General features: G+C 37.2%; 3 protein-coding genes across 3 annotated transcripts in view; 1 reads left to right on the top strand and 2 right to left on the bottom strand.

Annotated features, from left to right (window-relative positions):
- Positions 1-28,444: 28,444 nt before the first annotated feature.
- LOC139134434 (adhesion G-protein coupled receptor D1-like) lies at positions 28,445-38,648 on the top strand. Its single transcript, XM_070701295.1, has 14 exons — positions 28,445-28,544; positions 29,122-29,292; positions 29,736-29,820; positions 30,716-30,860; positions 31,202-31,251; positions 31,474-31,597; positions 32,824-32,921; positions 33,866-33,965; positions 34,957-35,087; positions 36,264-36,356; positions 37,048-37,117; positions 37,666-37,751; positions 38,173-38,305; positions 38,586-38,648. The coding sequence occupies exons 1-14, from the start codon at positions 28,445-28,447 to the stop codon at positions 38,646-38,648; spliced, it is 1,449 nt and encodes a 482-aa protein (XP_070557396.1).
- A 6,675-nt stretch (positions 38,649-45,323) lies between these two features.
- On the bottom strand, positions 45,324-98,765 carry LOC139135444 (adhesion G protein-coupled receptor L4-like). The gene is made up of 26 exons (XM_070702827.1): positions 98,601-98,765; positions 89,286-89,322; positions 88,111-88,509; positions 81,852-82,058; positions 80,940-81,056; positions 80,112-80,285; positions 78,710-78,829; positions 78,094-78,188; positions 77,464-77,652; positions 77,171-77,239; positions 76,712-76,838; positions 76,080-76,250; positions 75,292-75,376; positions 74,520-74,664; positions 57,137-57,186; positions 56,632-56,755; positions 56,323-56,420; positions 55,602-55,701; positions 54,235-54,365; positions 53,372-53,464; positions 52,535-52,604; positions 48,436-48,521; positions 48,013-48,145; positions 47,422-47,463; positions 46,502-46,693; positions 45,324-45,968 (listed from the first exon to the last, which is right to left on the bottom strand). The coding sequence occupies exons 1-26, from the start codon at positions 98,625-98,627 to the stop codon at positions 45,900-45,902; spliced, it is 3,150 nt and encodes a 1,049-aa protein (XP_070558928.1). The 5' UTR covers positions 98,628-98,765; the 3' UTR covers positions 45,324-45,899.
- A 44,614-nt stretch (positions 98,766-143,379) lies between these two features.
- The window catches only part of LOC139134433 (adhesion G protein-coupled receptor L3-like), a 20,789-nt gene continuing 19,989 nt past the window's right edge, over positions 143,380-144,179 (bottom strand). The window contains exon 24 of the mRNA XM_070701293.1: positions 143,380-143,711. Coding sequence (XP_070557394.1) covers positions 143,643-143,711 — 69 coding nt within the window. The 3' untranslated portion in view covers positions 143,380-143,642. The remainder of the gene's footprint in view (positions 143,712-144,179) is intronic.

Below are 144,179 nucleotides of genomic sequence, written 5' to 3'. Positions count from 1 at the left end.
GCTTATGCCCTTGAAACATTTAGTTGATCATAGCCTGCTACCAAACCGTAAATTATTTTGTATTGCAACTCAACTCGTCTCTTGTACTTAGCAACTGGTTTTTAGCTTTGCTGTCAGCTAAATAGATGGATGTGTAGCATTGTCCTCAAATTTGTACTTCCAAAGGTTTTACTTCAAAACAGCCTGTGCGAATCCTTTAATATTTGGTTTACAGGTCCCAAGGGATTACCCTAATCAGATATGTTCAAATTATGATGAAATATGCAAATTTATATTTTTGAGGCTTATTTTGCTATTTTTCGGCAAAAATCTTCTTCTCTTTTACTGACGTCTTCATTATTTTGTAAACATGTCCCTAAAAATGACCATCGTCAAATTTGTGCTAGTTGTGTTGAAATATTCAAATTTTTATATTTCATGGCAATTTTTGTCATTTTTGGTCAAACAATCTTTAAAAAATCTTTTTCAAAACTGTTAATCGAACAGCTTTGATATTTAGGACATAGCTCTCTCTACTGGTAGTCTTTTTCAGATTGTTCAAATCGTGCAGAAATTTGCAACTTCGTGTTTTTAGGACATGAAAGACATTCAGACATTTTTAAGACATTAGGAATTACCAAAATGTGATATATTCAATGTTATGATGAAATGTACATTTTTTTCATTTTAAGGGTGATTTTTACCATTTTTTAGTAAAACAAAATTGTATTAAAATTAATAGCAGGGTATACCGGAATTTGAAAGGTTTTTACGAATATGTTTTAAATTTCTGAGACGTATATTTTTGAAATGTCACCCATTTATTTCAGGGTTTATTTAAAGATATTACAAACAAACAAACCTTTTTGTTTATGAAGGCCTTTGTTTGACAAGGAAATAGGTTTTACCCTTCCAAGGACCCACTTTCCCCACTTTCTGCATGTTGTGCCTTACTGTGACACTTTGACAACTTGACATGTTGTGTTTACTTTAGTGTGGACAACTATATGCCATGTGCACCATAGAAGCCTTGACTAACTTCTTTTTCTTCAAAATTTATAATTGTCCATATAGGAGGAAATGTCTTTAAGAAACCATCTTACAAAAATGGAGTATGCATTTCATACATACACGTCTTTTCAAGACAAGAAGTATGCCAAATTTTGAGCTTTTTCAGATTATTTTTGTACGTTTTAAACAAGTATGAACATAAAACGTAATCCACAATATGGTGATTTTTATTGCTTATGTTTTTGATAGGAAGGTGTTAACACTGTTGGTTTTTTTCCTCTGACAAACTTTACATACAAAGTTGCAATGTTTATTTACCCATTTTACAGTAAATTATTGTATTTTACTCTGGAAATGTTTCGTGTATTTTTAGAATAAAATAATTTTACAGGAAATCAATGGTCTGTAATGTTATTTCAAGGCTTGAACATCCCGGTGAACGCCCAAAATTAAAGGTGTTCAACAAGCGCGCATCATGTTTTCTAGCCTTTAACACACTTATCGTTGAACGGCGTCCATGCGTTCAAAAAGTGTTACAGCCCTTTGAACGCGTAAAAGCGTTCAATTTTTTGAACACATTTCCTGTGCAACGTGTGTTCAGATATGGAACACCATGGTGTTCAATATAATGTCTGATGAACACGTAGCGTTCAAAATCTGCACACGTGTGTTCAAAAAATGAACGTTGATTGAACACGTAGTGTTAAATTTCTGAACGTCTAGACGCGTTCAAAAAGTGTTACAAAAAGGCGTTTAATTGGTGTTCTATCCTTGAACACTTAACTTTACAATGTCTCAACTTAGCTGCATAACGTTGACATATTTCAAGCATGACAAGTTGTGTGTCGGAGATGGCCCAAAGTTCACAGGTATGGAAAACAACCGGGATACACATCCTTTTCCAAATATTTGCTGATAATAGGGTTGACATCGTTCTGGCCGATACTAGAGCTACGAAGAGAGCTGATAGTGGATATAGCCTTTCTACACTGTAAAGTTAAGTGTTAAAGGATAGAACACCAATTAAACGCCTTTTTGTAACACTTTTTGAACGCGTCTAGACGTTCAGAAATTTAACACTACGTGTTCAATCAACGTTCATTTTTTGAACACACGTGTGCAGATTTTGAACGCTACGTGTTCATCCGACATTATATTGAACACCATGGTGTTCCATATCTGAACACACGTTGCACATGAAATGTGTTCAAAAAATTGAACGCATTTACGCGTTCAAAGGGCTGTAACACTTTTTGAACGCATGGACGCCGTTCAACGATAAGTGTGTTAAAGGCTAGAACACATGATGCGCGCTTGTTGAACACTGTTAATTTTGGGCGTTCAGGGGGTGTTCAAGCATTGAATTAACATTACAGACCACTGATATTCAGTAAAATTATTTTATTCTAAAAATACACAAAGCATTTTTAGAGTAAAATTCAATAATTTACTGTAAAATGGGCAAATAAACATTGCCAATTTGTATGTAAAGTTTGTCAGAGGAAAATAACAGCGGTGTTAACACCCTCCTATCAAAACCATAAAAAATATGAACAAAGAAATGACAAAACAGGTTTTACTTAAATATTGTGGATTACGTTTTAAGGTTCATACTTGTTTAAAATGTACAAAAAATCATCTGAAAAAGCTCAAAATTTGGCTTACTTACTGTGTTAAAAACACGTATATGTATGGAATGCATACTTCATTGTTGTAAGATGGTTTCTTAAAGACATTTCCTCTTGTATAGACAATTGTAAATTTTGAAGATAAAAAAGGTTAGTCAAGCCTTCTCTAGCGCACATGGTATATATTTAAGTAAACACAACATGTCAAGTTGTCAAAGTGTCACAGTAAGGCACAACATGCAGAAAGTGGGGAAAGTTGGTCCTTGGCAGGGTAAAACCTATTTCCTTGTCCAACAAAGTCCTTCATGAACAAAAAGGTTTGTTTGTTTGTAATATCTTAAAATAAACAATGAAATAAATCGGTGACATTTCAAATATCTACTTCTCAGAAATTAAAAACATATTCGTAAAGACCTTTCAAATTCTGGTGTACCTTGCTATTAATTTTTATACAAATGTTTTTACCAAAAGTGGTAAAAATCATTCTTAAAATAAAAAAATGTAGATTTTATCATAATGTGAATATATCACATTCTGGCAATCCCTCATATCTTAAAAATGTCTGAAATGTCTTTGATGTCTTAAAAATACAAAGTTCCAAATTTCTGCATAATTTGAACAATCTGAAAAAGGCTATCAGTAAAGGTCTATGTCCTTAATATCAAAGCTGTTCAATTAGCATTTTTGAAGAAGACTTTGAAAGATTTTTTGACCAAAAATGACGAAAATTGCCATGAAATATAAAAAATTGAATATTTCATCACAACTAGCACAAATATGACTAGGGTCATTCTTAGGGACATGTTTACCAAATATTGAAGACGTCAGTAAAAGAGAAGATTTTTGCCAAAAATAGCAAAACTAGCCTCAAAAATATAAATTTGCATAGTTCATCATAATTTGAACATATGTGATTAGGGTTGTCCCTGGGGAACTATAATCCAAATATTAAAGGATTCGTACAGGCTGTTTTGAAGAAAAACCTTGGGATGTACAAATTTGAGGACAATGCTACACATCCACCTATTTAGCTGACGGCAAAGCTAAAAACCAGTTGCTAAGAACAAGAGACGTTTTGAGTTACAGTACAAAATTCTCTAAGGTTTGGTTGCATGCTATGATCAACTAAATGTTACAGGGGCATACGCTTCCAACGACGTGAAGTCTCCTTCATCAGATGCAAGGGAGGATAAAAAATTGAAGCAGAAAGTGACAGAAAATTCAGAGTGAAAATTTCAGAAAATTCAGTAATTCAGAGTGGACATTCTTACTCTGAATTTTCCGTCGCTTTCAGCTTTAATTTTTCATTCCACCCTTGCATCTGATAAAGGAGACTACACGTCTGTGAAAGCTTATTCTCCGGCAACATTTAATTGATCATAGCATGCTACCAAAGCTTAGATTAATTCAGAAAAAAATACAGAAACTTATCAAAATTCAGTTATACTGACCCTTGGAAGTTTAAATCTACATTAGAGATGAACTGAGGTTATCAAGCTTGTTTCAAGACAGCTACCTGTACACTCATCTTCTTTATTATCTGTACCACCAGCTTCTGTAACAACTTTTCGATTTTTCAGTTAAATCCAACTTTGTACATCCTGAAAATAATGCGACAATAGGTAATATGGCGAGATGAGACTTTAAATAAAAGACAAGTGGCTGATTAGGTTAAGGAAAAGGGGAGACTTTCATATATACAGTGCCTCTTTTCAATACTGTTACAAAATATTGGCTTCTTCTTGTCATCAACTGATTAAAATAAAAAAGCCGAACTCTCATATGCTGAAACAATACATTGTATACTCTACAATGTTCAATTGATTTTTTACATGCGATTGTCTCTACTAAAAGACATGTGTCAGCTGTGATTACGCAGCGGTACTATGCAAGGCGTATCGATCGCGCTCAGATTGTGTTGCGATGACCCTTGACCCGAGTGAGATCGATCGATATGCCATGGCCAAAAGTACCACCGCGTATTCACAGCTTGTTGTTGGTATACTAGCCACTGAAAGAAAAAAAGGTTTCTTCACGTAGTTAAGCTATTTCAAAGTTCAATACGATTAATTTCGAAGGATATTAACACAGTTGCTTCAAAATCAAATAGCTTTTACTATTTTGAAGAGAAAACTTACCCTTTCTGGTCATGCTTTCGCACGATCACGACTTCAGAGTGCGCTTGCAAGAAAAAATGTCTCAACTTCCGTTTTGATGCATCATGGGATAGGAAAAAGCACCAAAGTTGAACACCAAGTGTTTAGAAGTAGAACGCCTCTTGCACGCCGATGTTAAAATTAAAACGTTCATGGTGATTTTCTGATTTTCTTTTCAAATTTTCAAAATTTCAACCCGTAATAAACGTGTAAAATTATTTTGTATACTTTCTTTTTTAGAAAAAACATGCTTTCAGCAATTGTAGACCGGAAATATTTTTCACTTAGTGGGAAATTCGTTACACCAAAGTCCGTGTACGTTTGCCGGACAGTGAGGCAGTAGTAAAATTAATATGGCCATTGTAAAGTAAAATAAACAAAAGATTGTTAATTGTTTCACAGTATTTTAAAATTTCTGTGATGCTGAGTTTTTGAACACTTGAAGGAGATGGTTGTTAACACTACGTGTTCAGGTTTAGAACATCATTTTTAATAATATGAACACTAGTGTTAACAATTTGAACACTAGCCGTTCAAATTTGAACACCGACACGTACATTTTGAACGCCTAAAGACGCGTCTAGCGTCCGCTATTTTTACAGACAGTAACAGTTCTCTCCATGGAAGACAAAGAGCTTGTCAATTTCATGCCAACGAATGTAATTGAGTCCGTTTCGGTGACTGCTGTACTGTTCATGAGTAAGGTTGAATGGGTTGGTCTAGATAATTTGTGCTCTGAAAACAATTAGTTAAGTTTGCTTGTGGAACGTTTTAGTCACAATAGTGAGCAGAATTCACTGACAGTGTCTTCATGTTTTTGACAGCTAGACAGGGTAGGTACAAGACTTGATATGTCATCTGCTAATGCGGCAGACGATGATCCAACAAAGCCGCCGATTAATCTGATTAATCGTTAATATAAACAAGGAAGAGCGCTGTAGAAAGTACGCTTCCTTTTCTGATTCCCTGAAATATTGGAAAATCTTCCAAAATGTATCTGAAAATGGCTATTTGGCAATTTTGGCCGTGGAACATCGTGCGTAGAAATCTCCAAAGTTTTGAATTTATGCCCAGTCTATTAAGTTTCGTAAAAAGTAAATTCCACCAAATTGTGTCGAAGGCTTTGTGTATATCTAAGCTGCACATGAAGACTTTATTACGACGTTCAATGTGATAGTTGATAGTCTTTTGGATGCAGAAAGCCGTTGTGACGTTGCTTTGTCCCAGTTAATATCCCGCTTGGAGCGGATGAGGAATGTGATTACTGGATAGCATTGGCTGTAAATGTTGAAAAATGCACAGTTCGAAGAGTTTTTGTAAGGACGGCAGTAGATATATACCTCTATAGTTGATAAGATTTAATTTGTCTTTGTTGCCACCTTTAAATATTTGAACTAGGTATACTGATTTAAAGGCATATGGAGAATACTCTACATCAACCATTGCATTAAATAAATGCGGAAGACGATTGATGAGACTGGTCCATCAAACATAATATGCTTATATTATAAGTGATTCCATCGGGCCCACCAGCTTTTTGCGTTTCAATTTCCGAGATTTCCTCATTAGTGAAGGGAGAAGATACAATCTTTTCCCGATTCAAATAACTCTCGGTAACTAGTAAGTTAATGTTGTTGTTGATTGTTACTTTGAAATTGTCAGAAAAAAGTGTTATCTTCCAATAGTTATACATTTGTAGGAAGACTTTAGCAAAAGCGTCAGCCACCTTGTCAGGATCACAAATTTTCAGATTATCTACTTTTAGAAAAGCAAAGGTACCACCTTTGTTTTCCGTCGAATGTTTATACTTCGCTAGAAACTTCTTTGGTCAAGTTTCATGCAGTTTCAATTAAATCATACTGTTTCCTTTCCTCTTCACTTTGTTTTTTTACGCAACTTGTTTCGGAAGACTCGTTTTAATTCCTTGTATAGACGATACGTATCATGCTGGTGTCCTCTTGTTCTACCAGCTTCGATCCACTTCTTGCGGTATTCCCATGTTTTACGATAAAAATCTTTAAGTTCTCACCGGTATGGTTGCAAGAAAGGTTTAGAACGAGATGATTGAATATGTTGGCAGGCAGTTTCACGTAGAACAGTAATAAGGGAATCCGTGAGTTGTTCAGTGTCAGCTGGACAAACTAATGGTTCTCGGTCAAGAGAAAAAACTTTACTTTGTGAGAGAGTGACTGACTGTATGTTTGCTTGATGACACATTGTTAACTTTAGATCACGCTAGGCGTGATCGATCAGGCAACAAATGAAATGTTGCGACGGAGAGTCTTAAATTGCACACAACTGGGTAGTGGTCTGATAAATTCAGTGCATCATCATCTAGTACTTGACGCTTGGTAACAGTGTCAGCTATTTACTCCGGTATCAATATATAGTCAATTGTCGATCGATGCAAACCATCTGAGGAACAAAAGGGTTCGACTGGACCATTGCAAATGTTTGATAGATTGACTGGTTAAAGGTTGTAAAAATTAGCGAACTGCTGAAGAGAATTCTCTCTGGTTGTGACAGGATATACTTGTCGAAGTCAACCTGACAGACTTGCATTAAAGTCTCCAAAGAAAATCACGTGACCGAGAGGTGTATATGTATTATACAAGTCTTTTTGTAAATTAATATATCCCAAGTATTAGTCTACTGTGTGGTTGACAGGCGGTAAATACACAGCGAAAATAAAAATAGACTGACTATCTTTACAGTCAAATTTCAAGACGATAACACGGTCATCGTTCAAGTCAATATGTTCGATTTTTCCCGCGTAGTGTTTTCCGGTGAAGAAACGCTACGCCTCCTTGAACTTGAGCTGAAAAGTTACAGAGATTGAGATTGTACGTCCTATCTGTCACACAAGAAGAAGCAAAGTCACTGTCGATGAAATCAAGGAAGTGTAGTAAATGTGGGAAAAGCCGATGTTCACTTACAGCGCAGATGTGAGTTTCATTGGTCCCCAGGAAAGTTTGACTAGGTAAGGGAAGGTAGACATCACACCTCTGACATTCCAACATGCGAGTCTTAGTATTTCAGCAGAATTATGAGTCTGGATCATATACAGTAAGCAAACGAGAGCAAGCTTTAAAATGGAAAAGTCAACAGGCTAAATTTAATTATTGGTGGTTTCAGGTTGGCGTATTGTAGTTTGCCTATGCTTAATGTGTTCAGAGAATTTCTGTTTACCCAGCCATAATCGGCACAGCACATTTGGCGGCCAAAATCCTTGACGTAAAACGCGCTGAATGTGATCGGTATTCACATTTATTTTGGCAGCTATAGCACCACGCCTTTTACTTGTGATGAGTCTAATTGACGTACAGCGGACATTGTTTTTATTGAGATGACGCTCAATATGGTCTCGTGTAATACCCTCTTTGATACCACCTACGTACACCCTTTTCACTTTGGATCGATTGGAAAAAGCAACACCTTCAAAATCAAACGTTTCATTGTCTTTATTTATGCAGGACAGTAATCTGTTGTTTCGCCAGCAACTCGCGGAGGTTTTGCAGAATTCGCACTGAAGTTAGGCTAATCAAACAAGTCAAATTTTCAGCACATATTCCACTAGGAAGCACAGCTGTTGCCAAATGTGGTTGTCAGCTTGGAGTTGCTGGAATATTAGAAACTGTCGTTGATGGCGCTATTCCTTAAGTTGCAATGTCTGTCCACAGTTTTGGGGATTTATGGCCCGCAAAAATTGATGTCTCGGCAGGTAAATAGCGTGATGATGATGATGACATTTCATATCCAATGAAATTTGATGAGTTAGGCATGGAGACTAGTTTGCATTTATGAGAGAGTTTAGTGCGAGGATACATTGTGGAGCCATTTTGTTCAGACAGTCGATCATTAGACTTTGAAGTGATATTAATGTCCGGTTGTGGCGCGCAGCTTTCCTGTAGCCGGTACAAACGTAAATCATTAAGTTCTGGAAGTTAGTGCGGAGAACGAAGTTAGTGCGGAGAACCGTCGTTTTAATCAGGGGTGTTGTGGTTTACTTGTTGTTGATCAGTACATGGGATTTAAGATTGGCGTTGTGGAAGGCGTTGTGTGAGGCTAAACAGTGCAAATTGCTGTTGCTGTACGATCTTCAACATACAGCACAATGCTTACTCCTTTTAAAAAGTCGCCCTATTTAATGTCCGGACACTGGAAACTTATGGCACAATACTTCGATGATGAGCTCAGTATGCAATTCATAAAAATGCGACTTGCTTACTCTTATGACGAAATTCAATCAATAATTATTAAAAACAATAAGTGCCTATACTATTGAAACAATAGTGATTATAGACGATAAGTGCATAAAAATAGAACATAGATTCTGTGAGTTTCAAAAGGGTAAGATTAAAAACCTGTTGGCAGCATATGTTTAAAATCATAACAATTATAGCAATTACATATGTCGAGAGGCAGAGTATTCCATAAAATTTGGCGAATCCTTTACACAACTATGTACTAGTTGTTATAGTAGTAGTGTTGAACATAATCAGCGGAATGTAGACTACTCCTTTGGACATAGAATATTGTCTACTCACTGAGAAGATGGACCAGAGGCTTGGAGGCATTTAAGAGCGATCAATAAAATACCATGTATAATATAATACATCGATGTACAGGCAACCAGTGTTACAGTAACTGTAGGAGTGGAGTGGTCCGAACATAACGCCTCTGACGCGCAGAAGTTCAGGCATCAACATTTTGTACATGCAGAATACTACAACGCTTACAGGCAAGCCTTGCCACTTCGATGCCTGGTATGCATGTTTTTTTACACACACTAAACGTTTTCATATCATTAACAGGAAGGAACCTAATGACTGGTTTGGTCGTAAAGACGTTAATTTGCACCCCAGACTGGTGATAGTAATCTGTCTCAAGGCTTACATGTCATATATATTTCGGTGTCGGTTTTCTGTTGTTTATCCTGTACAAACAATCCAGTCATTAGGTTCCTTCCTGTTAATGATATGAAAACGTTTAGTGTGTGTAAAAAAATATCAAACACTATCGGACGGAGGACACGAACTCGTATATTCAATCAATCAATCAATCATCAAAATGTTGACCTCTATGAAGCGGATATTAAGTGATTAAGCAGACTTTATGATTACACATTGTCTAAAACAAAATGGAACAACCTCAATGAATCAACAGTGAGGCCATCACGCGAACGAATTATTTAGATTAGATATGAATACACGATGTAAAGGTACATATTCAGATACGAGCATATCTAAATGACATGTTGCAAGTCAAATGAAGGATCTTCATAAAAATTTGAAAAAATTGAAAAACTTCTTATCATTCCACGCCAGCGTCTTTTTGGATCAACTGGATGAATTTTCAATGCGATCTGTAAAATGATTTTATCTCATATGGATATATTCTAGAGTCATGTTATAGTATTCGAAATAGCAAGGAAAGCTTTTGTTTACATGTAAGAAAGCTGGTTCATTATTGGAAATGAAATATAACACATTACTATAGGACTTGGAGCAAACTGAAAATTCCTTTCCTTAACAGCTTGATTAATTTAATTATCTGAAATTTTTCGCGAGGACATAGTAAATCTCTTTGAGAATTTTTTCGGCCAGCTGTCAAAGATGGCTAGAAATAATCACCATAATCACCAATTCAACTGTGGTTATCTTTCGAAGTCTGCGTGTAAGAGAACTTTCGATCTTTGCCCCGGCTATTCAAATACAGGCAGAAAATAATGGGTCATTCTTCGTTGCATTATTTTGTAGAGGAGAGTACATACATGAACTTGTACATATGTAAGTAAATACATTACATATTAGCTTTGTCGCTTTTTTTCTCATAAAACTAGAATAACAAAAACCATTTTGTGTTTACAGGTTACGGCGACCATATTGATATATCGAGATGAGAAGATAGGTGAGTATGGGATACACTTTATTGACTGCATAGAACTCTTGTCATGTGTGCTGTTTATCTTACTGGTAATGTTAATGCGTATTATTATACATCTATCATCGAGAACAATATAATTTTGCGTGCGCTAAAAAGCCGTACGGAAAGCACGTTTCGTAAAACGCACGGTTTCGAGGAGCCCAAGCCCCTGGGGCTGTATCTGAGCATTAACTGTTGAACGGTTTCAAGGAACTCATTGGAATTGTGCCAGAACTCGAGCGCGCGCGCTGTACGAAAACGATCACTACTCGGACAATTTGATGCCAAAGTCACGAATGTAAGATGTATGATAATAAGGTTATCACGAATATACCGCAAAGGATACACATGGACATTGGCGCCGCCATCGCACTCAGCTTCCCGTCGGGCGATAAGCAGCGCCAATGTTCTCGTGCATCCTTTGCGGTATTTTCGTATAATAACCTCATAACATACATGTATGCATGCATGCATGCATGCACACATGAATGCATGCATGCATGCATGCATGCATGTATGCATGTATGTATGTATGTATGTATGTATGTATGTATGTATGTATGTATGTATGTATGTATGTATGTATGTATGTATGTATGTATGTATGTATGTATGCATGCATGCATGTATGCATGCATGTATGCATGCATGCATGCATGCATGCATGTATGTATGTATGTATGTATGTATCTATGTATGTATCTATGTATCTATGTATATATATATGTGTATATATGTATGTATCTATGTATGTATCTATGTATGTATCTATGTATGTATGTATGTATGTATGTATGTATGTATGTATGTATGTTTGTATGTATGTATCTATCAATCTATCTATCTATCTATCTATCTATCTATATATCTATCTATGTTGTGTGTATGTATGTATGTATGTTTGTATGTATGTATGTATGTATCTATCTATCTATCTATCTATCTATCTATCTATCTATCTATCTATCTATCTATCTATCTATCTATCTATCTATCTATCTATCTATCTATCTATGAATTTCTGTGAAATATTGCAATGTCAGTGCTTGCCAATATTTTGTGAGACATTGAGTGATGACCAGCCCGTCGTTCAAAGTGACGCTGAACTGAACACAATTAATTTGTTATAATTTTTACCAAAATTGATGTTTTTCTACCAGGATGTATACCATTCTCATCCTTAAGTAAACGTTTGTTACAATTACTAAACTTAAGATCTATCTATCTATCTATCTATGTTTATCTATCTATCTATCTATCTATCTATCTATCTATCTATCTATCTATCTATCTATCTATCTATCTATCTATCTATCTATGAATTTCTGTGAAATATTGCAATGTCAGTGCTTGCCAATATTTTGTGAGACATTGAGTGATGACCAGCCCGTCGTTTAAAGTGACGCTGAACTAAACACAATTAATTTGTTATAATTTATACCAAAATTGATGTTTTTTCTACCAGGATGTATACCATCCTCATCCTTAAGTAAACTTTTGCTACAATTACTAAACTTAAGATTTTTAGCATTTTGAAAAGATCTAGTATGATGGGGTTTCCTTGTCATCTTTGATGAGAAATATTCCTTCGAAAAATAAGCTAATGGTTACCTGCAGCACCACCATAATAAACATATTTAAATATCTTGATCACCTAGCATGCTATCATCTAATGTTATTTGACTATTGTCGCTGCTGATTTTGTCCTAAAAAGATGACAACATTGCATAATTCTATGTGTACTTTTAGGTGTAAATTGAAGTATTTGAACGCCGTTTTGCTTTCGTCGGAACTTAAGTTACTGTATGTTCACGTAAATCGCGTGCTAAATTGTTGACATTTCTGATACTCCAGCAGTCACTGTGGGTAACGTGATTGTCTGTTTTCCGTAGTGAGTGGCCAAGTAACTGTATTTAGCATTGAATCAACGTCTGGAAAAACCATTAAGTATGAAATTCAGTCACTGCCAAGGGACTTTGACTCGGCCAAGACCTATTGCCAAGGCGATGGTGGGCATCTGGCCATGTTTTACTCAAAGACAGACTTGGATGAAGTCTACGATCAACTCTGTGCAGCTATGGAAGATGAAGTGTGGATTGGCGCTGAATGGAAGGTCGACAAATGGCACTGGGTGAAGGATGATTCTGCTATCGAACGGCAACATTTCCAAAATATTGACTTTCCGGACGGCAACCCAGACAAAAAGTTATGGATCAAGGACGATGGTTGCCCTAAATACAAACTCGAAGAAAAGCCGAAAACCGACCAGAGGACATTCATTTGTATGCAAGGTACAGTCAAAGATCTATTACTTTATATTTGCCTCCTAGTCATTCCTTTATAAAGTCAAAATTGATGGTTCGGTTGCAAAGATTTAGTGATCTTATTACTGTTCTATCTTGGCTGATACCAGTTACTCATCCACTAGACAATTTTAAACTCTAATAGTCTTTATTTATCAGACGAATTTAAAAATTTGCCTATTATTACATTTAAGAAGCGGGCTTTTATTTACAGTAACTTGCACAGACAGTAATTTCCCTTTGTAAAGTCGACAGAAATGTTGTTTTTATATGGTGCTTCTATGTGACTTTCGCATATGATTACGTTGAACGCCACCATGCTACCTTTTCGATATGACAAAGTTTGCCTTTGAGAATACCAGAGATACATTTTGAGAAATATTCAACAGAATATTTTTCCTTGCGATTGTAAAAGTATAGTTTAACCGGTAAAATAAATTCCTTTGCTTCAGTTATCCATTCTGTTTTATCTCTGCAGCTTACGAAAATTTACGTAATTCTTTGCTGAATTACATTAATGAATTATTCAAATTCAGAAACTGCAAGTTATCCGTATTTTAGGCTTTTGTCATCAGAGGGCACATTTGGCAGAGTTATAGAAATGTATCATAGGAATAAATCATTAAATTCGTGTTGCCTTGACATGATACAAGGTCTATATAAGATCTGTGTAGGGGAGTGATTAAGTTTACCATTGGGGTTGCAAGTGGATTTTCCATTGTCAAAATGGTTTTGTCGTGAATTATATTATTGCTTCATATTTTATTATAATGTGTTATTGTTGCATGCATTGTTAACCAGTTGTGTTCGTCTAGTATTACACGTATTCCTGTGGGAAACTAACACGACCTTGATGAACCAGGCAATTCTAGCCAATCACAACACGGCCCACTATAATTGTTTTGTCCGACCAAGCCTATATAAGCACGTATGCCGTGTATTTTTGCAGAGAGTGCACTTCCGGTATCTAGAGCCCGCATGTGTGTCGTGTAACATTAGCCGTCAATAAACGTGCGTTCCCAGAAACTGGTCAGCTGCAGGTGTCATTGTCTTGTATCGTCACCCTCCCATTGCTGTGAAACGAACCCCCTCCCATTGTGGCTCACCCATAATTTGGTGCCAAGACCAGGATTCGAACCTGAGTTTCTTTGTGTCTCACCCACAGGTTTCTTATACATTGGCTAAAATCGCGAATTGTAAATTATTTGATTTCAAATCCATTATCAATAATACGAAGGCATAAAGAGTGCCTCTTGCCGTTTTAATTACGCAAAGTTCAATTATTGTATAAATGACTGACACGTCAATTACAACCATTTGTTACTTAAAAGCTAATTTTTCAAATTGTTTAAGGTATATGTCAACACATCACTACCGTTTTCAGATTTACTTGGTTGCTGAACCAGCATATGTTGAGTATATTTTGTACATAACATTTTATTCCAAGGGTAAGGAGTTGTAACTTGTGTTGCGGATGTTTCCGCAAATTTACGATACGTCTGTGGCTATTTTGAGAATGTGGGAATTAAGACGTGATCGTATATGCCGAGACCCTAATCATGTAGGAAATGACAAGACGAGGTTTTTCAGTTAGTGTATACTGGACACACAGGTCATACAGATGGACACTATCATTTGTTCAAAACATGGTTTTTATTTTTTCTCTCTCCTACGCTGGTATATATTTTTTTATCCTTATGAACACTGTCACACAACTCCTCTTAACCCCACCCTCACTTCCTCCAACATTGAATGGTCGTTTCTCGCCTTGCTTTCCCATATCGACCACGGAAAATGCTCTAAAATCATATCTTCACTTCAGGGAAAAAGAAATCGTTCGTTCTTGAACCTATTTATACAAGGGTCTGTAGGACAGTTTGAGCCATAAAAAAGACGAGCAAAAGCCCATTTTGGGGACAGTGTCTCACTCTTACCCTTTCAGATGATTTAGTACTTTGAACCTAGCGAGTCGGCACCATATTCTGGTCCTACTTAAACTAGGAATCAACTTTAAGAGTATGTATTAAAAAAAATCTTATAAAAAAATGAGGAAAATGTTTCTTGTGACTATGGATTTATTTCCGATTGGCGACATGTCATTCATTATCCTTTAACGCAAATGTCTTTTAAAAAATGACCGGATCAGGAAGTACAGCACAAGCGACCACTTCGCAATATCCAATAATATATGAAACTGCAATTACAGCCAGCAAATCGTCGGACTCAACATCGAGTACCAGTGTAACAACAGAGGGAAGTGCAACATCAGCACATCAGACCACAAGTGCACTAGATTATTCCAGTGCAAGAGACACAACGTTAACGTTAAAAGATATGACAACATCTCTCATAATAACATCTGGCACAACCACAGATGAAGAGATAACACCAGATAGAAAAAGTATCTCTCGTAAGACAACAGTAACACGGCCTATGTCTTCAGGTTCCATTGACACAACATCTACGAAAGGTATGTATGTATGTATGTATGTATGTATGTATGTATGTATGTATGTATGTATGTATGTATGTATGTATGTATGCATGCATGTATGTATGTATGCATGCATGCATGCATGCATGCATGTATGTATGTATGTATGCATGCATGCATGCATGTATGTACTTGTGTGTAAGTGTGTGTGTGTGTGTGTGTGTGTGTGTGTGTGTGTGTGTGTGTGTGTGTGTGTGTGCTTATGTTTCAACGGTCTGCTTCCTCCGACCTATGCCGTCATGAAACAGACATTTGTTGTGGTGGCTCTCAGGCCCTCGGGCGACATGTGTTAGCTTTTTACTTTAGCCATCCAAGATGTGTATATTATATTTCTGTCGGATAAAATTCTTCACAAACTGTCGACAGCAATAGCCATATGAAATTGCTTGAAATCTGCTGTCGAGGAAATATCTTCAAATACGTCGTTTGTATAGATTTGTCAATTATTAAACCTCTAAACCTCAGTAAGAGATTCGCTCATTGTATATTCTGAAGGTGTCATCTGTAGAAGAGATGTAACGCTGTCGGTCGTTAAGATATAATTTTTTTCCATTGGACAATGCCTGTGTATTAACAAGCTGGTTAGAGCGAGACGGTTATTTTTTTTCCTGACAAATGTAATCAAGTTTTAATTGTTCTTTCCTGGCGTTCCGTTCACTTCAGAAAACAATGATATCATTCGTTATGAACGTATCGTATTCAGGACATTTTGAGCCATAAAAAGGCGAGCAAAAGCCCCACTTTGGGGACAGTATCTCACTTTTTGAGATGTTTTGCACTATGAACGTAGCGGGATGTCATTTCATTCTGGCCCAACTTAGAGTATTTGTAAATAGTTGTTTTCGCTTGTTTCGTATAAGCAAATCAAAGAAAATCTTTTTTACGACTATGTGTTTATTTTCGGAGGGCGACATGTCATTCACTATCCTTTAACGCAAATTTCTTTTAAAGAAACGACCCAATCAGGAAGTACAGCACGAGCGAACACTTCACAACATCCAATAATATATGCAACTGCAACTAAAGCCAGCACATCGTTGGACTCAACATTGAGTACCGGTGTAACAGAGGGAAGTGCAACATCAGCACATCAGACCATAAGTGCACCAGGCTATTCCAGTGCAAGAGACACCACTTCAAATGATTTGACAACATCTCTCATAATGACATCTGGCACAACAGAAGAGCAGATAACACCAGATAGAAAAAGTATCTCTCGTAAGACAACAGTAAAACGGCCTATGTCTTCAGGTTCCATTGACACAACATCTACGAAAAGTATGTATGTATGTATGTATGTATGTATGTATGTATGTATGTATGTATGTATGTATGTATGTATGTATGTATGTATCTATGTATGTATCTATGTATGTATCTATGTATGTATGTATCTATGTATCTATGTATCTATGTATGTATCTATGTATCTATGTATCGATGTATGTATGTATCTATGCATCTATGTATTTTTGTTTGTTTGCTTCAACGGTCTGTTTCCTCCGGCCTATGCCGTCATGAAACAGACTGTTCTGTTGAGGCTCTCAGGTTCTCGGGCAACATGCGATTGCCAGCCAATGTGTGTAAATTTTGGCCGGATTAAATTCTAGTAAACTAACTGTCGACAACAATAGCCATATGAAATTGCTTGAAATCTGCAGCCGAGGAAATATATTCAAATACGTCGTTTTTATTGTGTCTTTCAATTAGTTTTTTCGATTATTAAACCTCAGTACAAGATTTGCTAATTGTATTCTGAAGGTGTCATCTGTAGAAGAGATGTAACACTGTCGGTCGTTAAGATGTAAAAGTTTCCCCACTGGATAATACCTGTATATTAACAAGCTCTTTAGAGCGAGACGGTTAACTTTTCTCGATACTAATTGAAACCAACTTTTAGTGTTCTTTCCTGGCGTTTTTAAGATGCATTTATTATGTGTGATTTAAGATTATGACTATTTTCTTCAGTGAGTTTGTCCGATTTGGTAATTTTTTACCGAGCTGTCGGAGCAAATTAAAGGTTTCCAATGATTGTCTTTCTTGCAAAACGGTAGATCAAACGAAGGACTTTTCTGTACTGTAATTAGATTTAACATATACCAAAATCAGGACAGGGACCATGCTAAAGCCGAAAATTCAACAACCATTGCTGACAGGGTGGTTATCGTATCAGCAATATCCACTCTCCATGAACAATGTGAATGCTTTCTTAATCAAGGCCCGTCATCTAAAAAATTTGTACTCCGGCATGCTAAAAAAATCGCTCATTAGCTCATGTCTTCACACACGTGAGCTAATGTTATAGCGATGTCTGTCTGTCTGTCCGTGTGCGTGTGTGAGTGTATGTGTGTTTGTCTGTCTGTACACGATTACTCAAAAACGCCTGAACGGATCCAAGGATCTAGATTTTGTATACAGGTGCCATACGCTAATGACAAGAACTGATTGGATTTTGGTTGCTTGCATATTAATGAAGTTATAAAATATCATTTTTTTCATATTATTGTTTCCTGTGGAGACAGTATCGACAGTGTCGACAAATAACAAGAAATACTGCACAAAATTTCGTGAAACATTTCACAGATGACAATCACAGAACATTATGATGATACTGTGAGTGTCACGTAAATAATCTTCTCATTTACATATTTAATGAAGGTTTGTTATTAGTCATATAACTCCGAAATTCCTGCGCCAAATTGATGATACCTGATACAAATATTGATCTGATATATATCTAATTATACTGAGAAGCATAAAGCATTATCAATTTAATCTATAGATCACTTGCATATTTGATGAAGTTTTGTGTTTAGTCATTAAACTCCGAAATAACTGCATCAAATTTGATGAAATCTGTTTGAGATACTGATCCGACAGATATCTGACTGTGTTATGGAGCATTTAGTTGTGTGAAGTTAATTAAAGGTTCATTTTCATATTAAATGAACTTTGTAATTAGTGATATAACTCTGAAATTATGGCACCAAAGTTGATGATAACTGCTACTAATATTGATCTGATAAACACCTAATTGTACTGAGAAACATTGGACAGTGTAAAGATATTAATTGCTCATTCGCATATTGAATGAACTTTGCAATTAGTGGTGTCACTCTGAAATTATGCCACCAAATTTGATTAAACGTGCTATAAATGTTGATCTGATAGATATCTAACTATCCCACGAAGCACTGGGCATTGGCAAGTTAATGAGCAGCCCAATTGCATATTAAATGAAGTTTTGTAATTAGTTTTTTAACTCCGAGAGCACTGTGCGAAGTTGATGAAATCTGCTACATATAATGATCTGACAGATATCTGATTGTTCTGTTAAGCGTACAAATATGGAATGAACCTGTTGAACTACGTGAGCGCATTCAGTTCACATCTGTTTTTCAGTTTACTTCATTTTTCTAGTGATTTTAGCTGATTATTAACCATGGAACAAATTGTTTTGTTGCTAGATCAGAAAGTAAATTATTGATTTAATTTGAACCCACAACGTACATTATATGAAATTTATGAGCTTCGTACATCGAAACTCGAATTTATTTCTGAAATATCGGCTATGGTGCTAGAACAATGAAATGGTGCACGGTGTTTTCCTATGCATACATGTGTTTTTGTCTTCGAAATGATCCATTGCACATGATTATCTCTGTTTACTTGGTATGTGAGGTTGATGCGGGCAGGTACATGTTTGAAATTTAAAGAGAAAGACAAAGCATCATTGGAGACCTATTGTACAATACTTTCAATGGGAAATGGTGGTCATACAGGGCACAAGAACACTATAACCAATGTTAAGTTTATTACTAATTAGTAGGGGAGACTGATTTTGAAGTGTACATAAAGTGTATATGTAGTCAATACTGTTTAGGAAAAAAGTCTACTTTGATCACGACGAACCTTTCAGTGGATATTTAAATTTATTATTTTTCTAAACTTTATTGACCTGGTCCACATAGTCCTCATAGTTGACGAATAACTTTAGCAATAACAAGGCAGTATTGCTGAAGGCAATGAGTACTTGGGCCGTGATAGAGTAATTTTGAGGACAATATATACTACTATTCAAATATGGTCTTGAATTTCCTCCTGTCAATGAGGCATTTGATTAACTGGTTATTAAACGAAGGAATGGCATGACAACGGCAAAATATGTCTAGCAACTTTTGTGGAGTTTGAGGCAGGGGTTCCTTATTTATAGCGGGAATTGCTTAAACTCCTTAAATATTCAAATTACAGCAAATTTCTTTTGTTCTCGATGGTAGATGTCTAATATTTAGATGGGCATATTTAGATTTCTACCCTATAGTTATCCCTATATACCAAAAATCGGACATCCAGCTCTATTGGCTTGCTCAGAATTAGATATGCGCATAATTAATGAGGTACAATATGTGGTGTCATAAGGTGTCTTATCATACCAAATATGAAGGATGTAGCACATGTGGTTACTGAGTTGTGGACGAATATATATATTTGAGGTCAAAGGTCATTGAGGTCACGTCACATTTTGTCATAATAATTGTATTGCTAAGTTATTCCTATATACCAAAAATCAGACCTCTAGCTCTATTGGCTCGCTCAAAATAAGATATGCACATAATTAATGAGGTACAATATATGGTGTCATAAGGTGTCCTATCATACCAAATATGAAGGGTGTAGCACTTGTGGTTACTGAGTTATGGACAAATATGTATATTTGAGGTCAAAGGTCATTGAGGTCCCGTGAAGTTTTGTCAAACAAATTATACTGTTAACTTATCCCTATATACCAGAAATCAGACCTCTTGCTCTATTGGCTCGCTCATAATTAGATATGCACATAATTAATGGGGTACAATATGTGGCGTCATAAGGTGTCCCATCATACCAAATATGAAAGGTTTAGCACCTGTGGTTACTGAGTTATGGACAATAATGTATATTTCAGGTCAAAGGTCACCAAGGTCACATGATATTTTGACAAAATGTCTGAGATATCTGCGTGAACCGATGGACTCACTGATGGACTCACGGAAGGATATGAGCCAACCTATAAGCCCCCTGGACTTTATCCGTGGGTACAAAAAAACTGTGTCACTGCATCCTTTAGGCAATATGAATACGATGAGAAACTAAATTTTTATTTTTCTTGGCATCATACATGCGAGTCTATGGAGAACTGCCTTATACATGGGAGTCTATGGAGGTGTAAACTAAAAAGTCCTCTAACACGGCCAAATTTGAAAGCATTGTGAAACAAATCGACGTGCATCTGTATGGGGTTGGGTACTAGGCGTGAACGGACGCACGGACATGACCAAACCTACAAGTCCCCTCGGACTTCGTCCGTGGTGATTAAAAACAACGCAACAGTTATTACAGCTACACCGGCGGTAGGTTCATATCCAGAGCCCCGTACGGTCTGCCGCCGCGGTCGCTTGAAAACAATCTCATGCACCCGGCCATATGGGCAGCTGGCCGGATGCATGACTTCCCGGAGAAGGCGAGCTGTCACGTTCAAGCTCAGGATTATTTGTCGATCAAATTTCAGTAAATTTACCTTACCTAGATGAAATTTTGTCTATAGGCTGAAATTTCGCCGAAGTTTGACAAAATTACATCGATTTTTCAGGTTCATATGCGACATTTTTGAGTTTTGAGTGCAGACAGAAATAAGTTTTGAGGCAACATGACTGCGACCCCATGTTGACCCCTAGCCCTGCGTACGATGCTATGTGCTACAGCTAACACACAGCATCGTACGCAGGGCCAGCGAGAGAGTTGCCGACATCGACGGTTATTTACGAGAAGTGAATAAAAGACTGTCATTTTTGGAAGCGATCGAGTAGCTGAGGTAGGCTGGGATACGACTTGGGCCCAAGAACGCTGAATTTCGGCAGTAATTTGGCTTTTTACGTCAAGTCCCAAAATGGATTTGAAGTCACCGACCCAACGTACGGGTCTTTGCAGGGCTGTGGTGAGCGGGGCGGTTAGCTGTTGCGGAACACACAGCATCGTTCGCAGGGCTAGTTGACCCCCAAGTGAAAATGTGTTCGCGATCAAATCTTCCTATATTTTTTTCAGAATTTTCAACAAAATCATTGCTTCTTACATCTTTTGTAAAATATAAAATACTAAAATAAAACTGCGATGTGCCATGTCTCCAGATTTCTAAAATATCGTTCGTTGACCGTTCGACGCAAACTTGTGACGCAGTTGAAATTCAATACTGACCGCCAAATAATCTTAATGAGACGAGATCAGTCTAGACATCCTCCAAATTATCCAACCATTCGCATTGGAGTTCAGCTCGCTTAGAGTATCATAACATTTTTCGGCCTTCTTTTAGATCGACCCTAATATCTCCCATTTAGGAAATAAATACACAAGCTACCTCGACAAAACTTCGTGCACCATCCAAGACCAAACGCACTACAAATCTGTCTTGACGTCATCATCTCCTTACATGGTAATCGGCATACCGTATTTTTTAGCAAAGGGGACACAGAATACGTCGGAGTATTCAGTTTCAAACGTATTACATTGTGTGATGTTGTCAAAAAAAAGTCATGTTACTGCAGTGGTATAAATTACAAAACACAAAAGTTCAAATCAGTTTATTTTGGACTGGCTTTACCCAACATTTCATATTGTTTCTTATGCCAGATTTGACCACGTGCTTACTGGCGACCCCTTTTCATGCAAATTTTGTGTCAAATGATGTGTTCCCCTGGAAAAACAAACGTACGATTTCTAAATGAAGGAGGCAAAATTTACCCTCAGACTCGCAATCACCCCTTATGGGGTGTACCTAGCTATTTTTAACGAGCTTCTCGAATCTGCAGCTCTATTTTGAAATGATGGTCTGGTTTTCTCAGCTCAAGGATAAGTGTTCTCCATCGCTGTGGGCATTACTATTCTCAACCGGGGGTACAGTTTCCAGTCGTAATGTTTTTCATTGTGTCCGGGATATAAAACCTTTCCTTTTCAAACTTTCTCTTTGATTAACACTAATCCACATCTTGTCAGTGATTAAACATGTTTCAAGTTTAAATGTTAAATTCTGTCTCGAGCCCTCCTGTTCGACCAAACCGAAATTACCCCTCCCACTTTGGCTCGTCCAGTGGGTGTAGCAAGGGTCGTGCCATCGCCTAGGAAACGGAGGGTGCATTAATTGTTGCATTTCGATGCACATTTTGATTATATTCAGAAGATTTTGTGGCAAAAACTCAGATAGAGAAGCATTTATATTCACATCTCACTTATTCAAGACTGGCTGAGAGCAGCACTTCCATTCAGTTAACATCATTACGCCATTTATTATGCCAAGAAAGATGAAGCCAATACATTTTGCCCTCCCTGGTCTCAGCCAGAAATGGTTATACCTTACAGTTTTTTCCCACGGAATGAAAACAAATGTACTTGGGCTGAGGCCCAAGTACAATAAATCACAACGCCCCAATCCATGAAGTGAATAGTCCTTCCGTTTGTATGAATCCAACAATCAATGGTCCGGCGCTCTCATAATGACCTTATAGGTCATTTCAGCGACGATATTTCAATGCCACAAACTAAAACTGACGGTGTTTTCCATTCTTCTCATAAGCTGCATGTTCTGTGGAATCTCTTGGCTGTGACCATGGTTGTATACACGGTACGTTAAAATGCACGTGCAGACCTGGATACTCTCTCGACGAAGACGAGAAAAAATGTTTCGGTAAGTGTCTTATCGGGCTATGTGCATGACAGACTATTACTTATTCTTTATAAATATAAGAAATTCGCTCTGCGCACTGTACACTTTATCAGGAGAGTTGTAATAGTTTTGGAAAATACATATTTGGTGATATGCATCAAAAATGTTCTACAGCTAAGCGTTACTCAGAAATGGGCGCACAGCATCTCGGTAAAATTGGAAAACACCTTTATCATGAATTCATGAATGGCTTCTTGATTTGATGATAATGGCTTGTAACTTTACATTTTTCAGATATCAATGAATGTGTATTAGGTACCCACAACTGTAGTTTGAGCAGAGAAAATACGATGTGTAACAACACAGATGGCGGATTCACTTGTGAGTGTGTTACAGGCACAGAGAGGTCAACTGAAAGCATGTGTGAACTCTTACCCGTCATTCAACAGGACTGGTGTCAACGAACAGGTTTGTTTTCTTAATCATTATCCCCACATCGATTCGCTCAGTCTTAATGATTGCGAGGCAGCCTACAGGTAGAACAGCTGTTAGAATTTACTGATGAGGTGCATGTGCTTTTATTTTAAATTATCCTACTGTCATAATTGATATTAAATTTATCAAGTAGACAAAGTAAGTGTAAATAACAATTAGTTTAAACACTATACTGCCCTGTATTGCAGCTTGTATAATATCAAAATCCGTGTTTAAAATAATTTAATATTCAAATTACCCATTTATCTGGGATCGAACTGCATCTTTTGAGACTTTAACTACTAAATTTTTGCACGTTGATTGAAAATTATGAAATTTAAATTCATTGCTTCCTTTTAAGGTACAATCACATGTCCCCCTATCGATGCCAGAGGAAATATTGACGGTGGCTCACCTCTGTGGCCAAGAACGAATGCTAATTGTTCAACAGACCTGATCGACTGTCATGGTCAGCTATTTGGTAAATATACCATTACATTTCTTATTCCACTAAGCTAATTTCATTCTATCGTTATAAATGTCTGTATATGTGTCACAGTGGTAATTTATGAGTTTGCAGTCTCTCATCATTTGATCGCCCAAGGCTTCTCAGTATCTTCCAACTTTGACCTCGTCAGCATAAATCAATGGACACTTCCGTAAGACATAAAGTGAATGTCAAACTAACTACTATTGGTATTGCTCACTAGACATTCTTTATGTTATAAAGTATTATCTAATTCTTTCAAGGATGCACTCTAATCTGTGAGCAATAACAATCCCAATGAACGGGTATACCTCGAGACTTAGACCAGTTCGCGAATTATGCATAGGCGTTAGAGTAAACTGGTCAAAATATCATCTAACCCATTTAAGGCGTGGTTTATTGCGATCATATTTCATGATTATATATTGGATGTTTTGCTCTAAATGTTAAAAGTTATTTTCTCTTATTTAAAACACAAATTGCGTTTGTGTATCTTATTAGCTGCAAAATATGAATAATGCAACTGACGCTCCTTGCAGCGAGAACGACTTGTGTTTCCGTGCATGCACACCCAATTACAGTGAGACTCTCCGCTGAAAGAGACTTTAACAAGCAACTCTTAAAATGGAACACCCCTTTATTGAAAGAAATGAATGAATTTTTAACTGTTATTATTCTCCCATAGTTTATATTATTTTATTAGATAAGTCGAAGTTTCCCTAATTTAGAAGAATTCAAATTTACTGATCACGCATTTACGCTGTAGAAGCCTCACATTGTATTCATGTTCCGGGCCTCTTGGTCGGGCCCCGTTTGTGGTATATCGAGAACACATCATTGTTATTTTTCGAGTCTCGACCTATCAGATTGCTGTTTTTCACCAATATGTAGATTATAAAACACGGATTTATAACTCTTCTAAACAAGTTAGCTTATTTGACAAGGATTCGATGTTACCATGTAAGCATGTAACCCAATAGGTAATACGATTAAAGGGTTATCTCACCTTGAAAACATTTTTTTAATTTTTTTTTCAATAAATAATAATAATATTTCTAAGCTGAATGGTGGTGTTTTTTGCTTTTTCCTATCGATAAATAATTATGGAAATGAAAAATGTTCGGGCTGGACGAAAAATCCTCCGTGAGGCACGCGTCCATTTCTGTGACGTCATAGGTGGCGTTTGTGAGTGTAGAACGGCTCCACAAAGGGTGAATTTTTCACAACTTTAACATTTAAATACACTATTATAGAAATAGTTGCCACTACAATTCGATTAAGTTCGGACATACAAAATATAGGTTAGATAATGCAGCGGTACCAAAAGTAACGATTAAGATATCAACACAATGTCATGCAAAGAAGCGTTGTCGAATACATTTCTCTAATTTCCAATGCTTTAACCAAAAATCTGCACTCAAGATTACATTAATATAGTGTACATTAAACGATACCGTAATTTGACGGAGTCGTCTCTAAACTCATGTAGATGAATGTACCTGTTAAGTTGCAATGTTGCATTGTTACAGGAAAACGACGACGGTTGTGCGGCGCTGACGGTAACTGGGATTCCATCGATGACACATTTTGCGTTTCAAAAGACATTACTGATGTCCTTGAAGAGGTAGGGTGTTCACGACCGGGTCGTCTCTTGAAAATCTCAATCACGACTGGACACGATGTCCTTTCGGTAGAGTTCACCAGTTTTAGTTCGATGTAGCACTCAAATACAAAAGCATTCCTAAAATTCTAGAGTAGGGAAGTGAGTATATGAATAATTCGACGTTGCATAATACTGATCGATTTCAAATTTTAGAAGAATTGTTGTTGTGATTGCATTTGTTGTACGCGTTCAGGTTCCAAGACAAGAAATTGACCTTGTCAATCTAACAATTCTCTGGTGGTTAATAAGCTCAGAACCCCCGTTATATATACATTTTCTGAAAGCCTAGATATGGGGAATATTTGGGTAACCACAGTGTCACAATTGTTTACATGTTAAACTATATCACGTGACATGTAATTTGCATAACCTTGCAAATATCGGTTTTCCCTATGTTTTGTCTCAATACCTCAGAATATTTTACTGAAACTTTCTGGAATGCAAGCTGTCACAACTCTCCTCCAAGGAGTATCTCAGATTTTTTTTTATCTTGCTTAGCTTTGTTTGGAGCACAATTTTAAAGAAATGAACTGGCGTTAAAGTCACCGCTCTGGATGCTTTTCTGACATGAAAATTGTTTTAGAAGATTTGAAAGAATTTTAGAGACACGCTTTGTAAGATCCTTTAAACAGCTTGTACTCACACAAAGTTCAGTCACATATCTCAAAGCATTGAAACAAAACATAGGAAAAAACCGATGTTTGAAAGGTTATGCAAATAATCTGTCACGTGATAGTTATGTACACAACGGTTACACTATGGTAACAAAATGTGTCCCTATATCTAGGCTTTTTGAAAATATATAATTTATGGGGGTTCTAAACTTATTAATCACTAGAGAATTGCTACCTTAAAAAAGGTCAATTTCTTGTCTTGGAACCGTAAGGTAGAATGCACCTTCGGGAACAGATATTTGAACTAAAACTCTTACGCTTTAGGAAACACTGATCATAATATTTGCCAATTGTATAGGATTTACGATATGATTCCCACTCAAGTTCGGGTAATAGTTTTGTGTTTCTTTGAATACATCTTATTGTATATCGACGCGTTTAGGTATAGCCAGTGTTCGATTATTTTGCAGTTGCAAAACATAACAGACTTTTTCAGTCTGAGGAAGACGATGTACCATTTGAATCAAGTGATATTTCCAGGAAAGGCTGCCAGCAGTGGCGACCTCATAGTGGCATCTGAAATATTCGGTCAATTGATCGATTTTGATTACTTGAATAGTGAGAGTGAAACTGTCGAAGATAAACAACTGCTAATTGAGGTCAGTATGCTAATAATATAACCGATGGTCAAAGTTTCATATTTCTAGGGAAAAAAATCAGCAGATTCTGTATATTGCGTTTATTGTGAATATTACCCATCAAGCTATTCCACTTGCATTCATGGAAGGCACGTTGTCTGTTTAGTTGGCAGGTGCCTGGAAAGTAGACAGTGTTTAATATGCAAAACTTACGACATGGGTACCCACCCCGTTTTTCCAGGATTCAACATACTAAATGTATTTGGCGATTATCTTTTAAAGATGAAAAGCCAATATTTTACAGCTAACTAAGCTCTTGACAAGCTCCAATGTAGGACAAGTATCAGTTTACATTGTATATCATTCCCTACTTCGCTACATATCACTTATTCCATATCCTTTAGGCAACAATTCATACGGCCAGTGCGTTACTTGACCCAAAAAGTGCTCATCATTGGCAGTCTGTGGTGAATGTAAGTTTTTTTAAATATTGATACAACAAGAAGAATGTAGTGTGTCACTTACTTCTGCCTTCCTGTGTTGAGAAATAAATCAATGCTGAGTAGTATCCTCGACCACAAAAACAGGAAGAGAGCTCATAAATCTCATTTGTAGCTTGCAATGGTTGATTGTACAGTTTAGCTATAGGCAAACTATATTGAGTCTGACCTTTGCCTTATTTAGCTGAGTATATTCTGCGACTGATTCAGTTTTAGAGTTTGTTGCAGTTCGCCGGTCTGATACACTGGTATTTGCACACCGATCAGCTAACAACGTCAGTGCGTTAAAGTGAAATGTTGACCAATGCGGCATATTTGCGTGTTTTGAATCTTTTCAAATATTGCCTACGTCTGCCTTTGTTTGTCAAATCTGCGGATGTCAGTAAAATCAACAAAATATTACAGGCACGCATTGCGAAACCTTAACCATTAGACTATATGGTTTTTACCTATGATTTAGTTAAAGCGAAACATGGTCTCATGACTTTTTACCAAAATATAAACAACACAAAATGCACAAAGCAAACACAAGAAACAGAAGAAACAAAACAGAAACATAAATTAGAATCTATGCGGCAAGATGTGTAATTAAGAACTGAGACTCCCATTAAATTAGTTAATGTGTTTTCCAAAAACGTCATTTGATATCGCTATATGTTTTCTTTTTTGTACATAGATCTTACATAAAGTTTAAGCTTACAATTCACAAAATGATGAACTGTTTTTGAATTCTTACATCGGAAAATATAAAATCGTCCCATAACAAAAGAAGTTGACAATTGGGCGAGCCATAGGATCTATGTAACCAAGAATGCCCATGACCTCATGCTAAAATTCTTCGTCACTTGACAGTTCCGTGGACCGACTGGAGCAGCAGATATGGTGATCTTGCACTTTGACCGATTCGCGACCAAGGTGGGCGATTTTATGAAATCGTATGACGTCAGCAGTATTGAATTGATAGAGTCGCCTAACATTGGTAAGTTTACAATTTCACAACAATCCAATGCTAAGTAGGATGCTTACCTCTCCATCTGTTTCACTCGGTCTCAGCGTGCGTCTCTGTCCCCTGCCCATGTGTATGTCTGCCTGTCTCTATCTTATGTATGTATGTATGTATGTATGTATGTATGTATGTATGTATGTATGTATGTATGTATGTATGTATGTATGTATGTATGTATTATGTATGCATGTATGTCCCTGTCTGTCTCTCTTTCTCCACCTACGTGGAAAATTTATACGAACTTAAAGAACACGCCGTTTTTACAGTTTCTGTACTTAGTTACCAAACTCACGATACCTCATTCCATTGAGGTGATATAGTAACTGGGTTTGCATTCGACACGAAAACTTACTTATTCTTTCTTGCAAACTAGAATATTTGAATTACGGTTTGCATATTTGTTGCCATGGAACAAACTTAAACATACTATTCATATTGATATGAACGCTATGCTCTTCATTCCATACTTATGCTTATACCCGGATGCTTATACCCGGTCAGCCGAATTTAATAAAGAATACGACCATATGATGCTTACATTTTCTTGCAGATTTTGAGGCTATTATCTTTCATTCATCGTGGTACGGGAGTTTCCGGTTCCCAGCTATGTACTTGAATGATTCCAATATTTACCATAATGCAACATTTGAAATGGTCGACCGTGAAAACGACAGTTTTATCTTCATTCCAGCGGGAACCATTGCAGTGGCTGTGGATAAAGGTATCAAAAAATATTATTTTTATTTTGAAAATCAATAATTCCTGGTGAAAACTGTCCTCTCTCAATGTCCCTTTATATGAGTAGGGGACGACGAAATCGGGACATTTATGCAGTAAACTGCCCAACCGACGGTGCGCGTTTTTGACAAAATGACCAATCCGTTGGTGGATCCTTTTAAACTATAACGTCTAGTTGAAACATCGCGTGAAACGTTAAAAACTTGCTCACCGGCGTTAAAACCTTATCACTGTTATTGTCACATCTCCACGTCATATTGTAGTCATTCAAGCGTTCTTTCGTGTTTTTATATATAGTAGAGTATCACACCAATGTGTGATACAATTAGACTAAACTGTCCACGGACACAAAGTTATTGGCCCAAGCTCATACTGGATGGCTGATCTCAGAATGTTTACTTTCTTACTTACATTTTACCTTTACAGCTCCAGAGAAGAAACTCGCCATTATCAGTGCACTTTACCGTAATCTTAGTGGAGTTGTTTCGGCATCAAAGAGGTCTAAGAGAGGGTAAGTTAAAACGCTTCTTGCAATTTGACCTAAACATATTGTTCTCAATCAAAAGGTAAAGTGTATTAGTCTCTACATGAGGCCTAAGTAGCAAATGTTTCGTAAACTACTATCCATCTTACGATTGATATATCAACGGTAAAACTGTTTTAACGATAAGAAACAGCACGGATGTAAGTTTCGGCACAAATGACAAAGGGAAATCAGCTGTACTACCACACATGTACCTCTGTACACCTATGATGGCAATCCAGTCAATGGGTTTCACCGGAACGAGGAACGAGTGAAGAAAACTGTCACAGCGTACTCCACCAGGCAATCTGACGAGGAGCTGACAAAAGAAATCAAGAGAACAGGGCACATGCCGGAACCTAGGCCACGATGACAGCCCAAGTCCTTGTCATTTGTATTATAATTATGAAAATGAATGCAATGCAAACCCGTCATGAGAAGCTGACCTGAAGGGAAGGAAGAGCGTATTGCTCTGTGTATAAGGCGTAGATTGGGTGGCTGGGTGATTAGGAAAGGACGTGGAAATTGAAGGATATTGCCTACCTTGCAATTCCTTGTGGAATTTTGAGAGACGTGCAAATAGAGGGGCACAAGATAGGAGCGATGACTTGTCTTGTTAAAGGGTTAACACTAATCTCATAAATTTGTCCCAAAATTGTGCAAATTCACAGAAAAAGAAAGAACGATTCACTTAAAAAGCGAACTAGTGTAATATCACTAAATATCATTCGCCCTAGTACAAATGATATCGAACATATTAAAAAAGTAAAGGTTCAATATGATAGAAGTACGAAATATTACTGCGCACTTGTACAGGATTCAATATCTTATATCTCTAAAATTAAAACAATAATTTACATTCCCCATGTACCTTAAATTACAGAGGACAGCGAGAATGGGTAACAACAATAACAGCACGAAGAGAGGTGGAAGCTGTAAATTCAGATGTTTTTTCGGTGGTTCTACACCCGAGCAAACTCCCTGAAACCTTGCCAGAGCCAATCATAATGAAGTACTATCATAAGCAGGTGAGGACTTTGAAAAGGCAATCTAGTGCGGTGCATATGGTGTAGTAATTTATACAGATTACATACATATCTTTTTTCTGTCTGCATTCGCATCAGATTGTGTCTGACTATTTTCTCTTCATATTTGTTGCTATTTATTTGTTTTATTTTAACTAAATCATATATTATCATAGATATTACACCATAATGTTCTACTACACGAAGTGAAATGAAGCTATTAACTTTTTCAGTTTTCATAGTTAACGAGTCATATGCCATCAGAGGAGCAGTAACTTTTGTTTAGCAATCCTAATGCTACTAAAACTCTTAGCATTATGCAACAGTTATTTTTCCTTTTATAGGAAGCGTGGAACCCAAAGTGTTCGTTCATCGACTTTTATGGAGAAACTAGGTAAGTCACATAAAACATTTGGCGGTATCTCTATTATTGTCACTTCTTGATGCCATTTTGTCAAACTGCAAGTCTGATCGTTATTCTCAATTGCTAGAATGTGCCAAACTAGATCATCGTCCGTCGACCTGTCCACAAGAAAAAAATAAATTTACAAATCGCCGGACTTATACGAATGAAGAATGAGCGTTTCTCTTATCAGTAGTATTCTGCATGTTACAGTTTGTGGAGTACGGAAGACTGCTTGTTATCGACGATTGACCAAGGGGTGGACGGCCTTACTATTTGTGAGTGCGGACACACAACAAACTTTGGCTTGGTGATGAAACTCGGATCAGAACCGATGGTAATTTAACTGATATACATGTGTAAATGAGGAAGATCGCTTTTTCGTCTTGTTGAAATTAGTCATTACTGATGATTTTATTTATAATCACATGCGCAGTCGTCTTTGAACAAAAATACTGAGATTTATTCTCTGGAAATTCTACGTCACGACCGCGTCCATGCCATCATTATTTATTGTGTTGATCTTCGATGTGCTCGTCAATGTAATAAATCAATATTGCCGCCCGTATTTTTCCCGCGATCAAAAGTTTTCTTATCTGAAAAGTTGTAAAAATCAGTCATAATTTTAGAGTGTGACGAAATACATCCACTTTTCACATTTTGAGTCCTTCTGTTTTAGTTTTGCAGCCAATATGGGGGTTCGTATCCGTATAGACCCCTACGCCGCACAGTCTAGAGTACTGCAAGTGAAACAACGGGAGTCAAGTGCTCAACCAGGCTGCACGCTGAACCTCAAAAAAGGCGTGTAATGAAATCAATATTTCCATTGACTACGACAATAATAATCTAAACTACGGAAACGTATAGTATGACGTGTGTATGTAAGAAATTCCGTGAATGATTTTCGGAAACAACGAACTCGAAGCTTGTCGCATTACCGTGGGTTCCGTAAGCATAATACAGTGTTCCGTAAGCGTTATATACTGTTCGCAACGAGATTCAGTCGATTTTTGTCCTCCAAAAATAACATAACTTTGTCTGAGTTAAATTCCGAGGCCAATGTCATCTTTGAAATAGTGAACTTCGCGGAAGGTAGATGTTGTGGTCATCAAGCGTTTGCTCCGTATGTGTAAATGCAGTGTTCCTCGCTTACGCGACCAGAAATGACTCACAACTCGCCCCTGGTGTATTTATATTATTCCAAAAGCCGTTCAGAAGTATAAACGCAGAATAGTTGAGGACAAGACATTTTACTTTACAGAAATTAATGAATTCTTAGCTTTGACATGTGATAAGTATATTATTCCCAAATATTTTTCTACCTTCACCTCTGAAATACCCCTGACGTAACAACCGTGCCACCACGAGTCGAAGACGAGTGGTGATGTCACTCGTATTTTCCTTCGCTGAAGAAAGAACAATATTAGGGAATGATATCTTAATACGCCAAATATAGCTTTTGAAAAATAAAAATTGCAGCAAGACAGAAACAAAGAATGCAAAAACATTCAGAGTAAGTTTTTTCTACGCAATAATCTCTGATAGAAAAAATTCTTGTTACAGTTTTTCCTCCTTGAAGGTATGAATATTGCCGTAATGGTTTGTTATGCTCATGTTGTGGCGTTCCTCTGCCTCGCGCTGGTGTCAGTGCTGTTATCACGGTGAGCAAGATCTTCATGCAACATACTAATATGTGTCTGAAAAGTTTTGTAATGGTGAAACGTCATCGCTTGAGAATGTGTTAACGTGTACATGGGACGGTGTGTAAAGTTTTGACTACATTTTTATCGGTGTAATTTGTAATTGATGAGAAAATGGAATATCATGCTGACCTGAGGGAATATTACTGCCGACTGACATTTAGTTCTTACATCTTGTAAACCCTTTTCAGTTTTGGAACCATATGACTAGAATTCCATTGACCATGCAGATTAAACCGCTATCTGAATTGGTGCACTGCCACGGATTGGTGCTCTAACCGAAAGAGTTTTTTTTATGAGTGCAATATTCCGTAATGAAATTATAGTTTGCAAAACTTTACCACGGCAATGGATATTTTTAGTGTTAGTCTATACACGTATTCAGTTTAACACAGTCCTAGTCACATATTAAATTTCTGAATTATTTTACCGATGAGTTTCCTGGACAAAAATAAACTTACAATTACTAACTACAGGAACTAAACCACCTAACTTATTAAGTATCGAAATAATTACAAGTCATTAACTAATAAATACAAGTAAACTAAACAAACAAACAAACAAACAAACAAACAAACAAACAGAAAAATAAACAAACAATAATAAATTAACAAGTCAACAAATCAATGTTTGAATAAATAAATAAATAAATAAATAAATAAATAAATAAATGAGTGAATTAATTAATTAATTAATATTACCACTGATCATATAAGGCTGTGTCATTAATGAAAAATCCTTTGGCGATTCTGTTTAGTATACCAGTGTTTCAAGTTAATCAGCCTAACCAATCGCGTTTACTTAATTAGATTACGCTCATGATGACAAATTTTCTTTTTCACACGTTAATGTTGGTATTTATACAGCTTGAAAGCTTAAACTAACGGTTGTCTTTTCTGAATTAGAATCCGGACCGACCAATACTTTATCATCATAAATTGCCTCACTGCCGAACTCTTGACAAACGTGTCAATGATGATTGCATCCCAACAGAATACGTCAACCGTAAGTAGATGCCTCTTGTTATGCTAAACTTTCAACGAAATTTGATAAGTTCCCAGATACATATTACCCGGTTTTGGTGACAAATCATCTGTATGGGAAAATCGTTTATGTCAGAAATGGACACTGACATGATTGTCATAAATGCAAAACAAACTTGCAAAGAAAAAATATTTTTAGATTTTTTGGTGCGGTGTACCAAATTCAAAAATACTCATCGTAACATTCTGAAATCACAAACAGTTTGCATGCCACCATACTGAGCACCTTGCCGAAGATCTTATGACATATTCTCTTATAATGTACGTTTTCTGACCATAAACGTCCAGTGGTATTTCCTACGTTCATACAACAGAGTTTAGGTCGTATTTGAGGCGACCCTGGTTTTGAAAAATAAGATGGGAAAGTGCTGTGTCTGCCATGGGCCGACCTAATTTAGTTGGGTCTGAGAATGGTTTTATAGGAGGTTCTAATCATTTATCTTATTGCTATCTTTGGCCGGGCCAAGAGGCAAGCCCTTGCCAAAGTCTGAATCTATCCGAGTGTCCACTGTACTTTCAAGTTGGGTAGTTGTCGAGAAGGTATTTCGAAAACCTTGATATTCGTAACGACATTTGCGCCATGCTTTCTCAAAGTATATTATATGAAAAATTCAACAGATACTGAAACAGAATGACCGTGACGCATGCTAACATGGAGTTTAGCTGATAGTGAAAGTCTGTTGTCTAATTATACATGTCCTAGAGGTCAAATGATAACCTTTGGGACTATCTAAGTAGAAATGAAAGAATTAATGTTATTCTACTTATTACATGAACCAGTGGACTTTCCATTTTAATGACTCTCTACAATATTTAACCGTAAAATTAATTTTGCCTTGGGAGAAGACAAGTTTAATCTTCAAAAATCTTTCTGCCCAACACTTCTGGCAACATTTGTATTGCAATTCTTCAGCAACATTTCAATAATACGTATTAATTTTCATACATTGCAGAACATATGTGCAACTATGGCGGCAATAATTCACGGCTGCTTTTTGTCATGCTTCATGTGGACAATGATCAAATGTGTACAATTGTATAGGAGGGTTCGGTATTGTGAGTACGACAGCAACAAATGTCGACGGTAAGACTTTCCTTCAATTTACGCTAATATTATCTGAAAATGTCAATTTACTGCATTGAGCTTGGTTTTACAGAATAAAAAAACAACACTGTGTATACAGTGTCCTTTAAAAGACCATGAGGTAAAATGGTAATCGTGTTTCCGTGATGGATGTAGGGTGTATCGAGAGAGAACAGTTTTACTAAGTTTGCGTTTTCAATGAGTTTCACCCATCTAAAATAGTGTACAATGAACGTGGCCAATGAATGCCAACGCTAGAGTGCCTTGTAAGCCTCACTGCTGAAAGTGATTGAAAAGGCGGATAATAAATTGAAAGTGGTGCATATGAAGAAGTGAGAACGGTGATTATCTTGCGTGCATATCACCGTTCTACTTTAATTATAATTGGATCAAATATTTTGGCTGTAAAGTTATCTTTGTTACATGCAGTATTTCAAAATGTTTGATCACATGTTTAAGCAATAAAGCCCACCCAGCGACCGTATACTACGAGACTTTGAGCAGTTCACGACATATATGCACAAGCGAAAGCGGATGCGTGCATGAAGAACTCGTCAAAACCGAGCGGTGTACCGACGCTGGGTATGATTTATTGCTATAATACCATAACAATATATATTGCAATTCTGGCTAGGAACGTCAAAAAAAGTTTTGCTCTTGCCGAGCGCTTGCAAAAAGTGTAATATCGCTAATTCACCATGGTTCTTTTCATGTCTCGACCAATCAGAGCGCTGTATTTGCGCCATTAATATACTGGTACGATATTATTGTTAATGTACTGTCGAAATCCCTGTGTGATTGGCATTGAACTGCTTACTTGATATCATGGAAAGGTTGCCACGCAAATGCTACGAATTCCATGTATCGGCAAATACTGGGTAATTTGTTTCTTTAGTACCAAACCTGCATGGTCACCACTCATTTCGAAAGGGAATGTTTTAAAGCTTCGTCGAGTGGAAGTTTGGGAAAAACTTCAATTATAATTTCGAGGCTTGAATTACGTTAATTTCGACGTTGCCGTACATAGAAATATTAGGTTTACTAGAGCTTGATTAATAAGATGGCGCTCTTTGAAGGTCGAAAGCTGATTTATTCATGACGCCAGAAATTACCCCATCACATCGATTTTTGTCCCGGTAAACGCGCTTTCTTCCACGACTGCATTTTTTATTTCAGACTGGCGTATCTCATTGTTGGGTGGCTGATTCCTGCCGCTATAGTCGCTAGTGCAGCCGTATACCGATTGCACATGTACAGACAAAGCAAACAGTAAGTTTCATTTAAACGGTGTCAGCAAGTACGCAATAATACAAGATGACAGGAAAACAAATAATTTGTATTGTTTCAAAGGTGAAGTGCTTTGAACTGAAATAATTTCATTTGCAAAAAAAAATGCAAAATTCCACAATCGAGGGGAGAAAATAATGTTTTGAAACACTGTTACAGTATTAAGAACGCCATTTTTAAATACTCTGCAAATAAATGAAAAAATTGAAACAAGAATGGTGAGTCTTCTCAAAGTTTCTTTTTACTGATATCGTTTTGGATATGTTTGACATCAATGATTCATTGAGTTATATTAAGTTAAACCAAATCCAAGTTGAAAAGTATTGGAACTCGATGCGAAGCTATATTCCTGTAATCACGCCATTCCCTTCACAGATTTTGCAGTCCAAGTCAGAAAATCGACTGAGAAACTGATTAAATATCGAAGGCGTGGCGAACGACGAATATATCAGTAACGTTGATCATATGGTGAAGACCCAGACACGTCATTTGAGTGATTTGAATAATTGTTTACAGTACCACAATAAATTACTATTGTTTTAGTTTTATTCCTTCCACAAAAATTTCAAATTAATGGGCGTCGGTCGTTTCTATGATCTTCTCTACATCTGCACAAACGAACGAATTAACAGAATTTGATCTCAGATCTCATTTTAATGTTCTTTATTTTCAGGTGCTGGGCTCTCGTTGACACAATGCTGAGGACGTTGACTCTGTATCTGCCCATTGGCATCACGTTGACGGTAAGGGACCTAAAGCTGTTTGATTTACTTGAACTCTTCTGAAAAGTAAAAACTCTAAAATGAAATACGCTGTCGCACGTTTTAGAAGTATATTTCCATTTTCACGAGTCGCACCGTAGATTGGAAATTCAAAATCGTCACTAATTGCATCTCGTTTATCAAATTTTGCCACTTTTTTGTATGTAACAGTTATTCCACAAGAATAAGGAGTTGTTGTACCGCCGTTTGTAATTTCTAACATTGACATATTCACTGACTCCATAACTTACTTCTCGTACATTTTCTCTGTGCATATTGGTCGTCTTATAGATTTTCTTGTGTATGTTATTCTTTTGTTATAGCTTGACTTCTGACAATATACAATGTGCGTAATGATTAGCTGATGTTTTGATACTATCGTTGTTATTGTAATGCAGTCCCCAGATGCCTAACGAATATTGAACAGTATTGCTAGATTGAAATTGCTAGGAATCGTCAAGCTATTTGGATACACCAAATGTTTTCAGCTACCTTTCCGTCTAATTATGCCCTTTGTGTTTTACATCCAGGTGTCGATTGTTATTAGCTGCTTCACATACTTACGATTTGACCCAATGAAAAGCGTGAGTGTCAAGTACGACAACGAAAGAACCTTGTAAGTCCCAAATATTTGCGCTAAAATTTCAAGAACAATTTTGATAACATCCGCTTTCTGAGTAACAATTGTTGAAGATGATGTCCAGTAGTTCTTCAATGGAAACTTTAAGCAGTGTCCGGAGTCACCATCTATCTGCAGTGTTAAGGTGCGATCATTCTGTAACATTATCCATCGGTGCGCCCTCCAGACTCAGATTGAAGCGTGACACGAAGGCATTCCTTGTTGACCAAATGTCACTCAACATAACTGTGCTGAAACTGTATATATGAATTCAAATATCTTTCAATTTTAAAGAATAACAAAAACGTTCCATAGCTGTTTTCAGTGGTAACTTATCCAAAACTACATTATCATTTGTGAACAAGAATTTCACTGCCAAAGTCGTAAGTTTAAAAATTTGTCCTTTCTGTTTCTATAGGTTGGACGCGCAGGCAACTTTCGTTTACCTGGCTCTTCTACCGACGTCATGGTGTACCGGTATCGCTGTCGCATTCGCCGACGTGACTTACGTAATTCTTCGATACATTTATGCTGGACTGATATTCATAAAGGTGAAACATTCTCACCCTACCAAATATTTTAAAAAATATTGAATTATGAATAATGTTATTGTACGTACAACGCAAAAAGGTCGCACAATTAACATTGCTGTAACTTTGATGCATATTTAATGCAACTTCAAGATGACTGCAGTGTTTAAACATTCATGGAACCGTTATGGATAGATATTCCCTGATATCAGACCTTTGAGAAATCTATGCCATCATACGATTCTACATACACGCCCCGAGTTTTATACCTGCTGACATGTTTATGTTTTAAAATTTCCAGGGATCAGCACTTCTTCTTGGTTTTGTTGGTACCAACCCCGAGGCAAGTAGAAGGCGTTTGTAATAATAATTCTTTAAACTGACAATAGTTTTGCAACCACAGCACTAGACGACAAGGCAAACATAACGAATGGTTTCGTATCTTTGTGATTGGTTTCATTTAGTCGCGCGATTACTGCATACTAAAGGGTAATACTCACATCATGACAAACTGTATAAATTTTACATACCCATTGGCGATGCAAGATTATAGTCCATATAATTAAAGTTGCTTACTATTTGTCCTGAAGAATCGATACTGAGCGTTTTTACTTCCTTTAACACGTTTACAATATCTTAAAAAACCCTCAACACTGAGAATCGAGGTCTCTAGCGATGAATAAATTTAGTGAAACAAGTTACTCTGTAAACTGCACGCTTTTCCGCCTTCCATCAGGTTCTACAAGGAATACGATACACGAACTTCTCGGACAAGGATTACGAAGAAGCATGGTATGAATTGCGAGACTTGGAGAAGACAAGATTGGAGATGATGGATGAGTATGAACAAGATTTAACTGACAGGATGAGAGAGCGTGGAATTTCGGTTCGAAGACGAAGCAATAGAGTGCGTCCTGAGAGTTCAAAGGTTAGAATATCTTTTTCAAGCTTCACGGATGACAGAAATGAGAACATATCGAATGATATATGCTCCATGGTGACTTCACGACAGAGGCAATGTGGCGACATACTTCTCTAATACCTCAATACTGAAAATCCTTTGAATACTTTACAATACTGAGCTTTAACAACTCAAAATTAATCAAAAATATATGAATGAATCTTGCAGAACGACAAGTTTGAATTATACCTATCAAAACAAACAAATTGTTAAAACTTTTTCTCATGTCGGTTTGGTTGAAATAACACTTTGCACGTCAATCGTTGTTGAGGAAAAGATGCTAAAATAAACAATTTTATCTTTTTCAGAAAAAGCGACCGACTTCCAAGAGCATGAATGTTGAAGGAGACCTAGAATTAGAATCGCTGGAATAGTAATATCGCGCTGCATATGTAATTACCATCTTTGTTTAAAATTTGTTTATCTATTTAATGTGTGTTTTCAATTCATTCATCATTCATATTTATAGTTATTCCAATATTGATATATTGCGCCAATTGAACACAAGAATTAAATTAGACCGATAACCACAAGGTGATTTCATCCAAACTTTAAGATTCGACTGAGATTTCAATATCAGAAGGTCAAAGTCTCTTGCGTGGTTGTTTTAAATATTTTACTCTTTTCATTTCCATAATTAATTGTGTACATTATCAGAAAGAAGACGTCTAAGACAACTTGATGCATTTTTCGAGAGATTAATAATGTGAAATTGTTTTGGAAGTTTTCCTTGTAAATAGATCAATCTGACTTGAAGGATTGTTTGACTTCCGTTGGTACTGTCAAACGTTCCAATGACACTGTTTCAATTATTGAAATGCATTAAATCTCATCCATTGATTTAAATCATTTATTGTAGAATTTTAAGATTGCGTCATACTTGCAAGGTAAATTATTATAACAATATTAAATATTGGTGTGTATGTTTAAATTTTCAAACATTTTAAATTGCTATTCACGATTCTTTACACTTGACACAGGACGCAAAATCATGTGATTGAAGCATCGATGATTTGAAAAGTACAAAATACACAAAAGTCACACATTGTGATATTTAAACTATGAAATCAACCGAGTAAACAGCCATCGAATACAATGATGAGATAGAGTTTTTAACACGACTATGACATCGAGAAGAGCTGCTGTTTGTCATTTATAAATTAACACAATGGAAATATATTGAACGTCATTATATTTAATCACAACATATTTATGTTTTTCGTGAAATTTGCAATTGCACATGTAGTTTGTTCATGAAGAGTTCTAAAAACACCACTCGAAGTCATACATGACTGCGTGGGTATCCTTTCCCGCCAGTCGCAGAAATTACAACACTCGGTTGTCGTGATGTGCTCGATTGTATGCACTGGACATTTTTGGAACACATAAAAGGAATTCCTAGTAAATAAGGTGTATTTTCATTCTAATTCATACATTTCTATTAATAGGATTGTAATACTCATAGAAAACACAATTTTACGATTTTCAATCACAACGAACGCCTGTGTATTATTCGCCGGCGGTAGGTGTATCAGGCAATATGCCTCATATACAAAATGATAAGTGCCCTTAGAATTTCATTAAATCTGTTGTTGAGGCACCAAAAAATTATCATCTTTCGACTGAAAATGACCAACAATTATTTTCAATTAAAAGATAACTTCGGTATTTAAAAATGATCAATGTGTAATGATTGGGTAATGACTATTACAGAGAATCCGTTTTTTTTTTCAAAATAATGTAAAAATTGATAAATTGCAAAAAAGTGACTCAAATAACATATTCATGCATTCAAAGTTTGATGACAGCATTGCCGATTGTTTATTGATTCTCGTCTATTATGAAAATCAACTTTTTTGTCACTTACAATCAAGTCAAAATTGTACATAAAAATTATGTTGGCAAAGCATGTAATAGAAAATTTTAACCCAATCATGGGACTTTTTGCGTTCGAGGTAGCTAACCATTATAGCCCTCCTGACTTTGGGGACGTATGGTCACCTACCCCGAAGCATTTGGTGTCTTGTCGGGGCTATAATTCATATATCTAAGCACAGGCAAATCAAATGACAGACTAGAAACGGGTATTGTTCAAGGTGTGCAACGTGTGTGTATTGCCCTCCATGTACGCCTCGCCTCAGAAAGCTCTCGACTCTGCTTTCCGAAGAGTGCCGAACGTGCACTCTTCGGTAGTTTCCGGATTTTCGCCAATTTTTAAGCGAAAGTATTTTCGGCAAAGTTCGTGTTGTTGTTGTGCAGTGCTGAGCGGAATTGTTGTGCTGGCGAAAACGGGAAAAGGTTTCAGCTTCGGAGAGGTGGGTCTCACCATTTTAAAATTCCTCTCACATTTTTTGAATATATAATGATTGTGTTTGAACCAAATTTGAAAGTCCTTTATCGATACTGTCAGATTTTACTCAATGGTTAACGATCAGTCATATCGTCTCTACATGTTCGTCATGGGAGGTATTATGTTTTGATTGTCGTGAAGCAGTGTTTCTGCCCCGAGAGCACACGAAGAAAGCGTGGTTGCTACGCGACAGGCTGCACGATGCCATGTCGTCCTACATTTTGCATAATCTCGTGCAATTGTCAACCACGAACGAAGTCTCCAAATAGGCTAACACCTGTGAAGCTCATTTTAATATGAAAATGCCATAGTTTATCGAGACGACTATGACGTCAAACAGCGTGCCGCGTTTCTAGTCTGTCTTTCTTGTTTGTCTGTGATCTAAGTTATATATTAAGACCAATGTATGAGTTTGTGTCACGACATGTATTATTTCTCACGTATTTTTCACGGTAAATGTGTCAGAGAACACTTTTCACGAATAATAAACTCGCACTTAAAAAAATGAAGCGGCAGATTTCTTTAATTATGTCATTGCGTCAGTGGTAACGCTATTTTAGCTTACTGTTGTTATTCGTTCAACTATTTTGAAGAGTTCATAGGTTAAGTATAAAAAAATACTGATGTTGTCGACAACAGCAATTCTAGTTACATTCTATAAAAAAGCGGCAACGAGAAAGATTTCAGATATGAAGCTCTTTCGAAACACAGGAAATTGTCGTCTTTCGGCAGTATGACTGAAGATAAATATCTGAAAAAATGTTACAACAGAGAACTAAAAATAAAGTGGATTATTTGTAGACAAACAGCGTTCAATGACCAATCAGACATTAAAGTGGTGTAAATAAGGGCTAGTTACTCGAGCGACTAGTCGCTGTACATATTGTCAATCTAATATAGTAATGGTTCAGTTGCAAGGCTTGCGATAGTAATGTGAACAAAAAGCCCGAAAAACATGCCTGTATCTTTGTGGCATTTTCTAGTAGTATTTGTAATTGTATTTCATATAATGTGCTGCTTTTGTTCTCAACCGCTGAACTATCTCTCTATGGTTACCTTAACATGACACGGGCTGTATGTATTTCCCACTTAGAAATATTCATTTCAATATCATTTTAATGATAAGACAGAATGATTTAGAAAATATTTAGCGATTTATGGCATCGATTTTATGGCATCGATCATTATTTTATCAGCTGTAGCCGCCAACATATATTTTGACAAGTCATGACTGTTTCCTTGATCTCCATGCTATGCTAGTGTAGTCAAGATGAGAAAAATTGTAATCCAAATGTATTTATATAGTAATGCATCACGATTTGGAGAAACCACGGCGTATTTTCAATTTAGTGCCAACAAAAAATCAAAACCAACACATGGATATATGGTATCTTTGTTAGCTCTATTCAAAAAGCAGTACCCATAAAATTCAAAAATAAATTCTTGTAAGAAATGTATGTGGTGTCCATTGTGATGTCCAGCTACACGAAAAGACCTGCAACGATGTAAAACGAGTCAAAACACAGTAAAACGTGTAGAAACGATACTAAATAAACACGTTAGGTAAAAAAGGCCACAAAAATCCGTTTATCTAAAGAAACTGTCGCAGGGAGTATACTGGTTTAGAAATGACATGCTGTTTGTTCTTTCACATAACTAAGTTGCAAAGAAAGCCTAATTCAATTTCATCTTTTCTGCTAGCTGAGGGCGACATGTATATACGCTTCGAGCCATGAATTTCAAATATTCATTTACATTTGGTATGTTCTATTTTGCCAAAGGTAAATAATCATTTAGCTATTTCTCATCCTTCCGCTCATCAGGTGAACCAAAGTGGGAAAACTAAAATTCTTGTCATCCTATTAACAAGGATTCTAGGATGTCCTAGGATGAGTTGAAGGTGGAAATTCTTGGAATTCTATTTACAAGGACTCGGGTGCCCCAGGAGTTGAAGGTGGAACTGGACCATTATTTTATGTTTTGTATTTCATACTGTCAAATTTTGGTTCTGTAGAAAAATTCCGACAACTCTTCTAGTTGACATATTTTGCTCATTCGACATAATTCAGTAAATTTTCTATCGGATTCGAACTCATAACGTACAGCACCTGGTAATCTAGCTAAGAAATCACAGTCAAAACCTCTCGGCCAATTCTTAACCCTTAAAATGTGTGGTTCAACAACCGAGCCTGGTTGTTACAATTACACTTATTCTGACCGACTGCGACGTGGACACACGTTGTGTAGTTCATGAAGCGCCCGCATTAACATATTCACTATCACACATTGCACACAAAATTTATGAACTTGAAAGCAATGAACAAAACAAAGCAGAGCAAATCGAGTTCAGTAATGCCACCGATACATTTGAGTCATACAGGAACGCTAGCTCCAATTATACACAAATTGTGTTGTTGACAAAAATTAAACACCACCAGAAGAGAATCCAAAGCTTTGTTTTTATTGTTCATTACAAGGCTTAGCAGCAACTAAACATTCAGCTTGTGAGTATTCTTTCAAACATCCAAGTTATTCCAAAGAGATACAAAGTTTATTGAAACTACATGAAATAGAGAACCTACGTAAAATTTGTGTCCCTCGGTATTACATTACGTATAGCCTACTGCTTTGACGATGAAATTACCGCTAAGTTAAGTGTTCAGTATACACCCTAAGTCTTCTACAGTTTTCCAACATACTAAACTCCATGGAAAATATACAAACTCCCAGAAACATACTTTGCAGTTACATAAAAAACGGTCTTGTTTTGTTTTCATCACATATTTATTTTTCGATGCACATTTCGCCTGGCACTGACACATTCTGCAATTCCAGAGATATTTGCCTTCATCAAACCAAATTATCGATGTTCTCCTCACGTTATAAATTGCTTGAAGCCAACGCTAAAGTACACTTTCGCCCGTGGCAGTTTACTACAGATGATAATACATCTCGCCGATTAGACGGCTCGGACGTTTTAAAATTCATTTTAAAGTGAAGAATATTGACTATAAATTGTGATCGATAGCTTCATCATAAGATAACTTTCCACATCAGAGCTCACATTCTCTGTACATCAATTTTAGGTTCATGTTTTGTGGGAGTTTTTATTGCGCACTCGATTTATGCCTTTCTCTCTAATGTTGGAGAGTGATCCTTTACATAATTGATAAACAATGTACATACGATCTGCTTCATTGAACAAGTTTCTGAGACAGTTACGTAATATTGCATGTCTCTGAAAAGCTGTACGTAATTGATATAAATTTCCGCAGAGCACAGTAAATTCCAGCTGCGATAATCTGTGTCTTGCCAACATTTTGCCGGTGTTGTTTGTCATGTCTCCTAAACTTTGACAGTGTGTTTCTATATGTTTTAATTGATCATGCAATTGTAATCATGGCTAATTAACATAAAAAGATAAAATTGAAACTCGGTGATTGGACTAGGTGCTAGTGTCAATCTTTGTTTATAACGATCTAGGTGCTACTGCTGAAACTTGTGGTCATTGTGGCTTTCCCATAATCAGCCGCGCGAGATTACATAGTAAGCATACAGCAAAATATATTTGAAAGTGGATACCGTCAATTTGAATTGATCTGCAATGCATTATTTTATGACGAAATTAAAAGAAATTTGTTTCATTCCTTAGTTTTAATCAACTTATTAATATCATTCTATGAAGTGTTCAGTCGAATTTGTCTGTATTGTCCATCTCTTTTTTTTTCAAATATACATTAAGTGTATTTTGTGTTTTCTTTACATTGTCAATGCATTAATGTGCTTCAGATTGTCACAGGAGGCTTAGTAAATAGAGGCACGGTCAGTTTTGGATTTGCTAATTGTTACGGATATCATCATGCATCATAATTTAAAATATATAGTGTAATATAATAGAACATTATTAAGGTAATGACACGCACGTCATCTCGTTCTGTGTGTTATGATTCTCTCTTCGGTGAATAGTAAGAAATTATGACAGCTCTAGAATTGAAATTTGTCATCTGATCAAACACCTAACCCCTTTCGGCAAAAGAAATCTATTTACAGAACAGATCAAAATACTACTATAACTAGTTAAAACCTGATGAATTGGTATTTTCTTAAAGTGGCTGATTTTGTCATAATTTATGAAATAAAATTCATTGAAAGCCACTTGAGGATAAAACAATGCCGTTCATCCGACGTAACGTAATCTATGTGCACACCTTTACGGTACAACGACATTTGCCTTATGGCATTGTGTGTATAGTTTTAATTACGGCAAATTGCCAAAGTTTAACCAGAGACAGTTTGTATAAATGTTACTTGTCGAGCGAGTCTACATGACACTCCACGTCGACGTTTTCATTCCTGGTATTTGACTGATTCGTCTGAAAGTGAAAAAAAAGAAAGTATTTCAATAACGTTCTAGGGAAGTAAGACAGACAAAGCGAATCATAAGAATGTACATAATAATCGCATTGCAGTTTATCTGATGTCCTAAACTGCTTGATCACCCAAGATGTGACAGTATCTCGCCAGTATGCATGTGAAAAAGTTGATTTTTCAAGAGTGTCTTAATAAAATGAGGGTTTCGATTTGCGCAATGAACTTCGTAACCACGTTATAACAATATTTTCAACAATGCCCTCAAGCAAAAGCGGGGTCTGTTGCAACGTTTGAACACTTATTCTGGAGTAATCTCTAAACCTTTCGGTATTATTTTGTGTAGGAGAGAGAACTTACATTACGATTTCAGGAGCAATATTAAAATGTTCTTCAATCTGAAGTAATGCGAGTATTGTAGTTATTGAAGTTTGCCAAAGTAAAAGTTTCGTTTGGCTCTCGGCGCGACAATAAACAATCGACGACTTGCTATATATTGAATTTGATGGTAAAATGTAAATGTCACGAAAACTTTAACCTTTGAGCTCGCTGAACTCAATCTGTTGCCCCGTCTGCGAACTTTTACTCCACTTTCTGTCATCTTGTCAGCCAAATCCTGTTCATACTCATCCATCTTCTTCAATCTGGTCGTTTCCAGGTGTCGAAGTTCGTACCATGCGTCTCTGTAATCCTTTTTGGATGAATTGGTGTATCGTATACCTTGTAGAACCTTGTATGCGTGAAACATTTAGGAAATATCCTATTTAAAACACTGTTAATTTGACCATGCAATCGGCTTTCTTGTCATTTTTAGCGACATCGATTTGGCATTAATATTTGCGTTATCATTTTTACATACGTATCAGAAAGCATTAAGTTGCTTAAGGTATGCAGAGATCTTGGCAAAGACACACTAAGAAACGCGAAAATAGGAAATTGAATATTAGCTATGAATGTCGGTATAATCAAGATCACCAATACACTGTAGATCTCCGTAGCAAAATGATCTGAGAGGTAAATAAACGAAGGAAAGTCGAATTTTCGGCTCATATGCAAGTGTTTAAACCACTCCTCCCTTAAATACATAAGGTTTAGCGTTTGACAACGACGATGGATAATCAGAGACAGCTGTTGTCGGTAAATATTCATACATAATATAATATGAAGAAATCACAGAGCGTATAGTGTGAATTATGTAATCTTGAGACATTCGTTTAGTTTATTGCTGTAGCGTCCATCAAGTTTTTCGATATCTCACGTACACCGGCATCCATATGCTGTAAAATAGCTGTAAAACACGATTTAAAAGTTTTCCGTGTATGACATGGTCAAAGGTAAGAAAAAGATAATCACTCCATTTGAATCACTGACAAATCTATCCTCTCTTGACTTTTCTGTAGTTGATGTAAATCATTGTGAAACGCAAAACGATTGATAACGCAAGGGTTTCCTACTTACCTCGGGATTGGTACCAACAAATCCAAGGAGAAGCGATGAACCCTGGAAAAAGGAGAACATAAAACCCATTTTGAGTGTTTATCATAGACGGTACGACGTACCGCCCTTGAATCACTGTTAGTAAGAACGAAATACGAACGAAATATTTGTAACCATGCTGAACTTTGCCGGTAGATATTGTCCGGCCAGATACATAACATTCTTGTTGTGAGAAGAGGTTCAATAGCATTGCATTACGTAAATATTTATTAGGACTTTCTCCAACAAGCAGTCTTGCCCAATAAAATAATCGCCACACAATAGATTCCTAACACTTTAATGTGTATTTTTAAACATTGTATATAGACCGGAAAAATTCTTCGCGCAGTCTTTCTAATGTTAGGCTTCCACAAAGGTTCGTTATACGTATACCCAGAAATGTAAAAATGTGTGTACTCTAATCGTGGCTCTCTACATAAAATGCAAGGCACATTAGATTGAAAATATGCAACAAATGATTTGTCTCAAACGTGGTCAAGAAAAATAAGTTTCACAAAGAAATGTTGCTACACTGATCAAAGTACACATTTCAAATTATGAGTGAGAAGTCACCTTGGTGAATATCAATCCCGCATAGAAATATCGAAGTACTACGTGAGTTACGTCGGCGAATGCAACAGCGATTCCTGTAAACCATGAAGTGGGGAGCAGGATTAGGTAAACGAACGTTGCCTGTGCGTCCAACCTAGAGGGGAAGCATGCAGAAATAAAATTGTGAATGTCGGAGATAGAAATCAATCACAATGACGGAAAGTGGAAGCACCAATGGGCGTATTAACCGACAATATAAATACAGACACTCTTTCAGTCGATCTGACAATAACAATGGACCAGGTTTCTTGCCATTCGTATGTTATAATTGACTGTACAGTAACGGACTATCTATAAATTTGTTTTCATTATTAGCTGAAGTTATATTAAAATGTAATGAATACTATTGAACACACAGTTGTTGAGATTTTAATATGGACTTACAAGGTTCTGTCTCCATCGTACTTGACACTCACGCTTTTCACCGGATCAAATCGGAAGTAAGTGTAACAAATTAAACAAATCGACACCTAGAAGCAAAAAGCATAATTATAATCGAGATTAAAACGACAAACGTCAAGAAATAAATGTGTAAATTTTTGTTAATAATATATTGCCAGGAGAGCACCATTTTACAAGTGGTATAGCCACAAACTGATGGCGTCAAAGATGTGCGTACTATGGAAATTAGGTCAAAGGTTACGTTCTAAAAGGGGCGATAAATTATTTTGGGGGTGAGTGTTAGGAATGGGGGCTTGGAAACTTAGGGGGAAATGATTGAAAAGAAGGGTCCCAACTTTTTACTATCTTCAGTCCTTTCCCTCACTTTGTACTATCCTATTAGTACATATCCACGTCTTCTTCAGCCAGCCTGATATCTATGTGGAAGCAGCGGTTAATTATTGACAAGGTGGAGAAGAGTTATTTTTTAGTTACTTTTTTACACAACAACTGTTACCGCTGCCGCGGGTCGAACCCTGCTCCTCCAGCATGTGAAGCACTGCCTATAACCTGTACTCCACGAGAACAAGTTGCAAGAAAGGGATGCAATGTTTCATATAAACGTTAGGATGACAATGCTAAGCAGGAACTGATTAATTTATAATGTTCACTTGTAATGATTTGAAAGTCTTTTACGCATTTTCCGTCTTTTATTGAATTTATGCCTCAGCATTGATTGTTTTATTGCCTGTCTTTATTTTTTTTCTCTGCATTGTCGTGTTTGTTGTGCAGATTTGTTATTGTTTGAATATTTTTCATATTATTTGTTGTATTTGCACAGTTAAAGTATAAAATTGTCACTTGTTTAGGATGTTTTATATGTTGAAAAGTTTGTGTTTGACATTTATTATTGAATTTGTCATTTGCTGCCTTTTTTACAATACGAAAGGTGTGTGTTCCGTTTTTGACAGGATACACTTTTATTAAAAAAGTGGTTCATTACTCAACATGTATGAAATGCAATATTTGCCCTACCATTCATCGGAATAATATTGGAACCTGTAGGAACAAATCGATAAAGCATTGGCATTACGTACGCCGGTCAACAGAAATTAAAAAGCAAGCACAAATATCGCGACCAATGACTCCAATCACCAAATGTCTGTCACTGTGTCGGTTGGATTTCCGGAACTTGAATTCATTTTAGATATTTTTTTTTTGTTTACATCCGTGTTTTCACAAATTTCCATAATACAGCTTGGCTAAAATCTATTGGGAGGCATATCGCAAAGATAAAGGAAACAAATTTGTGGACAAAAATTTAACCAATCAATAACAGAGTTTGAACTAATGTACAGGTGTGATTTTCGGTCTTTCGAAGAAGAAATGCAAATGAAAACATAAAAAGATTTTTTCGGCCGTCATATTGATTATTATTATTTGCATTTCAATGAACTCTGAATTCTGTTATGTAACTGTGTGCCGTCTTTGGCAACGGCTATATTGAAAAGGGGTCAATATGGCGAGTGTCGTCGGGGTCAGTTTGTACATGACCACAAATTTGATGAATAAAACGTGAGAGGGGACATATTGTACCCGGAATGAGACGGAATTATTGCCGCGATCACATGAACTAACTAACCCTAACCCTAAAAACTCTGTGATGGTCTTCATATTCTTGATTGTGTGTCGGGTGAAGCACAGTGGGGGCCAGGAATTGGGGTAAGCTGACCAAATTGTCGGAACGGAGCGAGCGATGCGGGCGGAGTTCCGACAATTTGGTCAGCTAACCCCAATTCCTGGCCCCCACTGTACTTCACCAGATACAAAAACTAAGCAGTCGGAGATTGTGACAGTGATTTGAAGAAAGTGCAAATTTATATTATTTAACCTTTTTAGTTAGTCAGTGCCGCAACTACGGGCGTCTGTGTTTTGTGTACGGCGATTTTGACATCATCAGTTTGTGGCTATACCACTTGTAAAATGGTGTCGCCAGGAGTATCGAAGTACAATGGTATAGAATTTACAATCACCATACTAATCTGAAACAAATAGTGGTTGTTTACATTTAAAGTGTGAGTCCTGCCACATTTTGAGACTTTTTCGTGTGACTTGGGGCATATAGGGCCTACTATAGTTCTGGTTGTCAATGAAATTGGTATCAATAAAACAAACATTTACACAAAAACTGAAGCTTATTTGAGCGGTTTTTAGACTGTTGTATTATGTTATTTCGACGAAAACACGGGAAAAGTTACACTTTTCGATTTCCATCATGGCGACATTTTCCGGAAATTGCCGACCTCGCCCCGTTTTGGCGTAAGTAGCTGTGACGTAACTAATAGAACGGGTGATGGTGACTTCGTGCATTGACTATGGGGATAATGATAATTTCATTAGTGAAAGCAGTGCAACTGAGAATATCATCGTCGCAGAAGATATGACAAATTGCCTCGTTCAAAATCTGTATATAAAAAATTGAATTACACCATGACGCTTGTAGATAAATGTAGTAGAGATCAAGTTGAAAATTGTCCACCGTTCATAACACACATCTTTCCTATCAACAGCTGGAAGTGGAACAGGCTGAGGGTCACGTTAGCATAAACACCAAAGGTAGCATTCTCGCCGCAAAATCTTCAGTTTGGCGTTATAAAACCTCACATGAACATTGGCACTTTTAAAAATATGTGACCGTAAAGACATGTCAAGCCAAATTCTTGGGAAGAGATAAATTAAAATTGACATGATGTAAATATCGGGCACATTTCTGTGACGGAGTGATCAGCTACGCTTCCGCAGTTTTTTTTCTCGATTAAGTGTCGGCGATATAAAGCACAGTGTTCATTGTTTCATGACTGCGAAATTCTCAAAGAAGCTAAAATATTTTAGGGGAGACTTAGTCGAGCAGAAGGGAACAGATGACGACAACGCGACTGCTTCGTCAACAGTATAAACTTCTTTGCTACACGTTGTGTCACTGTTACTGGCAGCGCCATGCTGTATTATACACAACCTATCGTTCAGTCTCGCAAAGAGTCAGTCAATCACTACGTAAACTTTTTAGGAATATAAAATTAGATATCTCCTAACGTTACTAATTATAGAGTCACACATGCATGAGATCTAGTACTTGTATTCATTTATTTATTTACAATCACTTTCGTAAAGCATCTGAATCGGCGATCAGTCTTGGGGGATGTAAACACGGCCATACTTCTCCGCGGCCCCCGCATCCTTGACATGTTTTGGGCAACCTGTCGCAGTCTTGCTGCTGTTCTCGCTCTTGTCCACAGTTGATGATGATACACGCGATGCTTTCTGGTGACAATGGTCGTGCTGGTACGGCATTGCGATTACATAATCGATGTAGTAACTCCAGGAATTAAAGTCTATCTTACCGTACATCTGGCTTCCGAACCGTGTTTATTGTAAGTCACGGCACTCGAAAATGTGCACCGCAGAAAACGCTTGTCTGAATGCCTCTTTTCCGACCCTTTCTTGTAATTTTGTCAAATGCGGCTAATATATCATCCTAAAATGCAATAAACTGACAATGGCTGCAGTTACTTCAGCCACCAAAGGCGTAACTTCTCACCATGTTGAAGCCACAGCGATAAGCATTCGCTTTGGGCGAGGTGAACACACGTACACTCACTCGTACATTCTATTAGTTACGTCATTTCCGGTGGCAATGCCCGCGAATTCTGAAACGACCCGAATGGCAGCTAACTTCAAAGTCGCACAACATATTGCATTTTAATAATATTTAACCGCGTCGTTTCATTGGGGTGATGCATTTATTTGATAAAGTAGGGGTGGCAAAATCATATAGCATGGCTCATTTTAAGCAAAATTAACTTTGAATTTATGCGGGACATACACTTTAAAAAGTTCAATTTAGTGATCGATCGTCAAGATTGGCGATATAAAAGAATAAAGAGTCGACATAATAAAAATAAGTCGCCGAATATCGATGAAGATAGTATGGTACATGAAAGAAGGGAGACAGTTACATTCGTTGCGCATGATTATGTATTTGTATTGCACTTTTATTGACAAGTCGAGTTCAATGGAATCGCACTATTTATCCAATACTTACAGACAACGTTATCCCGACGGGCAGATACATAGTCAGTGCTCTCAGCAAGGTGTCAACCAACACCCAGCATCTGCAAAGTAAAGTGTTAATGACAAATACTTAAAAATTCTCTGACAATTCAATATAGAAGATGGTGATGTAACGAAATTAATGTGAGATTACTATAGTAAAACTACCTTCCATTCAACGATCGCGACTTAAATCGCTGTAACAGAAAGAACGACGTGTGGCCTGGTACAAAATTTTTTATCATTTGTCAGATGCAACACCCGTACCTTTTTGAAACAAATCACCAAAAGCGCAAGCCCGGGGATTGCATAATTCAATGGAGTGCCAATTATTGTTGCGTCTTCGAAGATGTATCATAATTTCCGCATATTTAAAATCACATTGACGCGAATTTCCAATACCATATTACATGCAATGGAAGAACACGGAACTAACGATGCACCCTCTTTTGGAGGGACTTTAATTGTTATAGAAATACTAGAAAATAAATCAGTTCTAAATAAATCCCTTTGACTGATTTCCAAGTATCCTTTGCCCATTAGGACATTAAATTCAACCGAGACTTCACACTGTACGTATTGGATCTAACTCCTTAGAAATGCTCTTTGAAACCTGAAACTACTCATATCTCTTTGTATTTTAAGGACCTAAACACTTAAGAAGGCAAAATTATACTACTACGAATAAAACGTTTGCATTGCTTGCACATAAGATGGCGTTTGGTAGCGTCTTGAACTTAATGTGTAGAATATCAAGGACGTTAAGAATTACATTCTAACGCCCGAAGCCATATCTTATTACGTATTACATCTATTGAGAAAAACTTACTGTTTGCCTTGTCTGTACGTGGAAAATCGGGTCACAGCTAAACCAGCGACTGTAATGACAGGTATCAGCCATCCAGCTACGAGATACATTACTCTGGTATCAAAGAAAAATCTTGAATAAATAGTTGCCAGGGAAAGGAAGAGAAAATTGACCAGTTTCTTAGAGGAACAATTTTTTTGGTCGGACTATGATATACATCAGTATGTGACCACTTAAAGGCGTCGTCCCGTCTGAGGCCGCACGACTTTCTTATCGAAAAACATTGCCTCTTCCCAGACATTGTAAATGAGTGTCGTGCAAAGGAGGAGGAAATTGCAATGAATGTCTCGAAAATGTGAAGATAATTCAGTATTTAATGCGTATTCATCTTTCACCAGTGTTGTAGCTTTAAAACCCCTGCAAGACTTTGCCAAATAAACTTTAGTTGCACCCATTCGTTTACAACAAGCTGCTTTGGCTATGGTCACCAGTTTCGATACAGCCGTCATTTTGAAATTTTGGATATGCACATATAGGATTACCCGAATTTTGGGACACTTTATGCACAGCAACAGGCCCGTTGTGTTGGAAGACAGGGTCCACCTCCGAAGTCCACTCGCTCCATGAGTTTTCACCCAACAAAATCGTATTTCAGCTCCGTGTATGCTAGTATAGCACTCTGTCGTTTACATAAATAATCGCAATCATACCAATCCATAATTCAATGACAGTAGGTCAGAATTCGTAAGACGATAGTTGTAAACATATACACAAAACAGCACAGAACAGACAGTAAATAGACGGTACACAAACAAAGTCATATTCATGAAAGAAATATATATGGACCTCTTGTATAACTATCAAAACAAAATATTGTACCTTACCTTCGATAATTGTTGCTGTCATACTCACGATATCGAACCCTCATAAACAGTTGCAGACACTTTATCATTGTCCAGGTGAAGCATGACAAAGAGCAGCCATGAATAATTACCGCCATTACAGTACAGATGGTCTGAAACAAACGGAAACTAATCAATTTTATACCTGTTGATGATGTCAGGATCACAATTAAAGCTCTTAATTAGAGGCCTAGAATGTCCGGATAAAGATATTGCTAAGGAATTGCTCGACAAGCCAGCGTATTCGGAGTATGATTCACCCTTTTTTGCTTTTATGGAAATTCATGCAAGAGTCAACTCTTGTCTATTTGAAACAACCGCTAACTATTGTGAGGATAATAAATATTCGCATTTTCAAACTAGTCCGACTCACAGTCATCAACAAATGTGTTTACTGTTCACGCACCAAAATCGGAATAGTTAAACCAATGCTAAAACTTTCTGTAAGGGAACTAAAAATCACTCCTTTTCGAAACAAAATATGAAGGCAGGGATTACCGTGCAAAACTTGATAATCTAGAAACAAATTACTCAATGTCTACCAATACTCGAAATTCGAAATGACCGCCATCCTCTTACTAAGTTTATCGCGTAAATTAACACATTTTTAGCAATTCAAGGCAGTACTCTATCAGCTTCAACATGTACCCGCAAGTAGTAAACGAAGAAAGTATTGCAACTTAACGAGAGTTTGAATAACTGCCCCCGAGACGATAAGGTATGGCGTTTATGGGTTTCAGACAGTATACAGCAGACGCACTGTCTAAGCATAATGGCCTTTCGGCTCTCCAGGCTGACCTTTAGGCCCTCTTAATGTCTTAATTTCAAGATTTGAAATCAAACGTAAAATGTGAAAACAAATGTGGATTTTTTGTTCCATACTCATTCATAGCTATGTAAAGTAAACCACTAGATGTACATCTAACGAGATGTTCAGAAATCATGCACCAGTCGTTACTCGTGAACGTTGCGGACAACCGTGCAAATTTGACTGATGTCCAGACCTTTATCGAAATTACAGTTTTTTTCAGCATCCTATTCAGTGAGTATTGCCTATACATGCCACTTTCCGATATGCCATGTTTGAAGGACACAGTAGACTGTTGGCGTTATGAGTTGTAAGAATATTTGAATACCGTCCATTTTACTATCGAATATGAAAGTAAATAGTTCTAGGGTTGTTTGGGCTTCTGTCGTAGAACTCCATGTATCCGAGTGTGTTCTGAATCAACTGACATTTATAAACTACCTTAAGCTTGACCGAAACTTGCTGGTGGTCTGTAAAAGTATACACATATCAGTAAAATTTAATTATTTTAGTGTATAACAGAACAAAGGTCATAACTTACACTTGATATCTTCTGTTGAGTTGCAATCACCATGGATATGTTTGTCAACAATTCAGCTGTGAGAATATTCATAATGATAAAGTACTGGTCGGTCCGGATTCTTATTTAAAAGCAAAGAAAAGTCAAATAGACGCATACTCATTAATATTGCATAATAAGAATAAAAATAGTGCAAGTTGCAATTTTGAAATTTATTAGTAGGTATTATAATAAGTCAGACAATGAGAATTAAGAAGATGGCACATTCTATTAGTTGTTCTTGTGTCATATATCCTACGGGTACATTCTAAGACAACTTTATTTCTATCGGTCTAGATCTCTTGATCTTAATGTTCTTTCACTTTTCAATAAAACGACATGTCTCTCAGAGGATTCAAAAAGCTATATCTAAAATCACCGTATGTAAGCAGGAAAATGTTTGTTGCAGTATGACAATGCCACAGTGGTTGACTGTTACATAAACAGGGAAAAATCGCAAGCCCATGCTCAGTAAAGCAGGGACTTAGATCGAAATTTCAAAATGTTTTTTGACGACTACGAATGATCTAAAGTCGGTCATTTGGCGCATTTCTTTGGTTTAAAGTGGTAGTCCGTTTCTTCACATAACCTTTTCATTCATAGTGATTGGAAACAAAAACTTTTTAACACGACTATCATGACTCTACTTTACTTCCAAAAATATATGTTGTATCAAACTCTTAAAACAAAACTTCGTACGCACCTAGATAACGACACAGACACCAAAGCGAGGCAGATGAACGCCACTGCATGAGCATAGGAAACCATTACAGTAATATTCATACCTTCAAGGAGGAAAAACTGAAAGAGAAAGCTATTCTCTTAGAGTTTCCTACATGAAAAATCATGTCAGGTTTTTGCCAATTCAACGTATCAGTTTAAACGCGCATCGTCTGTCAATTATCTCTAGCAATTTCAATGATACATGTAATCTAATTGTGTGTCGCAATTCTAATTCCCCACAGGAGAAAAAGCATTTTCCTATATTCGCGCACAGATAGAAGCATATTACCACAGGTTGTGGTCCGAGTTTCATCACCAAGCCAAAGTTTGTTGTGTGTCTGCATTCACAAATAGCAAGACCTTCCATCCCTGGATCAATTGTCGATAACAAGCAGTCTTCCGTACTCCACAAACTGTAATTATAGAGAAAACAAAATTTGAGAAAAAAAAACTCACTCTTCGTCTTCGTTCGTGCCCATGCAATGCTATTATCTATGGTTAATAAGTTGCTTTACACCAGAGGGCCATGACAGAACTAACACAAGGAAAGTCAAAGTTTCTTTAACGTATATTGGAGACAGATATGCTAAGTTTCAGTCGGTACCGCGTATAGTCATAGGGACGAAAGATGAACGATAAAGGCTTGGTTGAGGAAAAATACGAGTAATTGCTGTTATTCGTCTTTCGCAATGTAAAAGTGAACTTCTTGTTAAATGGTATGGTGCTAAAATTACACACGTTATTCCATGTGACACGTTGACAGCAGTGCATTATGGGGTTAAGTCATCAAATACCTATCGTCACTGTAAAAATCGATGAACGAACACTTTGGGTCCCATGCTACCTACAATCGTAGAAATAATATTACATTAGACATTCCAAATACAAAATTACATATGATAAAAGTTGAACAAAATATAAACCTATTAGTAGTAAAGTAAACGTGGTCAACTGGGATTAATAAGAATTTTACACCCCATTTTATTCATTTATCTACATGAAGCGAAGGAAAAATTAACCATCCATGTAACTAAAGTATGACCCTGACCTATATACGAACTCACACGCAACAGCTGGCGCAGCAGTGCATTGTCCTGAACTAAGCGGGCCTGCTGAGCATGTTTATACACGTTCCGAAGGTGTACGGGGTGTGAGTCATCACCATCAAACTAGCCTATATAAAAGACCCCCGTTGTCAGTCCGGCCGGCCGGTCGCGGAGTCCAGCTGATGTTGAACACGAAGTTCCTATCGGTGCGAACTAACTTTCATATCCATTCAATCCATAATGTCTTAGGTATCTTTCCAGAGGTGGACTAAATCCTTCTTGTTTTTGTATTTCTAGTGCCTGATGAAATATGTACTGAATAAGTTCTGACCCCGGAGCCTCCTCATTCCGAAGGGTTGCACCTTTTTCTTGTATTTGTGTAAGCAGCTGTTTATATTGAACATAATAATGTTTATATTTCTCTCGTCTCTTTGCTACACCCGTTTTTCCTTGTATTACATCAATAACGACGCCAGGTATAGGAGTTAAGGCTAACAGTACCGGAACTGTCGGAATTGCCGCTATTACAGCAGAGCTTACAAGAATTCCTTTAGTAATATTAAGAGCCATATCAATTCGACCCATCAATTTGTAACTTCGTCGATATGCAGCACTTGTTCTTTCTATGTAATCAGCCAATTGTTCAACGCTTTCAACAACTGAGATGTGCATTTTTTTTTTACTGTATATGTAAGGGATGATAAAAAATAATTGTAGTAATATAGAAATACAATATGGCAGAAGGAGGAGAAGATATACCACTCCAGGATTTCGATGATGCAAATTTGAATGATGACGTTACTGCTGAAACATTCTTTATGGACGATGATAATACCCTTGCAGAAGCTGATCCTTTCCTTGCTAGCCCAAAGGTTGATCGTTTGACTGAACTTAGAGCAAATGAAAAATTAAGAATGGTTAAAAAATTCTTAAAGGAGAATAAAATTACTGATCCGGATGCACTAAATGTATTGGTTATGGAATCTGAGATTAAGGATGGAAAGCTGTATTATAAAAACCTCAAGCTGTCTAAAGATAGAGGAGGTGGATTTTATAAGCTCACCACATTAATGAGAGAAAAAGGAGGACATGAATTTATGAGAGATGTATTAGGAGGTCGCTCTAGCGCAGAGCCCGAATATGTGAGTCGTACATTGTATTCTGAAGATGTGAAAAACAATAAAATACCAGCTGAGAAGATGACACCAGAAGACATGGGCATATACAAAGATGAACTGACATTCTTACGACAAGATGCTTCTGGTAATGCAGATAAAATACAAGCTTTTGAAAATAAAATCGAACAATGGAACAATCTAAACCCAGAATATAGAGCTATTAATGATGAATTAAAGATTGCGAATATGCGTATTAGCGACCTTAACAATGAAAAAGTTAAAATAAGGCTAGAGAAAAGAGAAGTTGAAAAACAGTTAAAGGAAATTCCTGTAGAACACACCCAAGCAAAAGAAAAAGCCGAGAAACTACTAGCTGAACTCATAACAAGAGAAGCTAAAATTGACAATCGAATTGAATACGAAAATGGCAAGATTAGCCGGGCACTTGAAAGTCTGGCGTCGACTAGGTCTCTTCGTGATGTAATTTCCGATCCAGAATTGTCACTGAGACTGAAGCTGACAGAGTTATTTAAACGAAATGGTATAACAATCGCTGCAATACTGACTGCCCTTGGAATGACAATATCAACAATTGCCCTGGCTGTGACTAAGGAGGAGGGGAGGAGCGGGAGCAGGAACTGGCGGGTCTGGTTCAGGTCCGCCCAAAGTATATACAAAAGCGAAAGAAATTGTAAAGCAATTTGGTGAATGGTTAAAAACCTTGGCCGCAAAAAGTGCTGCTGCAATACCAGGTTTAATCGGTTCCCTCGTCAGTTTTCTATTAAAAACAGTAGGATCGGTGGTCGGATTTGTTGGAGAACAGCTATGGATATTTTTAACTGGATTAACATTAGTCATTATAAATAAAATTATGTATTAATATGGCATCAACATGTTTGGTGAAAAGAATATTGCAAAGTTTCTTTCTAAAAATAAAGACCTGTTTGGTTTCTCCGTCGAATTGGAATGGTGCAAACTCCGACGAGTAAATCGACATATACTTCGAGCAAATCCAGGTGTCCGACTAAAGGATGATAATCTGTATCATAACATATTAGCTTTCGTGAAGGAATGTCAAAAGACTAACTTCTTTAAGCGACTAGAATTCATAGCTGTATTCCAGGATACTGAGGATGACCAAGAGGCTCATCATCTCCAAGAATATTGGGTTCTTCGATTGATTCGCGACACAGGTAATCGATTTATCTTTCAGTCAGACGGAAATATTTATGTAAAGATGTGATTTTTTCTTCTAAGTCATTATATACACGAAGTGAAACTTAAGATGTGATTAATTTTCTTTTTAACTGTAATTTCTTTTTTCTTCACTACTATATACATTACACGAAAAATGGGGTACGATAGAACATTATTACCGACTTTCACCAACCGAATACCGAATGGAACAAAGTCAGAAAGAACTCATCACGTGATTGCTCATAATCCAAGTGAGGCAGATCCAGGCCAGACACTTATCATACGATGTCCGAAGTTAGAAAGCGGAGTAGTCCTAGTTCCAGATACTTTCGACCTGGTTTTTTGATCTCGAAGTAACGGGAGATGAATTTAACCAAGTAGTACAAAATGTTGCAAAAAATTTGGTGGAGCGTATGAAACTCACATTTGAGGGTCAGACACTTTTCGATTTGAATAAATATAACCTTATTGAATGTTATCGCGATCTCTTCAAACATAAAAAGGAGAGAGCAAATATGACACTGTACGGAATTCAGAACGAAAATCTAAGAAAATTGAGAAGTGGTGCGACCGATGCAGATGCCGCCGTCGTGGGCGATAAGTTACTTTTCGACACATATAAAACAAAATATGCTATTCGTCTCACTCATCCCCTCATAACAGGCCATGGAGTTGCATATCCAAAAGCGTTAGGGAGTCATATTGAATGGGAAATTACGTTGGCACCCGCCTTCAAATTAATTTCCAGTAAAAATAATATTATTACAAACAATTATAAATTAAAAAACATTCAAATGGAATACGAGACAATTTCTGACCTCGATCTCGCGAGGTCAACTGCTGGTTATTACAACGGTGGAAAAAGTTACCTTTACGAGCATATACATTATTTTAGAACAATCCCATTCAAAGAATCGGACACGGTTATCAATGAAAATATAAATGTACCACGACGTAGCATTAGAGGTATCGCAATACTCTTCACTAAATATTATTATAATGCAGAACTGAACAGTGAATTTTTCTTTAACCCCTCCATTGAATCTGTGTCTGTATCAATCGAAGGCATTGCAAATAAAATATATGCTCAGAAGATGTTACCAAGACAATTTTGGCGAGAGGTGCGACGGTATTTTGCTGAAGATAAAGATTGGTGTGAAATTGATATAGATGAGGCCGATTATTTGAAGAATAAATTCTGTCTGTTTATCGATCTGCGTAGTTTTAAAGATATTGAATTTCATGGAAATGGTTTAAAAGTAATGAACACAAAGGACGGAATTCAACTTGAAATTTTGAAGAAAAACACCTCAATTAAGATTGGCGATGTCACTCGCGATGAAAATATATTTGGTCACATTTATGTTATCAGTGATGCCCTGGTCTCTATTGAAAATAGTAGATTAAAGTCTTTACAATTTTAAACCCGTCCTATCGGCCATGTTTCTGCCAGCCATTCGCCCGTGTCTGGATTATATAACTGCACACGTTTGATATCATTTGGCGCCATCATGATTTTACTACGCTTTTCACTACGGATTTCTCCAGCCTTTTTCCGTACAAACTGTACAAACTGTGCCGGCTCCGGCTCCTTCCCAGTTTCAAACAGATCTTTATAATCTTCAAAGTTCAAATGTTTTCTAACACAAACATCTTTCACCCCTTTATTTTTTTTCGTCTCCGAAGTTGGAGTTCGAAAAGCATACACTTTCGAGCGTATGCCGACAAAATCAAGAATAGGTTCACCATTCAACTCATCTTTAAATTTACCTATCACTTTTTTATTAATCTTCGGAAAGTTGGGCCCACTCATCCCACTAGTATCATATATAGACTTCTCACCATTCTTTTCCACATCTTCCCGAACTATATCATTGAAAGTTACGTCCGGGTCCGGGAGGGGCACACTGTAAACAAAACTGTCAGTATCCATGTAGGCTAATCGTATTCCAGGGAACCGTACCCGAAAGTAATTGTAATGCATATCATACATAAGCAGCTTAGAAAGTTCAAGCACCGCCGCGCCGATGAAAACTGGTTTTACATATCTATGCTCATCCGTTTTCAGTTCCAGTAGGGCACTGTCGCAGGAATCGCCATCCTCTTCGGAAGTTATGAAAGTTATATGTTTCATCTTTGGATTATACTTCTGAATCTTTTTACGTCCACTATCCGTGCCCCTATCGGAACGGTTCCAGTCCGAAACAAATTTAAAGTCTCTGTACTTTCGAACATCTTCTATGTCTTACCGAACATTGCATTATTCATCAGCTTATAGAAATTCTTTTCGAAATCTGTCCTCCCCTTTGCCCTCATTTTAGTGTTAAAGTCAATATATTTCGCGAGACATGGAGCCTTCATCGAAAGCAAGCACCCGATAAATCTTTTTCAATCTCATTCCCATCCGAAGATAGAATTCCAGCAACTTGTAGTGTAAGACATAGGACTCTCTATCCATCACACTTGTAATCAGTCGACCGCCCTGCCTCGGAAATTCATAGTGATGCGGTGCTAATGGCAAATCGCTGTGTTCTTCATGTAATTCGGCTGGGTATTCTAAGTCTACTTCTAGAAAACTTGGTGGAAAGGTGGAACCAGGTCCCCACGCTCCGCTGGCTCCGCCCCCCGCTCCCCCCTCGGCGGCCCATTCCTCCCACTCTTCCATCGTCATCCAATGAAGTCCGCCCGTAGGCATTGCCTGACTCATTGCCCAGCCGTAGAGATTGTTTGCATCGAGATATTTTATTTCGGTCACTGGCTTCTCTGGATCGTAATTCCCGCCAGCTCCGCCGGCGACGGCCGGATGATTTGTCTGTAAATAATGAATATTACACTGGCTGATGCCGCCTCGAATTCCCCGTTGTACGAAAGTCATCTGCTCAGCATCTTGAATGAGCCCAAATTTATTACCCGTGTAAAGTAACATAGCATCCCATGTCAAGCCAGGCGCTGACATGTAATGGGCCGGATCTAACTTATATGCTTCTAAACATGTGTCGCGAAAATTTTCGAATATATTAGCAAGAAGGAGAACATCCGTCTCACAATAGAATTCCATATAATCACGAATCGTCTTACATCCAACTTCGTCCCATACTCTTAATGCATGTTCGTAATCAGACTCAGAAATCCCCTCTTCCGTCAATTCGCTATAAAATTCCCCCCTCTCCGGGAGCTGGTTCTCTCCCAGTCTGTCAACCGAGTCTAAATATTCGTAGGGGAAGAAACCTTTCGCCCTTTGAATGTCTGGGTATGAAAGTGGCGCCGCCGTCCCACCGTGGGTCTCCGGCACAGTTTTTGCCAACTTCGCCAATGACCCCATCATCAACTGAGCACTGTCCATAAACTTTATAGAAAATAAACGTCTCTTTATCTCCCTCTTCCCATCGACAACAATTGAGCCACTAAAAATAAATGTTTTCGAGAGACCCATAATTCCACCATTGCTCGTCTTAGCTATTAAATTTGGCTCTTGTCCGGGACCATCATCTATTTCATGTAACTTTTTCAAAATAAAAGAACCATCGTATCCCTTGAGGTTGTGAAAGTAGATAGGAATGGTTCTCGACGGGCGACAACCCTCGCAATAAAAAGTCGCCTCCTCCTTCACTACTCGGTATACTGCCGGCTCTCCACATGCAATACAGACTGGATCACATCCGTCGCGCCGGTAATTAGAAGGATCCCTCATCGGTATTATTTTCCAATAATACGATTTAGAATAATACTCGGCCCGTTCTTTCATATCCTTTAGAAATTCTGTAACACAGGAGAGACCTGTGAATGTTCTTTTACCATAAACAGTGGGTCGGCCCGGCCTCGTTCCGAAGGTCCCCGCGATCCTCCCACCCCCGTTCCACCATAACATACGAAAGACAAATTGGAATGTGCCGGCCGGTCCCCTTCTCAATAATTGCCTCAGTATCTGCATAGACGACGTAGGGGGCGGGGACCTTCTTCCGATGTCCTTCGAATTGACACACTTCCTTAGGAAAAACTGGCTGGGCGTCGTCTGTTCCACAGTACACCTGATGTATTTCTAATTCTTCTGTTGACTTAAAACCTCTTTTACAAACCAGGCAAATACACTTCCTTCTGCGCTCATTCTTTCGATTAGTACGAGAATTACGAAGGCGATTTAACGCAGTAATTGGTATGAAGTGGCACCTTCGGGCTTCGCCAACTATCAGTAAGATATTTGCTATTTGATTCCTATCACCTTCGGAACGGGCTCCGCCTTCGGCTCCGCTACAGCTACTATATAACACATTTATGCCGGACGGATCGGGATCATTCTCGTAGATCTGAAATACTTGAAGTTTGACGCTCGGATTTTGCTGCTCGAAGCGCCTGAATACAGTCATATCGGCGGGCGTGGGCGTGGGTATTCCCTCCCAACAGTAGTCAGCCATAAATGGGGCGTACGTATTCCATTTTCTCCTTACCTGACCACATTTCTTTTCACGAAACTCGGGGTCGGTCAACTTTAAACTTGCTACGATGGCGTATTGAAAACAGTTCTCGCTGCCCGAAGGTAGCACCAGATCGCTAACACAATGCTTATTTTTTAACCATCCGGGAAGTTGGACTGCGCCAGCCCCAGCCCCGAGTAAAACTTCTACTAGAATTACTTCAAAATTAAGTATCTCCTCGAGAACGAGACCAGAACCCTCAACATTTTCAATTGTATCAAGCATACGATCGTAGCGATCTATTAATTGTTGCCCCACATCCAATCCTGATCCTCTTACATCTTTTGTGTATGTATCTTTTAATTTAACATACAATGCACGATTTTGTGTATTACCAGTTTTCGGATCCGATAATTTGACTTCCATTTCGGTATAAACAGAGTACATCTTTCGTTCCGAATGGTTTTCTTTGACCATACCTTCAATATCCACCAGCTCCCCGATATCCTTGACTCGCTTGACTTCAGGAAATTCTTTTTGTAAAACTGCTCCCTTGAATGCTGTATGTAATTGACTGGCCATAATAATCTTTATGATATATACTATCCTAAAAATTTTTAAAATGAAAAAAATAATTATTCTATGATAGGTCATCAAAATCCACTATAATATTTTTGTCAGCATTTATTTGTTTATATATCTCACCTAATCTTTCTAAGTCGACTAGTTCTTCCACATCTTGAATTTCTGGTTTATTAGGCGCAGCACAAAATATTAATCTCTCAACAGTGAAAGAAAGAGCACGCTTACTTAAGCGCGGTTTAAATGCTAAGAATTCTATCTTACTACCTTTTCGGATATTACGAGGTACAATAGCAGGATTTTCTCGGACTGGCAATGGACTCACTGTTTTAAAACCGCAGTCAATTTCTTGAACCATATCAATACATGTAGCGAAATCGTGAGCCCCTCTCCCTCTCCCTCTTTTAAACTGAAATTTAAAATACGCCACTGGCTGCGCCCCGCTCCCTCGCTTCTGATACACTTTAGATGGATTGTAAAATCCGCAGGAATTATTCTTGGAGTGAGCGGCCAGGCTTGCAGCATAACTTTTAGCAGTGCTCGCATCGAAACTTTCACCTAGGGTACGGAATATTATTAAATCAGTAAACTTTTGAAGACTCGGTTGCCAACGGACACACACCCCATCACATGTAGCTGGATCTTTAGAACCATATTTAGGTCCGATGTTGAAAACTACTTCTAGCTCACTGTCTACGTATATGAAAGGATCTACCAATGATTCACCAAATATGAGTTTGCCGTCACTGATTTGAATATTCTCTTCTCCGGTTTCAAGTATTTTTATTGCAGTTGAAATAGAAAGGATTGTCATTGTATTATCGTATATATCTTAATAAAAATAATTTAAAAAATTTTTTTCTATGATATAGTATCCTAAAATGTCATACATATTCATAAATGGACCAACTGGAAGTGGTAAGAGTTACGATGCAGTAAATTTGGATCCGTATCACGTACCAGAATTTGACACTAGTTTTTCCAGCAACATTGCCGACTTTTATAATGGGCGCCACGTTTCGATTGCCGATTTTCAGAACCAGTTTATAGAACATACGCTTAGTTTACAATGTCAGGCTGGGAGGAGGAGGGAGGGGGAGGGGGAGGATTTCCCTTCAGAACAATACATTATTTGTGACTCTTCCATAATTCAACATCTGACTTTTTCTCGAATCCGGGGCGTTTCCACGGAGTCGGAAGAAAAAAAGATTGTTTCTAGAGCATTTGACCATTTACCCAGTTTCATTATCATATTCAAAGATATGCCTTGGGATTATTGCAGGCGGAATGTGTTGACTCGAGCCAGGTCGTACGAAATCACCGGTACCGCCTTAGAAGAACTAGAAGAGATTCACAACAAGTTCAAACAGACTTTCTTAGAAATTTGCCACGACTACAGACTTCCATGTTTGGTAATTCGGAACGCTCTTACGCCCCTCGTTCTCAAGAATATACTTAATCCAACAATTGATACCGAGACAGTCGGACCAGTAGAATATCCACAAGCTTTTGACTTTGGAATTGCATGGAGCGGCGGCCCTTCGGCACGCGATAGCTGTGGCCAGGGATTTTTAATAGACGGTTTTTCCGAAGGTGAACTTGAAAAAGCGTACTTCCCACCTGGTCAAGAACAACTAGAACAACCTCGAGTCTCACTAAAGAACCTACACAAACTTCTTAACGCTTGTGAATCTGTGTGTGCTTATAATGCTTCGTTTGACCTACGAGCACTTGACATTATGAAACCCTACGGTTCTGTAACACCGGACTTTGAAGTTACTTGTCTATGGCTCATGTCAGTTGTGTACATTATACTTCAACCAGAACTTATCGATAAAGCTGAACAAGGGGGACTCGAAAGAACGGACTATGGCAACATGAGAAGTCGTTTTGAAGATCTTGCAAACTTAATATGTTCAGGAACTGAGGGGGTACCACCTCATCCACATACGGCCGAAAAAGATGCAGTAAGTGAACATTACTTACGACAGTACATGATAAATACTTGGCCAGGTGGGGGGTGGAAGTGGGGTGGTAAACTGACACTTTCGGCTTTCAAGAAATTAAGACTTTTTCCATGGTACTTATTGAATAACTTTCGTAAATACTTACGTTAGTACTTACGTAGTACTTGACAAGTACCATGGACAGGAACTTACGTATTACTTGACAAGTACCAGCACAGGAACTTACGTAGTACTAATAACATTTTCCTCCGGCTCCCAACTATTGAAACTTTCTGGATAACCTTTTCATTTTATCAGATAATATTTCTTTCCTCTAATTTTTTTCGTCTTCAAAATTCGTTCTACTCTGTACAGCTCGTTGCGTTCCGAAAGGGCGCTCTGAAGTTCATCGGAGTAGAAAGTGCCGAGTATTTCCTCTCCATTCAGATCTTTTATTTTGTAAACTGGCGGCGTTCCCAATCAGCTGCGTACACCACTTTTGAAACCACGAAAATCTCCTCTGTCCAATTTGGTAAATATCCTTTCTTGAAAGTGGTCTTGTATTTTGTAATTCGGACCCGTTCTCCCGGCTTGAATTCAGGGTTGGCTCCCCCGGCTGCCAACTCAGGACCGAATAGTGTATAAAATGCCTGCCAATCGTTCTCCTCTGTTACGTCCCTGGGTTTCATTTTGATACTTCCGTGAACAGTGTTATTGTAATTCTCGAGAAGTTGTGGTAGAATGGGGAGCCAGGAACGTGTCTGTTTGTATGTAAAGTATTTCCACATCATCGTCTTAAGCGTCCGATTAAAACGTTCAACGACGCTAGCTTTTTTGTCACTGTAGGTGTGAAACCAGTGAATTCCCACCTCCTCCAACCACCCCTGCATTTTTCGGTTCGTAAATTCCCGCCCCTCATCTGTCTGAAGTTTGTCGGGCCTTCTCCCAGATTTCTTAATCACGTCTTGTAGCGCCTGTAACGTATCATCAGCTGTTTTTGACTGTATCGTCTGGCCCATGCGTATTTACTGAGTACATCGATTACTGTTAGCATGTATCGAATGTTACGATTATCTTTTAGGAATGGGGGAGGGAATTCCACGAGATCCGCTTGCCATTGAGAGTCTATCGATGTTACAAAAACGCGCCGGCCGCCCGGGAAGGCACCCCCACGAGTACGAGGTACCGGTTTATGTAGATTATAAGTTAGCTGAGTTTTTAACCAGTCCTGTACCTCTTTCTTAGTAACGTGGAGTCCGCTGGCGCGTGCTGCGTCATATAATTTTTGTACACCTCCAAAACCAGTTTTCGGGTTGTAATATAATTCTCTAAGAGTACCTTCGGCTTCCATAATTGCTATATTATACGAATAATTTTATGTCGTACGGAGGGCATCTATATAGTACCAAAATCGGCGGTCACCGGACCCTCTATAAATCTCATACTATACGGATGCCGTAAACGAAATACTAGTTTACTGAATGGCCTACTTTTCAATTGCTTGATTAGGCCCACGGCTTCCTGTTCTGACACCTCCATTCCATATTCTTTTATAATAGTTTTGTTGTCTATCTTGTTCGGTGTGTAAAATAGTACTAACATCTGTATGTTTTCCCTGAATGGTTTACTAATACTAGTATATTGTTGAGTCAGAACCCAGACAGATAATCCGTCGTGCCTTGCGCTGAAACCAAGTTGGACTAAAACGTTACTGCGCTTCTTCATATCTTTGGACGAGGCGCAGTCGTCGAGGATTATTAAAGTGTTCGTGCCGGCCCATTCTTTATGCACGTAGGTTAATGTATCATCCACTGCATCGAGTCCGACTGGAAATATAAACACATTATCATCGGTGAAAATGAATCTTCTATTATACGCTTTATTATTCATGAATGTTGGGCAAATGAATATCACATATTCGAATTTCCTTAAGTACGGACCGGTGAGGAGGTCCAACATAATTCTGTTTTGCCAGAATATGTCGGTCCAGTTATAATCATGTTGAATGGTGGGGTTACGTATATTGACATTTCCTCTGGATCTATATAGTTAGTGACTTTATTCCAGTACCTACAATAGTAATGAATATTGCTAAAGATAACAAACCAATTTTACCATATTCGTGAATAGGGTCTGCAGATGCTGCCCGTTCCGGGGAGGGAGGGGAGGGGACCGAATCCGAGTCGTGTCATTGTGAGGTGGTGGTGACTCTCCGGACTCGTCCTGCCACTTCACAGGATCTCCCCCCTCCATCTCGTGTACAGCACTTTCTCGAACTTCCGTGTTTATATCACCATTCACCCCGAAGGACATAGATTCTGTAGCGTATTGCAATTCATTATTATAACCCGAGATTGCCGGGCCCGAAAGGATGACCATCTCAGACGGTAAGAGAAGTAAATTTGGTGAGACTGCCATATCAAGTTTGACGCCAGTATTCATTATTGTGTCTTGATATCGCCTATAACTAATTACTTTGTCGGTATTGCGAATTTCATCTTCGAGGAGAACACCGAATTCTTTTCGGACTTGCTGTGCACTGCCAGTATCGCCCACTATGGTACTACGAATATTTGCTTGTGCGCCGAGTATGCAATATACGTAGGCTTCAAGGCTTTCATTGAGGCGAGCGAGACCGGCCTTTGTTAGTCCCGAGTCTCCTGTCAGAGGAATGAAACTATTGTATTGTCCCTCCGATCCATCATTTCGAAAGAAATAGTAGTGTGGTCGGTCTTTGTCGGGCAGTATATGTTTTTTCTTTCCAAAAATTGTATGTGTATAGAAAACGCCACTGTCGGCGGAGAGGAAAAAGTCCCGACCGTTGTATATCGCTTTTGGCTGTCGAACAGGCCCACGATTAGTGTAATATTCATAACCATAACCAAGACCTTTATTTTGACCTTTTCGATATCGAAAGTCGGACTTCGTTGGGCTTATATTTCCAAATTCTGTACATAGAAGTTCATATTGGACGAGATTGTACGGATTGTCGCCCGCTTTGAAGGTGGGGGTATCGTCTGGAAGTGCAACGCCCATTTCGTGAAGGATCCTACGTATTGTAAAGTATACATGGAAACGGCAGAATGATAGTATTTGCGGAGGAAATTTCTTATCAAAGAGATGGGCGAATGATATACCACAACCAGTCGTGCTGCACCATACAGCGAAATTCAGTTGCTGGTCCCAGTATTTCATCTTTGGACCGCCCAGCCAGACATTACTTTCTTTAGCTGATCGATGAGTGATTACGTTATCTTTGAACACATCCCGAGGATGAAAAGTAATTTATCTGTCGGCGTTACATATATTTCTAAGTCCATGAGAATAGGTTTTATTCCCCCGTCCGGTTTGGAAGGGGGGGTATCAGCATGCTGTACTGTCGGTACGCTCGTCTTATTCAATTGAAAAGCAACTGGGAATAGGTCTGTACTCATTATTCGTGTTTCTATATACATATAGATTTAAATGGAGGAGAATTTTCCCGGAATCCCTGTCGGAACGTTAGGGGTACTAACATTCCAGACTATGTTAATACTTTATTTCGGATTCAGGTTTAAACGAATTTTTTATTTTTTACTAAGAATAGATAACATACTGCAAACAATGGAGAATTTAATAAAGTCATCGGCAGCGGCAAATATGGCAGCGCCCTACCGGAACGGTTCCGAAGGGGCTTCGGCGCCTTCGGACAATAATCAATCCATAATAGAGACAAAACGTGAAAAAATACTCTGTGTCATCGCAAGTGGTCAAAGCAAGTTATTTTTTGGTAAGGAGATTACAGTTGCTGACGTAGAAAAATGGAAAGATGAAACGGTGGTTAAAGCCTTCAAAATGTACGAAGCGAAATACAGTTCTCTTATAAGTGATACCATCACTCAAAGTTTCATAGATCTAGGAGCCCGCGCAATTAGTCAGGTAGTTCCAATCGATGATCGAGATAACTATGCCACTGATCTTAAAAAGGATTTTATTCTAAACAGTGAAATAAAACGATTATCAGGACGGATAGCGTACACGTGGGGCCCCTGATTGCTCTAATTTCCACCGGTTTAATTACGGGTAAACATTTAAATTTAAAAAAATCGGGTTTAATATAGTACCTGAAATAAATGGATTCAACTTCGCCGACTCAGCAAACGGCTCCGCCAGGGACTCCGTCAGAAGCCCCGCCGACGGAGCCCACACCGCAAACGGCTCCGCCGACTCCGGCACAGCGCAACATAGAGAAAGTGACGTTACCGCCGAAGCATCCAGGGAGAGTTGCTGCGGGCAAGAAATTAGCGGAATGGAACAGGCAAAACAGGAGAAGAAACTAAAAGCAATGGAGAGGGAGGGGGGGGAGGGGAGCGATGCGGTAGCGACAAACTGTATAAGCCTACCGCCTACAATGAAAGAACAGTGTGATAAATATTCACGCTGGTATAATAAATGTTATCTTGTTTTAGGAATTGTGGGAGTTTCATTGACTGCATTAGGGCTATATTGGGGGCGTGCTCGACATACCCCCTGTCCCGTTCGGCCTCCCCAGAAAGCAAAAAAACAGAGCACGTAGCGGCTCCCTCCGGAACAGTTCCGACAGGGGAGGGGGAGGGAGAGGGGGAGGGGGACCCAGCTCCTCTACATTGTATGAGATGGATTAACTCCCCATATTTTTTATTTTTATTTTTTTATTTTATATACTAGTCAGCAATCATGGATATTAAAACAGTTGTAAACACAATGTACGATGGTATTGTAATCGCAGGACTTGCGATGGGATATCTTATGATCTCCAGCAAATTTCTGAAAATAGAGGTTGGCGATCCAAGTCGTCCAAATTTGACTCGATTGGCAAAATTAGGCGGTGCGACTGCTGCCGCGGTAGCAACCAAAGATCTCCTTGAACAGAAAATATTATTCCTGCAGAACCTTATACTTCGTAATGGGCACCTTCGGAATATTATTCATCGAACATTTATACTTAGTAATATATACATACAACGTACAACGATGATCATTTGGATTGAAAGCAAAACAGGTGAACCTGTTACTGTTAATTTTTACCCTTGTATTGACACGACACAGTTTACGAAGATAAGACTGCTAGAGTGCGGACTATATAATTCATGGCATAACATAACATCGACGAATAATGTAATAAAATATCAAGAAGGTGACCAACCGAAGAAGACTAAATCAATACGTCCAGGTAACTACAATATCGATACGTTAAACAAAGCAATCGGGTTGAAGCAAAAAATTAATTTTGAAAAACATCTGCCGACAAACCATGTTTATCTAACTTTGGCTAAAGATGTTAAAGTTTATTTCAATGCCACAGGTAGCTTCGCCAACGTCGTCGGCTTTTCAGATAAACCTGAGAACAACCCAGTTATAAAAAGTACTATGAGTCCGAAGAAAGTGGATTTCTTAACAGTCACTAAATATATAGTTCATTCAGATGTAGTCGATGTTACTGGAAATTATGTTTCATTTGGTTCGGGTGCCTCCGGAGGATACATACAGGGGAAAGTATCGAACTGTTTACAAATACTTCCCATCCGGGATACGAGAGAAATAAGTGAAAAGGTTACTTACGATTTTAAAAACGGAGCAATTTCTATGCCATTGAGAAAGGGGGAGATTACATGAATTCAATTCGTATCTGGATAACGGATCAGGATGGGAACATGATCGATTTCAATAACTGGCCAATTAGCTTTTGTATTGAATTGCTGTAGTCGTTCTGAAGCGTTCCGAAGGAGCCCCCTACCGGTGTAACATAAACCATCCCACGACTAATCCTCCAGCAATATAGATCATCTCATATTTCTTTTGCTCAGGGCTGGTTGATAATAATCTGAGAATTGAACTGGACTTGACGTAGAGTTGCTTTGCACCGCTTCTGCTTCTTCCAGGATTTCTGCATCTGTATCTCTTAATTCTGCCGCAGCATGCGCATCCTTTGCTTGATTTTCTCTTTCCCAGTCAGCCTGTAGTAATCTTTTTTCTGACCAGACGTTGCGATCATGTTCAAATTTTCTAATGCTTTATCATGTCGAACTTTCTCTTCAATAAGAGCCTCACCATTCCCAGAAAGCTTTTGTCCGATAATATTTCCTCCTGTGAATGCCGTTGCATTTAATACAGCACCGAGAACTGTCATTCCTATTGCTGAAGCCATGACTGTGTATTGTATATTACAAGGCATTATTTTTAATTTTCACTGTATATAGGTCCCTACGGAGTATGTCTGATCCAAGTGGCTTCGGTCTAGGTACAATTCGTATGCAAAATCTTGAGCTTGAAGATCTGAGTGATGTTAAAGTTAACAATAATACTAAGATGGCTGCTAATCATAATAAGGATTACGTCCTTCGTTATAAAGACCGCGAAAAATATTTCGTTTTAGCCAATGCCGCGGTGCAATCCCACGAGCATGCTGTAGAATTTTCCGAACTTAAAGACATTGATGAAACTGTAATTGACGCCACAAAGGCTTCGAATGATTCTACTCCTTTTGCTCTGACATGGGATTCGGCTAGTCAGAAATTCATGCCTTATAATGTGCCGCGTAACATCTTAGATATATTGGATAGTGAAATTGCAGGAGGTGTTGCTGAACCACCAGGAACTCCGAATGTGATTTATTTTGATAGCAATGTAAACAAATATAAATTGTTAGATTTTCGTAGTTGGCTTACTCCTACAAATCCATACATTGCACTTCTTGGTATACCAATTCATCTTAAAATTAGTCCTCTTAATACAATAATGAAGGCAGATAATACATTAAGAAGGTGGATAAACGAGGGGGAGAATTATTGCTCGTATACAGCTAGCGGAGTTCCAGTTAGATTATTTTGGGACACAACTTTAAAGAAACTGGGTCTTAAAAGTGTTGGTGATGAGGCAGCTGAATTAACTTTACAGACAGTAAATCAACAGATGACTGATAATATGAAAATACTTCAACATGGTACAGTTCTCATTAGATGTGTAAAGTTAGCTACTGGAGATGAATTTGACGATTTGGTTGGATATTATGCTATGAAAACAGATAACAGAACAACTTGTGATATTATCATAAGTATTGATAAAGATCGGGGGGGGAAATGAGTATTGAATGTTTTGTTGGTGGAATAGAATAGAGAACGACTTAGGAACTACATTTGTACGTAGAGATAAAGAGTGAACACTTTAGATATCAGTACCATTCATCTGAAACGACTCATTTTGTTTGAAGTAATGGTCTTCCGACATATTTTAAGTTCAGAGGAAATTACTAAAATTTTATCTATCGGGTGAACAAGTTCGCACCGATAGGAACTTCGTGTTCAACATCAGCTAGACTCCGCGACCGGCCGGCCGGACTGAAAACGGGGGTCCTTTATATAGGCTAGTTTGATGGTGATGACTCACACCCCGTACACCTTCGGAACGTGTATAAACATGCTCAGCAGGCCCGCTTAGTTCAGGACAATGCACTGCTGCGCCAGCTGTTGCGTGTGAGTTCGTATATAGGTCAGGGTCACACTTTAGTTACATGGATGGTTAATTTTTCCTTCGCTTCATGTAGATAAATGAATAAAATGGGTGTAAATTTCTTATTAATCCCAGTTGACCACGTTTACTTTACTACTCTATTCATGCTATTTGTCAAAGCGATAAAGAATGTGATGTTCAAGCAATTTTGGTCTGGCTATCTGTTGTAAAATATGTATCAAATGACTGAATAAGAACAAACGTAAATACAGAATAATTAGGAAATTGTACAAAACAACAACGACACACTTTCAGATCGCAGTACATAACACATATGGGTAACCTGAGTGCGTGAAATATATGTCGGATGTGCTGGGTGTTGCAAATTTCTCGTTAAACGTCTCTTCACCTGTTTATGATAGTATTTCATGATGATTGGCTCTGATAGTCTATCGGGCAGATTGTTTGGGTGTAGAATCACCGAAAAGACATCTGAATTCACTTCCACATCATCTCTCCGTGCTGTTATCGATGTCACCCATTCCCGCGTTTCCCTGTTGGTAATTGTGCAGAAACATTCAGAAGAATCTGCAAACGTAACCTTATTGATTTCACGAACTACTATAATACATGAACGCTGAGTAACACAATCTGGCTCAAGTCTGCTGCGGTGTTACTATATGAATAAGCGAAATGTTAAATCTGTATAATTTAGCTAGTAAAATAGGCATTCAATTTTTTCCGTTGCTGTAATCCTTCTATATCATATAAGAACTGTCGAAACAGACGACTGCAGGGGTTACATCGCTTCAAGAGAAACTGGCAGATGTAACTTGAAAGACGTCTTCTGGTGTGGAACGTTGCAACCTTTACATGCTTTCCAATTCACTGAGTTCTGTACTCAACGTCGAGTATATGCAGTTTGCGCAGTATCATGTGAGCGGGCGGGGAGCGCATATTTTTCAGAGGAAACTTGACAAACGGTGACGAAACTGACAAATGAATCGTATCTGTACGATAACAAGGTTTCATGAGCGTCCTATGAAAAGTGTTACTGGCAAATACACTTTGCGTTTAGAATAAACGCAAACAACTTTCATTTAATCTTTAAGAAAAGTCTAGAGTAAAACTTCAAACAAAAATCTTTGATATACTAATGTAGAAGGCAAAGTTTGACTTACTGCGTGTCTGATCTCTTTGATGCTGACACAACCCCATTGAGACTACGATATAGTGCACTGACAATCACGAGTTTTTTCTCTGGCGCTGTAGTGATAAAAAAAGCTAAAGATGAATGTAAACTAAACACATATCCATCCATCCAGCCATCCATAGATACATACATAGATACATTCATAGATACATACATACATACATACATACATACATACATACATACATACATACATACATACATACATACATACATACATACATACATACATACATACCTACCTACCTACCTACCTACCTACCTACCTACCTACCTACCTACCTACCTACATACATACATACATACATACATACACACACACACACACACACACATACACACACACACACACACACACACACACACACATACATACATACACACACACACACACAACACACACACACACACACACACACACACACATACATACATACATACATACATACATACATACATACATACATACATACATACATACATACATACATACATACATACATACATACATACATACATACATACCACACTGTAAAAAAACACACTCTCATCAGGCTTATTCTCTGGTAATGAGAAATCTATGAGAAAAAGCAGTCAAGTGACCCAGAGATTTAAGCAATTACGGCTACTTAAGTAGAAAGTAGTAATGCCTGAAATCTTCAATATTACAGGGACAAAAAAAAATAGTACAACGAAGCCATTCGTATTAGTAACTGGGATTTATAAGTTGAATGTAATCATTTCATTTTTATGTACCATTGTTTACTGCCAGTGCCATAGTCCCCGATGGAATGAATATAAAACTGTCGATTCCGCGGTCGACCGTTTCAAATGTTGCATTCTGGTAAGCCTTCGAGTCGTTCCAGTATAGAGCTGGAAACCTGTAACTTCCGTACCACGATGAATTGAAGGTGGTAGCCTCAAAATCTGTCAACAAAATAGGCATTAATTTTCAATTTTTAGATGAACCAGTGTAATATGGCCCATGGAAGACGCGCGCCTCCTGTTATTTATACCGCTGACGGCTCTGTGTGTAGTCGATTCGAATGCAATTCGCTCTGGTCCATGTCTGTGTCCATGTATATATCGTATTTTCTGATTTAAAAGTTCAAATCTGACAAAAGGCTTTTACTTGAACTTAATGTTTATGAGCGACGGAGTGAAACCAACGACGGAGAGAACCAACCGTTTTGTCCTTTATTTGTTGTTAAGTAGTCGTAGAAAATAATATGATGAATAGATGGGTCAGTTTAAGATTCAAGTAACTTTCTGGTTTACGTTAATGAACGCTTAACTTACGCCCTTCCATAATTGAGCAATACCTAATACTACACATGTACTGACGCGATACCGAAACAAAACAGCGGTTCATCTCGTCGTAAACTTACCAATGTTGGGTGACTGTATCAATGCAATATTGGTGACGTCATCAGATATCATAAAGTCGCCGACCTTACCCGCGAAACGGTCAAAATGCAAGATTACCATATCCGCCGCTCCGATCGGTCCCCGGAACTGTAATTAAACAGATGTGTATTCAAGGTATTGTTAGAACTAAGATGCTCTTTGAGACGTGTACATTAAAAATGAGGGGGTAAGGTACAGGACAGAAAAAGCACCGTAGTTGTGCGGTGTACGTAAGTCGTCAGAAACTGATTACTAATTATCTATAATGTCTTCTTAGTGCACATGTAAACAGTCTGCTGGCTAGGACTAAAGCAGTTGTGTCGGCAGTACATTTATTTCCTTCTACAGGAAAGCAAAAACGAAAAGGATACATTCAAGTCAATGTCACATAGATTAGGAGTAATTAATGACAATCGATAGAATAACAGAAGACAACTTACCTTCACCATTGTTTGCCAAAGATGAGCGTTCTCAGGGTCGAGTAATGTACTTGCTGTATAGATTGTTGCCTACGGGAATTTTAGAAATGTGTTTTGTGATTATTGTTGCATACCAAAGTGGTATAAATGCCTTGTTCTTTTCGATATGAAAGCGTATCTCTCTTGTTTCTATGCTTTGAGCAATCTATATATTACAGCGACAATAATCGAGTTTGCAAATATATGCTCTATATGCTCAAACCTGTGATATTCTTGTCAATAAAAAGACTATGACTCTTACGCAGCATACTGACCTCAATAAACCGTCGTTTATCTTCGACTCTTTCGCTCGCACTGTTTAAAAATTCGAAATCGATTAATCGACCAAATGTTTCGGTAGCAACGACCAGGTCGCCAGTGCTGGCTGTCTTTCCTGGAGATATCACCTGACTCAAATGGTACATCGTCTTTCTCAGACTGTTCAGGCCCGAGATATTCCTTATCTACAAAAGTTGAATTATTTATAATTAATATCGACTATATAGAGAGAATATTTTAATCAATAGGGAACATCTTGAAATATAGCACGGTAACAAGTCTTTCTGTGAAAGTTTTAAGAAATAACAACGTTGCGAGGATGCATTTCTGAAGCTCTGATTGCCAATGGAATCGGCCAATACCATCTTATCCATTGGAGGTCCCCTACCTTAGGATATCCCTTCTTTCTTAACTGAACAATAGTGGGATTGCACAAATGTAGACCGGAAATTTTCTAAAAAGTTTAACTTCCTTAATTTGGGATGTTAGCAATCTGTTATGTCCGAAAAGACAATAATCATATACACGTGACAGAGTGCATTGCCCTATGAACAGTCAAAGCAGCTACGCGGATGACTATTGGCTGTCCGTTGAAATTGTAGTTTTCGAAAGTCTTAATTTCTTACCTCGTCGAGGACATTGGTAATATTTTTAGAAACGCAAAAAGTGTCATCGATGGGACCCCATGTACCATCAGCGCCGCACAACCGTCTTCGTTTTCCTGTTTTGGTAAATACAGTAATTATAGATGCTATCGAAAAGAAACGTTTAACACATGTATTTGAATTCATAACACTATAGCGACACCACATCTAGTTAGATTTTGAAAAAAAAAACACTTCGCGTTATTTTTGAATGGTAACTGCAAGTGCCAAAGAAAGTCAGTATGTGCACATTTTACAAACATCCTTCGAGCCTTCCTCTGCACTGCGATGTGTTGATAAATTGAAAATGTAACTGTTCATGCTTTGGAAGTTTAACCCTTTTTGGCCTCACTATCTGGCAGTCCACTATCCTTATGATCGACGTTCAGACCCAAAAGGCTTAATCGATTTTGCAGTTCACTTTCCAAGTATATCTTACCCTTCAATGTAGAGGACATGAGTGAGTTGAACCTAGTATGTTCATTATTCAATTGTGAGAAACTGAGGGGTAAAAAGCAGGAAGATCGTAGTAACAGAGACGAGAAGTCTATCGAAAATGAAAATGCAATCGAAAGAAAATTAGGAATGAAAGCATTACCGACTAGGTTTTTCTCACAGTCAATTAGATCCGTAGAACAATCAGCATTCGTCCTTGGCCATAACGGAGAGTCATCAGTAACATTTCCGCTCTCATCTAACGGCGGACATGTGATTTTACCTGCATAGAGACCATGCACAAACATGTATTTACCTGATATTTATATCGATATTCGATAATCTACGGAAGTTGACACATAGAAAGAAATGAAAAATTAAAACCACAAAGGAGGAAATTAAGTGAAATAACTTTTTCTAGGTGATGATGGAGGGCATTTGGAAATGACGTACTGTATCTTACTTGAGTATGAACGATAAACTATTTGAGAAGGTGTCACGTTCTGAATTTGGAATGTTTCGTCTGATAGTTTTTGTATGATCGCGAAATATACAGCGAAATGTATGATTCACTCTTGCGCAGTTGGGTAACTTCGCAATGTTTCTGCAATGAAGCGTATAAAAAGTGAATTTTAATTTAGCCGGTACGTCGTCAGTATATGTAAATCTGCTTGTTTTACACCCAGTATCAAATGCTTCTGCTCCAAGATTAAATTTAATTACACAGAATCATTTACACGTTTTTACTTTAATAGAGTTGTACCACTATGAAATCATTTACACTCAGATATTAGAATGTTGAGGAGTGTCTCTCTTTTTAAATCAAGAGTAACTTTATTTTATCAGCAGAAATTTGTAAATATTTTCAATTGTACTGATACTTGTACATGGGTTTCAGCATGTCGCTGTCATTATTGTCGTCCAATTTAATTATTTCCGGTCTATTTATTGTTCCACAGCTGCCGACTTTGTTTTTTTACTGTATGTTAAATTATTTTTTTGTGCATTATGTTATGTGCCATGTTGTTTTTTATTTTTCAATTTTTAATGTGTGGTGGGGCAGTTATAGAGGTGCTCGTCACCTGTTTGTGTCAACCTTTCACTGGCGGCCACTTTATTCTAATGTTGAGTGTCACTCCTGGTGAGTTCGTTGTTTGTCATTGTGTATTCTTTGTCTTTGTATACCAGTGATGAAGTTTAATAAATAAATAAATAAATAAATAAATAAATAAATAAATAAATAAATAAATAAATAAATGGATGCGCGACGTTCTACGGACACAAAAAATCCAGTCATGACGGTAAAACCTAACTGTGTGCACATACGTGCATTGAAATAAACGTATTGCTCCGGGCGTTTGTGCCCGTGTTTTGTTTATACCGTAGTCCATTCGAAGTAACAGTCTAACCTATTGTTTCTTCAGAGATTTCAGGGATTACTTGACATTTGTCTTCTCAAGCCACTTGCTACATCGCAGAATCTCAAAAAGAGACAAGCATAATCGATGACTATTAACAGATACAATTTTTATCAATGTGTGGAGGAACACGATCAGATAACAAACCTGTTTGTTGACACCTTTCGTCTTGATTTACCGGTACGAATTCACAAGTTCCCTCGTTTGATTTCTCCGTGCCTCTCACACATTCGCATGTAAATCCGCCGTTTGTGTTGTTACACACAGTCTTGTCAATGCTTATGCTGCAGTTGTGGGTACTGGATGCACACTCATTGACGTCTTAAGAATAAACCATGGGACACAATTATCAATACAAGAAGCTACTGGTTTGACGTTTAATTTTTGCCTATGTATATAAGCCTTATAGGTGCTGATTCGAGACAGTCGGTATCAAAGATCAACTACAGTCTGCAAAAGGTAGCTATAAAACATCTATCAGGAAGTGCAGTGGCCTACAGTTAATGTACATGCATGTGCAGCTTTAATGAGGGAGCGATATCTTATAAGGTTGCTGATACAGCCTGATGTCAGCAAAATAACAGGGCTGCATACCTATATGTACTAGCTGCCCAGTGCTGCACTTTGGCCCCCAAGTTTGGTTAAGCGTGTGTCTAAGGAATTTGAAAGAGCTCCTTCCCGCTGGTCAGTTTTGCGGTTGTTTGGTGGCTTAGAATTTCATATTGGTTGATTTACTACTATAAATAGTACATAGTGTACAATCATGTATACAGCTGTTGTCCAGTTTAAATCGGTTCCTCAATTTGCATATTTTATATTTGTGGTGGTAACCTTGCCGTTAATTCATGAATATTACCAAACGGACAATGTTTAAATCTCGTGGGATCTAAGTTCTCCTTATCGAACTTCATTGATAAAAGTCGATCGGAAGATGTGCTTCAATGAAAAATTTGCCAATATTATAAACGAACCTACCGAAACATCTTCTCTTGTCGTCTGCAAGTTCATAACCGGGCTGACATGTACATTGGTAGGAGCCCAATACTTTGATGCAGTTGTGTTCACATCCCAGAAGGTCTACTTGGCATTCACCTGAGCAAAACAATGACTAATTTTAAATTACAGATGTCTTAATAAATAGTAGCTGTAAAAAAACGTCATATTTCTATTTCTTTGGTCGAGAAAAAGAACTCAAACTCATCGCGGAGAGTATTATTTGATGTGTAATTTACTCAGTAATATTCGCTTTTTTGTAATTTGTTAATCTTGCAGGATATTACACAAGGTCCTCACCAGTTTTGTAAAACTGTTTATATGTTTGTTTACAACTTCTGCCCATAAACGTCAATTATGACGGAAACCGTGTTCATGCACATGCACTTTAATTTTCAAATGAAACTTAAATATCAATGTACTATGTTCGTTTACTGGGAGTGACTTATTTACAGGTTATGCGGCAAGTGAGGGTACTTTGTTGCGGATACAAAACCTTATTGATGGAAATTAGCATATTTGGCGGGAAATAATCACCGAATGAAGCGAGGGCCAGATTCCAGCTAAGCATGGGAAAATTCCTTCGAGAGGTATATCGATTCTTTTTTCATAGTCAGGGGACTAATGAGCGTGGAAATGGCTATATTTGCCCGAAATAAGCAAATGATTTTCATACATACATACATACATACATACATACATACATACATACATACATACATACATACATACATAAATACATAAATACATACATACATACATACATACATACATACATACATACATACATACATACATACATACATACATACATACATACATACATACATACATACATACATACATACATACATACATACATACATACGCGCGCACACGACATGAATAACTTGCCAGCTGTCGATCGAGTGTCAGTGGTAGCAGAAGTTGTTTCTTGTCTTAAAGTAGTGCTTCTTCCCGTCGTTGAGATGTCTTCTTTTGTTGTTACGGGCACCATAGTTGATGTCACTTCAGAACTTGTTAAACTTTCCTTTGTAGTTACACTCTGTGTTGAGCCGCCCAATGTAGTGGTAAATTGTGTTGTAGTTTCCGATGGGGTCTCTGAATTGACAAAATAATTAATTAAAGTTAGAATACGCCACAGGGAGAGAGAATTCGTTTCTCTAGTACTTAATATATGCACAGCATCCCGGATTTTCATTCTTAAGTTTGAAAGAAAATAATTTAGTAGAGTTGCTTGTAGGGACGTTTAAGCAGGAATCTAAAGCCGTCAGTTTTGAGGCGTGTACTAATAGATCATTTTCTCTTAAAACTGCGTATTGTAAGAATGACCATATATATAGAGGTTAAGTTGCTTGACTCTCTAAAGTGTGAAATCAATTTTAAAAAACAAAACAACCAAATTAAGGAATTCTTAGCCAATGCGTTTGAACAATTCTTACAGTTGATAATCTATCTGCCCTCATGAAGGTTATCAAAGCGAGATTTACATTGCGCATTGTGTGAAAAGTTCATGAAGTAATGATTAGCCTGAATGACACTTACTATGTGTAATTACAAAACATGATGATATAATTGTGTAAATTGTTAACGTTTCAGTATATATGGAACTCATAACATCAACCATATAATACGGCAGATCGTTACAAATAATCGCAATCATACCAATCCATAATCCAATAACACTAGGTCAAAATTTGTAAGACAATAGTTGAAAACGTAGACACAAAACAGCACAGAACAGACAGTAAATAGACGGTACATAAACAAAGTCAAATTCATGAAAGAAAGATATATGGACCTCTGGCCAAAAGACCAAGAAGTGATGTCAGGTGTTTCGAAAATAGTAAGCGCATCCTGCCCCACATGTGGCACCCGCCATATATCAATCTGTAAGTCAGATAGGTAGTGGTCACTAACTAAGGCCCAATGTCACCGATGCCATCAGTGATCATTTGTCGAAGAGAGATATTGTATTTATCTACCAGCTTGCGATACCTGCCAAAAAAGCGTTTGAATGTAGAGACAAGTCTTGCTCTGGTGTAACCTTGATTTAACAGTTTGAAAGAGAGATGGCCATGTCTCTCTACAAAATCACCATATGAACTGCATGCTCTTGCATATCGTATAAGCTGGGAAATGTATACCCCATAAGCAGGTGAAAGTGGAATATTACTGATGAGGTGTGGAAAATTAATTATACTAAAGTTGAAATCATCTCTCTTGTCATATAGCCTAGTAGAAAGGTGACCATTGGAGTCAAATTCAAGTAAAATGTCCAGATATGAAGCAGAAGAGGCCGTTTCTGTAGTTTCTTTAATCTCCAATTCTGGAGGATAAATCATAGAGAGATATTTACTGAATTCAGAGTTATTCAATGAAATAACATCGTCTATGTATCTAAATGTTAGGTTGAAAGTACGAGCTACAGAGACCTTTTTCTGCTTGATAAGGTTCTGGATAAATTCTGCCTCGTATGAGAACAGAAATAAGTCGGCAAGTAAGGGAGCACAGTTAGTGCCCATGGGAATTCCTATACACTGTTGGAAAATGTGTCCTCCAAATTCAACAAATATGTTGTCAATGAGGAAATCAAGCATACTGATAATGTCTTTCTCGGTATAAAACACTTTAGCGTTAGTTGTATTTTTAAACCCCTTGACTACCTATGGCGCCGGATATATCCGGCGCCATATTGAATTACCATATACCTTGAGTGCCGGAAATATCCGGCACAGTTAAATAGGCGTATTTGCTTCGTTTTTGTCGCTAAAAATCCCGTAATTTGGCGTCGGCACGCGCAGAGCGACTAAGATTGATGTATTCCGATCTGGCCTGAATGTGATTGCAACCCCATACGTCCGAGTATGGCCAAAATCTGGAAGCAAATGTCGTGACCCATGACCTCGACCCTGAAAGGTCAGGCTGATCACAGAAGCGTCGTGCTGATTGTTTACAGTTTTCAGAAGTACGGACGATCGCGAAGATGTTTATGTTTGTTTTTTTTAATGAAATGAAATGTTTATTTATTGAAAACAAATGATTTATATGTAAAAATGTTCTATTAACAGCAATATTCGTGAATGAAACTAGAGGAAATACAATTTTTTACTATAAGCCAGTGAAATTTTATAGCAGCCATATTATCAATATGACTGGTCACATGACTGGTCATGTGTTAGGTCATGTGATATGTTGTTCCCTAAAATGTATTTTTAAATATTGTGAAATATTTTTTGATAAATCATAACCATTTTAGATGCATGTTTCTGCAAGGAAGACATAAAGCAGGTGTTTACAAATATAAAATGTGTTGATTTTCAAATACAGAATCATGTCAAATGCTGATGTTTGTGGTTCATTTACTCTGCCTTTTGTGAGAAAAATCTTAAATTCGTACATCTATAAATAAAGTAAAGGGTAGTTATTATTATATATATGTAAAGACAATGCCATGAAAATTGCAACTGTATTCAAATTTGCGTCATTTTATGGATTCAAAACACGTCCTGATGCTTCAAATATTCATATTCTTTGCCAACTCTGGTCACACGATGTGTCATGTGATCAGTCACGTGACCTGGAAATACAAAACTTATGTATGAAAAGGTGGAAAATTTCATGCTGATTCAGAAAATATATGGTTTATTGGTACTTACTTAATTTTTACACTAAGCAGTGTTCATGCAATGACCACACCCAAGATTTTATCAATATTTACATAAGGGGCCTGGTATATAGGAATACATTAGCCTTGGTAGTCAAGGGGTTAACACAATAAGTAGAATTATACCCTAATACCACATATTTGTAACGGCGTGAACCGTTTTTGTAGAAAAATGCTTGGTTGATGATGTTTTTCAAGCGTTCTTTTCAATTTATCATGTGGTATTGTGGTATACAATGTGGAAAAATCGAAAGTTTTAATAGATGTTATTTTTGAAACAGATCTTGATTTCAAATTTTCCAAGAGTTCCTTCGAATTTTTTAATATCCACATTTGATTTATACCACTCCGAGAAAAGACAACATCACAGTATGATTGAAGTCCCCGTTTAACAGTACAAAGAACAGAAGTCAGTATCTTCGATAACTCTGTTGTTGAACATTTTGAAGATCCTGCGATAAACCTAGCTTTGTAAGGTGTTTTGTGGAGCTTTGGTATCCAGTATAAGCTAGGCAACTTATTATGGTCATCCTTTGTTGTAATATTAAAATTATCCATGAATGACTTATGGTTTGCCAAAATTTCACATTTGTTGAACATTGATTGTCTGTAAGTGGAGTTGGTTGAGGTCTTAGTTACACCAAGTTCGTCTATAAGACATTCAAAATAATACTTCTTACAGACAAATACAATGTTATTGGCAGCTTTATCAGCAGGGACGACAACATATTTGTCATGGATATCATTCAAACACTTAACAGCATCAGGATCTTTAAATACAGAATAGGGTCTTCTGCAAACATGTGATCTTAGTCGACCAATGCGGCCACGCACTATTTTCCTCACAGATTTGACCCATTCTGACAGTGTGTCCAACTCTACATCCTCCCTTTTAGCCCATTTCCTGGCATAATCTTCAACTGAGTCCATAATGATCTTAAAATTATGGTTCCAGTTGATCCTGCGAGGTTCTCTGAACTTGGGTCCACAAGATAATATCTTACGAAGGTGGTGATGTTCAACCAAGTTCAGATCACCAGTGATGACATGGCCAACTGGAGTATATTTGAAGGGAGATGTTGAGCAGTCACAGGATGCTGGTGTTTGAAGGAATTCATCAATTTTTAAGTGCCGCAATGCCTTATTGTAATTGAATATTTTATTGGAGATTGTCTTGGTGTATTGATATGACAGAATAGGTACAGACTGGTTCTTAAAGTATACAGGTATAGTTGATGTAACCTTTTTGTTGTGTAGTATATTGCTGATATTAATGGCATCAATTCCTTTGTTAGTAAATGGAAGATGTATGAAATGACGATGATCATCAGTCATAGGTTCAGCACGAACAGGCTTGTATAGTCTGTATAGTGCAATGTCAGCAATAATACTAACCAGTCTGTACGGTTGTTTGTTCGGATCTGTCAAAGACAATCCCAATGCATAGACATGCAACCTTCTCAAGTCCTTGATGGAAAGAGCAAATAATGAAGTACGAATGTGATGGAGACCTAAAGGCTTCTGCAATAAAAGAAGCAGTTCATGAAATTTGTCATGGCAATTGGATGTAGCTGATGTATCCAATTTAGGCCGATGGTAACGCCTATGTCCATGACTACGTCTTCTACGGACAGAAGACTCAAATAGGCCCATCACATTCACTTCTGAACAACCAGGACTTGAGAGATTGCCTATATCTTTGATGTTGTCATTACAACCATAAGGCATTGCGGTACCTAACTGTCTAATCCAGTGGTATTCTCTCTGTCTACGGAATGGTGAACTAAGTGTGGGGCTGTTGGTTGGATGGTATATTTTTTCAAGAATACGGACACGCATAGACAAAGTGGAGTGATCGTCCTGGTTAAAATGCTTATAAAGTTGCACATCCAAAGATCGATTCACTCCACTGCGATGTCCGTTCATTCTAGATCGTAAGCTGTTTCCTGTTTCACCAACATAAATGAGCCCGCACAATGAACACTCAATTCCATAGATTACGTTTTTTGTTGTGCAATTCAGAGGTTCCAGACATTTGGTAGAATAGGTCTTACCTGTCAAACTACTACTGAACTGTTCTGTAGTGATGAGCATACTACAGGTTTTGCAGTTTTTAATACCACACTTTGTGATAGAACCTGTATAATCGCAAGCTGGAGATGACTTTAAACAGTCCGTCAGTAGCAATTTGCATGGTTTAATTGTCTGGTAGCTTTCTCCATTTCTGTGATAAAAATTGCCCTCTGATTGCACGTATGATGTCTTAGTAACATCCCGAAGGATAATCCGAGGGACACACGGATTTTGAGCTACTGTGCCCCGTGTAGCTGTTCGGGACCTTGTTAACCCGGCGACGTCCCAGCCGGTATGAATATATCTCTTATACAGTCCTTCATTATCATGTACAAGTACCAGGTGGATGATGCCCTCGGGGACAATATGTCCACCAGCAGGAGCATCGACCTGGTCGTAGTAAATAATCGCAATCATACCAATCCATAATCCAATAACACTTGGTCAAATTTGTAAGACAATAGTTGTAAACGTAGACACAAAACAACATAATTGGTATTCCATTTTACAGCAGGCACAAGCAATAACAGAAGACCCCTGACCTGTGGTGCTGAGTAACTTCCTGCTTATAAGTGGCATAAAGTTGTCTTTGTTATTCATCTATTTACAACAGTCTTCGTAAAATGTTTGCTATTTCATGTTTTCAAGATAAGCTCAGCACAGTTCAAGTCTGAATGAATCTTTTAAGTCCAACATACAGACACCAACCAGTTCGAGAACTTATTATTTGATACAGACTTCCCTCAATGCTAACCTTTGACTTTTTAATAAAATGTTGATCCACAGCAGGAACTAACGGACTCATACGACGTGCAACACCCACAAATGAAAATGTCCAACATGTTTACCAAACCGAGACCTGGATCAATAACTTAACGAGGGAAATTACTATGATATAAGCCACATCTTTTGAAAACATTATTGTCAAAGCCATATAGTTACGAATAATATGGCATCAAATCAATTCCATAATCGTTATCATCCAAGGCAAGTAAATGATTAGGTCAAGAAACAGTACAAAAAACAAGAAAAACTACAAAAAAAAAAAAAAAAACACTGACGAAATCAATAATGCAATCTTGAACCACTAGTTAAGTCTGTGGTGGTACCATGTGTGCGGAATTGGTAAGCGTGCCCTGCTAGCATGCGACACCCGTCAAGATTGAACTAAAGTGATAAAGTCATTGTACGGTAATTCAGGTGGTTGCCAAATTACTGTTCTGAGTCAAAGCCAAAAAGACTGTCTATCATCATCTCAGTAACAGATTTGTCATATTTGGATATAAGATGTCAATATGTAACATAGATCTTTTTTAAATGATCCCTGTTTCCATTTTTATGTCCACCGCGACTTATTCCATCTCATTTAAATTAAACTAATGTAACAAAAGTGATGAGTGAAAGATAATATACCTTGCATACAAATGAATTGCTTCTCTATCATACCATCCTTTGCCTCTAGTTTATATTCAGGACATCCATCCTTCTTGATCCATATCCTTTTGCCCTGTTCTCTAACGAGGGTTTGAATCTCTGGAAATATGTTGACGTCAATTGAAGAATCATCGTTTACCCAGCGCCATGCATGGTTTTTGAATGAGGCACCAATCCAGACTTCATCTTGTACACCAGCTGCACAAAGTTCGCTGTAGACATAATCTAAGTCTTCTTTTGAGTAGAATGTAGCCAAGTGCCAGCCATTTTCTTCGCATTCGTATCTAGCAAGACCAAATCTTCTGTGTAAGTTCCATTGTGTGTAATTGATGTTTTTTCCGGATGAAGATACAATGGTAGATGTCACCGCATCAGACGCTACATTATTAAGAAATAAAAAGGAGGATAAGAAGGATATAAAAATGAATACACACTAAAAAAAGGTCGGCTTAATAACGTTTTGCTACCAAAAAGTTACGGATACCGTTAATGATTCCCGCGTCTTACACCACAATTATAAGTCTTATGTTCGCTCTGGTATGTAAATAAACATTTTAACATTTTCAAAACTAGGACTACTTCAGGCACAGTATTCTGTTGGCTTCAAGTAATTTCAATTATGCTAATTTTATGCTACATTTGATCATCGTGCCGCTTACTGCAGTACAACCTATTTTAGAAACGAATGTAAAGAAAACTAGCATGAGAATAGTTACCTATTTCAGCGTACTACGAGAAACTATCTAAAAATTAGACATAGACAATATTGTACGTTAAGCTTTGATTGTCGATTGAAATGTATCTATCATTTCAATATTTAACAACAAATTGATATCAAATTATTCATTTTTTGCTACTAATTTGTTATTATTTCCTGCAATTTTAGTTAAACTTCGAAGCTAAAATATATGTGCCAGCATTACTACTCTGGATAGTTTTGCTGAAACTCGAAATAATGAATAATGCTAATTGTGTCGTAAATCTAAAGAAATTGATCCAGTTGTGTTGGTTGGCATCAGCGCACCCTAATTTGAAGCAGACAACTTCAGCTAAATATTTTCACTAGAAAGCATGAACGATATGATATTAGATGCAAGTACTTCAGATGACATATAAACAGTGCACATGTCTAATCAATTTTATTCTAATCTCACCTGCAGCTGCTAAAAATGCCAGAACACCAGTGGTGACCTTTAGAAATACAAAGCAATCATAATATGATGACAATTTTATAGATAATAAAACGACTAATTTGATGAGATGATAAATTTGTATGCTCAATGGTGACACTGTATATAGTAATAAATATATGTGGACAATTCTTAATGGCATGCATATCTGAGCGGATATATCTGTGAAAAAAAAGTAAATTTTCGATTTTTGCAGAAAAAAGTGGTAATTTTTTTTATTCCAAGAGCTTCAAAATGAGCCAACGCAAGCTGAAGATCAGAAGATTATTTAAAGATCCAATATCTGTATCTTTTAGCATTATTTTTATGATTTTACTTCCAAATAAAACAAGTTCGTGGGAATGTACTCATTGAGGAGTATTTATACAAGTATAATAAACTGTCCACAGGGACTGCATGTGCAATTTTTAGCAAGACAAATAATAAAAGTTTGCCCAAACTTACAATGGCGTCCTCATGCAAATAAAGCAAAAACACTGTACGTCGTGCATATATTCATTCGAATCTTCACAGAAACAACAGAGTTGTCCAATACAATGCATAGTGCTGAATGTTTTCCATCACATCATATGCTTTGTTTTCTTTGTAATATAACCAGTTATTTGAAATGGTGGGAAATCAAAATAACGGTTAAATTTAAATTTATTTTTCTAATTTTTCAATAGTAAAAGAGTATATCCTTTAAATTTGTAGAAGTTCAAGAACACCAGAGAAAATAGAAAGCCTTTTCAGGTCAACAATTTCAAGAGTTACAGCTACAGGGACACTTTAAAAATATTACGAGTCCAGGTATCAGTCCATGAGGCGCATTTTACGTTAAACTAAAGTTATGTCACAGTCCCTCCAGTGGAGGTACTTTGGGTATGTTAAGATTTTAATCCACTGAAAGGTGTATGTGTCTGTATTTTAGTCCAGTTAAAACAGCGAGTGAGAAGTTTTGGATGAAGAAGTATTTTATATATCCTAAAATACTGCTACCGATGTATTCATGCATAAAATTGGATAAGGACTCATAAGAATTCATAAAACTAACCAAGGTGCGAGTAAAGATTTTTTCAGATTTGTCATAGCAGAATCTTCCCTGAGCTAACAAATCTACCTTTTAATTTCAAATGCTGGCTTTGATCCAGAATCAATCTGATAAGCCACAAGTCAAGATTAGGGATTCCTCATCTGATTCCGACACAACTGAGAACAACTTATATGAGAGCCACGTCAACTCGTTCAGATTCACGAACCTATTTCAGTGCAGTTTCACTGTTAAGGTCCCTATCGTATACCAAACTGAGTATTCGGGTTTTTCATATGTTTACCGCCTTCCGGTACAGTGATAAATTGCCTTCATCACATAAAACAAATCCGCAAACTCTTCGATCAGAATCGAACTTGAAAAGTAGCGCTCTAACGAGGACATCAGCTGTCAGCTATAGCTGTAGCCTGAACTCTGCAGTGCAGCGCTATGGATGTAACATCGAAAGTCGGACTTGGACGACAGAAGTGACAAGTGACAAAATTTGAAGATATCTACATCAAGATATGTGTCACTGTAAAGATCAAAGTTCGTAAGACATAAATTTTGACGACCGGGATCGGGATAGACGTGTTGACACCGGCGGAGAACGAACGACTGTTAGTGACAGCCCACGTTGTGGCCACGTATACTCAGTCTTGGTCACAGTGATTGCTTTCGAACTGAACTTTTCGAGCTCGTCAAGATCGTAAGCTTGTGATATTCAAAAACAACGACACCTTCTAGAATAAGAACTATTGGTTCAATCTTGTTGTTACCTTCCCTTCATAAATATGTTTGAAAATATTCTAAGTAACTCTATAATTATAGTACGGCGCTAGCGCGATGAAGCCCCTTGCCAGCCGATGGTAGCCTTCCTTTGCCGTCGGGACAGCGCGAGACTATGATTGACAAGTTCATGTCACCGAATCGGTATGTCTGATTGGTTGAGATGGCATTCGGTGTATCAAAATTTTAACTTAATCGGATTAATGAATGAAAGTCCCCAGTAATCACTTGCATATCTCCATGGCGATGGGCCGTTTTACTCATTAAATAAAAGTATACCAGGAAATAAAACCCAGCTCGAGACAATAATGCAATCCTCAACTATATAATTTTGATCCATCCACCTCAAACAAAAGTAAAAAGACAATTCATGTGATAAATATATAATCCCATGGAATTTCCCCTGCTTTACGTCATTGTATACTCTTGTTTTGCGCGGCGCCGTACAACTTCGAGCCGAACTCGTTTACCATGACGTCAGAGAGAAAAGGTTCATGGGATTATATATAAGAATAACGGAGAAGTGCAACTATTTTTCCAGCAACCACAACAATTATTCCGCTGTAAGTTTCCGTTACGTTCAATACCAATTTACATGTGAACATTCGACATTCTATTGGGCAGGGTAAGGTAATATGACAGGCAATTTGTACTTGATTTCAACTTAATTTGCATTTGGTTAGTAATTACTAAGGAAGATTAGTTGTCAGAATATAGTATACAAAGCATGTAAAACAAGTCTGTCACATCTGCAACCCTCTTATTTCGAACATGTAAAATTGATATGGTTAACAAAATAGCAATCTTAATGCAGACTTTTTCTTTCTTTCTATTCAATTTTTTTCTCCTGCCAGCGTTTCTTACTAGTAGTTGGTCATGAATTTATTCTGATCTATCCTGACTTGGCTATTTCTTACAATATCTTCACGGTACTCTCATTGTCTACTCTTTCTACAACTTTCGCTATGAAATACTCTGTATGTATTATCATGCCAATGCCGTGTTATGAATTACTATTACTCCTACACTGCCAACCATGAATAGAACGTTCCATTGTGATAATGAGTCTTCAGACTGGCAAACGCCGTTAAATTTTAATCAGTAATACGAGACATAGTCATGCTCGAGTGACAAACTCAATGAAATCGGCAATAAAATGACTCTACACTCGTATAAGCCGGGTTACCATAGAAGCAACAGGCCATTATCAATTCGACACATGTTTGTTAAACTGCTAAATATAGCATGATTTTTAAAAGCTTGCAAAGACTGCTACATTTATTCAAAGTTGCTTGCCAATGCCCTCTGTCCTCATCTACCCTTTTTAAAATGGAAAACGTTTTGCATGTTTCGCACCATTCAGTTTTCAGCTGAAACGAACTGTACTACGACCAATTTTCAGATATTTTATCGGTGAGATAAATATTGAGTGGTAGGGTTAGCTATAGTCCTGTGTTCGATGCTGTGTGTTGGTGGGAGGCCGTACAACGCCGGAGACACACAGCATCGTACGCAGGGCTAGTTAAGTTGTTGTTCGCATGATAATAGATAAAATAAGTATTTAGACAGCTGTTTGCTCTGGGGAAGAATATCGGACTTTCAGTCCCATGGAATTCAACTTTAGCTGGATTCTGTGTGTAGAGTAAGAAGTAAATGACCAAAAAATAGACAATAAAAGTTTGATAGATTAAGGAAGGTCAGATGAGGGGGAGGGTAGTAGTTGACAGATATCAGCTCTCTCACTTCAACTCATTTTTGTGTAGAAATATTAAATTATGCATGGCCGCAAATTTGCTATTTAATTTTACATTTGTTTTGGTTCCATCTATTAATGACGAACCGGGGCTCAATTTGCTACTGTTTCTCTTCGTCTCCATGAATGAGTAAACGGCTTATATATAGTCTTCGTCATGATAGGGGAATCACAATTTTACACGGGAGCGGGAATTTTGTGGCTGTAAAAAAAGACAGAGTGTCATTTACAATTATCAGCAAGCTTTTGGATTACATTTTATATCGATTCAAAATAAACAATGCAGACATATATTACTACAAAAAAAGAAAATTTGTTCGAATTGTTGTTAATATGGGGAGTCCTCTCACACCATCAGTGATATTAAGAACTCCCTAGGACAATCCTTTTTCGCGACGAAAGGCATGTCCACTAGATAGGTTCAGTCGTCCTAATGTTACTGATGAGATGAGAATTCAATTAGTGTATGTCTAAGGCATTGCATATGAAATTATTAATCTCAGCTATCAGGTGTTTTATTTGTACTATTGGATAAGAATTCTACAAGTCACTTTCATGAACTATAAAGCGAAAAGTAATTTATCGGTAACTGCATAGCCGTAAAAATTTTACATTTAATAGTATATAGGTTATTATTGAAAACTAACATATGGCAGAACTGAAAGACTGTCGTTGTGTTGAGAAAGATTGTTGTTACAAAGTGTTAACCCTACTATTCGACATTCGACATTCTATTGGGCAGGGTAAAGTAATATGACAGGCAATTTGTACTTGATTTCAACTTAATGTGCATTTGGTAAGTAATTACTAAGGAAGATTAGTTGTCAGAATATAGTATACAAAGCATGTAAAACAAGTCTGTCACATCTGCAACCCTCTTATTTCGAACGTGTGAAATTGATATGGTTAACAAAATAACAACCTTAAAGTCGGCTTGTCTTTTCTGTCCATTCAATTTGTTCTTTCTGGCTGGCGTTTCTTAGTCGGTCATGAATTTATTCTGATCTGCCCTGTCTTGGTTATTTCTTACAATATCTTCACGGTACTGGACGGTCATTGTCCACTCTTTCTACAACTTTCGCTATGAAATACTCTGTATGACAAATTACTATTAGGCCTACGCTGTCAACCATGAATAAAACGTTCAATTGTGATAATGGATCTTCGGGCTGGAAAACGCTGTTAAATTCTCATTATGAGACACAGTCATGCTCGAGTGACAAACTAAATGACATCGGCAGTAAAATGACACTATATTCTTATTAGCCGAGTTACCATGGAAGCAACATGCCATTATCACTTCGACACATGCTTGTTAAACTGCTAAATATAGCCAGATATTTTAACGACTTGCAAAGCCTGCTACATTATTCAAAAGTTGCTTGGCCTCTTTCCGCATTCACCCTTTTTAAAATGGGCAACATTTTGCATGTTTCGCACCATTCAATTTTTTCCTACGGCAAATTTTCATATATTTTATTGGTGAGATTAATGTTGGGTGGCAGTGTTAAATAGCCTGCGTATGATGCTGTGTGTTGGTGGAAGGCCGTGCAGCGAAAGGAACACATGATCGTACCGTGCCGCTAGGTAAATTGTCGCTTGCGAGACAGTGGATAAAATAAGAGTTTGACCTCACATGTTTGCTGCTGGGGACGAATATTGAATTTTGATTCCCATGGAATTTAGCTTTGGCTGGATTTTCTGTGTGTATAGTAAGATACAAATGATGACCAAATATACCATAACAATTTGATGAGTTAAGGAAGGTCAGATGAGTAGTTGACGTTTATTGCTGATATCAGCTCTCTCACTTCAACTCACTTTGACTTAAAAAATTTACATGGCCACAAATTTACTATTTAATTTGACATTTGTTCTGATTCCATCAATTAATGAAGAACCAAGCTCCAATTCGCCACTGTTTCCGTTTGTTCTCTATGAATGAGGAAACGGCTTATCTATGGTCGTCGTCGTCACGACATCTAAGAGTTGAAAGTTTGTGGCTGTCAAAAACAGAGTGTCATTAACAACTATCAGCAAACTAGACGGCATTTTTCGGATCAAAAATATATTCAGACAAATATTACGGCAGGAAAGAAAATTTGTTCAAATTGTTGGTAACATTGGGGGTCCACTCACACTATCAGTAATATTAAAAACTCCCTAAGAAAATCCTTTTTCGCAACGAAAGGAGTGACTGTTAGATAGGTTCAGTGTCCTAATATTACTCATCCATGAGAATGAAATTAGTTTATGTCCAGGGCATTGCATATTGAATTATTTGTCTCAGCTATTAGGCGTTTTCAATTGTACTTAAATATTGGATGAGAATTGTACAAGTCACTTTCATCCGCTATAAAGCGAAATGTAATTTTCAGTATCCGCGTAGCCGATAAATTTTTGTCACATTTTTAAAACTAACATAAGGCAGAACTGAAAGCCCGTAGTTGTGTTAAGGTACATTGTCATTATATTGGGTTCATCCTACAATTCAATACAACATTGTCGACATTCTTTAAGTGTCTAAATTTCTCCCGGCAGGAGCGAAAGCTTCGGGGAACCGACAACGAACTTCCAACTTATTGCGACCTAACTGTGCTTTTGTTGTGGCAAGTATTTGTGTAATTTAGAATAAAGTCTAAGATTTAAATGCGTTACAAACTTGGAGAGTTAGATAAAAAAGCGTTTCTTTCAAGTAACGCACATTGCCAATTTTGAAGGGTATCAAATTTATGAACATCCAGTTATAAGGTCTGGAGGTTAATCCTTTACATAGGCACTGTAGTTAAAATTAAGGGGTGGGTACAATTTCTTTCTTAGTGTGTTTAATAGCCGATCATAAGTGAAATACTCGCTCCCATTAGATTGTTATAATTTTATCTCGGTGTACGACTTGTGTTGTGTAATTAGAATAAAATATATCATAAAATCATTTTTTCGAGCGGTAAGATTCCGAGTGGACATTTTTATTAGAGGACGTGAAATGAAATCGGCCTGAGTTATTCAAACAACTTATCACAACAAGAGATTTCGTGTTACACTCACTTTGACCCTATCTTTCATTCCAATAAATCTGTTGAATTGCAGATATTAATTTCGCGTTGTTTTTATGCCATTGCCATCAAGCGCAACTTGGGCTATTTCACCAACAACAGCGATGCCAAACTCAAATACAGTGATGTTGAAGTGATTCAAATGCTATATTTCCTAATTGAAAACATATTTATCAAGTTTGCTGGCATGACATTCAGGCAAACCATAGGCATTCCCATGGGCACAAACTGCGCCCCACTTCTTGCAGACTTATTTTTGTATTCGTATGGAGCAGAGTTCATGCAATCACTTCAGAAATCTGGGTGTGAAAGGATTGCCAAGCGATTTAACAACACCCACAGATATACTGATGATTTCATCAGTTTAAACAATCCCGGTATATCCAATTAGCTACACCACACCTACCCAGATCATATAGAAATAAAAGAAACAACTGAAAGTGTGGACTCGGCATCATACCCTAACTTTTTTTGAAATTAGACAAACTACACTATATACTAAGCTGTATGACGAAAGAGACGATTTCAATTTTGAAATCGTAAACTTTCCCTTTTTGTCCAGCAATATACCATCATCTCCAGCTTATGGTGTGTATATTTCACACCCCCTTAGATACAGTAGAGCATGCAATTCATATAAAGACTTTCGAGTTAGACACAGCCTATTAGCTCAAAAGTTAGTGAGGCAAGGATTCACAGAAAGTAGATTAGTGAAATCATTTAAGAAGTTCTATGGCATATACGGAGATGTTGTATCAAAATATGACCTGTCTTTCTCGAATGATGAGTGACAGCATACCATATTTTGACTCATAAAAGTAATTTGGTGAATTCACCAAATAACAATGGATTTGTCACTTTGGGTCAATCTTGACGGGTGCAGCTAGCTGGCAGGGTACGCTTACCCATTCCGGACACCTGGTACTACCACTATTTCGTGGTTCAAGATGACCCTATTGCCTTTGTCATTTTCGATATATTCCTTGGACCTGGTAAATTTCATAGTTAACTTGAATGATAATGATTATTGGACCTGATTTGAGTTCCATTTTTACATTTAAATTCCATACCAGCATAGCGGTACTATGCTAATTCAATCGTTTATGAAATCGCCGAAGAGCACAGCTTTCAATCGGTGTGGTTCCGTGTATTAACTCAGAAATAAAATACTTTTTCGTTTTGTTTGCATTAATGTACAACAGAAAATTCACAACAACATTGGAAAATTCCTCGTCTTTAGCCAGGAAACTTCCCCACAATTGGAGAACTTTGAAAAACTCGAAATATTCCAGTTGCAAATATATTTAGGTAAGCCAGCATCATTACATCGAGTCATTGATCCTTCATAGGTCGTCTAACGTGAGACGCTGTCACATCAAACTTTCTTTACATAGCTTTAATCCTGGCTGATTATTGACTCAAGCGAATGCCAGAGAAGATTTTGTGGCTCAAGATGTATGCACGAGAACAGGTGCGCACTTACCAGTAGTAACAATTTAAGGAAAATACAGACCTTGAATCGCGGCTGAAAATTATAGAATTCCTGAGAGCACGAAGAACGGAATGCATACCAGTTTTCGATGTGGCAGCGTTTGCAAACGATGCGATGGATAAAAAATACCGTTCCAAAATATTGGCGCCATAAGACTGATTCATAGTGTTCCCTATATATGTGGATTTTAATGACGTGAATAAGTTATTCCGATTCCTGTCTAGGTGTATCTTGATATTAATCTCAGCAAGTGTTATATGTGTCTACGCGATATTAACAAAGTAAGGGCTAGCTATCAAACTATTTAGGTGTTCGATCATAAAACAGGCATAAATAGGCTTAAGTTAAATATAAAATGCTCATCAAAACAGCTCTCGAAGTTGTCATACGATTGTGTCAAACTCAACTGATAATTTACCGCGTGATGATCATTTTCGACGCCATGTTAAAAACAGTGATATTGATAAACTTCTATACAAAAATTAGTACACTGGAGTACCTTTAGTGTCCAATAGACAATCGCAGTGTTCTGATCGTTTATCAAAATGTCGTATTGAAGGAAAAGTAGTCAGTGAGAAAATAATCTAAACTTCATTTAGCGAGTTATTCAGTTTTAGGTTGACAAATCAGAGAATGATAGTTTCTGATTAATGCAAATGTCAATTCGGATACAATCTCATACATTTGTCTCACAATTTTCAAAACAAAACATCATATCCCTTTCCAATTGAGCTGAACTTAATAGACGAAGGAAAAGCTGACCAATAATGTTATCGGGCAAAGTTTAGAGCGCTTAAGTCAACTTGTTATACTTCTGCTTTCCACTTCTCGTAGTTCACGATTATTGGACAAATATAACGTAACGTTCGACGATGATCGTTGGTTGTATTCAAAATGTCAATTGTATAATCCCCTTTAGCAAAGTTCAACATCACGCTAGCTTGCTGACCTTCGGAACCTGACTCTATAAATCAACAACAAATAGGGGATTTTTGACGAACCTTAGTTTGCCATCATTGTTATGAGCAAGAATGATTATTACGTGCGCTCTCATTGAACTCGTGCTTGGGTATTTAAAATTCACTTGACGCAGCTAACTAGAAATTATCGTAAAGGTTCCGTAAACGGTACAACATAGCGATGAGAGAGGAAGAATAAGACATAAAATAAAGGTATCTCTTACCAAGGTCCAAATCAATGGAACCCTCATGGTGACTTATGTTGATCTACACAGAAGTTTTTAAGTGCAATACATTGTTACCGGTGACAAAAACATCCCTCAAAAGCAGTGCAAAAGCTTGACACGTCGATTTCACCTGGCCAAGTCAACAACAAGCAAGACGATGGAACTGGCTCCTCCTTCTTGTTCTCACTTTTTTCCAATCATATGCAAATTAAAATCCCATGGCAACGCGAAAAGCTGTCTTGAGGTCTCCATTAATCATCCACAGGGAAAGTGTACAAGTAGTCATCTATTTCATAATCGTAATGTTACCATCGCAATTACATAAACATGAAAGATAACAAACATTAATTACGGACGATGGTCGTCCTTCATTATATGCCCAGTTGTCTTTTGTTCGTTATAGACCATAAGCACGTTTGGAAAAACCTATTCAGAGTTCGCTTCATCACAAAAATTAGCGATATTCAAAAGCGTAATCAAAATTGTAATAGCTTTGAGAAGTTGGCTGTAGCTCTGCGGATCGTCAACGATGTGAAGGAGAATAAAGCCCGTAAGAGACTGTAATTACATGTTTTTTACGTCACTTCAAATGTTACAGTTTGCAAAACTATAGTTTAAATATACACCGAAAGTTATCAAACTACATATCGTGCCCTGCATTTGTACCTTCTGTGAAAGTGTCTTTCATGTTTGTAAACTAAATGAGAGTAACGTGAAAGGATAGAGAAACAAATGTTTGATACGTTTGAGTGCGTCTTTTTCTTCAAGTTTCCATCACAAGAATATGGTGAACGGTTTTTACCGTAGACAGTAGAAACGAGACGGTGTATATGATACAGAATGTTGCATTTGCGACATACAACCTATTTGGGCCTTCAGTAAACAAGGCACACGACGCTTTCCTGAAGACTTTGCGACTTGATATTTTATATTAATATATGAGCATATTACATTATATTTTTCTACAAGCAATAACGAGCAAGGGCACAGAAACATGTATTTAATTATTGCAAACAATGCAACTCATTATAAATCTTCTCAGGTGCGGCTATCGGCGCGTATCTTCAATTAAGTTGCACTAAATGGTGTAAACACGTTCAATGGAGTTATCCGGATCTGTCACAGAAGAGATATATCGCAATGTGAATCATTTTATGTCATACAGAATTGCACAGTTCATTATTGACGGTGTGTTTGAACGTATCACTTTCCAGTAAAATATTTCATATATTATCGAATAATTTTTGCCTACAGTTGACGTCTATCTTCTCAAAATGAGCTCAAGATGAAATTAAGGTAAACTGATGGCTGATAATAATTATTAGTATACACTACCGATACGTTTTATAAAAAGCTCGAAACAGGATTGACCTTTTATTACAGGGTCAATAATGGAGCATAAACGGAACACTTGTGCATTCGAACTAGAAATGTTTTAGATATGACTAGACTAGCATTCTATAATGTCTAAACACAATATACACGCATTAATGATATTTATTTATTCTCTGCTAATGTAGACTGTATATATCTACCGCTGTCACCCTTGAAACAAAATGTTCTGTGAACATCAACTAACAAAGGGCACGCCGAGCCACAACCTCTATGTGGCGGCGCGGCAACGATAGTGACAGCTTTTACACATTGCGAGTTGGTATTTTAAGAATAAGCGTATTCAGAAACGCTATTAGAAAGTTGTGAAAACACCATGAGTATATTAAATACCATAAACTGTGAAAAAGACGGTATATGAAGATCAGGCATGGCTTGATGAGTAAGAGGCTAGCGACAAAAGGGCAATTTGAGCTCGCTGGACTGCAGCCGGTACGTCGAGATCTAAAGAAGTTTTGTTGACAGCATTTTACGGCTTTGGTTATTCATTTTCTACTAGACTAAGCTTAATTTGTATTGAACAAATCAGGTATCGTTGATATGGATGAAGAATGTGTGATTTTAGATACCTCTATATTGGCTGCCCCCATAGGTGCTATTACCAGGAAGACCCGCTATGCAAAATAAAATGTGAAATAATTGATCTAAGATATAACTGTGCACACATATATTTGCTTCAGCGAGTCCAATATTTTACCTGCTGAGCGAAAAGCCTGTTAACAAAGCTTGTACCTCTCGAATGGTACTTTTAGTGCCTGGTTAACATGCATGTCTAGGTGTTCGAAATGGCTTTTTTACAGCACAGGACGTCGACCCCGTTAGTTGATCTTGGCATCACATGTAAACCATTAATGATTGAGTAGGGTAGATAGTTATATCAGTATTACTGCAACCTCGTGTCGAATAGTATACCTTTATTTGAAGGTACGCAGGGGACTTTGACGGCCTGTCTTTATATCAGACTGAATGAGAGTGTAAACGTCTTGATTAGAACAACTTTGTCTGATTTGTTAGAAAAGAAAATACGTGGTGGAAATGGTCTTTTCTTCTTTTTTGTATTTCTGCTTTTTGATGTCATGGTTTTTTATTAGATTAAACTGTAACAGTGTTTTTACATTTTCACTTTGAATGTGGTTTAGATATTTTGACTGTTATTTTTTCTTTATCTACCGAATTATATCTTTCTTATTGAAAAGGTCTTTTCGCGTTTTTACTCTGGGCTGGTTGCAGAAATAAAGATATTATCATTACAATTATTGTTTGCATCTATTATTTTCACTTCTCTAACATGCATTTTAGACTACCACAGGTGGCTAAAATCGGTCAAACGATATTGACTTTATTCGACCCTCCAATATTGTTCTTATCTTGCCGAAGTTACTGCAAAGGAGGTTTGACACTTTAAATCTGATTTTTAAGCTAGATAATGGAGTTGCTTTTGAAAACAGTGTCAATCAAAGCTGTTCCTTAGAACGAGAATATTGAATCGATTAATTTAAGTATTACATAAATGAGCATCCTATTTGCAGAATATTTAAGATGTAGTAAAGAACCTGTAAATTTATTCAAGCTACAAAAACATGCCTCAAATTTGTATCGGTATCCCTCTACTTACATAACAAATAATTTCAAATAATTCGAATGCACGAGGGGGTAGTTGGCCAAAAAGTCTAATGGAAAAACAAAAGCGGTAAAAAACTTAGCTTTGCCATTGAGGGCATAGTTGGTGTTTGTCCAACTGACTTTTTTATGGAGTTTTGTCAGGTTCCACCCCTCCTATCGTGCTGCTGACTACATGCTTTGTGTGCTAGAATTATGATTTGCTTTTGTATAGTTTCGTTAATATTGGAAAGTACTGAATATCGGGCTTTTATTTTGATGTCGTATATGTGAACAATATACGCTGTGTGCAAGGGTAATTATTTGTCTTTGAAATAAATACTTACAGCAAATAGGAAAATAACGTCTTATGGAACAACAATAATTAAAATATATCAAAAAAAGTAAAAGCGCAAACTTTTGATTTGGAAATGACAAATTTATAAGGTATTATATTAAATGTTTCACAGCTCAAATTCTTGGCCTACGAAAAACATGAATGAAACTGCCGGTCGGGTACCAATGACATTCGTCTGGTTTTATTCTCTCAATTATCATAATGCAGAATCCGATTAAAAGACTAATATAACAAAGAAAAGAGATGGACGATGCAGAACGACATCCATCCATCTCAATCCCAAAATCTTTGTTTGTTTCTTATTTATTTTGAACTCGAACACAGATTTGATGTAGTATAAATACAAATACCCGGTAACAGGAGCGATTTAGCGATTTGTTCCTCAGAACGAGACTGGTGTTCATCGATTTTAGTATCGTGTAAGGATGTATTTCGAACACAAAATTAGTGGTATTAGTAACGTGAATCTATGTATATGGAACATATCAATATGTTGATACGTGTATGTGTGTGTTGAACAAGATTAAACGTAAAGCCCATTGTTGTAGACCAAGTGTACATGTACACTGTACTGGTGCATTTTATTTGTATACATATGCGTATACTGAATGTATTTGACAAATGTACAGAACCGGTATAATATGTATATTGTCGTATATCAAACACTGTGTCTTGTGGTAGTTATAACGAGTGACGAACAATCATAACAAAATATAATATCAGCTCGAAGAAGAAACATCAACATTTCTAATCTCTGAAAGCGTTTTTATGTAGTCTCAGAATGAGATTAAAATGCTAGACAAAACTGCCATCATGTACAGAGAATTCTCTTTTCTGTCACATTGATTGTAAAAGAATTTGTAAATTGAAAAGAGGATTAGGTTTAAAGGTAAGAGTATTTGAAGATTTATATAAATATGTAAGGTCAAAATATAGAAACATTTAAGATAGTTAATAAAATTTAACACTCGGGTCTTTATAATCTAATAATCAAATATTCAGTTTATAAGATGGCACAAATATTTAATACAATTACCGTAAATAACCTCTAGCCTATTTAAATACATATTACCAAAACTGAAAAAAAAAACTTCAGCATATTCTGGTTTAGTTCTGACAAAACCTTTTTAAACCATTAGCAAAGGCATCCACAGACAATCTTACCATTTTTTCAATATACCCAGTAAAATTCATGCATCAGTATGGCAATAACTTTGGTTGCAAAACTTAGCACAGCGTCTTTTGTCACGCCCAAATCTCTACAACTGTGAATCGTTGTCTCAAGTTTGTGTGCATTAATATTATAAACTCTGTAAATTGGTGATCTTTACATGGAAAGACATAAACACGAGAATATATCGTTTCTCAGACCATTCGGATAAGCTATTGAAATCATCTTATTATATTGAGCGGTCACTCTCATTACAAATTATATTGGACAGTTGAACAATATTGTCCCACTGATGGCCCCTGTGAAGCCCCTGACTTGACTGAAACACGATCTTCCTATCAGGTAGCTACTTAACCTCTCCAGTCAAAGATTATATCTTGTATTTCCGTAATTACTAGTTTGCGTTCTAAATATTTATGACTGACTTTATAAAACACCTTTCAAAACTCTGTGTATTTCACATCAAACTGTTGTGCCTCATTGACAGCGGTACACCTTCATGAACAAAGACAGATTAGTCTCACAAGATCGCCAATGCAGAAAAACGTGCTCTTGTTTAAGGTGAAGTACTACGAATTACGTCAAAATTAAGTTGTGGTGTCATTTTTTTGAAACTTTGCACAAATATTCTTTGAAGTTGTGCAAGTGCAAAAATAAAATAAAAAATGGGGGTCACCACGCTCGTTTCCATGGAAACGGACGTTAAAATGGCGTCGTTATAAATAAATAAAAATGATATAATTCACTTAAACTAAAGAAAGCAATTATAAAAAGCTTAGCAAATGAGTTAATTTTAATAAATACCAAGACTTAAGATCCATATCTATCGAATGTATAGTTTTCATGATGTTTGTAAAGAAATTTTTACATAAGTATCGATTACAAAATGACGATATCGAAATTATATCACTACATAATTTTCGAACTTTCTTCCTGTCGCTTTGAATGGTGTCATTTTGACCAAACTTGGCGAATAAAATCCTGACATAATACCATTTAGTTTAAACTTAATAAAGGGTGTCACCACGCTACTTTTTACAATATCTCCAGGTGAATGGGTAATATGCGCCATGTAAATGGGAGAGAAATGTTAATTTTTCGCTCGTATTGAATAAAAATCAGCTTCCTAGGGGGTCAAAATATGACAAAATTATAGGTCACATGTATTTCTAAGAGACTGGGTCAAAAAAATTAGGTAAAAGCGCAATTTCAACAATGACAGGTGATGTTAAATACATGCGCTACAAAGTAACCCATTTGCGACAGGCTGGAGTTAAATCTGCGCAGAAACGTTCTAAAGCGTGTGCGCGTCCGAATTCGTCGCCCTTTACCTTAAATAAAACGTACTTTACATGGTTATATACTCGCCTTGGTACCACTTCTCACATACTTTTCAAACAATTGATTAAAAGGAGCACTGGGCGTTTATTCCTAACATTCCTTACGTTCATTCCTTACATGTAGTCGAGCTACGACCAAGGCTTAGAAAAACTGATGACTAAATATTTAAGTCAGTGGAATGAAAAAGAGGATAAGCGCAAGACAATAACTGGTAGACAGCCTGCGCTTATTGCTTTTGGTTCATTCATTCATTCATTCATTCATTCATTCATTCATTCATTCATTCATTCATTCATTCATTCATTCATTCATTCATTCATTCATTCATTCACAGTTTAAACTTTGGAGTTAAGCTCTAACACAGGTATAGTGAACTTACGCGATACATCATGGTATTGAATATCGAATTGAAACAGTACTATTATCAATATTACTTCAGATTCAAAAGAAAACGATGAAGATATTGGATTGAATTTAATCATTGCTATCTTCTCGTTCATTCAACTCTATAATACCAGCTCTCAGAAATACGCGATGTCCTCTCATATATGTGCTCAAACAAATGAGAAGAGTCGCTTTGTATGCAGTCCCTAACAATTCAAAACTTATTTTCATGATAGGGGATAAAACCAATTGTGATCATTTGTACGCGTAGCTTACGTGTTACAGGGAAAATTTTAATCGCACGGCAGACTAGGAAAACATTTGCTATGTTCGTAAAGTTAATTCCGACTTAGGACCTTTTCAGCGGTGATTTTCTACGACTTACGCATCGGTACTAACGTTCCGCTGAGTCTAAATTGACAAGTACACTTTGCGATGCTTCACAAGGCTATGATGGAAGTGCCACATTGATATCTACCATTTCCGTTATCGTTGTGATGTATTTCTGTGCCCATGAATTACAATCAAATAATAGTTGACGTTAACGTAAAATAATCGATGGGCATATGCATCACATTTTGTTGGTTAATGGTTGCGCAGTCATGTGATTGTCCTAATGTGGTCATTCGGAAGAATGTTTTTTTTTATCTGACGATTATTGATCCGAACAAATATTAAAGATAAATCATTGTCGATCATTTTAATCCTCCAGTGATTCAAGTTCGATGTCCTCTTCGAAATCTTTGTTGTCATGTTGATTTATCTGGAATAAAACAAAAAGAACTTAATTCTACTGCTCTCTCGGGAATGCAATTGCTTTAGAAATTCCGTCCCTATGACCATAACCCGTGCATCGCGCACCTTGTATTGTCTTCCATTATGCAGGAACAAAAGAAGAATAAGTTATGTGGAATTGCAAGTCTGTGCGAGAAGGGAAGGCATATTTCTCATATTTTCACACAGAGTTAAAATGATTCGGAAAGTAACGGATGGGGCGATGCTACCTTTTATCTGTGACGACAAATATAGGTTGTACTGTCGATCGTATTGCTAAAGAGTAAAGCGAATCCTCGAAAAATACATTTAGAGCCGAAAATCAGAAAAAATTAAAGATCCTTCTAGTGAAGAACGGCTCCTTTGAAACTCTAATATGATAATTTGATTGCAGAAAAAAATGATCAGAGTTCCTTTGTTTCCTTGATTATCGACTATTGTTTTTATGGAACCTAGTGGAAGGCTTGGTCGAAATTTGGTTAAAATTTGGTGAATTAATGACGTTCTGTCATTGACAAGCGTGCAATGAAGACGTTTTCCTACGTTCTGCGACTGACAAACGTGCAATGAAGACGTCATCAAACCTTTGAACTCAATGAATGTATTTTGTTGCTCCTTCTTCTAACTTTTATATCGTACTCGTTCGATTCGTCTGCGACATCTTTGCTGTGTGATTTCATCATCTCCAGATGGATCCTTTCTAAATCTCGCAACTCATTCCATGCGTCCCTGTCCTTCTTGTCTGATGAATTAGCGTATCGAAGTCCTTGCAGAACCTGCCGGAGGATGAAAAGTTGGTACATGTACCTCGTCAGGAAAATATAGCTCCGTTATCATGAAAAAAAAGAATGCTGAACTGGTCACTACTATAGCACTATCGAACTGATCTGCTTTTACCGCATTATATGTATGTGTACCGTTCTTATACGGCAGATAAGTTGGTAGAACGTGCCGTAGACATTACTGCAGTAATGGGCGAAAACAATGTAATAAAGAGCCTAGATAATAACGAGTAAGATTACATCTGTCCGTCTTATGATGATTATCCATAGAGAACATGAAAACTTACTTCGGGATTAACACAAACAAAGGCAAGAAGCATAGTTGAGCCCTGAAATTACAGAAAAGATATCGTTTTGATAGTATTAATGCACAGTGTCGTTATGTTCCTTACATTAAAAATAATCAATTGAAAAGTACAGACTGTAAGTCACGTTTGATAACTGCAACTTCAAGACGTATTCCCATGCAGCAATATGAAAGCATATGTTCTACGACAGCCATATTATATAGTAGCTAGCGGAGCTAACAGTGTTCCGGGAGTTTGAATGAGCTTGAGTGTGCTGTGTCGGTTAGAACATGAACAGCGTACATATTTCCTGAAAGAATTACAGTCTACCTTCATGAAAATAAGTCCTGCATAAGCATAGCGAAGCACCACGTATGTCAAATCAACATTTGCCACCGCTATGCCAGTACACCATGACGCCACCAGCAAGACTAGGTATATGCAGGTGGCCTGCATGTCTAACCTGGGAAAAAAAACAAACCCCAAGATGCACACTTCAAGAAATTCGCTCTGAGTAGAAAGAAATTCACTCAAACTAGTCATTTCGCCACATTTCTATCGACTATTAACACGTTTTTTTTTAATATTTAAATAATTTGAGCGTTATATTTACTAACACAAACTACTTCAAGTACAAAGTAATGTTTTCTGTTACTTACGTTTCATGCATGCTGCAAACTTCAGACAGAAGAAGTATATACATATATATATATATATATATATATATATATATATATATATATATATATATATATATATATATATATATATATATATAATCATTTTTATGAGTGTGTGTCTGTGTCTCAGTCTGTAAATGAGGTACTTCCACTATATTTGTGTTGGATTTTGCATTATACTCAGTGGAGCTGCCATCATGAACAACTTACAGTGTTCCGTCACTATCGTACAAGGCACTTACACTCTTCAAGGGGTTAAATCCGTAACAGGAGCAACAGGCAAGGGAGACAGAACCCTGAAGGAAGACACAAGACGCCACCAATACTTTCAAGTAATTGAAGCAAATTTGCTGACAATAAGACAAAAGTTGTATAACACCAATGCTAATACGCAGACAAGAACTCCACCATCATTGACTATGAAAAAATCTTTCTGTGTTTGTAAGTGGCGATTAAAGCAGATCTATCAATCCAACGGTAAGAGATTGCAAGTAATTGCTATAATTTTTCCATTGCCACAATAATTTAAACAAATATGTAATCGTCGCCTCAACGATATCAACATCATTTGCACTGGTAACTACATGAGCATTTTTCAGTTTGCGGTTTTACTCTTGCTGCCATGCTGCCTTCTGTCACAATGACTAAAATATGAAATAAGGCCACCGAACATCCACCCTTTGCCATCCTCCTGTACACTCAAAATGAACGTCCGCAAGGAATGTTTTGCGACCCATTCCGACTGCAGATATTAACAGTTGTTACACTTACCGTAAAAGCTATTGCAATAGGGGTATATATCATCACTATACTGATAATAGAATTGTCAGGCGCCCAACATCTGTAATGATAGTATATTATGGTTGGCGGTTAGGTACGTTCCTCGGTTTTTGGAGAGACAGCTATCTCATAACAGTACCGTTTCATCTTTACTTATAATATGACAAACACAGTAAACATTTATGTTTGCAAATTTCCTCGAAAAGTTTATTCTTTTCCCTAAGAGGATGAGCAATACCTAGTATATACACTGCTTCCAAGATTAATTGATTAATTTTTTACACTTACTGTTCGTTCTGTCTGTCCATTGGCAATTTAATCAAAAACAAACAAATGACGATGATGGCAGGGATCAACCATGCAGCAAAGAGGTACGCCATCCTGGAAATACGTCAAAAATTTTGAAAGTAAGTTAGAATCCTATTGTCTTACGTATTTGAAGACTTGTGTCTATTTCAGAGATGAGACAAGTTCTGAAAAGTCAATACATTTCCCACTACTCCGTTTGCGCTTTGTTTTTACACACGGTACATTTCTGGCGAGAAAAAAAAAAACTAAGAAAAATATTCTCGTCCATATTCGAAAGCAACGAAACTCTTTTCGATCACTGTAACGGATTGGAAACCCTTCCATTGCACTAAAATTCAACGTGGTGCATGAATATTATCCTTACCTTTGCCATCTATGGCTATAATACAGACAATATCGAATCCTCCTGTACATCTGCAGACACTTGATCGTTGTCCAGGTGAAACAAGACAGAAAGCAGCCGTGAATTACCACTGGCGTGATTGCACACATATTCTGAAAGTACATAAAATCTAATTTGAAGCCGTCCTATTGAAATGTTTTAAATGTTACAGAAAGAGAATGACATTTATCAGTTCGATAACAGTATAGGGTCGAAGACTACCGTTTCAACTCACGCCTTACTTTTTTTTTATAAAAAGGTAAATCACTGCCGAGTAGTCAGAATAAGAGTACACGCCGATAAAATTAAAGCAGGAAGACATTCCATGTAAGATAGCTTGAGCTCCCAAGTTCTTCAAAGAGATCAGAACTCACTATTCTATAAATGATAGCCACAATTGCACTTCATTGAGGGAATACAGCTTCTTGGCACTTTTTTCAAAAATCCAATAAATCATAAACTTACACTTGACGTCTTCTGCCGTGATGCAATCATCATGGACACGTTCGTCAATAGCTCGGCACATAAAAGATTGATGATGATGAAGTATTGATCTGTACCGATTCTTGTAAGGAGATTTCACAAAATTAGAAAACATGAAAAGCAATAACAAACAAAAAGGAGATTAATCCTACGTGCAATCATTGGGGCCTAGCAATAGTGTCAGTAGTATTAAATACGCATTTATGATAGTTTTCAGTATCCACAAATTATCTGTTATTAATTCAATAGGTACTAACGGTAAGATACTCAGAACAGCAACAGCGATAATGGGTCTAATAATTCCCGTGTGTGCTGTTATTTCCTGTTAAATGAAAACTGTTATTTCAACGTAATCGTTACTGTTAGAACCAGAACAAAGAGTGAAGGTTTTGAGGCATTAATAAGTTGAATAATTAGTTAATTAAGTTTTATTATGCACAAATACATTATATATATATATATATATATATATATATATATATATATATATATATATATATATTATATATATATATATATATCGACCTTTTATATATATATATATATATATATATATATATATATATATATATATATATATATATATATAATCGACCTTTTATGTATGTTTGTATGCATTTCTTGTATATTAATATTGTATGCATTTCTTGTATATTAATATGAGTTTTGTGGCCCGATAGCGAACAAGTTCTTGAGCACTGTACGTGACTTTTTTATAACATCCAGGCGAAGCTACAATAGTTTACCTTGATAGTAGTACAGAGACCAAGGCAAGGCAGATGAATGCTACTACGGTGATATACGCAATCATCACGGTGATATTCATGCCTTCTAGGAGAAACAACTGGATTTAAGAGGAAAGTATATTAGTTGAGTTGTTCGTGAGGAAATAAGAACATGGCATGGTCATACCATGATGATGAAAATGTTATGTGAAAACTACATTTTTCATGACATCTTACTAGGGCATCTTTATAGTTAATGATATGAGGTAATTTTGTCACAATCACAATCCTTTCTAACTTAGCACTGTCTGATGCACCGAATTTCTCTGTACTGGTTACAATTTCATTTATAAAAGTGTATTTTATTAAGTTTTTATGAGCTTGATGGCACTTTTAAACGACATTTTGTTTTCCAATTTTCCATCCGAACTATAACGTAAAGTACCATCTAACATCTATCTGTTCACCATAAAGATAGTTTCTTACCACCGGTTCGGGTCCAAGTTTCATCACCAATCCAAAGTTAGTTGTGTGTCCACACTGACAAATGGTTAAAGTTTCCAAGCCTTGATCGTGTGATGAGACGGCACAGTTGTCTGTACTCCATAGGCTGTAAATGACAGGTACAAAGGAGTATCATTTTAAGGTTTTCATGTTGGAAATTCGAATTTTATCAATATCGTCAGTTTTGATCTACAGTTATTCAGTGGAGACAGTGACAAAGTTTTACGAAATTTTAATTATCGGATGACGGATTAATCTTGCACAATTAATTCCCGGGGTAAGTCATATAAAGTTTATTTACGAGATGAAGCAATTATCCTGTTAGGCCAATAATCTGTGGAATGTTTAACATAAAGTACTACGCTATCTCTTGATAAAATATGCCTTACCTATTCGTCTTGCCGAAATCAATGAACGAGCATTGCGGAGCCCATGCCTCCTAAACAACCAAAAATAAACGCACAAAGACAAGTGCAGTGTCATTGATATACCGAAGTTTCCACACTCACAAATACATGTAACACTTTCGTAGCAACTCTATCGACAACTGTTTGACTATTGTGAATATTTTGAATGGCGCATTTTTTTTCAACCCTAAAATGTTGTAATGATCATTGAGATTTCCGTCGTAAGTTAAACAGGTTACAAATAAGTATAAAGTTATATTAATCCCAGACGAATTGCTTTGTAATTACAAGCCTACCTGCTTATGATAGAGCTTCATAATGATTGGTTCTGGTAATGTAGCTGGAAGTTTGTTTGGTAACAGCATTATTGAAAAGACAACGGAATTCACAGCAACTACGTCTTTCCGAGCAGTGATGGTCTTTACCCATTCTCTCTTATCTCTGTAGACGATTGACAGTATAATATTCATTCGATTAATATTGTGGCACAACCGTGTTTAACCCTTTCAGGCCTGACATTCTTCTAACTTACAAGAGCAACCCTGTATATAGGGGTTTAGGCCAAAGAGGTATAACTTCTTCCTATTGACATAAATTTGAACTAAGACTTGTGGTAGTATTGTGTCACAACAAATGTTCTCTATTGTTAACGATGCGACTCAGGTTCAAAGGTCAATTTTAGCAATTTTTTTTTTTATTTCAAATTTCGAACCACTGACACATTGTCTTTCTTATGGGGAAAGGTGTTGGGTCACATCGTACCGGGAAATTCCTGAAATATTACTAAAATGGCAAACTATCAGCTACACCGCGTGCCATTATTTCCCTTTTGTCTTAACGGTCGCGGATTACCAACCACGATATCTTTGATAAACACGCAGAGATTATGTATAGGCTTTGCGGTATAGTGCGCATGCGCTAGCTTCAACGTTATGCTCAGCGTTTTGAACTCCGCATGTATCGGTACGGCAAACACGTCCAGCAGACCAAAGCCGGCGCTCGCGCTCCGTACCGTCGAAAAAGCAAGCGAGGTCCACAAAAGCGGACCTGAAAAAGATGGCAACGTGCGCAAAGATCGATTTAAATGTAAAACAGTCCGACTTTGACTCATACTCCCTGCAATAACGATCAAGAATGCAGTGAAGAGTCAGATTTGGCCGAGGACGCAGACGATAACGGAGACAACTATGAAAGTATTTGACACGCTGCTTTTCGAACATATCCTAGGCTATGCTGATTGCATACCCGAGTCCAAAAATTAGAAAGAGCGAGATGAAACTTATGTTAGTTGCGATAATTTAATCACTCTTGCTGTACATGCTTGGTGTTAGTATCGTGTTCTTTTATATTTTTAAACTCGAGTTTATATCGTGCAGTCTTTTCGTGTCTGCTGAGAAACCTTGAACAACACCGTACCCGACAACAAGTGACATTTATGTTAAGGAGTTTCCAAGCCAGTGCAGGAGTTCATACACACATAATGTAGATTCACAAGAGCAAGTTCACCGATCTGCTAATTTTTCGAAACGAAATGGAAATATTTTTTTTTGATTTCATGCCTTTTCTTTCTTTAAATATAACCCAAAAATTAAATTACGTCAAACGTGAATTGCGAGGGTTCACAAATGATTATTGTGTGCGTGTTGTCTAAACTTATCAATTACCCGCAGACTCCACAGCTGCTAGCTGGACCTCAACACTGAACGTAAAACAAATCCGGCTCAACTTCTAGAAGTGCTGAAACTAGCAATTTTGCTATATGAGGTCAGTCATCAAAAGTTTGACTAAAAGTAAAAATCTCCGAAATAATAATGTGTGCGCTGGTATTGCGCAAGTCGAGTGACTCCACTAGCTGTGTAGACTGGTCGATACTCTGTCTCTCGGAACACGCTGTCGATGACAGCCTGCACTGTTCTACGCTACGGCGTGATTATTATTAGTTTGATAAAATCGGTACAAGAACACATATAAATAAAGTTTGAAAAAATAACACGAGTCAATCTCTCCCGTCGTAACGAAGGGCGACAAGTTTGCAGTGCGGTGCAAAGCTAAGAAAATACGACAGACATTTTATGTTGTCAAGAGTTACATGTGTTCGTCTCATCTTGAGGTAGGAAAACTAGCAAGTGACGTCCCGTTCGCACAGTGTCGGCGCTAACATGAACTTGACAATCACTTTTCACAAAGAACATGCATAAATTGCCGATCGCGAGACAGGAAGTAGACAACTTGAGTCAAGAACAAGTGAATGCCCGACGCGATCGCGCGACGACAGCACACATGCAGGTCTCGATCTGATAGACTTTTTTACACAAGTTTCGACGTCTTCGTCTTGACTGTGAACACTGGTAACCAGATTGTAACCGTTGAGTTAACAGTATACAGTTAATATGCTAGTTAAACGTTCCAAAAATGGATTAAATCGCTAAGTACCCCTCTGTGTTTGTTGTGTAAATACCACCCACTGCTGGCACTAAGCATTTGCCAGTTTAGTGTATAATTTCTTTCTATTTTCACACGATCTGCAATCCTAAACATATTCAAAATTCCCAAAACTGACTCTAAATATTTCAACTTATTCCTGGTATAAGAAAATTCGCAGAAAATAGTGCGCGAGTCGGACTTCTTGGTCACAATGTGTGACGCATAGGTCGTTTACACAAATCGTCGATTTTCTCAGTTCCGTTTTTGGCAGTGCGTACATTATTCAAATAAGTATAAGTCGGCGGCGCCTGGACAGACTAGCCTGATTTTTCACCTGTGGACAGTGAATGAATATATCTGAAAGAACGTGTCTCAGATTTCCGATAAAGGGCCTGGAAGTGAAGATATCCTGACAAACGTGAACAAAGGCCGATAATTTATGCAAAAAACGTCAAGTTGACACTTTGAAGGTGCATTGTGCGAAAACAAAAGCGAATTTCAAAAATCCGGGACACGGTTTTTTGCCCAGTATACCCAGCCGTCGATTGCCGTAAACAGATCACCAAGGCCGATTGGAGATTTGTACTTACACTTTTTTGAGTAAAAAAACTAAAAAACACGTGTTTTGAGTAAAACAGCCGTATGCGCACTGTTTTTGAAAAACTAACAAATTTTCTGACCGAGCAGATAAAAAAAGTACCACATGTCGGGTGTGTGACCACGTCTTCTTTGTGAAAATGAGGATTGAAAATAAGTGACAATGAAACTGAGTCGCTACCTTAAATCACGGCTACTGGCAAGGATATGTACTCATTTATTGTTTTATTTCAACCACAAAATAAAATAAAATCTTGAAGTCGTCTTCTTCACTTACATGCTGAAAGTGGGTTAGAATAATATGAAAAAATTCATGGCTGGAATCGGCGCAGAAGGATGTGGCAACGAATGGAACAAAATGACAATGCGCTACTTACTCATTATCAGTATTCAAAGCAGCAGAAATAATGTTACTGAGATCATGGTACAGTGCACTAACAATCGTCAAAGTCTTCTCTGGAGCTGTGATCATAAACATTGCATATTGAGATTTTGATGGATATATGCAATGTGGAGATAGATAGATAGATAGATAGATAGATAGATAGATAGATAGATAGATAGATAGATAGATAGATAGATAGATAGATAGATAGATAGATAGATAGATAGATAAATGTAGTAGTTAAGTAGTCTCACTGATATTGCATGATTCGTAAGCATATCAGTTCGACCTATACATATGACAAATCTCACTCATGTAAAGAGCCCATAGGTCAACTTTGTGAATGTGGTGCTAGATTAAGTAAATAAATCGTTTGTTCCAACTGTATACTCTGAAATGCCCAGTAAGTGTCAGTAAGTTAGTTACGCTGAACAACTATTTAAAGATTTTACCATGATCAACAGCCGCTGCTACAGTTACCGCCGGTATGAAGACGAAACTGTCGTTATCCGGATTGACTGTATCAAACGATATATCCGTACTTTGCTGAAAGTTCGCATCATTCACATACGGCGTCGGAAACCTAAAACTTCCTTGCGACGATGGACTGAACATGTTGGCCTGGAAATCTGGGGTAAAAATAATTCACATGCCAGAATTGACAACTTGACTATCTTGGTGTTTCCTTCGAAAATTTCGATGCCCATGTAAATACCGCTATCATACACTGTTGCAACAGTTTTGTGACGCTTAATTGAATATGTCAAAGACTTAGTGAAAGTCTTTTAGTGGGGCACCATGCACCTCAGGGACATATATTTGGACTCTCATACTTTCAATAATTTGTCTACGACGGGGTTGGAATAGTTTTAGATCTCCTGAAGTAATTAAAGGTCTACCGTTTGTTTTGTCTTGTTCAAAAATTTAATTTCCTCCGGGATCCACACGTCGATGGTGGTTATTTACAATTTCAAATATCTGTAAATTTGATGTAATTTCAAATTCTTTCTCTGGCATCCAAACATTGCACGGCGACTCCTAGGTTTTCTTCTTAATTTCGAAAGGGGATTAACGTTTAAAGATTCCTGACGGAAAGTTTCAGCAAAAGTTAAAGTTTTTCCATTTTCAAGGTATCTACTTCTTTAAAAGACTTTCTCCGGGTAAATACTGTAGATTTTTTGAAACGGCCACTGACATCAAATGAAAATTTCTATTCAAAATCCTATATCAATTTTCTTGTTATCATTGATTTTTAACAAATAATAAATCGAAATTCATAACGCGATTGTGCAATAGTTTGTCTTCATAAACAATGCTGGAAAAGAGAGCAAGCATGCGTAGTGTGGCAGGGATTATTCATCGTATATACTGACCAATATTAGACGAACGTATTGGGCCAATGTCGCTTAGGTCGTCTGATTTCATGAAGTCGCCAACCTTGGCAGCGAATCGGTCAAAGTGTAAAATTATCATATCTGCTGCCCCGACGGCACCACGGAACTGTCACCAAGAGATAATTATTGCGTAATTGTGGATGAGAAAAGTAAACACAGGATCTTAAATGTCTGACATTTTTAAGACTCTCATAATCGAAATGACACGAAAAAACGTATGTCATTTCTAAACTTTCTGTATTTCCTCACTGATCCATCCTAAACGGCATGTAGCTTAGAAGGCTGACTGCCGATTTCTGATACTACCGGTAAAAATTTAAGATGAAGCCATAGAAACCGCCATTCTGCGAAAACACACTTTTGCTTTAATGGCATGCCTGATTCTGTAAGTGATGAAAAGTCAGTTATCATACCTGAATTACAGTTTGCCAGAGTTTAGCGTTGTCAGGGTCAAGCAATGAGCTGGCAGTATGTATGGTGTCCTGAGGATGAAGAGCAAAAAAGAAATGTTAATTTTGTGCATGATATATAGCTTTTTAAATTATAAATTTACACCAAATTGTTAATTTAAAGAAGAAAGTTTTACAATACGGCATTTTCCGTCTACTGAATTCTATTATTTATAAAATGTCTTTCGGAGCTGAAACACGTTTATTAGTATTACCATGGCTCTTTGCAAGAATATCATACCTCGATCATTGAGAGTTTAGCTTCCGTCCTAATGCTCTGCTTGAGCAAGAAATCATAGCCAACCAGACGTCCAAATATCTCTGACCCGACGATGAGATCTCCTGCACTATTCACTGTTCCTGGGGATGTTACTTTTTTCAAATGGTATAGGGACTGTCTCAGGCTGGCCAGGTCAGTAATGTTATTTAACTGTAGACAGTAAAAAGTATAATCTGTTTCATTATCTCGGCACTGAATAATGTCGAATTCCTATTATTTAACCAACAATTTTCAAAAATGTATGCTATAAAATATCTCCATTTTTGTGATTTGAGTAAGACATTTACACAGGAGAGATATACGCATGCCCGGGAAGGTCGGGCTTTGCCATGTGTCGACAAGAAAGATTGCACATACATAGTTAAGTCAGATGCCTGTAAATTGATATGATTTAACGCTTGTATTACCTTGTCAAGAACATCAGTTATGTTTTTAGAGACACAGAATGTATCATCGACGGCTCCCCACGTACCATCAGAGCCGCACAGCCGCCGTCGTTTTCCTGTAAAATACGGCACTTACATGATTGTAGCCATGATTTCTCCACAAAGCTGCATGTACTATTAAGAGTGCCATATACAAGAATCGGATTACATGACTGTCAACGTATTTTTTAGGTTGCTAAGAAGTACTAGGGGCATTACTGGCTCATCTCGTTTCAAACGCAATTTGGCACTGTTAGACAAAATACCTATAGAATGTGGAGCTTTTTTTGAAGTTCGTATTTTGTTTACTAGCGTTACCTATCAGAAGACCTCCGCAATCAATCCAATCTGTGGAACAGTTGATATTTGTGGTGGGCCACAAAGGTGAGACTGTGTTCTCTTTCCCATTAGCATCAACAGGCAAGCAGGTTGGACGACCTTAAATTTGGAAACAAAGCATATCGCAAAATAAAGTGTAATTACTTACTGACATTTTTAACGTCTAGATTAAAGAACGCAACGACTAAATTAAACGTGAACATTTTACTTATATGCGTCACATGTAGCGCAAGGAGGGGCAAAGAATTTTGACAAGTTTGTTGATTGTTGATAAAAATATCGGCGGAACTGAGCACCCAAACTTTGCACCTGTTATAATAAGTCGTCAATAAGAAAAAGTTTTCTATTTCAAGTTCACAAGACGAAGCATTCGTAACGAACCCGATTGTTGACAGAGTTCTCCTTGATTGACAGGTACGAGTTCACATTTTCCTTCAGTTGACCTCTCCGTGCCTTTCACACACTCGCATGTGAATCCGCCCTCTGTGTTGTTACACACAGTCCTGTCAACGCTGATGCTACAATTGTGGGTACTTGATACACACTCATTAACGTCTTTAAGAGAAAGGGAAAGAAAAACAGTATAAAGTTTGGAATGGAACTCAATGAAACAACCACCAAAAAGCGGAGAGCGTGAAACCAATGCACAAATTTAATGTAGTTTGCCTTTGATAAAGTTAAGCATAACTAGCTAACCTGCAGTTTCGTAGAATCTTGCATATTAACGGAAAAAGAATTTGCGACAATCAAACATTATGTGTGGCCCTGCCCAAATTACGAAAGGTGATACTGAATTAAAAGTTATCGCAGTTTCATATAATTGTCTTTTGAAATTCAAGTGCAATGTCATGACATTCCCTCCAAGACAGAAGTATTAGCATCGTAGTTTGCACGGTACAAGCTATAGCCAAACATTTTTGAATGGAAACCCAAAAGGAATAAATTATTTGTCCTTAGCAGATTGTATTGTGCAAGCACAATATGAACATTGAACGATACTTTACGGTAGTTTTCTGACTATTTTCATTTTGAGTTAGAGTGTTACCTTCACAACTTTTCAGGTCTTTCGCCAATTCGAATCCCGGTCTACATCGGCAATATAATGAGTTTTCTGCATTGAAGCACAGGTGTTCGCAAAAGCTGGGTCTTATTCCACAATAGTCTGAAAAAAAATATCACTGAGGCTTGTCTCAATCTCAAAGTAAATTGCAGCACAACAGACTGTTAATGAAAAGTAATTCAAGTAATCATTCCTTCATTCCTTCATGGGCGTACATCATGATGCATAATGAAAGTTCGCATATCAAATATTTAATTCAATTAGTCAAACATGTGCATCGTGATACATGAAGGTATGACAAGAACGTATACTTTACAAAGAGTTAACCGCAATCCTGTAAACAGATAAGTAGAGAAAAGTGATATATTTTTCGCAGTAGACATGTAAAGATAGACAATAAAGGTCCTTTCACCGGCTACCACATGGATAGATATATAAATAAACAGATAGAGAGCTGGGTAAATAGATAGATGCACCACTATTATTTGTTATTTTCTTTTAAGCAAAGGATTAGTCTAAGATTAGCTACTTCAGAATACATTAATGGTCGACACGAACATTACATTTTCTATTCAGAACTGTTAATTTTTCAAACTTCTTGATGTATTTACTCCACATGACTTGTTTCAAAATCAATGTATTGTATTGTATTGTATTAATTTTTTTCCAGTTCAATAGACATTTATCAGATGTCACAGATAGAGACGGTGTTATAAAAAATGACAAAATTACTTCAAGTACGAGGTAACAAATACTAAAAAGTAATATGTATAGATATGTGCCTATCCGTCTATATATCTATCTATCTTTCTATATACATACATACATACATACATACATACATACATACATACATACATACATACATACATACATACATACATACATACATACATACATACATACATACATACATACATACATACATACATACATACATACATACGCATACATACATACGCATGCATGCATGCATGCATGCAGACAGACAGATAGACAGGCAGACAGACATGTACATTCATCAGGTAGACAGACGCAGAGACAGACAAGCAAGAGAAAGGGACAAGAAACAGCCGGAGGGAGGGTTACTGGCGTGGCACATAACAAAACTGACCCGTAGTCGGAAAAGTATTGAGGGCTACCAAAGTATTACCTGTGGTCATCGTCGTTGATTCAAAGTGGGATGTACTGCTGTCCGTTGAAGCCTCTTTCTGTGTAGTGTCTGGCACATCTTCAGAGTTGGTGTCACTTCCACTTGTGAATAACGCTGTATTTGGAAATTTTTCTGCTTAGAAACGTCGCACAAAGTAAATGTACAGCTCTGTCTTGAACTTAGCAGTTAGCCACTGACATGCAACTGAAGTAATTTTATGAAACCTTACAAGCAGAATATGAGACTATTCGCAACTCCTTGTCTCGAACGAAAACGATTTGCGCAATAGTTAAAAAAAGATTACATGCCATATCGATCAGCATCGGGACATTTCTTTACTCAGAGGTTTATCAAACCGAAATATTAATATCAATTACCACTTAATCGACAGCTGTTGACAAACATGCAAGATATTGACTCGTCTGTTGATTGGCATAACTTGAAAAACTGCTATGTGGCCATAAATATAAAGGTATTGCGAAATTATAGTAACAGTAATGATTATTGTTTCCTGAAAGACAATTGTACATAATGCTGACGACATATAGATAAGGTAAGCTAACCCTTATTCATTTTAATGTGCGTGTACCTTTCATACAAATGGGTCTTCGTCTTTCCAACGCACTCTTTGCTTCGAGTTCGTACCCAGGACAATTACGTTTCTTGATCAATATTTTCATGTCGCTCCCTCCAGTCAGCTGTCCGATTTCCGGAAAAATTGCAGAGTCGATAACGGTATCATTGTTCACCCAGTGCCATCCATTGCTCTTCCATTCAGCGCCAATCCACACTTCATCGTCCACACCAGCTACACACAGTTTAGTGTAGGTGTTGTTCAAATCTTCCTTTGAGTAAAACATTGCCAGACGCTGCTTAGAGTTGTTGCATTTCTTAATTGCATTATGAAACTTTTTTTCTTCTGTGTGCTGTCGATAATATATATATTATCCAGACGACGATGTGATGACGCAAGAAACATCACAAAGCACTGTAAAATGATAAATAACATTGGCAGATCATCAAGAGATAACGTGCTTATCGCTATATTGAAAGCGAAATTATCGAATCAATCATTTTAATTATTTCGCAAATCAACGTTGGTACATTTATTGGAGTGTCAATTACGTCTACAATCCTTTGGGTGAAATAACTCTAAGCGAGCGTTACTTTTTATAGGTTGGCAAGTAAGCACCAGAAGATTTGTTTCCTAAACGTTTGTTTTAAACAAATGTAAGACACGTACAAACAATGATTGCAACAACCAAGAAAAAAACGATAAGGAGGGAGAAAATTGTGCAGGGTTTTCAATTTCAATCCTAAACTCACCTTCTACTGTTCTAAATATCAATAACATGCATACAACCTGTGAAAAAACGAAAACATTGACGATAGAGTGCCATTAGCAGTTAACAGTTTTATTATTATTTATTCAGTTCAGGAATCTATAATCCCATATAAAATGCATATATTCCTATGGTATAGAAGTAATAAATATAAAAAACACTGACAAGTAAGAATAATTGCACTTAACAGACGACAAAGAGAGCCCTCAGGCCAGAGAAAACATAATGAAAATGAAAAGTAAAAACGCGAATCATAACTCCTTAAAAGTTAAAAAAAAATAATATGCGTTTGTTGTACATATATAGGTAGGTAGGTAGGAAGGTAGTTAGGTAGATAGGTAGGTAGGTAGGTAGGTATTTCCGCACACACGCACACACTCACGTACGCATGTACGTACGTATGTATGTATCTATCCGTATCTATGTACCTACGTATGTGTCTGTATCGTATGTATCCATGCATCTATTGTATATGTATGTATGTATGTATGTATGTATGTATGTATGTATGTATGTATGTATGTATGTATGTATGTATGTGTGTGTGTGTGTGTGTGTGTGTGTGTGTGTGTATGTATGTATGTATGTATGTATGTATGTATGTATGTATGTATGTATGTATGTATGTATGTATGTATGTATGTATGTATGTCTCTCTCTATGTAGTGGGTGCTCTCTCTCTCTTGTCAGTGCTGTTGCTGTATACCTACATTGTCAATGTATTATTGTATTCCGAACTTTTTTATCTTTTAAAGAGTCCTGTTTCGTGTTTTTATCTTTCATTTTTCATTATGTTTTCTCTAGGGTTCTAATCAACAATTGGTGTCAAAAGCTTGCAGTATTTGTCAGTTGCACAAATAAGATGCGAGCTATTGTTACAAGTCTGCGGGGTACGGATAAAGTACAGCTCCTAATGTGTTTCGGAGAGTTGTAACTAAGTCAATTGTTGTTAGTCATTAGGCATTGCTTTTATCTGCTGTCCATGATCTACTCAGATTTCAAATTATTCACATCGTAAGATGCAAGGGACTATCCAATAGTTGAACAGTATATCGTTAAAATTATCGTACGATACTTAACACACGACCATCCACAATCTCACCTAGCATTCTGATTATATCTATATTGGGTTCTTTAATGGTAATATTTACTGTATTACTTTAGTTCTCTGTTTTCGCTATTCAATATAGGTCTCAGACCAGTTTCAATACAGTTCATACGCCTCTTTGTGTTTCTGGCCCAAATACTTTCCGAAACTATCTAGGATTTCGGCAATGCCAAACCAATGGCCAGCTTTAGACTTATGTTAGTAAACCGAATAATTTACTAACAAGATATAAACTAATAACACTACTGTGCGGCAGTTGTCTATAAATTGACACTTTTCTGTGAATGGTTTTCCTGAGTTTGCAAGTTCATTTCAATTATTATGATAAACTTCATGAGAAATGTTAATCATGTAGCGTTTTTATTTCACACATCCTTAAGTGTGCATCTGAGTAACGAGGTGAAATGATAATCTAAACTCCTTTCAATTGTCTGTATGTAGACTGTTTAATTACCTCTTTGGTTATGTCCGTCAAGATTTATATGCTAATTTGTGAACATTCATCAATATTAACATGACAAATTGGCTAACGTAAATGCAAAATGTATTTCATATCTATATACTATCGTATCCTTAATATACGTAGCACATTCGCCACTTTTGGTCAAATCCTTCCACTCAGCGATCACAATTCGGAATAACAATTACCAAATACTGTTACTTACATAAATATGTTTATTTCTTTCCGTTTCTGTTAGATATGGCCTTAATTAAGTATGTTTAGTAAAATATGTAAACAAATGCTGCATGATTTACTGTCATATCATGGGATCTCCAATTGTTCTTTTTAAAGTCAATCCAGATATACCCCCAATTAAAGAACTTCATTGAATATACAAATGTGCAGTGCCTTTGCGATAAAACCTTGCACATGACCTTTAAGTCTGGCATATGGGTCATTGATTAACACCTGTGACAAGTTTGATATAATGCTGTTATTTTCAGAGCATCTTATTTCTGAACAAATAGTTACTTTTGTGTAAATTTATACGAATTATTACAAGCCACGCCCTCAAACCGAATAATTATAAGCCACGAACACCAAAAACCGAATGATTTCTTGCTATTCCAAAACATATCTATATACCGAAATTGATTCCTATCTGATAGGCCTTTCTTGAGACAGGAGGACAGACACTAGCAGGACAATGAAGCTCACAATGAATGTGCACATGATCTAAAATGTGACATTCAAACACACTCGTTTCTGCCCGGACCAAGTTTTCGCATTGAAACAGGGGCTGTGACACAATGTTGCATCCCCCCGAGCATTATTTTTCGATACTCATTATATTTAGACAGCTACAGGGCTAAGCCTTTGATCGCGTACTGCTTTGTTCGCGCGGTGTCTAATTACTGTAGGTTGCGAGTTCGAATACTATTGAAGTTTCAGTAACCGAAGCAAAACGTAGCAATAGAATGCGCCCCAGGGACAGATATTAGAATTCTCAAACATTTACAATACGTTTTTATCTCAGACCACTTGTAAGGGCTCATTTTGAATCTCTTTAAGAAGGCAAAGTTTTTACTGACCTTCTTTTGTTAATGGTCGAGAATGTTATTTTTCCCCATGGAGTTAACACAAGCATGGCATCCATTCTAATTTCAAATTTATTTTTCAGGTAGAAATATTTGCGAAGATGTGGTTTACAACAACCTTTTCAAATTCGCAGTACGGTGGTCACGATCGTTTGATCGAAATCAATTTTAATAATAAATTTTAGGGGTTTTGAAAAAAACCGCAGCATTTCAAAATAATTTATTTTGTAGTTTCTTAATAAGTCGTCTTTAAGTTGTGAAAATTGTTTTTGCGGTGGCCAGGTTAATTGACAAACTCGTGGGACAAAGGATCGCGTGCACTAGTATTCATTTGACCAGATGGCTTTTCAAGCTTGAGAAGTTTATGTTGAAATTTCAGAATTCGTATGAATAACCAATGTACAACATTTTGTCATACATTTACCTCCATGAAATGGTATAACTTTGACACGTCGAGCAATGCACGAAACACTGGTGGCCATTGGCGCATTTCATCCATGAACAGCAAGTAATTAGTTTAAAATATAACAGTACAAAGCATTCTGTTTGGTGCATTCTCTAACTACGTGTGTATCCCTGGCTACGCAAAGCAGAAGAGATAATAACATTAGTGAGGATGTTAATGCATGAATTGATGGAAGTCAATATCCTGATTAAAAGTTGTATCTTCGCTATCAAGAATGATGACAATGTATCACAAAGTCATTAAGTTGATCACGCCATAAAACATATTAAAACGGATCCAAGCGTGAGATGGCGAAGACAGTCGTGCCCTCCGTGGGATAAATTACTTTCTGAAGAATTCTGAGTATGAATGGATCGCAGCAAACTTCATGTTCTTGCCTTTTTTTTCTAAATACTCTAGATCTTACTTTACTGCTTTGAAATATCTAGGCTGGGCGATATGCGTTCCTTCGACGAAATAAACAGTATTTTGACACAGTGACTTCTGGCGCGCAATATACTCTTAACCCGTTTGGAAGAGCCCTTTAGGAAAGCATTTTTGGCAAGTTGAACGTATAATTTTAATATTTCTCACAGTGTCACCCAACAACATTTTACCCCGATAGCGATACATGACTATACATGTCGTGGCGTTAAACTCTATGAGCTGGTATTTTTCACTGCTTGGCTATCGTACACGTACATGTATAGAATTGACAAAAAAATGTCTTGGATAATTTTGTGTTGTTCTCGATAACATCACAGAGAAACAGAGTCGCAACAGGTATTGTTTAAGGCGTGAAGCGGTTACGTAACCCATCCATGTTCGCCTCGCCTCAGGTTGCTCTCGCCTCTCTTTTCCGAAGAGTGCCGACCATGCATCCTTCGGTAATTTTCTGATTTTCGCCAATTGTTAAGCGAAAGTATGTTCGGCAAAGTTTGTGTTGTTGTTGTCGTGTGGTGCTGAGCGGAATTGACGTGCTGGCGAAAACGGGAGTGTTTTGAGCTTCAGGAAAGTGAGTTTTACCGTTTTAAAAATTCCTCTCATATTTTTATGAATATATAATGAGTGTGTTTTAACCAAATTTGAAAGTCTTTTATCGATACTGTCTGGTTTTACTCAATGGTTTACGGTCAGTCATACCGTCTTTTACACGTGCGTCAAGGAAGGACATGTTTATGAAACTGCTGGCGTGTTATGTTTTGATTGGCGTGAAGCAGTGTTTCTGGCCTGAGAGCTCACAAAGTAACTATGGTTGCTACGCGACTGGCAGTACGATGCCATCTCGTCGTATATTTCGCATAATCTCGTGTTATTATCAACCACAAACAAAGCCTCCAAAACGTTTAACACCTTTGAAGCACATTTTAATATGAAAAGCCAACAGTCTACCGAGACGACCATGGAACAAAAGGCATGCAAGCGTTGCGACTCTGACTATGTTTCTCTGTGATAACATCAAGTCTTAGACTGCATTACACTACAAATGTTTGATTTGAAAGCATCGCCTGTACACAGTAGACACAGCCCACGTGTATCGAAGACAACAACCAAAGTGCTAATCATAAAGAGTTCAAGTGAACGTTAGATGATAAAGCTCGCTGAAGTTTAAGTGAGTTATTTTATATCTTTAATTTTCTGATAACAATAATGCAGCTCATGATAACACCAGTGTCTATTTTACTTATTTATACCATGCCACACAGCGAAACCTGTGAAGGGGCGATAGAAATTGGCTACAACCACCTCACTGCAGTCGAAACTAGCGTTATTGTAACCTTCCTCACCGTGCCAACCGTGGCTTCTACTGCATGTTCACGAAGACAGGTGTATCAAATCAAGTTCATATGGAGACAAAGCTTCTTATATGACACATCATCTAAATTTTGAATATTTCACATGTCATTTGTACATGAGTAGTGACAATTGAAAAGGACACCGAGTGAGTGGGTACTATAAGCTTAAAGGTGAAAGATCATAGTGCTATACCGTTTGATTTTGTGAACCGTTACTGGTCTCTTGCATGATCCTACAACATAGTATTCAAGTAAACGGTGAAAACAACTGTGGTATGAATATGCTAATGAACATCCGCAGATTCCGGAATTTCAAAACTAAATACCATGATAAAACAGCATGCACTGAAGATTCGGAACTGAAGACACCGGTGTTGATGACTATCCGACTATAAAGGCAAGAACACTTACATGCATCTGAACACATCAGAATAAATTCGACCAAACGTCGCGGTATATATACAACCGATATATGTAAAGCGTCTCTACAGTGCTATTATCTAAAACAATCATATTCAGGAGAGATGGTGCTTGACCGAAGTTATACTTGCAATCGGACAACTGTGTCATCATTACATCACTTTTAATAGACAGTATAGGAAATAAGAAGAAAGTAATTTATACTCACCCTCATGAAAAAGTGTAAGAGCCTCATTATCTGTCAAAGTTACTATTGGTAATGTAAACTTAATTTAGACCGAAAATTTGACGAAACAACAGGAAATACCCGTCCGCCTGCTTTAAAGGTACGTCCTATTACATCTCTATGCTGGAATAGATATATGTATCTTCAGATGTGCTCCGGCAAAAGTGAATGAAATTGCTTCTCGCAATAAATTATATCCTTGAAACGCGTTGCCGTAGAAACACAGGAAACATTGTAAAAAATGGATATAAAACGGGTCATGTTTCCAACCGGTGATTATAAAGCAACGTGATACTTGTAATTTGAAAAGGAGCCTAATAATTTCTTCACGGAAGTAATTTTGATTCATTAGATTTCTTGTCATGGATCTCCTTCTACTGAAAAAATAGAACCACAGGCAGTGTCTGTATGATAACATTGCGTTTTCTGTAAACCTTCATTCGCACATATATTTTGACAATTACGACGTCGACCCCAATATACTAGATTAGACATTTGACAGAGCATATATAAACAATGCGAATAAAAACCGTATTATATTGGAGGACGGGAAGACTGAAAAATTCAGTCGTGTGCGGGCGCTCCGGCGCATTGCGACCTACGACCCTTAGTTGAAATTGAATCCTGTTCTCCAACAAAGTTTTGTTGGAACCAATCATATTAAAGGAACGAGTTAATTGACAGTATTAAGGGTAACAAGACCGCCAACATCGCTCACTCCTTATGGTCATTATGTCCGTTAATAGCCCTCGTGATGAATATTCAAATTACATACCACGATTTACTTATTTGAGAAGTCTGTAATGTCAGTTGTGGGCGGTACATTTTTCTTCTGAGTTTGCCGTGGCCAAGTACAGTGTGCCTTCAGTCGTAGTAAAGGGTCGTAGGTCGCAATGCGCCAGAGCACCCGCACACGACTGAATTTTTCATTCTAAAGGATAGGAAAATGTTGTCATCATTTTTAATAAGGAAAGCAATTGCCCTTGAGTAAACACGGTAACTTTGAATCACATCCACTGTCATGATCCTTCTTATGCCGGCTTATTCGTCTTCAATTATAAACAATTACGGTCACAAACTATATTGCGCGCGTAGTTTGAAGACATTCCTTATACGTACTCAAGCAGAGAGAGAGAGAGAGAGAGAGAGAGAGAGAGAGAGAGAGAGAGAGAGAGAGAGAGAGAGAGACACAGAGAGAGAGAGACAGAGAGAGAGAGAGAGAGAGAGAGAGAGAGAGAGAGAGAGAGAGAGAGAGAGAGAGAGAGAATAAGCAGACAGACAGACAGACAGAGGCGAAATATCTCAGGCTGTCACCAAAGACAGAGGCTAATGTTAAAAATTGCTGCATAAAATCTATGTTCTCACAGAGTTCAGTAGCACCTCATGGCTGAATTTTGTCAATTTGAAGTATATTGATAAAAATTTCATCATAGAGCATTAAAATCTTCGCACGTAGTTTATTCTCTGGACGTTTGTTAATCTTAATCGACACGGCTGCAAATTCCAGTCGTTAAAAGCTGAGAAGAAGATCATGGTAAAATAATATTAATAATCCGTAACTAGTTTAATCCAGCCCAGTTGCAGAATATTTACTACAAAAAAGAGTCAGCTTGGACTCTCTACTGTGCAGCACACTGATATTTATTTCAGACAGAACACCATAATTAAACTTCATCAAAGGTGCACCGCCTATTCAATCAATCAAACAAATCGAACAAAACATTTAATTTGTATTCTTATCGTAAGAAAACGTTCGGTTGGCTGCAGTACGCATAAGAAAGATAGGCCAACCCATCTTGTCTGACATGTATTGACGGCATTCGCCGTGTATTGAACCGCAAGTGGCTTTGTTTTCAATGCTACGGACCAGGCTACGGGCGGACATTTTGGATTGTCATGTGATCTCCACACACGCTCTTTTGTCACTGTAAGGATAATCGCTTTCTCTAAGGCACAAGGTGAGGAATTTGCCTCGAACAGCCAAAAATATCAAACAATACATGTTGAATTTTTTCCTCAACGGCTCGAGAGGAAAAACTCGCCCGCACACGAATTTAAACTAGCTGAGCAAAAAGCCTCGAATGAAATGTTACTAATTACTCAGCAGGTTAATAAAGAAGTATACAGGTGGGCAAATTCAATATGGTGATTAACTAGGCTTATGCCATCCGCAACTAACTTGGCTAAATTTGATTGGTCGAACTAGCGATGAGTGTTGTTGACGTGTGGTAAGCCAGATAATGCTCTGATGTCCTGCTATCAATCAGATATTGAAAGGGCACTTTGTTTCAACATAATAAATACACATTTTTTATTTAACCCGAAAAAAGAACATGGTTATCTTTGAAGAGCGGCTTATGAAAGTGAAGCAAGATAAATGAAAAATATTAAATTACAAAGCTATCAACTTGTAATAAAATTCCTTAAAACCTGTGTACGAAATTTGGCTAATTCACAGTCTGGTCCGGCAGCTGAGGCTTGAACGAGATCTTTGCCCAGACAGTGCGAGACGGTAGTCGTCTTCGTGGCATGACCATGTATAGGAGGGGTAGTATATGGACACCCCAACTGTTTTTGGCAGACTGGTGGGGTCCTTCACCTGCAACAATTATAACAATTATAACACACAGGACGACAGGAAAGCCTGGACGCCTCTTAAACTGAAGTGACTTACTTGTCGGTCTGTCGGTGAGAAGTGATGGCGGTAGAACTGACTAAGAAGTGGCGGTAAGTACGTGCGCGCGTTTGTGAACAACCTTGTACTGCGGCATTTTGTAATACTGACGTGTTTTGTAATAACTTACGCAAAATGTAATAAGGGGTATCAGCATTTTGTAATAACTGACGCATTTTGTAATACGTCTGCAGTATTTTGTAATAAACCAGTCTACGCGTTTTGTAACAAGGGTATCAGCATTTTGTAATAAAAAATTGTCTACGCAAAATGTAACAAGGGTATCAGCATTTTGTAATAATTCGCACTTTGTAATAACAGTTAACGCATTTTGTAATAATTTTAAAAACTTTCCCCAGTTTTAAAGCATTAACAGATATTTATTGACTTTGGAATGGTATTACAAAGTGTGTGTTACTCATTAAGTAAGAACAAAAATTGATCGCTCCCTGACTTACATTTCAAATTAGAAAGACTTAATTTTAGATAGCTGTCATCAGTATTTTTACCAACTGATCATCTGAGGCAGGTAACTACTAGATTTTGACTAGTTTATTATTATATATTTGAGAGAATCATTGGTATACACAGTCAGTTGATTTATTAAATAGAGGATAACGACATTCTTTCTGATGTATTGCAGACAACCAGCAATCAACAGGTAGATACACAGATAAAATAAAATATAATAACATAAATAAATTATTATACATCTGCCTTCGAAAACAATACAATCGAGCTTCCTTAAAAACGGGCACGTAACGGGCATGCAATAATCCCTTTACTTTCATATCTGATGATAAATAGTGCGTCATTGAATGGCTCCATACTGAAACTCCACACTGTAAAGTTAAGTGTTAAAGGATAGAACACCAATTAAACGCCTTTTTGTAACACTTTTTGAACGCGTCTAGACGTTCAGAAATTTAACACTACGTGTTCAACCAATGTTCAATTTTTAACACACGTGTGCAGATTTTGAACACTTCGTGTTCATCAGACATTATATTGAACACCATGTGTTCCATATCTGAACATACGTTGCACATGAAATGCGTTCAAAAAATTGAACGCATTTACGCGTTCAAAGGGCTGTAACACTTTTTGAACGCATGGACGCCGTTCAACGATAAGTGTGTTAAAGGTTAGAACACATGATATGCACTTGTTGAACACCTTTAATTTTGCGCGTTCACGGGGTGTTCAAGCCTGGAAATAACAAAACAGACCACTTATATAAAGTAAAATTATTTTATTTAAAAATACACAAAAATTCCTTTAGTAAAATACAATTATTTAGTGTAAATTGGGCACATAAACACCGTTGGTGTTTTCCTCTGACAAACTTTACAAAGTGGCCATATGGCCACTTTGTAAAGTTTGTCAGAGGAAAACACCAACGCTAATTAACACCTTCCTATCAAAACATAAACAAAAGAAAATCCCCATAAACACTGTAGATCGTTTTCAAACATATGAACAAAGTAGTGACAAAACAGGTTTTACTTATTGTGGATTACGTTATATGTTCATACTTGCAAAAACGTACGAAAACATCTGTTTGAAAAAGCTAAAAATTTGGCTTACTTGAATATATCACATGTTGATAATTCCTTATGTCTTAAAAATGTCTGAAATGTCTTTAATGTCTCAAAAATACAATTTCGTGTATTTCATCATAACTTGTAGATATATGATTAGGAAAATCCCCGGAAACCTGTACTCCAAATATTAAATGAATCGAATCGTACTGGCCGTTTTGAAGAAAACGCTTGGGATGTAAACATTTGACGATGATGCCACACATTCACCTATGATATAAGGTCTACGTCCTAAACAGCAAAGCTAAGATCAGTAACAAACCGAGAACAAATACGTCTTGATCTAAAATATAAAATAATCAAAGATTTGGTAGCAGGCTATGATCAACTAAATTTTACTGGCATAAGCCTTCAAAGACGTGAAGTCTCCTTCATCAGATGCCAGGGTGCAATGAAGATTTGAAGCAGAAAGCGACAGAAAATTCAGAGTGGAAATTTCAGAAAATTCCGAAATTTAGAGTGTACATTTTTCACTGTGAATTTTCTGTGGTTTTCTGCTTTAATTCTTCATTCCGCCATTGCATCTGATAAGGGCGACTACAAGTATTTGAAAGCTTATTCGTATTCTCCAGTAACATTTAGTTAATCATAGCGTTCTGGACATAGCTCAGATAAATTCAGAACAAAAATACAGAAACTTATCAATTCAGTTACTAACCCTCGAAAGTTCAAATCTACATCAGAGATGAACTGAGGTTCTCAAGCTTGTTTCCAGACAGCTATCTGTACACTCATATTCTTCAATTTCTGTACCAATAGCTTCTGTAATAACTCTTCGATTTCACGTTCATCCAACTTTTCACGTCCTGAAAATAATGCAACAATAGATAATATGGCGACATGAGACTTCAAATGAAAGACAATTCGGCCTTATTAGGTTAAGGAAAAGGGGTGACCTTTGTATGCAGTGCCTCTTTTATTGGCTTCTTCGTGTCATCAACTGATGAAAAGTAAAAGCAAAGTCTACTCTCATATGCTAAAACAATATTCTTCGATGTTTAACTAAAGTTTTAAATTTACATGCGATTGTGGTTACTAAAAGACATGTGTTAGCTGTGATTACGCAGCGGTAATGTGGCATATCGATCGCGCTCGGGTCAAGGGTCATCGCTCCATTGATGACCCTTGACCTGAGTGCGATCGATACCCCATGGCCCAAAACACTGCTGCGTATTCGCAGCTAGTGTATGGTCCACCAGCCACTGAAAGAAATAAAGGTTTCTACACGTCGTTAAGCTTTTTCAAAGTACAATACAATTAATTTCGAAGGATAATAATACAGATGCTTCAAAATCCAATACCTTATAATATTTTGGAGAGAAAACTTACCCTTTCTGGTCTTGCTTTCGCATGATCACGACTTCAGCGTGCGCTTACAAGAAAAATGTCGCAACTTCCGTTTTGATGCATCATGGGATAAGAAAAGGCACCAAACTTGAACACCAAGTGTTAAGAAGTAGAACGCCTCTTGCACGCCGATGTTAAAATTAAAACGTTCATGGTGGTTTTTTGATTTTCTTTTCAAAATTTCCAAATTTCAACCGTAATAAACGTGTAAAATTATTTTTTATACTTCCTTTTTTAGAAAAAAACATGCTTTCAGCAATTGTAGACCGGAAATATTTTCCACTTATTGTGAAATTCGTTACACCGAAATCCGTGTACGTATGCCGGACAGCGAGGCAGTAGTAAAGTTGATATAGCCATTGTAAAGTAAAAAACACAAAATTGTTAATTGTTTCACAGTATTGTAAAATTTCTGTGATGCTGAGTTTTTGAACACTTGGAGGAGATAGTTGTTAACACTACGTGTTCAGGTTAGAACATCATTGTTCATAATATGAACACTAGTGTTAACAATATGAACACTAACCGTTCAAATTTGAACACCGACATGTACATTTTGAACGCGTAAAGACGCGTCTAGCGTCCGCTATTTTTACAGTGCATACTGTACTTTGAAAATAACTTCTGATAAAAGAAAGAGAAGTAAATGTATTACGACTGTTTGAATGGGGAAAATATTATGAGGTAATAACGAAAGTTCACCAAGACCGCACTGTACAAATATGGCACGACATCTCGCTGCTCGGCTCGTACATCGAATGTTGGATGAGCGCGCGATGTAAACAAAGATGGCGCTTACCCTTAACCCGCTCGCAGTTAAGAGGGCGATGCAGAATATGCCTCTAAATTGTATGGAATAATGCATCGGAAACGACGGGTGCATTTATTCTTGATAAAAAAGGAGATGTATGATAATAATTATTACGAAAATACCGCAAAGTAAGCACTCAGACATTAGTGCAACGCATCGCCCGACGCGCTAACGCGCGCTAATGACTACATGTATGTGTCTTTATACATTCTTTGCGTTATTTTCGTAATAACCTTAACTATACTGAAGTAATCTAACGTAAACAAAACTAAAACTAAACTAAACTAAACTAAACTAAACGAAACTAAAATAGTCAGAATAATCTGATGTTTTAGTGATTTGACTTGTTTAGCTACTAAGCTGGAAGTATATCTGACCTGTTGAGTATGTATATGTATGTATGTATGTATGTATGTATGTATGTATGTATGTATGTATGTATGTATGTATGTATGTATGTATGTATGTATGTATGTATGTATGTATGTATGTATGTATGTATGTATGTATGTGTGTGTGTATGTATGTATGTATGTATGTATGTATGTATGTATGTATGTATGTATGTATGTATGTATGTATCTATGTATGTATCTATGTATTTATCTATTTATCTATGTATGTATCTATGTATGTCTGCATCTATGTGGGTAGGGAGGGGGTAAGGGAGGAAGGGAGGAAAGAGTGCCTGAGTCTATCTATTTAATACTATATATCTATCTATCTATCTATCTGTCTGTCTGTCTGTCTGTCTATCTATCTTTCTATGGCTGTTATCATTTAATGATAATGGCAGATATTTGTCAGGTATAACCAGTAGGATAGCGAATCGAATTTAGCTTAATAATAGTATTGCAGGGCAGCTTATCCTAGCTCGTTGGCTAGACAAATTTCACCATTGGGCGATAGCGTACATTCAAAGGAGGAACACAACAGGAAAGAAATAGATCTGAGAAAACAAAACCATGGCTCAGTAGATGTGAATTGTCACCTTTTACATACAAGGAAAAGTGGCTGGTCTGTCGATAGAGCTTTATTTTGTCCTTGTCTATGGGATGATTAAAATAAATTATCATTCAGTATTTTAATTGACTGCTTCACGTCAGTGTTTATCAGTATATTTTGATAAGTATCAGCTGTCAGCATTGACATATTAACGTGCCCCTCCCATCTTATTACCGTGAATTATCGACAATCAACTTTAGAGAAACACATATCATACGTATAGAAGTTGCTTAGAATACTGCAACCTTTCGTACATTTATTTTCCACTTTAACCCTTTGCACCCTAAGGCCCTGGGGTGGAGTTGACATTTGGAAGTATCATCTAGCATGACGTCTGACTTCTTAATTAACAAAGACTGTCCCCATACCATTATATTTTTGGAATCACCATAAAATACTTTGTCCCAAAAATATGCAAATTATGGTCACGTGACCTCATTAAGTATTCGAAATGGCCGCCAATATATAAAATATTGTATTTTTTTAACATATTTCTTTATTTTCATGGAAATTCCTCATTAATTCATCATTTTTCATCACCAAACCTGTTTTCTATCACGTCAGCATGGACTGAAATGAATTGTGACAAAAAAATTGAAAAAACACTAATATTTTGTATCATTTTGACCTGCTAAGTGTAATGTAAACAAAGGTTCTGTATAAGTGTTAGGTCTGTCAAAGCATAATGTAACATAACAATGACAATGACACACTTGTCCCAAAATATGCTAATACTGGTCATGTGACCTAATTAGGTACTCAAAATGGCCGCAAACCATATAAATTTATCATCTATCTTTACATGTTTTCCAGTTTTCCAGTAAAAGATAATCAATATTTTATCATATCCCAATGCTAAATCACATTTTGTAGTCCCATTACCATGGACTTTGATGTAAACTTTATACATTATGATAAACTTTACACAGATTTGATAAACCTTACACAGATTTTGTCTTCACTCATAAGTCAAGAATTACACACAGCGCCCTTGAATAGGGTCAGACAGGTCAAGGTATCCTATTTTATATCTTCTGACTATTGAATTTATCAAACTTTGTCCACAATTACAAGATATTTTTTGAATTGTAGTATTACAATTGCCCCAAAAATATGCAAATACTGGTCACATGACCTCATTAAATATTCAGAATGGCCACCAGTATTCTAAATTTACAATGATTTTCACATATTGCTTCTCTTTCTGACGACATTCTAAAGAATTTATCACTTCCCATTTCTCAATTATGTCTAAATGTATATTAGATTCTGTTGTCTACAACTGATGGTTCCAGGAAAATGTTTGTAACATTTTTATGAACTCAATAAAAGCTTCGTTCAAATCACAGTGTACACTAACATTACAATCATTTTGCAAAACTCAGAATTTGATTATTCGAGTTTTACAAACTTCATCCAATATACATGCAAAAACATAAGAATACATAAGTTTATTGTAACCAAAAAACAATATTTATCGTTTATCTTTAGTAAAAAAAGTAAAAATAATGTAGCAACGCCCTAAAAATCAGACCAAAACCCTCAAAATGTCACAAGGGAACCATTTCTGGATAAGGTGGGTTTTGTGGCATGTACATCACTGTCAATGTTGATGATTTCGCTGTCTTTTATCATCTCCAAGCCTTTCTCTTTTCATCCACCAACAGTAACATTGAAGAGAAAAAAATGCAGAACGGTTTGCAGTATATTGTCTTTTCAAAGTACAGTACTGTATGTAAAACCTACTAAAACTTTCTCGGTTTGTTTTCTCAATTATAAATAGCATACAATAAATCTCATTCTGTCTTTAATTGCATTTTGACTGTCAACTCAGACCCCCTAATATGGCGTTATTATGATAACCTAGCCTCGGTAGTGAGATATAATATCGACATCATTATATGCTATTACATTTTTGCGTATTCAGAAACCACAAAGAATTTTGAAATACATACAATATCAGCGGATGTTTATAATTATTACAAAATGCGTTAACTTGTGTTACAAAACGCGTTTTATTACAAAACGCTGATACCCTTATTACAAATCGCGTAAACAATATTTTATTACAAAATGCTGATACCCTTATTACAAATGCGTAGACCATTTTATTACAAAATGCTGTTACCCTTATTACATTTTGCGTAAGTTATTACAAAATTCGTCGTATTACAAAATGCCGCAGTACAAACCTTCTCTACGATTAAAGTCCAATTTGTTTAAATCCAGTTACACCAACCTAATATGTATACCGCGAACTGCTTACTACACCGTGGTTCATAGGTTGTTTCACTTCTATGTGGGATATGAAGGTTTCCCAAAACTTGTAGAATTCTTTCGACAAACACGATGTTTACTACCGAGTCAGACCCTTTCCTCTTAAATGTGGTATTTGAAGTCGACATCGGAAAACAACTTAACGCAAGGTGACAACTCGGCACAGTGTAAAACCAACCAATCTCAATCAGAAGGGAAATTGCTAAGTTATTTCGGTGAAAGAAAATTATCATTGATATCCAGAATCAGTATAAAATTATAACATTCAACAATCCGTCATTGGTTTCACAGCAAGTCTTGAATCCCTTATGTGTGGTTAAAATGGAAAACTTTACATCTACAATAAAGTTGTATGGGTTTATTTGTGCTTTGTTCAGCGGCACAAACTTTCATGGAAATAGATTTTTCCATCATTAATTTAATCGACTTTTGATCATGATGACTCAGCAAAGACCAAATGAGCGAAACTTAAACGAGATCACACTGTTATTGGGTGTTCTTTGCACGGAGTGTTGCTTTTCAGTTTCAATTGTCCTTCACATCGTACGCATTTATTGCCGCCATGTTGATGTTAAACCTTTTGTTTCAAGTAAAAATTCCGAACTTGTAAATTGCATCATGAAAAATCTCATTATAAGGTTAAGTAAAACTGCTATTTAGAGGTTATAACCCAATATAGCCTGCTCCTGTATCGCATTAGCATGAGTGTCATTTGTGCTGCGTCAGGCACGTGGCGAAGTCGAGTGTCTGACGCAGCACAAATGGCACAAATGCTGACAGACGCAAGGAACAGGCGATATCGGGTAATAACCGAGTTATCACATAAGCTTACCCATGCCCCGAATTTTACAAATGAAAGGAAAATCTAAAAGTTTTGAGGCTTTACTTTTTTTGTTCCGCGATATGCATAAAGTATTCTGAAATATTTGTGTAAAAAGGCTTCATTCATAAGCTGTATACGAAAAAGTCAACACCATGCTCAACGAAGTCTCCACATCTCAATGAACACCGGGAGAAAAGATAGCGGGATTCAAAAATAGTCGTACGGGAAGAACTTTTTATGGTGCAATATCTTATCAATCGTTACCGATCAAAAAATTATTTCCGTTTTAAATGTCTCTTGATATCGACGTTCGGAGCGAAGAAAGAAGGCCATCGTTTGTTTGTTTACACTGAGAGTTGCTATATCAACAGTAGTCTGCCCTAGTGGCATCACTGTCACGGCATGCGCTCACTGCCTGTTCGCAAGTTAGCCGTGCTGTGCGAAAGGTAGAATATTTGCTCGAGCTTGCCTCAAAAATTACAAGAACTTTAACGTATTAACCACGAGATAATATCACAAGATTCAACACATTATTCCGGTATTTATCTACGTGAAATATCCTTATTCCTGAAAACCTTATAGCAATATCGCGTCGTAGGCGGACAGCTGCAGCGATCTTGTTTACTTTGTTCAATATAAAATTGCAAATGTAGTTTGGTTATTATTTTCAGAAACGCTTGTCTTTCAGCATCTGCTAAATAAATAGGCAATGAAAAGTTTCTTGTCGTATATAATACGTCTTTTTAATGTCATCTGTTTATTCAGCAGAGTTTCATGATAAATGGAAATAAAGTCCTATTCACATTCTCTAAACTTAAAAGAAAATGTGAAAGTGTCAAAGTTTACATATGCATAGCCTTATAACGTATTCGAATAAAGGTGTGCATAATTCTCCCGTGAAGCCTCGATATTTTCTAAATTTACAGTACAGTCTGTACTTGGATATCTACGTGTTCCGGAATTTTTTAACAAATGCGAAAGCCGTAACGTGACTAGGACGTTGAACAAACGGCAGTCGATCGGTTTGTAGTTAGTGTTGAATTTTTATAATTTCACTTTGGTCTTTTTGAAATAGTGTTATGGCAGCAATACAAGTGAGAGAACAAACAAACACACATAACTTAACTGACAACAAGATACCGGAGTCCAATGACCTGTATCCAATTTATCTAATTATCATATTGACAATACGTGCTGAATTGCAGTCGAGATAAAAGCACTCATATTAACAAATGTGATCTGAACACAATATAATTAAATATTAATAATGTGTAAGTTGCTACAACAATTATATGTTTTTGAACGGTGTTTGGAGATAGCTCTAAAATTACTAAGATGACAACATTAAATATGTGGACTCAGTCTACGCTATTCAAAATTTCTTCTTGCAGATGTAATTTAGAACACTTAATGTCATTCTCTGTAAATTCGTAGTGCAATTTTGGCTGTGTACTGTGTATTTCGTAAATTTGACAAACCGGGTAAGAAGTCTCCCCTATATAATATTAAATTTACAGAACAATGTTCAATAAATACACATCTCCACGTATGACAAACATTACTCGGATCATACTGGCGGCAGACGACAATTCAAGTGGACTCCTGTCCCCGCGAAAACATTCCCACTTGAAGCTTACAGTATTGTCATTAAATGCCTCTGAATCTGCAAATACATTAATATAATTAAAAATGTAACGACACAATTATCATTTTAAGCAAAACTTACGCATCAAATTGAACTTTCACTAAGAATAATACTCATTACAACTTAAACGTATATAAAGTACATGTAAATAGCAAAGGCTGCTCGTGGCCTTAAAAAGCAATTGTCAGACAAGGCTACATTCATGTTCGGCTCGACTATTTAAGCCACATGATCACTTTTAATCTTCAGTGTTAGTTTTATATTCACGGAGGAATTGACAAAGTTGGGCGACACCCAACGACAGCAATTATGACGCATTGTAGGGTGTTATTGATATTATGTTTGTTCGTCACCAGTTATGACCATTTGTTTCCCGTTATGAATTATTGTTACAAATATTGATATACAGGGTTACCATCGCTGGTATTTGACGTGAATATGTGTAAACTGTTGCTTTCTTTAAAAAAACAATATATCACTCGATGGTCTACCGATGAAATACTTAAGCAATTTCAAGTCTATATGTAATCCAGTTATTTATGTTTGTAATGGCACTTCGGTCTAATATCGGTGGGCAAAATGTTCAAGACAATGTAAATTTGTCCCTTGTATTGTTTTTGACACATATCGTGAACATTTGACGATAGGAGACGAGAGGGTTCCTGCCGCCATGACACATTAATCATATTTTCGAAATGATATCTCACTACAGGACTCCTGCTAAAAATTGTGCTTGGACAAATATAAAGGACTGTCAAACAATGCCGCTATGCTAAAGTTCGTTATATCAAGTATAACTCTGTCTCAACAAGTTCGCCTTGCAATTTTAATAGAACAAACCTAATCAAATGAGCAATTATACGTGACTTAATAACCTGTAAATGAGGAAATCACTGAGAAAATGTATCAACATAATTGTAGAGATGTCTAAAAAGAAGCCATAAGCTGACATGTAATTTGTATAACAAATACAATGTATTAAATAATAATAATAATAATAATAATAATAATAATAATAATAAACAAGGCAGTATTGCTGAAGGCAATGAGTACTTGGGCCGTGATAGAGTAATTTTGAGGACAATATATACTACTATTCAAATATGGTCTTGAATTTCCTCCTGTCAATGAGGCATTTGATTAACTGGTTATTAAACGAAGCAATGGCATGACAATGGCAAAATATGTCTAGCAACTTTTGTGGAGTTTGAGGCAGGGTTCTTTATTTATAGCGGGAATTGCTTAAACTCCTTAAATATTCAAATTACAGCAAATTTCTTTTGTTCTCGATGGTAGATGTCTAATATTTAGATGGGCATATTTAGATTTCTACCCTATAGTTATCCCTATATACCAAAAATCGGACATCCAGCTCTATTGGCTTGCTCAGAATTAGATATGGCATAATTAATGAGGTACAATATGTGGTGTCATAAGGTGTCCCATCATACCATTTATGAAGGGTGTAGCACTTGTGGTTACTGAGTTGTGGACAATATATATATTTGAGGTCAAAGGTCATCGAGGTCACGTGACATTTTGTCAAAATAATTGTATTGCTAAGTTATTCCTATATACCAAAAATCAGACCTCTAGCTCTATTGGCGCGCTCAAAATTATATATACGCATAATTAATGAGGTACAATATGTGGTGTCATAAGGTGTCTTATCATACCAAATATGAAGGATGTAGCAAACTGTGACGTGACCTCAATGACCTTTGACCTCAAATATATATATTTGTCCAAATAATTGTATTGCTAAGTTATTCCTATATACCAAAATCAGACCTCTAGCTCTATTGGCTCGCTCAAAATAAGATATGCACATAATTAATGAGGTACAATATATGGTGTCATAAGGTGTCCTTTCATACCAAATATGAAGGGTGTAGCACTTGTGGTTACTGAGTTGTGGACAAATATGTATATTTGAGGTCAAAGGTCATTGAGGTCACGTGAAGTTTTGTCAAACAAATTATATTGTTAACTTATCCCTATATACCAGAAATCAGACCTCTTGCTCTATTGGCTCGCTCATAATTAGATATGCACATAATTAATGGAGTACAATATGTGGCATCATAAGGTGTCCCGTCATACCAAATATGAAAGGTTTAGCACTTGTGGTTACTGAGTCATGGACAATAATGTATATTTGAGGTCAAAGGTCACCAAGGTCACATGATATTTTGTCAAAATGTCTGAGATATCTGCGTGAACCGATGGACTCACTGATGCACTCACTGACGGATATGAGCCAATCTATAAGCCCCCTGGACTTTATCCGTGGGGACAAAAAAACTGTGTCACTGCATTCTTTAGGCAATATGAATACGATGAGAAACTAAATTTTTATTTTTCTTGGCATCATACATGCGAGTCTATGGAGAACTGCCTTATACATGGGAGTCTATGGAGGTGTAAACTAAAAAGTCCTCTAACACGGCCAGATTTGATAGCATTGTGAAACAAATCGACGTGCATCTGTATGGGGTTGGGTACTGTAGGCGTGAATGACGGACGGACGGACGCACGGACATGACCAAACCTATAAGTCCCCTCGGACTTCGTCCGTGTGATTAAAAACAACGCAACAGTTATTACAGCTACACCGGCGGTAGGTTCATATCCAGAGCCCCGTACGGTCTGCCGCCGTCGCTTGAAAACAATCTCATGCACCCGGCCATATGGGCAGCTGGCCGGATCACAGTCGCTCGAGAGCTATTCAGCTCTGGGACTATTCGCCCCATAGACGAGTATACAGAAGCGAGGTATTTCTCGCTTCTGTATACTCGTCTATGGGGCGAATAGTCCCAGAGCTGAATAGCTCTCGAGCGACTGTGGCCGGATGCATGACTTCCCGGAGAAGGCGAGCTGTCACGTTCAAGCTCAGGATTATTTGTCGATCAAATTTCAGTAAATTTACCTTACCTAGATGAAATTTTGTCTATAGGCTGAAATTTCGCCGAAATTTGACAAAATTACATCGATTTTTCAGGTTCATATGCGACATTTTTGAGTTTTGAGTGCAGACAGAAATAAGTTTTGAGGCAACATGGCTGCGACCCCATGTTGACCCCTAGCCCTGCGTACGATGCTATGTGCTACAGCTAACACACAGCATCGTACGCAGGGCCAGCGAGAGAGTTGCCGACATCGACGGTTATTTACGAGAAGTGAATAAAAGACTGTCATTTTTGGAAGCGATCGAGTAGCTGAGGTAGGCTGGGATACGACTTGGGCCCAAGAACGCTGAATTTCGGCAGTAATTTGGCTTTTTACGTCAAGTCCCAAAATGGATTTGAAGTCACCGACCCAACGTACGGGTCTTTGCAGGGCTTGTGCAGCTGTGGTGAGCGGGGCGCCGGCGGTTAGCTGTAGCGGAACACACAGCATCGTACGCAGGGCTAGTTGACCCCCAAGTGAAAATGTGTTCGCGATCAAATCTTCCTATATTTTTTTCAGAATTTTCAACAAAATCATTGCTTCTTACATCTTTTTGTAAAATATAAAATACTAAAATAAAACTGCGATGTGCCATGTCTCCAGATTTCTAAAATATCGTTCGTTGACCGTTCGACAGCAAACTTGTGTGACGCAGTTGAAATTCAATACTGACCGCCAAATAAATGAGACGAGATCAGTCTAGACATCCTCCAAATTATCCAACCATTCGCATTGGAGTTCAGCTCGCTTAGAGTATCATAACATTTTTCGGCCTTTTAGATCGACCCTAATATCTGCCATTTAGGAAATAAATACACAAGCTACCTCGACAAAACTTCGTGCACCATCCAAGACCAAACGCACTACAAATCTGTCTTGACGTCATCATCTCCTTACATGGTAATCGGCATACCGTATTTTTTAGCAAGGGGACACAGAATACGTCGGAGTATTCAGTTTCAAAACGTATTACATTGTGTGATGTTGTCAAAAAAAGTCATGTTACTGCAGTGGTATAAATTACAAAACACAAAGTTCAAATCAGTTTATTTTGGACTGGCTTTACCCAACATTTCATATTGTTTCTTATGCCAGATTTGACCACGTGCTTACTGGCGACCCCTTTTCATGCAATTTTGTGTCAAATGATGTGTTCTGCTGGAAAAACAAACGTACGATTTCTAATGAAGGAGGCGAAATTTGCCCTCAAGACTCGAAACCACCCTTACGGGGTATACCTAGCTATTTTAACGAGCTTCTCGAATCTGCAGCTCTATTTCGAAATGATGGTCTGGTTTTCTCAGCTCAAGGATAAGTGTTCTCCATCGCTGTGGGCGTTACTATTCTCAACCGGGGGTACAGTTTCCAGTCGTATGTTTTCATTGTGTCCGGGATATAAAACCTTTCCTTTTCAAACTTTCTCTTTGATTAACATTAATCCACATCTTGTCAGTGATTAAACATGTTTCAAGTTTAAATGTTAAATTCTGGTCTCGAGCCCTCCTGTTCGACCAAACCGAAATTACCCCTCCCACTTTGGCTCGTCCAGTGGGTGTAGCAAGGGTCGTGCCATCGCCTAGTAAACGGAGGGTGCATTAATTGTTGCATTTCGATGCACATTTTGATTATATTCAGAAGATTTTGTGGCAAAAACTCAGATAGAGAAGCATTTATATTCACATCTCACTTATTCAAGACTGGCTGAGAGCAGCACTTCCATTCAGTTAACATCATTACGCCATTTATTATGCCAAGAAAGATGAAGCCAATACATTTTGCCCTCCCTGGTCTCAGCCAGAAATGGTTATACCTTACAGTTTTTTCCCACGGAATGAAAACAAATGTACTTGGGCTGAGGCCCAAGTACTAATAATAATAATAATAATAATTAATGCATGTGATAATCATAATTCTTCTCAAAATGACATTTTGATGACAACTTGATCGTTGTTAGAAGCCTTTCTCAAGTATTCGGATTTTCAAATAAACCTAATAATTGACTTTCTTGATTGACTCTTCTTGTTTCAGACTTGTACAGTTGTGTTTTCAAATTGCTGCCATCTGTTTCGGCAACAGCAATAATTGACTCCGTTTATGCAATTTAATTCCAAAGTTGCAAAATTCACAAAATAACAGACAGTTTACGGAGTAACTTGAAGTAGGCTGTTATTCGCCAAGCGACTCCAATTTCACATGTTCTTCACATATCTCACTTTTTGTGTCCTCGTTGTTTGTCTGAAACAAATAGATAAAGTTTATAGATCGAAAGTTTCTGAACAGGTAACAGCTTTGACCGAACAACTTATGATGAAACTTTTTTCGAGCACGTTGTAAGAGTGAGCGTAATATTTCTCTTTCCATAACTTAATCCCAGATGCTGCTGACATTCAAGGGCTCAGGTCATCACTTTAGCACTGAGGAGATGCAATCTCAGCAGAGCATTTGAATACTTTGCAGTCGATAGAGACATATTTCAAAGTTGAAATAACATTTAAAATATCTCAAGGCATTTCTTAACGCTTCACCTCATGGTTTGATGTGGGCGGCTGCAATAAATCAGCTTCACTTGGTGATAAAATAACGGACAATGTTATCGTCACGTGGGACGTGTTCATATTGATATGCACCTTGCCTATGCTTTTGTTCACAAATACCATTACACATTCAAGAGCTAGGTTTAGTCACATTCAGATCATTGCCACT

Source organism: Ptychodera flava, chromosome 6 (genome assembly GCF_041260155.1).
Source record: "Ptychodera flava strain L36383 chromosome 6, AS_Pfla_20210202, whole genome shotgun sequence".
NCBI lineage: Eukaryota > Metazoa > Hemichordata > Enteropneusta > Ptychoderidae > Ptychodera > Ptychodera flava.
The sequence above is the reverse complement of the archived record's forward strand: the minus strand, read 5'-3'. Positions and strand labels throughout refer to the sequence as shown.

What these genes read in the sequence shown, in the direction of transcription:
- LOC139134434 (XM_070701295.1), top strand. Translation starts at nt 28,445, where the DNA reads ATGGTGATCTTGCACTTTGACCGATTCGCGACCAAGGTGGGCGATTTT. An exon ending in TCAAAGAGGTCTAAGAGAGG is followed by an intron (nt 29,821 to 30,715) that starts GTAAGTTAAAAC and finishes CTTAAATTACAG; the next exon opens with AGGACAGCGAGAATGGGTAA. An exon ending in AACTCGGATCAGAACCGATG is followed by an intron (nt 31,598 to 32,823) that starts GTAATTTAACTG and finishes TTCTTGTTACAG; the next exon opens with TTTTTCCTCCTTGAAGGTAT.
- LOC139135444 (XM_070702827.1), bottom strand. Translation starts at nt 98,627, where the DNA reads ATGAGGGTTCCATTGATTTGGACCTTG. An exon ending in CTGTGAGAAAAACCTAGTCG is followed by an intron (nt 78,189 to 78,709) that starts GTAATGCTTTCA and finishes TTACCAAAACAG; the next exon opens with GAAAACGAAGACGGTTGTGC. An exon ending in CTCAACAGAAGATATCAAGT is followed by an intron (nt 54,366 to 55,601) that starts GTAAGTTATGAC and finishes CGTTTGTTTCAG; the next exon opens with ACCATCTGTACTGTAATGGC.